General features: G+C 40.2%; 5 protein-coding genes across 5 annotated transcripts; all 5 read right to left on the bottom strand.

Moving 5' to 3' along the window:
• Positions 1-47,973: 47,973 nt before the first annotated feature.
• On the bottom strand, positions 47,974-49,236 carry LOC306659002 (sperm motility kinase 2B-like; the record flags this gene model as incomplete). Its single annotated transcript, XM_079136258.1, has 1 exon — positions 47,974-49,236. The coding sequence occupies one exon, from the start codon at positions 49,234-49,236 to the stop codon at positions 47,974-47,976; it is 1,263 nt and encodes a 420-aa protein (XP_078992384.1).
• Positions 49,237-54,940: 5,704 nt separating this feature from the next.
• LOC306659001 (sperm motility kinase 2B-like) lies at positions 54,941-56,434 on the bottom strand (the record flags this gene model as incomplete). The annotated part of the gene is made up of 1 exon (XM_079136257.1): positions 54,941-56,434. One exon carries the CDS (start codon positions 56,432-56,434, stop codon positions 54,941-54,943), a length of 1,494 nt encoding a protein of 497 aa, XP_078992383.1.
• A 5,473-nt stretch (positions 56,435-61,907) lies between these two features.
• LOC306659000 (sperm motility kinase 2B-like) lies at positions 61,908-63,401 on the bottom strand (the record flags this gene model as incomplete). The annotated part of the gene is made up of 1 exon (XM_079136256.1): positions 61,908-63,401. One exon carries the CDS (start codon positions 63,399-63,401, stop codon positions 61,908-61,910), a length of 1,494 nt encoding a protein of 497 aa, XP_078992382.1.
• Positions 63,402-89,719: 26,318 nt separating this feature from the next.
• On the bottom strand, positions 89,720-91,213 carry LOC306658999 (sperm motility kinase 2B-like; the record flags this gene model as incomplete). Its single annotated transcript, XM_079136255.1, has 1 exon — positions 89,720-91,213. One exon carries the CDS (start codon positions 91,211-91,213, stop codon positions 89,720-89,722), a length of 1,494 nt encoding a protein of 497 aa, XP_078992381.1.
• A 5,472-nt stretch (positions 91,214-96,685) lies between these two features.
• LOC306658998 (sperm motility kinase 2B-like) lies at positions 96,686-98,179 on the bottom strand (the record flags this gene model as incomplete). The annotated part of the gene is made up of 1 exon (XM_079136254.1): positions 96,686-98,179. The coding sequence occupies one exon, from the start codon at positions 98,177-98,179 to the stop codon at positions 96,686-96,688; it is 1,494 nt and encodes a 497-aa protein (XP_078992380.1).
• Positions 98,180-144,179: the final 46,000 nt, after the last annotated feature.

Below are 144,179 nucleotides of genomic sequence, written 5' to 3'. Positions count from 1 at the left end.
TTATGATTAGAGTGTGGTTAGATAGAGCTCAGATCCTTTACCATGGTCTTTGCATTAAATGCCAGTTTGACATTTCTTTGCCATGCAGCCAACTACTATTCAAGAAAACAATCAAATCAACTTGCCCTTTTTGTGGTCAAGATCCTAGGAATTCCCTAGTCCATCTCCAAACTTGAGACAAAAGCCAATATGCAGGCGTGTTCCTTCCATCTTTACAATTGAAGATTCTATACAGGATAGAATAGTTTATTATAAAGAGAGGAGGAAACTGAAATAGGAAGGGATTTTCTAATATTTCACATGTGGAGATTTTTTTTAATACACATTTTGGAAGTAAAAATGGAAAAAAAAATCAAGGAACTCTAAATGGTCAAGATGAGGCCCAACTTTAATCAGGTCATAGGGAAAGAAATTTCAAAGGCGAATTCATTTCTTTTTTCGTCTTTTGTGCACTAAATTATGTGAAGGACAATGGATTTATATTCATAGCCAGAGTCCAAAAAGAGCCCTGCAAATGTGGCAGCATTTAATGACAAGAATAAAGCAGTAGGCTTGAGAATAGAATATTAAAATATTAGAAATTCTTTCTCTTTTACTTGTGTAAAAGATTTTGAATTTGAAAATAAGGAATTTATATGGAATGCTGAGTGTATAGATTTATTCCATAACTTCATTACTTATATATGCATACATTTATATATTAGTATTTTAAAATTGCACTGTTGCCAATATGTAATTTTTTGTTGTTTTTCCTCAGCATATCTATCCACTCTTACAACACACTTCTTGTGACTCTGGATGCAAATTATAGCTCTGTACCACCAGCACTGATATAGGATTGGCCCCATGTCTCAAGAAATCTCTTCCCTTAGACACAATGAACAACCCATGGGCACAGACCAACCAGGACTCACCTTCAGATTTTCTGTGCTGACACTGCAGTGGAAGGTAGGCTCGGCCCACCTGCTGATACCTCCAGCCAGAGCTGAAAGTGCACCCTGGCTTAGCAAGTTTGAGAATGGCACAGATCGGGAGCTGTCTAGTCACATTCCACCCTCGGAGTGTAAAGCTTGGTGGAGAAAAGGATATGGTCAATGGAAAATACAAGCAGTGAGAGTGGTTGGATAAAAGTTAAAACTTTTGAGTCCCTAAATCCTGGTGTTTCTTCCAAAAACTCTGCTATTGTTTTTCAGAGGTAATAGAAACCAATATGAATCCTCTCCATTTCCTAAACTAAAATTAGTAAATCAGATTCGAACCAGATTGTTTTTTACTTTTAAATGAAAAAAAAAAAAAAAGTGAAAACATAGTGTCTTTTCAGTAAATGATTATTTCTGAACACATTGTGCTTTGTGATTTATAACAGAGCAATTATATGAGAGCTAAACAAGTAAAGCAAGTGTAGTACAATATATTTATGACACCAATGTAGCGCTATTGGTAAAACCATTAACTTGACACCTTTTATAGCTCAGCTGAAACTAAAAATAGGGAGTCAAACAAACACACTCACTACAATAAAAAGAAATAGCAGTAGGCTTTCTTATCTATAAAGTCTTAAAATAGTAGTTTCTTTCGCCATGGGTAATTCAGGCTACCTTACATTGCCTAAGTCAGGAGTTCCTTTGTAAAGAGTTATAAATAACTATTTTGGAAAATTTATATAGCCAGTCATTTCTTGTTTTTGGTAGGGTCACTTCATAAAATTCTTCTAATGAAAACTGTTTATCAGCATTTTGCAAGCCAGAGGTCTTCTGCAACCTTGAACCTCTGGTTAAAAAAAATTCAATAAATAGCTATGCTATGTAAAGCTTCCACTTAATAATTTAATGTTTTCATCTAACATTCTCTCCACAAATAACCAAGGAAATAGTTTATGTTTCAAATTTTAAAGTGAGTGTGCACATTCCTTCTACTTCCTCAGCATCTGCTAAATGGTAAGCATTTTTTTTTTTTTTTCTTTTATGAGTTCTTGGAGTTGACATTAGTGCAGAAATACTGGACAAAGTGAAGACTGGAGAGAAGCACAGAGATGTCATTTATCTATGAGAGCTCTTCACAGCATGACCACGTCCCAGCGCAGGGCTGCACACTCAGAGGTGCTGGAAGAGCTGTACCAGGCCACTTAGTAATGAATCAAGTGACTCAAAGAGAGGTAATGACGATTCCAGCTGCTACAGAATCCCTAGAGATGCTGCCCTTTTACTTTAATTTTAAGATAAAGGAAAGTCATGATACTATATAAATTGAAAGAAGAATGAAAAGAATATAAATCAAAGTATATAAGAAGAGAACAAAACTGCAATGTATGTCAAAGGGTCACTTGAAATAAAATTCCAGAGGAAATGTAAAGGAGAATAATATAAACTGAAGCAGGAGATTTCAATGACTTCAGAAGACAGGAAGAAAAACTGAAATGAGAAGAATGAAGAAATAGTGAAAGTAAAGAGAGTTTTTAATCTGCCCGAAGAAAAAAATTGGGGGCATTGCATAAACTAAGAATTTTTAAGACTCAATGTCATTAGGTAGATACAGTGACAGTACTTTTATCTATGTCAAAAATATTACAGTTTATGTGAAAAGAATTGTACAAATAATAATAAACTCTGATGTAACTGAAATAATGGTAAAAGTTTTAACGACATTTACAAAATCGTTCAGAAACCTAGGCTACCCCTTTTGAGCTTTTGATAATCTTAGTATTTTAATATTATAATTACAGCATGTCAGTACTCTATTTAAAATGTAATTATCAAAGCTCAGAGGAAACTGATTCTTATGCATCCATAATTTCCTACAATATAATTTTAGAGCTTGAGCTATTTTTATGTTATCATTTTAGTCATAGAAACATAGCTGAAAGTCTAGGGACTTGTAGTTTTCAGTTTTCAATAGGCTTTTAAAGATAATCTTTGCTTTTAAAGTGGCCTTGTCACTGAGTACCCATTTATCTGAAATAAATCAAATTGCTTCTGGAGGAATAAAATGGTTCATGTGGTTTCCCTAAACATATCTTAACAACAAAACCACATCCTCAAAAATAAAAAAAGAAAAGGAAAGAAAAGAAAAATCAGGTTTTATTCAATTCTTGCATGGAAGCCAGTTCCCCTTACAAGAATTGGAAGAACATTTTAAGTTCTGCTGACTGATGTTTTATTGATTTCACTGTATCTGTTTAAATACCATCTCGGTGAAGACTCCCCAACACCTATGTGAGTTGCCTAAGCTGAATGGAGGCTCCTTCACAGCTCACACAGATGATGGCTCATCACCTCTTCTCTGGAGTCCAGAAGGCAACTTTTTCATGCTGAATAGACGACTGTTTTTAGGATATGTGAAACATGCTTAAGACAATAATTATTCTGATGGGTTCGAGGTTGAATTTAGGATTTTAAAAAATGTCTTAAATATATCACATGATCAGTTGGAGGGGTTAGACACTTGATCAAAAGCAATGTCTATACTTTAACTGAAGAATTGTATAAGCTTTGTGTCCTTCTTTCCTGGTCCCTTCCTCCCTTCCTTGGTTTATTTATTCATCGAACACATATTGTGAAGCATGCTATGCATTATGGACACACAAATCAAGTAACTAATTATTCGTGTCCCTAAAATTCATGCAGTTAACTAATGGAAGTATTTACATTTTGAGGGTAGATATGCTTTTTGTGAATAGTCAAAAATGAACAAATAATACGATGAAGCTAGTGAATACAGTGTGTGTGTGTGTGAGTGTGTGTGTGTGTGTGTGTGTGTGTGTTCAAAAAATGAAATGTATGCTGGACACATCATTTAGGTGGTACACTTTTATAATCCCAGCAACTCAGTGGCTCAGGCAAGAGGATTGGGAGCTCAAAGCCAGGTTTAGCAACTTAGCAAGACCCTGTCTCAAAAAAAAAATAAAAAGGGCTGGGGATGTGGCTCAGTGGTCAATTGCCCAGTTCAATCCCTTGCAATGATACTACTACTACTACTACTACTACTAATAATAATAATGAATAAATATTGAAATATGAATGAAATACTGAAGTTATTATTCTCATGAAATTTATGATCAGGAAGTAATCTAAAACACATATGGCAAACATGTTATAATAAAATTTACTTTATGGAATAAATAAAAAGTTTCTCAAATGCTGTGAGCCAGATTCCTACATAATTACTGATTCCCTACAAAACACATTTTGCATTCACCAGAAACATATATGGTGATTAGGTTCATTGGCCAACTAGGCCAATTATGTTATTGATTGCTTAAAATACGTGGGACTACAGAACCTAGCAACCAGGTCTCACAATATCTCTCAACTTAGTGCATTCAAATTGCTAAAATAAAATGGCAGGACCCTGTTACTTTTCTAGCAACTCTGGTCCATGTTGGGGGCTATGCCATACGGAAAACACCAAGATGGCGCCTGACAACCAGCCAGAAGTTGTTTTGATCACATGGGGGTGAGGAAGTCGGTTAACATAAACACACCCAGGTGCTTTATCATTGGCTGTATTCAAAAGGGTCCACGTACACAATGCGGGCACCTGAGTGCTCCTGCTAGGGCCTGTTTTGTTTGACCTTTACCGTGATTGGACAGCTAGCTCCTCTCCTGATCTTCACATAACTAGCGTTGGCCCTACCCTTCACCTCCTGAAGGGAATATAAGCCGGCTCTCCTGGAGCGACCGGTTCTGGTTCCCAGGTTTCTGAATCATCAATAAACCATTTCGAATTCAAGAGTCTCGCTACTCGTTTGTCTCCCGTGCCAATTGACTCCGCTGGACGGCGTCAGGTCCAGAAGAGGATTCCTCTCTCCTCACATCTTCCTTAGCAGTCATTTCTCAGGGAAGGTCTCATGACATCCTTAATAAGATGAGGTAGCAACTTATAGTCACAGCAAGGCCATGACTTGGGTACACCAATGGGCAGCAGAGGAAGGGATCCTCTCTTTTGTTTCCTTTGCCATCATTCTTTATATTCTTGTTGTTTGTTGTTTGTTTTTATTTTGTTTTCCCTTTGGTACTGGGGATTGAACCCAGGGATATTTACATTCTTGGCCCTTTTTATTTTTTATTTTGAAACAGGGTCTCCCTAAGTTTCCAAGCCTGGCCTCAAATGAGCAATCCTCCTGCCTCAGCCTCCCTACTAGCTGGGATTATAGGTGTGTGCCAGAGCACCTGGCTTTCCATCATCATCCTTTCTTTGAAGGTGTTTTCTGGCAGCACCATGCCTTCCGCTTTAAAAGCGAGATGAGAAGAGGGAACTAGGGCTAAAGAGAGTGATGATCGATGTTGTTCTCTGTTGGTGAAATAGAAGGAAATGATAAGGGGAGAGAGGGCAGATTGTAAATTCAGGTGTGCTTGCTAGAAACCAGGTTCATCACAGCAAGATGTCCTGTTGGCATGGAGAAGGATAAATGATTTTCCATTCAAAATAATATATATGAAAGGAAATTATGTATCAGTCATGAGAAAGGAGAAAATTTTCAACCAAAGAAGGTGATATGTTTTTCTCCTAAGGCTTTCTCTGCAATTTGAAATCAGATCTGCTTACTTTAGAATGAAACAAAGTAACAGAAAATAACCAGGAACTTTTGATTTTCACAGAATATCAGTTTAAGTGTCACAAATAGGTATTGTGTCAAAATGGAAAATAGGGGCTAAGTTGATATCATCTTGATGCTTCAGTAGTGGGTCCTTTTTCTTAATACTTGTCACCTTGAAATGATAATCAATTGAATTGAGTTTATTGGGCATGCACCTTTTTTAGGACCAAATCAGTGGTGTGCTGATAAACCTGCTCTAGAGCGTGGGAGTCCTGACTCATACCACATACTGATGATGTAGGTATAAATATGTCTACCATTGCCAATTTCAAGTTTCTAAGGAATTAACAATTGCCTCACCACATTCCTGGTATTTAACTATTAGCTCAAAGATATGACTGGCAGAGACGGTCTGCATCGTCATCAACTAACACAAAGCTCAGGAAGACTTATGCAATGAACGTTTCCTGAGTTCTGGTTGAGAAAGTTTTAAAAAGAAATCCTCATGGGAATATTGGATTTTTCAGTTCCTCCACTATCTTACAGCCTGTCACTTGTTAACATGAAGCGATTTATAACCAGTGAGAGATGAGAAGGTAGAGATTTAGGGAGATAAATTTCCAGGTACTTCATCGCAAGATCCAGGGACATTTCCAAAAGCACTAGGTTTCAAAGGCTGTTTTGATGGCTAATGTCAGCTGGTTTTACCACCAGAGAGGGATGGTAGTTCATCTTATGATGGATTATTTCAAGATTCTCAACTAATGGTTTTATAGCAGAGTACAAATTGATGAGAAGTGTCTTTTTTGTTACTGACGAAGATAATATCCTAGTACGTGTTTTATGTTGAACTTTCTGAAAACTATTAAGCAAATTAAAACAGAGTTACCCAAAGACTTAGTTGAATACTTAGACAGTTGAAGCATGATGGAGATTAGAATCCTGCTTGATTCATGTTAATCTGTGGTTCGGTAGTCAGGAGATAAAAACAGGGCTTTTAAGAAAATGCCATAGGAGTTGGATAGGGGTCTAAAAGTTTCTGGATCTGCTCTCTGCCTGCCAAAAGGATGCTCTGTGTGCTGCTCCTGAGCCCACCTGACTTCTGAACGGGTGAGGTGTGGAGTTTAAAAAGTCAAAAGAGAAGGCTCGAAGTCACAAAGGTCATTGCATAACCACTAGGAAAATTCCCAGGCCCTGAAGTTGGGAAGAAAGGGAGCAGGGGCCGGATGCTGTTTTAGGAAACTCAAAGAAGGATCATAAAGGATGGAGCGGTGCTCTGATGAATAACACTTCAGGGGAAAAAATAAATGCTTAGAGGATGTTTTGTGGAGTTTAGATGAATGTTGGCAACTGTAATTCTCCCCACACCTACCTCCTCTGCAGCTTATTTAAGAGGTTCAGGAAATATCTTCCCTAATTATTTTTCAAGGCTTTGGAATGAGATGAATGTTTACATTAGGAAGCATCACCTTAATCGAGGCTTGCTTAAATGCAGCCGCACTTTATTTTGGTGTTGTTACTAATCGGAAAAAAAAAAAAAAAGGAGGATTGCAAATGATTAGTCCTTGGAGGAAGCAGAGAGATGCCAGCTGGTTCTTTGACTTCAGACTTTTTAAAACCATAAATGTTTTAGATTTTTATTTTAGTTATTTCTTTCTATAAATACAAAGGAAATGTCTTCATGAGACTTCAACATCAACAGTACCTTAGCAATTGTACTAGAGTTAAATATACTCAACATATAGTTATGAAACAAATAACATGTAACACGTCTTTCTTACCTGAATGGCAGTAATATTTTCCAGTTTAGGGAAAGAAAAACTCAAGAGGCTTACATTTTTTATTTTTCCAATAGTATATTTCATCTAACCTTTTGTTCTGCTTGTTCGTGCTTCAGTACATTAGATTATGTATTGACCAGAAATTCTGGCAGTCACATCAAAAATTAAATGCAGCCAAGTTTCTGCAAATATTAAAATTTATAGTGTTGAATATGTCAGATGCTAAGTCTGAGAGACATCAGCCTTTGTGAAGTCATTTCTTCTTTTTGATTTATATGGTTGTGTATAGTGCTTCATTTCTCAAGAAACTGGTTAAAAATATTTTAAGAATTCTTAAAACACCATGTTTCAGTTGTCAGACATTTAAAAATGTAAATAGAGCTTCAGAGCCAAAGAGCTTATGGTATATCAAACAATAAACATAAACCAGCATAATCCACATGTGCATCTTTGGCTCCGAAGTTCACCAGATGAGTCCCCCGGGTGAAATCTACAGGTCTTTCTCCTCTTTGGTTTCTTTCCACCTTGATGTTACTTTTAGTGTTTGGGGTTGTATTATCTGAATTTCCATGTGGTGAAGTCACTGAGTACAATGCAGTGGCCCCAAAGATCTTTGCTTTCCTCTGGGTTCTCTGACTCAATCTTCCTGCTTCTGTGTGGCCATGGAGGGCCGTGCAGTTTATTGAGGAATTTACCACTGTGCTACCAAAGCATCTGGGCCTTTTTTCCCTTCCTTTGACACTCAAATTAAATTCTGCTCTACAGTCTTCATGAGGCCGCTGCCTCACTGTCAGCTCTCAGTGGCAGCGCCACCAATACGCTGGTGGATTTGATTACTAAACGTTAGTACGTCAGAAAGAAATCACGAGACATTTGGAAACCTAGTAATAAAACTGAAAATTCAAAAGTTTGAGCAGCAAAAGCAAACAAATTTTAGAGTTATTTTCAGAAATTTCTCTTAAGTTTTCAGAATTTTATTCTTGGGACATCTGGCCTCTAGGAATGAGAAAAGGCGAAATAAAAACTTTAGGTGCACAGATATATCCATTTCTTAACCTTATAGTAGGTCTGATGTTAGCTATCAAATAAATAACTTTCCAAAAAAAAAAAAAAAAAAGGCCCTTTCATTATTTTTAACTTGAAATCAAATATGCATAGTTGTGCCTTGGATAAGATTTGTCTCTTTTCATGGCATTTCCTTTTGTCTCAGAGGTGTCCAGGAGTGTTCTTTTAGAGGTAATATCAGTTGAGGTTTAAAAGACTTCTGAGCCAAGTTCATGTTCTTGTCTTTTTTTTTTTTCATCATTTATTAAAATCATATAAATTTAGTGTTTACTACATGCCAACAATATGGTGAATATTTTTTATTAAATTGACATCAACGATTTAGAGACAAGTTAATATGGGATGGAAAGTCATTGGAGGGTAGGGAAGTATACTCTCTGATTTACATTTTAAAAAGGTCTTTCTGTATCTACCTGGATAATCGACTTCAGAGGACTGGGAGTGAAGACAAAGGAATCAACTAATGGCTGCTGTACTGTTTGGATTGCTGGTGGCTGGGACTGGATGGCCCCAATCAAGGTAAGACTTGGTTAGTCTCAAAATACATTTTAAATATAAACCAGACACTGAATCTTTTTTTTTTAAACCCATTTTCTGCAGGATTTGGATTTACAAGTAAGTCAAATTAGACAAATATTAAATACCCCATGTTTTTATCTATGCTAGTTTACAAAATACTTCCACTACTTTGGGATTTCATGAGATTCAGGAGTGCCCCACTCATGCTCACAAATAAATCATTTCCTGCCAATTGTTTCCAGTCCCCTTCCTTCCCTTCCCTTTCGCAGGTATCGATGCCAAGGACATTCATCAATGCACACCCTGTACACTGTACTTCATTTCAGTTTTTCTCCAGAACCTCCAAATTATAAACAGTTAAGCAAAGGGGAGTGGGAAAATCAGATCTCAAAAAAACTGAGATGCTAACTGGATCTCAGAAAAGTGGGTGGGTGGGAGGTGTACCAAGTCAGGAATAATCTTAGGGTTGTAGAAGTTTATCCTAAATGCTTTTTCTAACTGCTAATTCCCAATTTTTTTCTCATCTCTATCAGATTTTCATTATTAAAAGCAATCAAACAAAAGACAAAATGAAAACAAAACAAAAAATGAAAGAAAAGCAGTTAAAAATAAGCTTCATGCTCTCCTGCTTCCACAATGCATTTCTTCAATGCAACTCTTAGAAAAAATAAATGTAGGTGCTTTCTTTGTTTATAAACCTTTTGGGTATATGTTGTTCCATACAGAATATGGCAATTTGCTAAGGTTAATTGTAGTGCTCTACATTATATTTCATTTCTATTTTGCTACTTTATTACTACTTTTGATAGGTATGGCAGATATAATTGGTTTCTCAGCCACATTTCTACCATCCCTTCTGTTCTCTGTATTTCTGTTAGAAAGCTCCTGCAGGATCTTTGCCTGCTCCTGTCATATCACACAGAGGTTTACCTGTTACATTGGTTTCCTAACCGAACCTGGGATCAACCCCCTACAGCTAGCTATTCTTTACATTTTTTTCCCCCTCAGAAATAGAATAATTCCGCAGTGGACTCTTGCTTCTTTCCAAAAGCTCAATTTGCCAGCAGGTCCCAAATACAGATAGAATTTGCTGTTATATCACACAGACTGCACAGTATCTTTACATTGCAAGAAATCACCCTGTTTTGCCCCTTATGTTGCAGCTAAAAGGCTGCATTGCAAAAATGCACGAACAAAGCAATAAATTCTGAAGTCCTGTTACCCTGGATCCTTTTTCCTAAAAGATGGGAGGTCTGAAAGTTTAAAAAATCACTCATCTTTAAATAGAAGCATCTAGGTTTCAATAGTCTTAGTGTATTGGTTTTTTTCTTTCTTTCAAGCATTTATAAATTAGAATCCTTGGAGATTTATGAAGGGCATCTCTTCACCTCAAGTAAATGCTAACTTTCTGAAGTTAAATAAGTATATAAGATTTTAGGAGTGAGGGAAGGAGTTAATGGACAGGAGACCATGGCAATCAATTAAATAAATCAACCAGTCACTCAAAAGCGTATGGAGTGCATAGTGTATTATGGGGTCTCCAGATATCTTTTCTCTCCAAAAACTCTCCCTAGAAGTGGGAATAGCTAAAAAGAAATTCAGAATCTGTTCTGAGACCCCAGAATCTTGGTAAACCAGAAGAACTTAAGTGCTTGAGATAGTTTAGGCCAGGCATTATCACCTAAGGTAATTGGCCTTCAGGTATTGGGAACCAGGAGTACACAGAAAGCAGGATACAGACACATAAAATATTAAGTTGCATCAATTCACTAAAATGTGTTTGGAATTTTGTTTTACATATAACACTAAACAAATCAAAGTGATTATGTCTTCAATTGTACTTGCCTAGTCAATTCCTTCATTGACGAGCTATTTAATGAGTCTTGTTCTGTGTTAGAGTCGGTGCTAGACAAAGGCTGAGGACATGCCACTGCAAAAAGTCAAGCAGATCCTTGGATTCATGTAATTTAGTTGCAACCGTAAAAATAAATTAAGGGGCTGGGGCTTTAACTCAGCGGTAGTGTGCTTGCCTAGCAGGCACATGACCTGGGTCCAATCTTCAGCAATGAAAAGATAAACTAAACAATAAATAAATAAATAATAGAGGTTAAGGTATTTTTTTCTCTGAGTCTTTCAAAATTACTACAATCTACCATTTATATTTTCAAGTGTAGAGATGTTAGAAGAGAAGAGCTTGTGAAAAAGAACACTCAAATCTTAACTTTACCCCTTAATCCTTATTCTGGAGTTATCTAAGGACTCTTAGAATAAAAGTCATACTCAAAGTAATGCAAATTTTAAAGACTGTTGAGAAATATAATTCTTTTTTTACTTACAAGATCTGAAATGATATTTAACGAGATTTTAGCCATTCCAAAGATTTGATATTATTGAGGTAAGTAAAAATCAGTTTTCACATACCAATGTCATAAAATACAAAGTATTTATGAAATACAAGTTATACAAAAGACTGGGCACTCAAGAGCAATAGGCTGCCTTCTCATCTCTATTTGACAGCATTCCAGTTGAAGTATATGAAGATAATCAGACTTTGACCTAAATTATTTGGACTTTGAGATTTACAACATAAATCAGATATTCTGGCCTTTTAAAAATTCTTTAAGTCAGTTTCAATTCTATTCTAAAACTCCTTATTGACAGGAGAACATTCTGTTTGACTTGAAGTGCATGCAGGCTTTAAGAAGACCTATCTCATGGTCCAGGAAGAGAGGTAGCCTTTCATATTGAAAGTAAGTTTTCCAGAACATGATTACTTATTCATTTATGTATAAAACAAAATCAAAACCAAAAAATTCTTAAGAAGTAGGAACACATTTTATTGTTTCTAATCAAATCAAACATTGTGAAGTTTCTAGTCCACTCTCAGTTTATGGATTGCACTTAAATGGTCTCAAATCATATGTCTACTTTAATTACTTTCATTAATATTTAACAAAATATTATATCTAATTATTTATGTATTTAGGTTTAGAGAAAATCACAATTGTGAAGGTCACAGTTACAAGAAGTTTGTGGTTTTGATAGCATTAACACTTCAAAGTTATATATGCATTTAATAGTAAAAATAATTTAGTAAGCTTCTTGGGGTGACTTATTTGAGAACGGCATTAATGGAAATCTAATAACACAAAATGATTCCATAGAACAGAAGCATGAGGTTGAAAATAGAAAACCCTTTATGTAATTGCTTATCTTTAATTCACTCTTTCTCTCTCTAAGAGTTTATGGTCCTTTGCTAATTTGAAATAGTTAATTTCCCCAGAGGCCTTTGAATGCAATGAATTGTTAACTTAGTAACTGATAATTATAAACTACTCAGCCTTACTTGTATTTTAATTGAATTGTTGCTACTTTCAGTCTATTTGATACATTTTCCCTTTCTATTCATAAGTGTTTTATTTTTACCAAAAGGAAGTAGCATCATAGAGTGACTTATGAAGACTTTTAACCTTGAAACTAACTTAATGCTGACAGCTCTAATTTTATAGAGCTCTTACCATGTGCCAGTCACTATGGTATGCACCTGTGTATATTACTTCTTAGTCTAATGTTTGTTAGAGTACTCCATTTTCTCATAGTACCCATTTTAAAGGTGTGGTAACTGAGGCTTAGAATGGTTAAGTAATACATTCAAAGGCACATGCTTATTAATGAATGGTAGGATCTGGATTCAAGTTAGATACGTCTGATGCCAAAGCAGAGATGAAACATCTATAGTTTACTCTAATGCATGCGTGTATAATTACTTAGTTCTAAAAGAATCTGGGAGTATTCTCATTAAGAACTTAATTCCACTCCAGAGTTGTTTTTTTTTGACTGGTGCAATCTTTAAAACTAAACTTCATACTAGTACCCTATCATCTTTGCTTATAATCTTACCCATAAGTTTATAGTATACCATAACGAACAGTGTTATTAGATTTTACATCATTATTATGGAGGTAATTCAACCAAGTGTATAGGGTACATAAAGATAGAGATCTCTTTCCTGGTCTCTGCTGTGTATTCTGGAATCTGTTTCCTTGCTATGTTCTCATATACTGCATATTTTGGGCTTAACAATGGTTAAGTGCTTTTCTGATACCAAACCTTGGCTTTAATCCTTTTCTAGACTGTGTACCACCCCAGCAGAATAGTTTCTGTCTTTGGGGAAGCGTATGCCCAATGCTAACTCAGGTTGATACCCGGGACCAAATCTGATCTTGTGTCTGTGTGAACTGTGCTTGCAGATTGGGACTCGAATAGAGATTCTGGTAAAGAGATGATGATGATGTCTTTGTTCCTTCTTGGAGTGAAGAAATTCAGAAGTGAAGAGGTAGACAAAGGGGTGACAGCAGAAGGTAACAAGAAAGATAAATAATGAATTCTTGGTGAAGTTAACATTCTAATCTGCTGGGGCGAAGGACATTGAAATGTAGGAACTTGTTCACTGGGGGATCTGTCAGAACATCCTTTGGGTCTCTTATCAAATAACCGTGTATTCTTCTCACTTAATACATAATTCCTGCCCTGCCACCCACACATAGATTCTCATATCATGAAGACTCTCCACTTCTGACCTGGGTAGAATATTTCTCCTAGCAGAAAATCATGTCATCTAATGTCCATCTTGCTTCTGGACTCTGTTTTTTAAGTTGGTACATTATAATTATACATAATTGTGGGAAACGCTGCTAGTGGAAATACTTGGCAGGTAAAGGAAGCAAACTGTAAGCCATTATTGCGGCTTATGCTGCAAATACTCAAGCCTGAGGGACAGAGTTACTGAGCTGAATGTTAAAGGCATACACTAGAGCAATAATACTGTAGCTGAAAAAAGATTTTATATTGACTTGGGTAAATCCCAACTTTTCTAAGCCTGTTTCCTTATCTAGAAAAGAGGTACTTATAACTATATAAATCTCATAAAGACATTGTAAAGTTTAAGTTTATTTTAAAGAGCATTAAATACAACATTTGGCGCACAGTCAATATTCAATGAATGGTGGTTATTACTATGGGGAACAATAATTGGACCAGAAGAGAAAGCGATAGAACCTTCTTCCCATATAAACTTTACCTTAAGTGACTTTATTTCCTGGGCACAAAATAGTCATGAATTTAAACTGTATAAAACATTTTACCTCAACATATGAGCTGCATTTAAAAGTGTTTGAGATTGCTCTCTTCACCCAACTGCACATCAGGATGAATAGGAAGGCAGAGGGGAGGTCGGCATGCCGACTGGACATTTTACATTCAATGTTTCCTCTAGCTCTTTGAGGACATGGAATACATGCATAGTATCTGTTGAAACATCTTCGTCTATTTTCCTCTTTTGATTAGCCTAATTTTCTCCTCAGTGTGTTTTATTTTCCTGCTTATTTGAAAAGCTATTAATTTCTGATTAGACGCCAACAAGACTTTGGGGATATTTACCTCATGGCATTTGGCATATAGATTTTGTTTTTCTATAAATATTCCTGAGCTTTGTCTGGGATGCATTTAAACTCCTTGAAACAATGATCTGTATTGCTCTTGCTTCTGGACTTTGTTTTTTAAGTTTGTGCATCATAATTATACATAATCGTGGGATTCACAGTTACATATTTGTACCTACACACCACAGAGATTTATTTAGATTAAGTTTAAAAATTTCCTACTACTAAGCAAGACTGTCTTTAGTAATCTAATGGCCCCAGAGTGTGGCTACTGGGAATAGACACTCTTCCCATTCCTGATGTATAGTATTCCTTGTGCACTAATCTTTCGGAGTGGTTCTTTCTTCATTCTTGGGTAATTTCCTCATAATCACATGCTGATCAGTACTCAGCTGAACACTGAGAAAGCCTTTACAGACTTCTTGGCTTGTTTTATACGTGACTCTCTCTCACCTGATCATCTGTCTTGAAAATTCACACCACCTCATCCTTGTTGGGGTCCCCATTTCATCTCTCAGTGCAGAGGTACCTCCAAACTCTTCAGCCTGCTCCCTTTCTGCACCATAACCTGCACTCTTTCTCTGTGGAGGTAAGCTTGCCCATCAAAGCCATTCCTTATTTATTTCTCTTCTGTCATGAATCAGTGTTCTTTGTCTTATGTTCAGTGCCTTGATGGGCATTATTTCCTAAATGTCATCTATTTAGTTGTTTTAAGTGGGAGAGTAAATCTAACCCCCTTACTCTAATTTGGAATCTTGGTATATTTTTAGTCTTCTAAAAATCAGTTACCACAGAATGGAATCTTACTTTTGATTCTGATGTTTCCTCACAGATTCAGGTTATAAATTTTTATCAGAAATACTACAGTAATGCAGTCACATCAATGTTTATAGCAGCTCAATTCACAATAGCTAGATTGTGGAACCAACCTAGATGCCCTTCAACAGATGAATGAATAAAGAAACTCTGGTAAGTATACACAATGGAATATTATGCAGCCATAAAGAAGAATAATATTATGGCATTTGCAGATAAATGGATGGAATTAGAGAATATCATGCTAAGTGAAATAAGCCAATCTGAAAGAAACCAAAGGCTGAATGTTTTCCCTGATAAGTGGGTGATGATATATAATGGGGATCGGGGAGTGGGGGGTAAGAGAAGAATGGAGGATCTTTAGGTTACATAGAGGGAAATGAGAAGGAGAGGGGTATGAAAAATGGTGGAATGAGATGGACATCATTACCCTGTGTACATGTATGATTACACGAATGGTATGAATCTACATCCTGCACAACCATAGAAACAAAAGAATGTACCCCATTTGTGTACAATGAATCAAAATGCAGTCTGTAAAAATAAAAATAAAAAAAAGAAATACTACAAAGATAATAAAAATATGCCATTTCCACAACCAAATCTTACATTGCACATACTGATGACTTCCTCTGTTACCTGTCACATTAATCCTGAAAACTGGTAAAATGCTATCTGACAAGTTTCTGTACTGTAAAGTTAATCTTTTCCTCTTTGTACTTAAGAAATACTTCGTGAGGATATAATTTGAACCCATGGAATATCCTATTTTACATCAGACTTTCATCAAATAGACAACATTCATGATGAGTATTGCCTTGATCAATAATTACTACTACTTTCTAATGTTATCATCTTTTTTCATTTGTTAGTTGGCAAGTGAGTGTAAGGAATATGTTTCCATTTTCCTTTGTTTATGTATATATTTTTTATAAGTGAAATTATGGATTCATGTATTTAAGTGGTTTCGATTTAAGGATTCTTTCCAACTGGTTATTACCTGTTACTGTAATTATTTACTTTGATATGCAAATGATCCCATGTTTAATAGTAGAAATACCTTCGACGTGGCTGTCATTCATTTTCCATGTTCCCAGTGTTCTTAGATAACTTGCTTAATCTCTGGCACAGCAAGATTTGCAAGTTCATTTTAAATTTATCTTCCCAGCTCCAACACTAGTATAAATATTTTCTCCAAGAAATTCTGGCTCCATTTAGTGGAGAATAATATCTAAAAAGTGATTTGGAGGCTAGTTGTTCTCATTGCTACCAGGCCTTCTTAATGGGTATATTTAGAAATGAGAGAAAAATGGATAAGTCCAGACAGATAGATTGATGGACATGCATAGTATATATGCACACACATTAACAGCTTCTATTTTGATCTATTTACTATTCAAATGACAAGTATATTTTCTCCATTTGCTTACTGTGGAGTCTCTTCCTTGTCTTCAAAGAGGTTTACAAAAATGTTATGGATTTTCCATTTGTTCAAGAAAGTAATTTTATTCTCCTTAAAATATACATATTATTCTTTTAAGTTTCTTTGTTTCCAAACAACTTTCAGTTAGCCTGGTAACTACCAAGCTGCCACGTCACTTTCTTATACCCCCTTTATTATTCTTTTCCTTGTTACCCTGCTGTGCAATAGATCTCAAAACTTACTCCTCTTATCTGAAACATAGTACTCCTTGAACAACAATGCTGCGATTACTCCCTCTGACCCACGCCCATCACCCTCTGGTAACCACCATTCCACCCCATACTTTTAGGAATTTGTTTCTATAAGATTTCACATCTATTTGTCATCTATGCCTGGCTTATTTCACTTAGCATAATATGCTCCAGATTCATTCACATAAATGACAAAATTTGCTTCTTTTTAAAGGCTAAATAGTATTCCATTCTATGCATATGCCACCTTTTCTTTATACACATCTGTTAATGGTACACTAGACCTTCCATAAAAATCTAAATGAGTAATGCTGTAGTGAAAATGATTATTGTGAATAACAGTGCAATGAACATGTTTCTTTGACTTTTAATTTCAGTTCCATTGGATATATATTCAGAAGTGGGATTTCAGGATCATATGGTAATTTTATTTTTTCAATTTTGAAGCAACTTCCATACTATTTTTCTTCATGCTCATATTAATTTACACTCCAATCAAAATTGTACAATGGTTCTATTTTCTCCACATCCTTGTTAACACTTGTTACCTTTTGTCTTTTTGAAAATAGACATTCTAACAGGAGTGAGGTGATATTTCAGTGTAGTTTTTATTCATATTCCCTAATGATTAGTGATCCTGAGTGTCTTTCTGATGTATCTATAGATGTCTTCTTTTGTGATATGTCTGTTTAGGTCCTCTGCCTGATAGATAGGTTGTTTATTTCCTTACTATTAAGTTGTTTGAGTTTTTCATACATTTTGCATATTATCCCTTATCAGATGTGTGATTTGCTAATATTTTCTCCCAATATGCAGGCTGTCTCTTCACTCTGTTAATTGTTTCATTTGCTCTGTAGAAGCTTTTTAGTTTGATGCAATCGCATTTGTTCAGTTTTGATATTGTTGTTCAAGCTTTCAGAGTCATATCTAAATGTCATTGTCCAGACTAGTGTGGACATAAGTCAATGATATTCTGATATACCTTTTCCTTTTATCCATTTCATATGGCTGCAACTTGACCTTTAAAACCTCAAATCTTCATTGAAAAACACCAATTTTTCAAAGATAAAACTTTTTTGGGGGAAGGGAGGATCTCTGTTCATCTAAATCTGAGGGCAATAAACATTTTCATAAGGAGCCACAAAATAAAAACTTTTGGTATTGAATACCATCCAGTTTCTGAAACAAGAATTTACCTCCAACACTCTACTATAAATACAGCCATAAATAATAATTTAATGAATCAAAGTAGCTGTGTTCCAATAAAATTTTATTTACAAAGGCAGGCTGTGTGTCTGATTTGGTGAGTGGGTAGTATATAATTTGTTGATCTCTAATTTGAAGCATTTTGAAATTTTTCTTTCTTAAGAACATTATTTCTGTGCAAACATAATTCCTTGTATGAAGGTTTAATTAGTAAGCTTCCTCTAATTATATTTTGAACCTTTATAGTCATTATAAGTAAGGTTTCCTGCCACTTAACCAAATGGAGCCTTTATTTTCTGATTTAACCAGGATATGCTAAGCTTATATAACACAGTATTAAAAAAAAAAATAGCTCAAGCAATGTCAGAGTTTATTATTCTCTCTCATAAAAGCCAGGTGAGTGTTTGAGGAGGATGGAAAATGCTAGTCATTCAGACCCAGGCCAGTGATGGATTTGCTATCTGGAGGCACGTCTTCTGAACAGGCTTTGCTGGTTACCACTCCAGCCAGGAATGAAGATCTCCAGAGGAATGTGGGCTGTAGGCATCTGCATGCTCTTGCCTTTAGAAGGGGCCTGTATTCCCTGTGCTCATATGGCATTGGTGACAGCGTGTTGATATGACCACAACCAATTGCAGGAGATACTGAGAGATGAAGTGTAGCCTCAGACCAGCTCTAACTTTATTACCATGAAAAAGTGGAGAATGAATTTCAGTGAATGATCCCATCTTTGATGTAGGGAGGAACAGTCCTTGAAAATAGAAGGATGTCTCTGTAATTCTTTCTAGAAAAGGGTGATTTTACCACACCTAGCAATGAGTAGACAGTCAACATGCAGAAACAGTCCTAAAGTAGATATTAATATGAAGTAAAGAAAAGAATATGGTCAAAACTAAAAGCACAAGTCTACCTCATTTCATAAATAACCAGACACTGGAAGCCATGATTAGTCATCAGGGCTAGTGGTTAGTCACTAGGCGGATGTGAAGCAGAGGATATAGACAAGGTAGAAGCCACCAAAACTCTGATTCTGTCTCCGCATCTAACCATGACCATGCCTGTTTCTTCACTTCTTCCTATCACATTTCTTTTGGCCAACTCTGTTATGGAAACCCAGAGACAAGCACCTTCTAGCAAATAAAGTTTCAGCCTAACCAAGCTGATGGCGTCCAATCCCCAAGATGGAAATATGCCCAGCAGATTTAAAAAAAAAATAAAATCAGGTATTTTATTTTTTTTTTCTCTTAATTTTAACTTCTTTCCTAACCTAGAAACTTTGTAGGACTTTTGAACATATGGCTTACAGTTACCCTTCTATCACTAATAGGATCATGCAAAGGAATATGCTTTGCTTATCTGCACTGTTATCAAACCTTATTTGTAAAATGAAGAAGTTGAATGGATGATTTCTAGCATTCGAACATGTTCTTTGCTTCTAAATAGTACCTGGGAAGTATTTTTTTTTTCTTTTAAATTAGATTTTTCACAGAGCTCAATTCTAAATAATAGAAACTGTGATTTTTTTTTTCTTAAATGTTATTCCGTTTAGAAAGTCTCTCCCATCATAAACAAGACAATTCTACTTTCAAATGAGAGAAGTCATGTTCAAATACAACTTTGATCTGTCTGCACATTAGATCTGCATAATAGAGTAATTGAAAAAAAAAAGACAGAAATATACACATTATTGAGCCTCAATTAAATTTCAGAACTGGAATATGTACACAAGGAAGTAGTCAAACACAGCTTAATGCATTTAAAATTGCAGATGTCATTAGTGTTGTACATTAACGAAGTACAAATGAACTATCTCATGACATTGGCTTTTAAAAACCACTTCAGATGCATTTATATTTGAAATCCAAATACATCCTTTATTTTAAGCAAGAAATTGTCTTCTGATTTGAGGCTTAGAATATGAGTTGATATGAATATAGCTTCCTCATTCCATTTCATGCTACATAATATGGCATGAACATAAAAACATTCAATATACATAGCATAATGGTACTTCAATCAACATAAAAGATCTTACATGGTGATGGACTTGGCCCATTTTCCTAGAATTAAATGCTAGCATGATAATTGTACGGGTTACATTTCTTATTTTCAAAGAAAATAAATGTAAAAACAGATAAGCACTACAAACAGAGTCTTCCTTGAGTTGTATTTAATGATTTTTCTTTGTTTTTGCTATTTATTCTTCATTTGAGCTGGTGAAAAAAATGATAGCATATTTCTCAAGTGGGATCTTCATATTCCCCCTTTTTAAAAAATTCTGAATTATTGGAAGCATATGCTAAAGAGGCAGGTGCTGCATTTCCTTGGCCCTACCCCCGACTCCACATGCCATTTTGTTTGAATAGGATCCGGAATGCTGAACGGCGAGCAACTTCCCCAGATTGCTCTGATGCACCTCCAACAGTGGGGACCCCTGCTCTATTAGTTTTTAACATAGCTGGATTTGACCAAATAACGATGAAAGGGGAAGCAAGGGAACCAGAGTTGTGATATCCCCTTCAAGGGTAACCTACTAGGCCCCATATCTTAAAGATTTTCGCTAACTCCAAATAGTACCAGCCTGGGAACCAAGTCTTTAAGATGTGATCCTATGGGGGTCATTTAAATACAAACTATAGCAACTGGTCAGATATTTTGTAGCATGCTCCTCAAGGAGGATTTTAAAAAATCTTTATACTAGTGCACTATAGCTATACACTACATAATGACACGTGCGTGGAATATAATTTGCTCCATTTCAGTTCCAACTTAATGAGAATTTTTCCAAAATTTTTCTCATGAATAGGTGGAGGTTATGAGTTTGGTGGAACAAGATCACACGAGTAAAGTGCATTCCCGTCACATCACATGAAGGGTACATACTATCAACATAATTTGTCACCGAAGATGTAAACCTCAGAGACCTGATGATAGGGTGTCTCCACACTGTAAAGTTACCCTTTCCCTCCTCTCCCCTTTCCATACTGTAATTCCCAAATGGTAACTACTAAATACACTCCACACCGAAGGAATGGGAAGTTACCCTGGACCTCTTTGAGAGTAGAATTTTGACATAAATTATTTGGAATTCTTCCGAGGAGATTTGTCTCTTCTCTCCTATTTATTTATTCAGTCATTTATTTGTTCATATACACTCATGAATATTTATATTACATTTTGCATTATAATTCAGCATCTTATTATTTTGTTGTTCAGTTGTTCCACCTTGGTCACTGTGAGCTCTTTCAGTTGACTCTGTTTCTTTGTCATATTTCCATCATTGCAGAGTCTTTTCACTTTGTTACAGTATTTCACTATCTGGTACTTTAAATGCCCAGGCTCATTTTGCATATTTTCTGACTCAGTCCTAGAATCAGCACTTTCTTCAAAGGGCCCTGATTACTTATTTGGGGGTGGTATTAGAAAACCATGGGTATACCCATTGCTAGTGGGGTGTGATTGTTGCCAGGTCATTTAGGCTGTCAAAATAGGGAAATACACGTGGATTTGATATTTGTTTCAAATTGATGCTGTAACAAATTACTACAAATGCCTTGGCTTTAAAAAACACAAATTCATTTTGGCTCCAGAGGTCAAAAGCCTGAACTGGAACTCAATGGGCTAATGTAAAGGTGTTTGTAGGGCTGTGGCCCTTTCCAGAGTCTCTATGGGATCATACATTTTCTTACCTTTCCCCACTCCTTAAGGCGACCTTCATTCCTGGACCGTGAGGTCGATCCACACATTTGTAATATATTCCGTTTGTTTCATCACATTTTGCATTTCACCTTGGCATTGCTAATCTCCTAACTGATTTTTAAAATTTGCTTATCTTAAGATAAGCATTTTGTGCTTTAGGTTTTTATACGTTTTGGCAATTGTGTAATATCATGTGTCTACCATGATGGTAATTTTAAATTTCATCTGTTCTGAAACCTTCTTAGATTTTTGTTTTTGTGTTTTGATTTATTTTCTTCTGTTTGGCAGATGACACCCTTATTCTTTATATTCCCCTATTATGACACTAAATGTTTTGGTTTAATTTTTATATATTTTAAAAATTATATCTTTTCATGTTGGAATCCTTAAGTACTAGATTAGTTGCTCTTTGACCCAGAAGGTATGTTTTTATTTTTTTCTGTTAATTCAGCATTTGGCATGTGGATTTATGAACTTAAATACTCACTAGAAAACCAACTATATTAAATGAAAAGATCATAAAATTCTCAAAAGATGATTTCAAATAAACTAAAGAAATTTATCATGGTGTTGAAAAGATAAGCTCCTTGCTAATCTTTCTAATATAATTTTAGAGACAAATTAGGTGAAAATACAGCTTTTTTATTTAAAAAAATTGTCACCATCTGTAAAACAGGTTTAAATGAAAAGTATTTTTAGAAAACTAGGTTTGATATAGCTGTTGTATTTGATCAGGTTCATTAAACAAGGTGGTCTTCTGAAAAGAAAAAATTATCAGTGTTTGATGGGGGGAAAAGATACATCTTTAAGGAGAATAAGAGAGTCCCTGAATGAAATTCTTTGGGATATCAAACCTGAAAGCTAGTAGAGTCACATTAGTTGAATTAAACTATGAGAAAGAACACCAGGAAAGCAGCAAGTACTCTATTTGGTAACTAATAATGGATTCCCTGAGTTTTCTCTAAAGGGAAAAGAAACTTCATAGATTTATTAACAAATATTTTAAATGATTTTAGGGTTATATGGTCCTAAATTCTGTTTCATGGACTAAGAAGCAGTGTAATTCAGTTCTTGACTGCTTATACTTTGGGGGTGGTATTCATGCTTAGACTTACCAACTATGAACTTGACAAACTTATTTAATCTTTCTAACACTCACTATGAATTTGTGTATATGTATTGATGTGTGTGAAGACTAAATAACTTCATATGAGTTGAGAATTCGTCACTTCGTAAGTACTCCAGTGATGTGAGCTATTATTGTTGACATCATTATGAAAGTTGTATTCAAAGCATCAGAAAATGATAAAGGCAAGTATTTGAAAAAGTGGACACAATGGGCTAGAAAAGATGTTTTGCCAGAACAGAGACATGGGCACACGAGTGGTTGAGAGGAAACTCAACCACAGTGAGTTGGCTTTTACCTCAGTGGAAAAATCTACCAATGATGAAGTATTCATGTTCTGGTTGTCCTGATAGTTTCTTTTTGACTCAGTCATCAACCAACTCTTTGAGGGAACTCTTGGCCTAAGTCTTAGAACAGTCATCTTGTCAATTCTAGCTTTTCTTCCCTCAAATCCCATAGGCCCTCCCTCCCCTAACCAGTAAGTAACCCCTTTCTAAGTCATGACCCTTTGTTCTCTTACATCTTTTGACCTACGGACACACTGGTTTCTGGCCTCTGACACTTCTTTATCTCACCTTGTATGACCCTTCTCCTGCTTGAGCTGGCTAACTCCTGTCAGATTTGACTTCTAACAATGTCACATTCCATCTAGGAGGTGCACCTTCTAAGAGCCCAGTCACATCTGGGGCTTCTCCTACTGAAGTTCAGAGGTGCTGTGTGATCCACTTTGCTTCTCAGTTTAACCCTTTTCACTCTGTACTATATATATTGACATTTTGAGTTGGATGATCTTAGTTGGGTGCTGCCCTGTGTTTTTTAGGCTATTCAGCATTATCCCTGACCTCTAACTACCAGATTCAGGTATCACTCACCCCCTAGTCACAGTTGCAGTGTTCCAAATTTGTCTCTAGACAGTGTCAAATGTTCTTAGGTGAAAAATTTGCCTTGGATTAAGAACTGCTGCTCTAGATAAGTAGATCTCATCTTAGATGCTAATTAGAATTTTCTAGAGGAAAAAAATAGATTCCAAAAAAGTAATATATAAAAATAATTTATACATATAAAGGTGTGTGTGTACGCAGATGCATATATGCACATCTTTGTCCAAATCTATCTGTATAGATAGATAGATTTCAATAGTATATATATTCCAACAAATATATGTACATATATATTCATCTTTGTATATACATGTATATACATCTTTGCCTGAATCTCATCCAAGGGATTCCATTCCAATTGTTTTTGGGTAAAATGAAATTATTAGAATTTAAAATAAAGAAGAAAAAATAAAATGATAACAATAATGCTTGATGCTTGGCTTGTGTTATTTGCAAAAGCAAATGCACAGTATTATTCATGGAATATTATAGAATATAATAAGTCCTGACTTTTTTGGTAATTAGTAGATATTTCAGAAAGACAAAGTGAATGAATGAATGAATTCAGCACAAATATGATTACATATTTTATTGCAATCATCTCTTTGTTTAAAACAATATTATACATTTTGAAGGAATTCATCTGTATATTCTCATTTAGCATAATACTTGGTATATATTTGACAGTTAATAGGTATTATTGAAAGGATGGAGTAATGAATGAACAAAAGACTGAAGGAACACAGCATTTTATATCTCCCACAATCTTCCTATGGCAAAGACCGCTAGTTGCAATTTGCTTTTGTTATAATTTTAGAAACTCCAAGTCTGTTCTCATTTTTTCCCAAGAAAGAGACCACTAATATGTATAAGAATGAATATTCCTTGTTCAAAGACTTGATTTCCCAGCCTTTCATAACCAGATGGGTTGAGAATACATCCGACTAGTGACACTTAAGAAGAAAGTTTGAATGGGATTTCTAGAAAAGTTCATTAAAAGGAGGAAAGAAACTGGCACAATTCAGTACCTTCCATCTCCTCATTCTTTTCTAAATTTTTGCAGTACTTGGGATTGACTCCAGGGGTTCTCTACCACTGAGATACATTCCCAGCTTTTTAGTGTTTATTTTGAGACAGGGTCTCACTATGTTGGACAGTTGACTATCAACTTGTGATCCTCCTGCCTTAGCCTCTGGAGTTGCTGGGATTACATGCATGTGCCACTGTGCCACTGTGCCTGGCTCATGTCCTCGTTTCTTCCTCACTAATTCAGATGATTGGAGTTCACATGCCATATTGGGCTCTGAGGTGATTTTAACAATGAAAGCCTTTTGCTCAGGATAAGGAGCAAAATCATAAAGATTCAACCTTGTCATGGATTTAATTGAGACAAGAATAGAATTCAACTTCGTTTCTGATCTTTGTTATTAGTAGTTTAGTATATTTCTTAACTGCTGCAACAGTCAATAGAATATACCATGTTGAAAAGGCTCATTCATTTATCTATCCCTCATCACACCACACACTTTTCAAGGGATGAGGGTATGCAGCTGTGGTGATGTGTCACATTATCATCACTGTTATGAGGATGCATAGATCATCCTATGTCTGGGCAAATGCTTTTGGACCTGACTTCTTATATTAAATCATCATGTTTCTTTACAGAAATCATATCTAGACTATTCTCCAAGTATTCCAGAATGTACCTTCAAAACATGTCTAAATTGCATGTCACAATGTGCGCTTGCCTTTAATGTGAATTTCTTGCTGTGAACGTCCTGTACATTTAAGAATGCTTCCTTTAAGAACACGCATTTAGAATCATAAGTTACACATATAAAAAAAATGACTGGCATGCCTGCTGTTAAGTAGTTGCTTTTAGAAAAATAAATCTTTCCTTCCAGCAAGATTCAGCTATCTTAATTCACTCAAATGGAATGGAAATTGCCCTCTCAACTAATAATACACTAGGAAATGTTCACTTAAGGATAATTGTCTATTGGTAATTACCCTCACCATCCACCATCTTTAAGAGGCAAGCAAGAGATCATGCAAAATTCTGAGATATAGTTGAATAGCGACATTGTGAAAATATTGTAAGCTTTTGCACAGAGAACTCTGAAATATTTATACGTTTTAAATTATCTGTGTTTAAAAATGCACACTTATTAACATGATCATTTATTTCCTCTCAGCTCCCCAAAATGTAAAATAAGTAGCATTGTCCATTTACTTTCTTATAAAATGCACTTTTGCAATAACTTAAACAAAATCTAGATTTTTGTAACTCACTTATTTTCCATTCATGTTTTTGCATCTTATTTTCTTTCATATGAGGAAAATAAGAAAAAAATATCCTGTTGAGGGTTAAATAAAAAATATTTTGGAGTAGAAAATAAAATTTATATTTCAACAATTCCATCACAAGTACAAATATTCATTTTAAAGTTACAATATGTAACTTAGCAAACAATGTTATGGATGGGGGATTCATTTCCACATCATTGTCATTGACAAAAAAACTAAAGTAGTAGAATATATTTAATCTAGCTGTTTAAAAACAGATCAAAAGCAATTAATTATGAAATAGTTCTAAAATGTTTTAAGTTTAATATTTTAATAATCTACTGAGACTTTACTAAAGACACTCCTTCTACATTTAACTTGTAAACCTCTTACTATTCTTTGGAGCACTTTAAAACTTAGTGGGACAGGTGATTTCCTGTGCCCCATGAATATTTCATTCAATTAAAGATATGCCTACCCTCTGGAAAACAGTACGGACATTCCTCAAAACACTAGGAATGGAACCACCATTTGACCCAGTTATCTGACTCCTCGGTATATATTGCAAGGAGTTAAAAATCAACATGCTGTAGTGATATAGTCACATTGATGTTTATAGCAGCACAATTCACAATAGTTAGGCTATGGAACCAAACTAGATGCCCCCAAACAGATGAATTGACAAGTAAATTGTGATATATATACACAATGGAATATTACTCATAAAGAAGAATGACTTTATGACATTTGCCAGTATGAATTGATCTGGAGACCATTATGTAAAGTGAAATAAGAAAATCCCCTCCAAAACAATGGTCAAATGTTTTCTTTGACATAGGGCTTCTAACCCAAAATAAGGTGGGGATAGGATTTCCGTGGATTAAATAAAGAGGAATGAAAGGAAGAGAGGAGTTATAGGAATAGGAAAGACAGTAGAATGAATTTGGTATAACTTTCCCTTTTACCTACATGAATATACCACAGTGAATCTCAGCATTGTGTGCAGCCACAAGACAGAGATCCTGATTAGAATAAGATACATTCCATGTTTGTAATAATATATCAAAATAGATTCTACTGTCATGTATAACTAAAAAGAACCAATAAAAAAAAGATACGCCTAAGAGTTTATTAAAACAACATGTTCCTCGCTTTGGAAAATTACATGCAATATTTTGTTCTGTTTTTTTGACTTGTTAGTATTTTCTTGAATATCTTGCCCCTGGTGAAATTCATTAGGGAGAATATGTGAGATAATGGTCTTAGGTGCTACCAGTGGAGGAAGAAAGCACCTAAAATAAACCTCAGAAGTATAAGCGGGATTAGCAACCATGGACAGAAAGTTATTTTGAGGAAGGAGCAGTCAGTGCTGTCAGAACTGCAGTCCAATCAAGCACATAAGGAATGCATAATGGACATGAGTTTTATGGACACATGGGTTATTCATAGTGGGACTGTATATGCTGTGTTCCAACTAGGACCCCTTCAAGGTTAAGACCTCACCTTGAGGTTGCAATGTAGGGTACAAGAGTCTCTTCTTTCATACCTTGCTAAAAGAAACCAACAATTTTTTTACATGGAAAATAATTCCTTTGTTATTTTATCCTTAAGATTGTATTTTGCCCTGGGTGCAGTGGCGCATGCCTGTAATCCCAGTGGCTCAGGAGGCTGAGGGAGGAGAATCACAAGTTCAAAGCCAGCCTCAGCAAAAGTGAGTCACTAAGTAGCTCAGTGAGACTCTGTCTCTAAATAAAATATAAAATAGGGCTGGGGATGTGGCCCAGTGGTCAAATGCCCCTGAGTTCAAGCCCTGGTGTTCCCCCACAAAAGATTGTATTTTGCAGGTTATATAGTTTAAATATTTTATTAAAAGTAAAAAAAAAAAATGACAAATTTTCTATGTAATTAAATGGCGACATACAAAATAGGGGCACTTAACCACATAACCACATTCCCAGTTCTTTTTATTTATTTATTTATTTTTGTTTTGAAACAGGGTCTCACTAAGTTGCTGAGGCTGGTCTCAAACTTATAATCCTCCTGCTCAGCCTTCTGAGTCTTTGGAATCACAGGCATGTGCCACAGCATGTGGAATCCAAGTGCTGACATTTTCAGACAGTTCTTAAAGCAACCATTGTAACTGTGTTCCATGTGGGAAACTTCACGCCAATATGTGGAAAAAAAAAAAAAAAAAAAAACAAAAACTTTTCAACAGCAGTAGAAACTACAAGAAATAACCAAGCAAACACAATGGAAATAAAAAGGAATATTTGAAATTAAAATTAAAATTTCAGTAGTATGGAAATAAGAGAGAAAAGAACTGATTTACGTGAGCATAGATCCATAGAAAATTATTCATTCTGAAGAACATAAAGAGCAGAAAAGGAACCTCAGAGATAATATCAAGACATATGCTATTTTTTCTTATCATCAGAAGATCCAGAAATGGAGGAGATGGTAATTGGCAAAGAAAAAAAAATAATGAAATGATGACCCTAATCTTCTCAGAATTGCTAACTCAAATGTTCAGATTCAAATACTAGCGACCTTCAAATATAATAAACTTAAAGAAAACTTATTCCCAGATGGATCATCATCACTATATTATTATTTCAACAACAATGCAAAACAAAGCAGGAAAGAAGGAACAGAAAAACAAAAAAATGAACAGCATAAAATATAGATAGAACAGGATCAATAACTTTGTGAAATGCAAGTGCTTTACACTTGCTAATGCAAAGACAGAGGCTGCCGTTCAATAATTGTTCTAAAAGAGCAGAAGAATCAAGTCAACCACACTCCACAATGCATTTTTGTTGATCTATTGTCTCATTCTCATTTAAAGGAACAGACTGTTCTGAAGGACTAGATATAGAAGGCTGAAGACTAACATTTCAAAGGAGTTGCATAGTGAAATTCTAATTCAGTGAAATTCTAATTCTATTGAGGAGCTCAAAATCATTTAAAACATTTTCCTGATTTGGAACTTGGATTAAAGCCATTCTAATAAATTTCTACTATTCTATATATTTGAAGGACAGCATTCTCTATGCTGATTTTATTTTGCCAATGGTTCTGTAATACCAGGCACTTAAAAAGAAAACACCTGATGTATGAGAACTCCCTTTATGTTTTATTTTTCATGTACAAGAATGTGCAGCAAAATATTCTAATCGTTTTTGCCTTTTTGTTATATTCCAAGTAATTAAATGTTTTTTCCCCACTAAAATCTGAGCAAACTTGTTATTTCCATCTGCTTAAGTTCATTTATATAATTGAAATGTCTTCTTCCTGAGAGCTTAGAAATATAAATAATGTATCTAGTTAGAGTCATTCCTCAGTATCTGCAGAGGACTGGTTGAAGGACTTCCTCTCAATAGCAAACCTTATGAATGCTCAAGTCCTTTATATAAAATGGCATAGAATTTGCATATAACTTATGAACATCTTCCCATAGACTTTAAATCATTTCTAGATTAGTTTTACAGCCTAATACAAATCCAATGCCATGTAAATAACTGTTATATGCTATTGCTTAAGGCCAAACAACAAAAAAATGTCTGCACATGTTTAGTACAGATGCAAAAATTTTTTTCTGAATATTTGCAATCCATGGTTGGTTGGAAACATGAATCCAGTATCAGTGGATAGGAAAGACATCTGGAGTCTTATACACCTTTTTGCAAGTTGCTCTTTCCTTCTATGTTTTATAGATGTTAAATTTCTTTTTTAAAATTATGATTATTAAGACGTAGTAAATGTACAAATGAATTCACTGTAACATTTCCATATGTGCATACATCACAATTTGATCATGCACATCATACCTGCTATCCTGTTTATATATTTTACATGAGAGAAAACATGCAATACTTGTCTATCTTGGTTTATTTATCTTGGTTTATTTTGTACTTGGTTTATTTCCGTTAACATGATACTCTCCAATTCCAACTAGTTTCCTGAAAGTGAAATGATTCTGTTCTTATTTATGACAGAATAATATTCTATTGTGTGTATAAACCACACTTACTTATCCAGTCCTCTATTGATGGGCATCTAGTCTGATTCTCTATCTTGGCTATTGTGAATAGTGCCACAATAAAAATGGGCATGCTGTTATCTTTTTTGTATGTTGCCGTTGATTCCTTTGCATAAATACCCAGGAGAGGTACAGCTGGATCATACCTTAGTCCTATTTGCAGTTTTTTGAGGAAACTCCATACCATTTTCCATAGTAACTATATTAATTTATATTCCAACCCATAACATGTTATAGTTCCTTTTTCTCCATATTCTCACTAGCATGTGTTATTTTATTCTTTTTGATAATAATAATTTTGACTAAGTTAAGATGAAACCTCAGTGTAGTTTTGATTTGTATTTCCTTGATGGATAAAGATATTGAGCATTTTTTTCCAAATATTTATTGGCCTTTCGTAATTCTTTTTTTTTTTTTTTGGAGGTGGGTACCGAGGATTAAACTTAGGGGCAATCAACTACTGAGCCACATCCGCAGCCCTATTTTGGATTTTGTTTAGAGACAGGGTCTCACTGAGTTGCTTAGCCCCTCACTTTTGTGGAGGCTGGCTTCAAATCCCTGAGCTGCTGGGATTACAGGCATGCACCACTGCGCACAACTGTATTTCTTCTTTTTAAAAGTGTTCAGTGCTTTTGTACATTTTTGTTTGGATTATTCATTCTTTTGTTGTTTTCTGAGTTCTTTTTGTATTCCGGATATTAATCCTGTGTCAAATAAATAACCGGCAGTGGTTTTTATTCCATTCTATAGATGGTCTTTTCACTCTGTTGATTGCTTCCTTTGCTGTGCAGAAGTTTTTTAACTTCATGTAATTCCATTGGTCAATTCTTGCTTTTGTTCCTGAGTTATGAGAGACTTATTCAGGAATTGTTGTCTGTGCCATGTATTTAAGTGTTTCCGCTATGTTTTTGTCTAGTAGTTTCAAACTTTCATGTATTATACTTAGGTATTTGATCCATTTTGAGTTCATTTTTGTACAGGGTATGATATAGGGGTCTAATTTTATTCTACATATGGATTTCCAGTTCTTCTAGCAATGTTTGTTGAAGAGGCCATCTTTCCTTCAATGTATTTATTGGCACCTTTGTGGAAAATCACTTTGCTATAAATGATGACTTTATTTATAGGTCCTTTATTTCATTGGTCTGCATGTCTGCTTTTATGCCAATATCATGCAGCTTTTGTTACTATGACTTTATAGTACATCTTGCTAATATTTTAGCAATATTAATATTCCTAATCTATGAACATGGGAGTTCTTTCTATCTTCCTCAATTTCTTTCTTCAGTAATTTTTAATTTTCATCTTAGAGGCCTTTCATCTCCTTAGTTAGGTTTATTAATAGATTTTTGACTTATTTATTTATTTTGAGACTGTTGTGAATGGGATTGCTCTCCTGATTTCTTTCTCAGGTTTCATGATTGGTGTTTAAAACAGCTACTGATTTTTATATGTTGATTTTCTATCCTGCTACCTTCCTGAATGTTTATCTGTTCTGAGAGTCTTTTAGTGTCGTCTTTAGGGTATTCTAAGAATAGAAACATATCTTCTGAAAACTGGGATAATTCGACTTCCTCCTTTCCTATTTATATGTCTTTTATTTTCTGACTTGATTGTTCTAGCTATAATTTCAAGTATTATATTGAATAAGAGTGACAGAAATCAACACTCTTTCTCCTGAGTTTAGAAGCTGTGCTTTCAGGTTTCCCCCATTCAGTATGATGTTAGTTATGGGTTTATAATATACGTCTTTAGAATGTTGAGGTATGCTCTTTCTATACCTAATTTATTAAGGGATTTTATCACAAAGGGATATTAAATTTCATAAATGGGTTTTTCCTGTATTTAGATGATTAGGTGATTTTTATCCTTGATTTTATTTGTGTGCTGTATTATGTTTATTGATTTGTACATGCTTTAAATTGTATTCCTGTGATGAAACACACTTGATTGTGGTGTGTGATCTTTTCAATGTGATTAAATTGGATTTGCAAGTATTTTATTGAGTATTTTTGCCTCTATGTTCATAAAGAATATTGGTCTATTGTTTTCTCTTTTGTTGTATCCTTGTCAGGTTTTGGTGGCAGGTTAATACTTCATAGCATGAATTTGGAAGGGTTCTTTCATTTTGTTAAAATGAAATAGTTTTAGGAACATTGGTATTAGTTCTTTTTTTAAAGTCTGGTAAATCAGCAACTGTTTGGTCCTGGACTTTTCCTTTTAGGGAGGTTGGGTTTTTTTGTTTGTTTGTTTTTTCCATTACTGCTTCAATTTTATTGCTTGTTAGTGATCTATTTAGGTTTATGTACTTTCAGTTCAATTTTGGTAGATCATGTGTGTTCAGAAATGTGTCTATTTCTTCAAGATGCTCCAGCTTGTTAGCCTATAGTTTTTCAAAAATACTCCCAAATGAACTTATAAATTTGTTATGCGTTCTTTTTTTTTTTTTTTTTTTTTTATTTATACAGACTGCATTTTGATTCATTGAACACAAATGGGGTACAATGTTTGCTTCTATGGTTGTGCACGATGCAGATTCATACCATTCATGTAATCATAATGTACATAGTGTAATGATCTAATATCCTTTACTACCTCTATCCTTTTCTTTATTTGGATTTTCTCTTTCTTTTGGTTAGTTTCTTTTTGGTTAGTTTGGTTAATTTAGTTACTCTTGGTTAGTTTAGCTAAGGGTTTGTCAATCTTGTGTTTCTTTTCAAAGAGAAAACTCATTTTTTCACTGATCCTTTGTATTGCTTTTTAGTCTCTAATTTATTTCTGTTCTGATTTTAACTATTAGTTTTTCTATGTTGATTTTGGGTTTAGCTCTAAGACATTAAGATGCATCATTAGATAATTTATTTGAGATAATTTATTTGAGATATCTTAGCTGTTTCTGCGTATGCTCTTGTATCTATAACTTCCCTCTTAAGACTCCTTTTGCTGTGTTCCACAGGTTACTGTGTTTCCATTTTCATCAATCTAAGAATGTTATAATGTCCTTGCTGTTTTCTTCAATGACACGTCATTCAAAAGGGCATTGTTCAATTTCCATGTGTTTGCAAAATTTTTGTAGTTTCTCTTATTGTTACTGATTTCATTACACTGTAATCTGATAAAATGCAAGAAATTATTTCAATTTTTGGAAATTGTGAAGATTTGTTTTATGACCTAAAAATAATCTATTTTGGAAAAAATCCCATGTGCTGATCTGTAGTTGTTGGGTGAAATATTCTGAAGATATCTATTAAGTCCTTTTGATCTATAGTATAATTTAACTCTGATATTTCTTTGCTGATTATTTATTTGGATGATCTATTGGTGAGAGTGGGTTAATGAAGTCATTATTATTATTTTACTATGGCTCATCTCTCCCTTTCTTATCCAGCACTGTTAGTTTTATAACATTGGGTTCTCCAACATTTGGTGTATATATATTTATGGTCACATATTCTTGATGAATTGTGTTAACAATATTGTATATTCTGATATTGGTTTGAAGTTTGCTTTGCCAGATGTAAGTATAGCTATGCCTGCTTTTTTAAGATTCCATTTGATTGGGATATCATTTTACCTCCTTTCACTTTCAGTTTTTGTACATCTTTGATGGTAAGGTGAGTTTTCTGCAGGCAGTGTACTGTTCGTCTTATTTCTTAATCCAGTCTGTATTTTTTAATTGGTAAATTAAGGTCACTTATACTCAAAGTCATTTTTATTCCTGTCATTTTGTTGTTTTCCTTGTGGCTCCTTTAAAGTCATATATTTGTTTCTTCCTCTCTAATTTATCTTAGAGGATTGATTGATGGTTTTCTCTATTAATAACGTTTGATTAGTTCCTAATTTTCATTTACTTATCTTACCCTTCCACATGTCCTCAGAGATGTGTTTATCCTTCTTCCTCTCAGGCTGTAAGTTTCCATTAAGTGTCTGTAGTGCTGGTTTCGTGGCCATGAACTGCCTTAGTTTGTGCAAATCATAAAAGATTTAATTTTGCTTTCAATTTTGAAGGATAACTTTTCTGGTATAGTAATCTAGGTTGGCAGTTATTTTTTCCACTTGGTTCTTCTCTCTTGCAGCTTTTACTATTCTTTCTTTTGTAGTTTTGGCAGTTTAAGTATGTAATACTTCATAAAGTGGTTGTTTATGGTTGTTTATTTAGAGCTCTAAATAACTACCGTATCTGGATATCCACATCTTTCCCAAGTTTTGGTAAATTTTCTGCTATTATTTCACTGAATAATTTTCTGCCTTTGGCCTGTAGCTCTTCTCTTTTGTCAATTCTAATTATGGATATGTTATATCTTTTAATGATCTCTCTAAGATCTAGTATATTCTGTTCATTCTTTCTTCTTATTTTTCTTTCTTATCTTTATTTAAATATAATCCTCAACCTTGTGTTCAGGCCTTAATATTTTTTTGTTCTATTTCATTAAGTCTATTGGTGAAGTTTCCATTTTTATTTGGCTCTGTTTCAGAATCTCCTTTTATTAAACTGTTCTTTAATATTCTACATGATTTTCCTTAATTTGTTCAGTTCTTTGTTCATATCCCCTTGGAATTCATTGAGCTTTATTAAAATCATTCTTTTGAAAATTTATACATCATTTCATCCACTTTGATATCTTTGACATCAGCTAATAGAGAGTTCTGAATTTTAGGAGAGATCATATTACTGTGCTTTCCCCCCCCCCTCCATATTTCTTGTGTTTCTATGTTGAGATTTGTGCATGTATTGGGGTGAATATCTCTTCCACTTTCATATGAGAACCTTCTTATGAAGTAGTTTCTCCTCTCTCTCTCTCTCTCTCTCTCTCTCTCTCTCTCTCTCTCTCTCTCTCTCTCTCTCTCTCGGTACCTGGGATTGAAACCAGGGGCACTCAATCACTGAGCTAAATCCCCAGGTCTTTTTGCTTTTATTTTAAGACAAGTTCTCACTATATTGCTGAGAACCTTGCTAAGTTGCTGAGGTTGGCTTTAAACTTGCAATCCTCCTACCTCAGCCACAGGGATTATAGGAATGTACCCATGCCAGCCTAAGTAGCCTTCTCTTGATGATGTGTTCTGTGATATCAGTTCGTTGCATAGTGTTGAGTTTAATTCCAATTGGATTTTGTAGTGTAACAACCTTCTGACTTCTTTGGCTGTGATTAGGTGATTTTAATGCAATGCATACTATTTCAGAGCCATAGAACTCACTTTCTCTGTAGTTATTGAAAAAGTGGGGGTAACTTGGTAATTCTGGTAATCTGGGCAGGTGTGATGTATACAGTAAATTATAATGAATGCACCGTTTGTTGTTACTACTTCAGTTTTTTCAACACTGTGTGGTTTAATAGGGAATGGGAGTGCCCTAAACTGAGGTCGCTCACAGAGGCAGTGTCTACAACCATTGTTATTTCTCTCTCCTGTTGCTACAGGGGTAAGTGCCCTTTAGCAAGAATCCTGCATCCCCTAGCTATGCCTACTTGGAGTCAGATCAATGGTTGGGAGTTTTCATTTCCCCCTTTCTTCAAGTTGAAATATCCAGCAAGGTTTGAACATGGCTAGGTCTTGGCTAGCGTAAGGTGTAATTTCTCTGACCTAGACTGGAAATGTAGCTCAGCACCAGCATCCCCATTCCAACCTGCTCAAAGTACGGGGTTTCATCCCCAACACTGCATAGAAAGAAGAAAACAAATTAAGACACAAAAGAAGAATAATAAAATAAAAACCAAATAAAGCAACCACAACACCCACAACAGCATAAAAAGGACCAATAATATAGAATAAAGTTAAAAAATTAAAAAAAAATAATAGCAAGAGAAGAAAAAAGAATAAAAATTAAGTTATGGAAAAGAGTAAAGGGGAAATCAGAAGAAAAGTAAAAGTGGGAAAAAAAGAAAAAGTAAAAAAAAATAAATATTAAAAAGAGAACAAAAGAGAGATTAGACAATACTTTCAATCAAAACACAAAAATAACAATATTCATAAAAAGACAATTTTTTTTTCTACAGAGGCACTTGATTGTGCATGCAAGAGTAGATATTTACAACCTATGCCAATTATAGCTTGTTTCTGAGTCTTCTTAGGTTGTGGATCCCTTAGAGCAAAGCCTGGGGGTTATTTATGTCTTTCTACTTTCCTTTGTGGTGTTTACCAGGCAACCAGTGGGAATGGTTTGTGGCTGGAGGCAGTCGCAACACTTCTCCATTGCCCTGTATCCCTGAAGGAAGTGGGGGGAACTCAGAGCTCTCCAGGTAAAGATTTTCTCCAAAGTTATTTGGACCGCTGACTCCAAAAACAGGCAAACACCAATGTTGCAGCATGTCATGAGGCTAGCATGGGAGGTGGAAATTGGAGCAGCCTCCCTCTGATGCCCTTTGTGCCTGGTCTTAAGCTTAGGGCAGTTGTCAAGCACTTCAGTGTGTCAACAACTCTGGCACCTTTTGTGCTACGCACTCCAAAAGTGAGGACAGGCAATGGAGCTGCAACTATCTATGTTTGGGAGGCCTGGCAGTGGTCTCCATGAAATTTACTTTGCATGATTCTGATATTCACACTCTCAGCTCCTGTGTGATACCACAAATTACTACTCGTTTTCAGACTACTGAAGTTGGAGTGTTGAATGACCAGGTTCTGAAGGTGAAGTGATCTCTGTTCTCTGATTTCTCACCACATAAAATTCTCAGCATGTTTGTGTTTCCCTGATGGATAAACTGCCTCTCAAGGAGACACATTCTGGGTCACTGTGGTAATATTTCTATGGTGACCCATAGTGAGGGAAGTATAGGGTCTTTAACCCCAGAGCAGTAGACTCAGACAAGATCTTCTTAAGATAGCTCCTTGTTTCAGCACCATGAGTATACTCTGGGAATTGTCGAGAACTTCCCCAGAGTACTCTGATATGCAGATCCCAGGTCTATTGTTTCTTTATATTTCTACAAGATGCCTATTCGTGTGCTAGTGCTACTCACTTGGACTCTCCCTCTGTCATAGTTTGGATATGAGGTGTCTTCCAGAAAACTCCTCTGTTAGGCAATGCAGGAATCTTCAGAATTGAAATGGTTAGATTATGAGAGTTATAACCTTATCAGTGGATTAAACCATTTAATGAATTAATAATTTGAAAGGACTGCTGTACTGGCTGGTAACTATAGGCAAGTAGGTGTGACTGAAGGAACTAAGTCACTGCAGGCATGCTTTTGAGATGATATTTTGTCCCTGGCTCCTCCCCCAACTTTCTTTCCACCCTCTGGCTGCCGGAAGCTGTTTTTCTCCACCATGCCCTTCTGCCATGATCCAGCATAGAGCAATGGATTGAACCTCTGAAGTGAACTTTGCCTCCTCTAAGTTTTTCTGGTCAGCTATTTTGGTCCCAGCAATGAAAAACTGACAAACGCACCCCTTTTCAACTCTAGCCCTGCCCTCTGTTATGCCGCTGTGTGATTGGGGCTGGAGTGCTCTTTTCCACCTCTTTGGCACTCTTCAAAGTCTCTGGGTTTCTCCAAACCTCTGTTTACTAATGAATTTTAGCATTCTCGTACAGTCATCCACCTGGATATACAGTTGCTCTCCAGTTGTTTTGATTCTATCTCATGGACAAGTGGGCAAGTACTGGATGCCTGTAATCTTCTCTTTCTCAGTGTTTTCAGTTATACGCTTCAACATATGGTTAATTATTCTCTGATTATTAACCACATCACCGAATGTTTATTAATAAGCACATTTTGATTAGAAAACCTATTTTGATTTTCACATAAAATAGAAATGGGAAGAGTAACATTTCTTTCTTTCCTTCTTATACAAAACCAGTACTTCCTATTTGCATTTGGACTCTACATCATCGTTCTCTTTGATGCATGACTTCATTTCAGGGAGCTATTTTAAATGCTTCTTTGTTCCATGAATTTATTTAGATTAAATTTTTAAAAAGATTCATATTTTAAAGACTAATCTTAACTGGAATTTTAACCTTCTGAATTCTGTTTGCAGTGAACATTATCTATTTTAATGATGTACTCTCCCATCTGGTCTCCAATATTAACCTTCATTTATGACTAGAAATGCAGAACTAGAAAAAAATGACTTTTTCCATAATACAGAGTACATTATTATTTTACTTCAGATGCAATTTCAACAATTGAAAAATTAGAATAAAATTTATTTAACACAATTGTACATTGAAGGATACACACATATACATACACCTGCACACCACACACACACACACACACACACACACACACACACACACACACACGCACACATACACACACACATACATTCAAAAATTGATTTGGAAAATAACTGCTGAAACATTATTCATAGCATGTAGCTACTTTTTTCTCAGATTCTCAGTTTCAAAAGGAATCATCAGACAAAGGAGCACAGTTTAAAATTATGATTCTCTGGGTGTCAACCCTGATCTGCTATCTCTTATTTCTGTGATTTTGGACAAAGTCATGCATCAGATTCATCATCCGTAAAACGGGAAATATGATAGAACCTAATTTTTGATGGTGTTATGATGTTTAAATGATTAATAATGGTCAGTACAGAGAATGCTGACAGACAAGCAGAAAATGCAATGATAATGTTTTTCTTTAATAAAATACACTATTGGTTATTTACAAATAGTCTTTGGGTATGCTTTGATCTGAATTGATGTTTACTCTAATTCATTACCAACAAAGATAAATACAATAATATGAGTCTTTTAGAAAACAGAATTCACCCACTTCATATGATTTTCCTTTATTATGAGATAGCTTCCTTATTTATACCATTTTGTAATCATATGTCCTTCCTTTCATAAATAGTAATGCTAGTAAATCACCTTTATTGTTGCCATTAGGTCTATGTATATTCAATGTATAGGTAAAATAAAAGCAACTGGTACCCGTAAGTTATTTTTTATGAAGTATTTAAAATTGTGTGGTTCCATGAACTGGGAAGTTTTTAAACCACTGAATGAAAAAACTGACTCCAATCCATAGTTCTCTAGTGCTATTCATTTCTGGAACAGCTATGATGTAGTAGAAATACCCTGGATGTAAACTCAGAAAACCTGGATTAAAATCCATTCCTGATTATCTCCAGAAGAAAATACCTTAGCCTGTTAAAATTTAGATAATCACAAGCACATGTCTGCCACAAAGACTAGTTTTACTAGGGCTTTCTCACATCCCTTACCTCCTGTCATGCCAGGTGCTATACCTCATCAGGACTCTGATAGCTAAAGAGTCGTCACCAAATACAGTCCCTTGACCTTGGGCCCCGAGGCTAAATAAACCTCTTTTTATTATAACAAACCCAATCCATAGTATTGTATTACTAATAGAAAGTGGAATAAAACAGTGGCTTTCACTGAGTTACCAGAATAACTTTAATGTTAGGAAGATTCCACCTAAACATAAAGGAAGTGTTGTGGTTTAAAGCTGAGTTGTTCTCTAAAAGCTCATGTGTGAAACAATGTAAGGATTTTCAAAAGTGAAATGATTAAAATGAGGTATGAACTAATCAGTGTGTTAATCCACTGATATGAATTAACGGAGTGGTAACTACAGGCAGGTAGGGTGTGGCTGGAAGAATCAGGTCACTAGGGGTGTCACTTTGGGGTTTGTATTTTGTCCCTGGTGAGTGGAACTCTCTCTCTGATTCTTGGTAGACATGTCCTGAGCTGCTTTCCCTTACCACACCCTTCCACCATGATGTTCTGCCTCATCTTGGGCCCACGGCAATGCAGTAAGCTGTTTATGGACTGAGACCTCTGAAACTGTGAGCCAAAAAAGTTTTACTCCTTTAAGCTGTTCTTGTCAGGTCTTTTGTCTACAGTGACACAAAGCTGACTAAAACAATAAGCCATAAGACTAAATTTAAAAATATAGATATGCTTTAATAATTAAATCCATATCTGACAATCAATAATTTACCTCTCAAAAGAAAATTCAACACTACTGGAAAGAATTTGACCTTATCTAGATTCCCTAAAATGTATCACACACAATATACAGCTTACAATACAAAATTACTAAATGTGCAAAAAAAGAACACATGACCCATGTTTATAAGAAAAGAAAGTTCACAGTAATCAACCTTTACATATCTCAGACATTAGGATTAACATAAAAATATAAAATGTAAAGCTGCTGCTATAAATATTTTCAAGGTCTTAATTAAACTTATGGTGGTAATGAATAAAGAAATGGAGAATATGAAGACTAAAACATGGAAATGTAAGAAATTTAAAATGTAACTGACTTAGTTCATGTTGCTATAATAAAATACTTGAGACTGGGTAATTTGCAAAGTATGAAAATTTATTTCTCAAAATCTGGAGGCTAACAAATTCAAGACTAAGGTGATGATAGCTTTGGTGTCTGGTGAAGACTTGTTCCTCATAAGTAGTGTCATTTTGGTGTCTTCATATGACAGAAGGGATAGAAGGGAATAAAAGACCAGTGAAACCCCTTATAACCCCTTTATATGGAACTGATTCCATTTAGTGGGGAAAAATTAATTATCTTCTGTCTATAGCTCCTCCTTCTTAACATTGTTGAGTTAGCTCATTAAGTTTCAATATAAATTTTATAAGGAAATAAAACATTCAAATCATAGTATTCAAACCATAATGTAATTTTCTAAAAGAAAAAAATTAATAGATAAGATTAATATCAGATAGGGAATCATGAAAGAACAGTTCAGTGAACTTAAAATTACATCAAAAGAAATGCTGTGATAGGAATAACATAAAAAGAATTGAGAAAAGAAAGCCTTAGTAAATTATCAGACAATATTAAGTATCATGTGTGTGTTCATCAGCTTTCAATTACTATAATAAATACCTGAGATGATCAACTTAAGAAGAAAAGAGTCTTTGGAGTCATTAATTTAGAAGTTTCAGTCCATGACTTATTGACCCTGTTGCTTTGGGCCTATGGTGGAACATCATGACAAGAACCTGTGGCAGAACAAAACCACTCTGTTGTCCAAAAGTGAAAAAGAGAAAGGGGCAGGAGTCCCACTATCCCCTTTGGGGACAAGCCCTCAATGACATGAATACTCTCACTAGGCCCCACTTCTTAAAGGTTTTACCACCTCCTGATTGTGCTCAATGGGACTAAGCCTTTAACACTTGAAATTAGTCTTAATCCCCAACCTTCAACAAGGTAAACAACACAATAAAAAGGAAGAATGCACATGAGTCTTTGATAAACAGTCTAGATCAAAACCACATAAACACACACATATATATATATATGTATACAAACATATATTAATACACATGTGTATAATACATGACTTGGTCTATGTGGAAGACTTGGTACCCAATGCAGAAATTTTCAGAAGTGGGGTTCTTGGGTAGTGATTGGATCGTGAGGGTTCTGATCCCATCAATAGCTGAATCTATTGATGGGTTCATAACCAATGGCTTTATTGGGAGGTGGCAGAAACTTTAGGAGAAGGAATCTAATCAGGGGAAGTAGGCCACAGGGGGCATGTCTGGCCTTTCTTTCTTTCTTTCTTTCTTTCCTTTCTTTCTTTCTTTCTTTCTTTCTTTCTTTCTTTCTTTCTTTCTTTCTTTCTTTCTTTCTTTCTTTCTTTCTTTCTTCTTTCTTTCTCTCTCAATCTCTGCTTCCAGTGGCCATGAGGTGAGCAATTCTGTTCTACCACATCTTCTGGGCCATTATGCTCCACCTCATGACAAGTCTACAGCAATGGAGTCAGTTGACCTTGAACTGAAACCTCTCACACAATGAGCCCAAACAAATCTTTCCTTCTTTATGTTGTTTTCTTTAGGCATCTGGTCACATTGACAGAAAGCTGACTAAAAACACATGCACACACATAACTGATGTAACAAAAGAGGAGATAACTGACTAGAAAAACTAGTTGAAGAAATAATTGACCAGATGTTTTTCACATTAAGAGTTTCCATAAACATAAAAAAAACAAACATACTAAAAATCAAAACTAAGTGAATCATATACTACAACTGTTAATGACCAAAAATAAACACAAAAATGTTAAAGTGACCAACATAAAAAGATATGTTGAATAGAGTGGAATACCAGTAAGAATGATCATGACTTTGTTATCAAAAAGAAAGTTGGAGATCTGGTGGCAAGATGGCTGATTAGAATGAGGCAGTATTTCTCTTAGCTCTGCTATCCAGAACTCAAACAGTGGAAATACCACATCTTTCTGAGGTTTAGAGTAAAAATCCTGACACTGGAAGGACAATCTGCCCTAGCTGAACTAGAGACTGACTCATGAATTGGATATTAAAATATCCTGTGGACCAGAGTTTATCAATTGTCCCCCAAGAGCCCATCCAGGAGCCACCTGGGGACTGCAGGATGGCAGAGGCTATGAAAACTTGAAACAGATTCGTGAGTTTGTAGCTAAGTCTGTGTGGGCCTGTCTGAGCCTTGCAAACTTGTTGAAAGTCAGAAGCTAGGACCATTTCACCCAGGAGAACACAAGGTAGCTCTGGAGAAAGTGGGGTTCTCCCCAACTCCCCTCAGCTCCCGGAGTCCTGAGGCTCTGGAGAACTGATAGAGCCCACCACAGTGGTTTGGAAGGTGGAAAGAGGGTGTGAGGGCATTTTTCTTTCCACTCACCTAGTCAGCTGATAGGTACCTAACAGGTTACCTGGGCAGAACTGGGCTGGTACTTGCCACATTCTAGCATAAGCCTGATCCCCAATTCTCTCCACACTTCAGCATCCACTTGTTTCAGGACTCCCCAGGTCTAACATCAGTCTGGCACCCATTATGTCCCTCCAGCGACCCAGTCCCCAGTCTCCCAACCCCTAACTGGCTCCCGACCCAGCATATTGATTGCAGCTTCAAGGCTGCCTGTAGGTCCCAGAGTGTGGCCTTTATCCACCTGAAGCAGAACAGCTTGGCCCCTGATGTGGCTGGGCCTCAACTTGCTCACATGCTGATTAACCTCCAGATCCACCAGGACCAGCACACAGCTTTGTGACCAGCCTCTGACCTGGCTGGGCCCCACACCCTGCTTCATGGTCAGACCCACCTGGTCCAGCACACAACCTCCCTACTGGCTCCAGGATCCAGTGCCAGGCCCTAATCCACCTGCCACCTGGATGTAGCCAGCTGCTTTGCCATCCCCCCCCAACCCAGCTTCCATGGCAGGAAGCTGGCGCACACACACTAATATCCCAAGAAGGGAAGTTAGGAAGTCCTAAACCCCAACCTTCAACAAGATGAATAACACAATAAAAAGAAAGAATGCACAACTCAGAGTCTATACTCACGAGCTTAGGTTATACCTCAAGAAGAAACTAAAAGAAAACCAGGTGGACAGAGTCAGTGAACATATACACTTACTGTCTTGTCCACAACAGTGGATATGACACCTTAATTTCCTAACATTTCACCAAGATTTCTCTTTGTTGTTGTTATTACTGCTTGTTTGTTGTGGCAGTAGGTCTGTTTTGCTTTTTGATTTTGGGTTTACTATGAATAAGAAAAAAAAGAGCTCAAGCTATCACTATTTGCCAATGACATGATTCTGTATTTAGAAGGACCAGAAAACTCCATCAAAAAGCTTCTTGAACTTATAAATGAATTCAACAAAATAGCAGAATATAAAATTAACACCCACAAATCAATTGCATTCCTGTACACCAGTGATGATTCAACTGAAAGAGAAAGCAAGAGAATTATTCCATTCACAATAGCCTCAAAAAATAAAAAAAAATACTTAGAAATTGATCTAACAAAAGTGGTGAAAGACCTTCACAATAGAAAAACTATAGAACACTAAAGAAAGGAACTGAAGAAGAACTTAGAAAATGGAAAGCCTCCCCCCCCATTCTTGCCATTCTTGGATAGTCAGAATTAATATTGTGAAGACATTCACATTACCAAAAGTGCTATACATATTTAATGCAATTCTCATTACAATTCAAATGATATTCTTCATAGAAATAGAAAAAGTAGTCATGAAATTCATTTGGAAAAGTAAAAGGCCCAGAATAGCCAAAGCAATCTTCAGTGAGAAAAGTGAAGCAAGAGGCATCATACTACTGGTCCTTGAATTATACTACAGAGTTATAATAACAAAAACAGCATAGTATTGGCACACAAATAGAATTGAAGATCAATGGCACAGAATAGAAGACAAAGAGACAAATTCACTTCAATACAGTTATCTTATACTAGACAAAGATGTCATAAACATTGGAGAAAAGAAGCCTCTTTAACAACCGGTGCTAAGAAAACTGGAAATCCATGTATAGTAGATTGAAATTGAACCCTATATCTCACCCTGCACAAAACTCAACTCAAAGTGCACCTTGGTATTAGACCAGAGACCCTGCTCATACTAGAATAAAAAGTAGGCCCAACACTCCATCATATCCACTCAGGAACAGACTTCCTCAATAAGACTCCTAAAGTACAAAAGTAAAATTAAGAATCAATAAATGGGATGGCATCAAACTAAAAAGCTTCTTCACAGCAAAGGAAACAATCAAAAACATGAAAAGAGAGCCTACAGAATAGGAGAAAATCTTTAACACCTGCACCTCAGATAGAGCATTAATCTCCAGGATATACAAAGAACTAAAAAACTCAATGCAAAAAACCAAATAACCCAATCAATAAATGGCAAAGTACCTGAACAGGCACTTCACAGAAGAAGAAATACAAATGATCAAAAAATATGAAAAAATATTCAATATCTCTAGCAATTAGAAACATGCAAATTAAAACTACACTGAGATTCCATCTCACACTGCTCAGAATGGCAGTTATCAAGAATAGAAATAACAATAAATGTTGTCGAGGATGTGAGGAAAAGGATTCACTCATACATTGTCAGTGGGACTGCAAACTGGTGCACCCACTCTGGAAAGCAATATGGAGATTGCTTAGAAAACCTGGAATGGAATCACTATTTGACCCAGTTATCCCAATCCTCAGTTTATACCCAAAGGACTTAAAATCAGCTTACTGTAGTGATGTAGCCACATCAATGTTTATAGCAGCTCAATTCACAATAGCCAAGGTTTTGAACAACAGATAAGTGGATAAAGAAAATGTGGTATATACACACAATGGAATATAACTCAGCTATAAAGAAGGATGAAATTATGTCATTTGTTGGTAAATGGATGGAAGTGGGGAAAATCATGCTAGTAAAATAAGCCAGAACCAAAAGACCAGAGTTCAAATGTTTTCTCTGATACATTGATGCTAACCCATAACAAGAGAGTGTAGGGAGGGGAAGTATAGAAGTTCATTACATTAGACAAAGGGATATGAAGGGAAGGGAGGGGGTATGGGAATGGGAAAGACAGTAGAATGAATAGGACATCACTTTTCTATGCACAATCACAAGAAGGGGATCAAAGTTGTAATTGAAATGGGTTACAATCCATGCATGTATAATATGTCAAAATAAACCATACTATCCTGTATAACTAAAACAACAACAAAAAAAGGCAGAAAACAGAGAATAAAAATTATGTGCTAAAAAGCTAAAATAATAAAAATGAATTATCAATCAAAAATTCTATGAACAATGAAAACATTCATCAAAATTGAGAGTAAAATACAATCATATAAACAAGACTGACAAGATTTTTGCCACTAGCTGACTTACACAAGAAAGAATAAAAGAATTGAAATTGAAGAAATCAAGGATATATAAAAAGGATACAAAGCACTGGAAACTGGAAATATGAGAAAAACACATCATTAAACATTTATATCTGCATTCCCTTAATTCTTTCTTTTAATTTTAAAAAAATGAAACTATTTAAACAAAATGGATTTTTATATGTAGTTTTCAAATATTATCTATTACCATAAACCATTGTATAAAGTTATTACTTTTTTATCATAAGTAGTGGTTAAATTTTGTTAAATGGAGTTTGATACATCCTTTAATGTTTTTCTCCTTTACACTGTAAATACAGTGGATTACACCAACTGATTTTTGAAGACTGATCCAGTTTTGCATTATTTTAATAAATAAATGTAATTATGGGATATTTTATGCTTGATTCTATTTGCCATTATTTTGGTGAGAATTTTTATATTTATGTCCACAGAGGACATTCATTTATATTTCACTTATGTTCATGAGAGTCTTCAGTTGCATTTTTTGGGAGGGTAGTATTCTCTTTGATTTTCATTTCAGGGAGAACTGAAAGTGTAAAACAAGTGGGAAGTATTTTTTCCTCTCCTGTTTTGCAGAATTACATAGAATAATTCATATATCTTACTTAAATATGTGGTAAAATTCACCTATGAAATCATTCAAATCTAAAAACATTTCATCAGAAGTATTTTAGACCTTAATTTAACTTCTTTGATCATAAATTAAATTTTGACAATGAATACAATAGTTAAAGGCATATGCAGATTTTTGTTTAATTCTGGATCAGTGTGTGTGTGTTTTAGTTTGGGGTTTTGGAGCATTATATTGTTTAAGGTATAGAATTGAAATGTAATAAAAGAATTAAGCTTATAAAAATATAAAAAGACTTGAAGAGATAATTTATTAAATAAATTTATATGTCTTATATTGGAATGTATTATAATACCTACTTGACATTCTTGGCCATTAGTGAAATGTAAACTAAAGTATAATGAGCTCAGTCCACATAGTCAATACAAAAGATAAATATTTTAAAATGACAACACAAAAAATTCTTAAATGTTAACATATTCTAAGAATCGATGTACAGAGCATTTTCAAAATGACAAAATCAAGCTGGACACAGTGGCATATGCCTGTAATTCCAGCTACTCAGGAGACTGAGGCAGGAGAATATTGAGGTCAAATCCAGCCTCAGCAAAAGTGAGGTGCTAAGTAACTCAGGGAGACCCTGACTCTGAATAAAATATAAAACAGGACTGGGATGTGGCTTAGTGGTCTACTGCCCCTGAGTTCAATCCCCAGTAACCCCCCCTTCCCACAAAAGTGACAAAATCAAAATGAATGACGGATCACAGGTTACCAGGGCTATGGGTGGTAATTTGGGGTAGTTTCTATTGGATTATGAAAAATTTGTGTTATCTGTCACTCATAAATTTTATAGAACTAATAATGAAGAAAATACTGATTTGATAATGTACTATGGTTGTGTGAGGGTTATCACTGGAATAAACTGTGTGAAGGGTACGTGGGGACTTACTGAACTATACTTAGAATTTTGCTTCAGTCTAAAATTATTTTAAGTTTATTTTCACCTTAAAGAAAAATGTAGAAATATAAAGCTTACATAAGAGATGAAATATTAATGAGGTCATGTGCTACATGATAGGTGAACTATACTTAAGTTTGGAAATGAAAAGTTCCAAACACATGGCAAAAATGAAGTGATTCACCAAGACTGAAATTTACAAAGTATAATTCTAAAGGAGATCATACCAGAAGAGCCTTTTACAGGAATAGTTTCAGAAAAACGCTTTCCTCCAGAATAAGGAAAAAGAAGCCCGCTATGTTGTGAACAAGGCCCTCTGACAGAATTCAGGGAGACTCTATGAAGTGAGGAAACATCAAAAAGAAAATAGAATTTTAAACCAAAAAAGAAAAGGAAGGAAATTTTGCTAACTATTCAAAAGGATTAGAAGCTCTAGATAAGATGGCATCAGGGACGCACCTGAAACCCCTTTTTCTGTGAACCAGCCTTTTTTCTGTCTTTTCTTTTTTTTTTTTCCTTCTTGTAACACTTGGAACAAAATGATATAATTCGCTATATCTGAAACAAATTTATTGGCAACATCTCCGATAAATGGGAGGAAGCGGAGAGAGGGGCAGGGCAGAAGTGTCCCGGGCAGAAGGGTCTCTGGTGTCTTTGGCAGGTGGGGGCAGAGGGGACTCACGCTGGGCCAGCGCTGGTTCCGTGTGGCTCAGCTGTCCACTTGCTGGTGGCCACGCTGTCTATGGGTCCAGGGAGTCTCTTCTCTCTGCCATGGGAACCACCGCATTGGTGGCACGTGGCAGGCAGCAGCAGAGTCTTCGGACACAGGTGGCCATCCTCCCAGTCCAGCGCTTCCTGTTGTCTGTGGCTGAATCTTGGGAGGAGTTTCCGTGGCCTCTTCCGAGCAGCCTGAGTAGCATCCTCCAGCGTTTGGGCAAGGAGGACACAGAGTCAGAGTGGGCGGCTCTGCTGGGAGTGGGGTCCTTTGCAGGCAGGCAGCCGAGAGGAATAGCGGGCAGGCTGGCCCTTCTGGTGGCCTCCTGGGCGGGCTGTTTGTCCTCCTTGGGCAGCAGAGGCTCACAGGGTGAGGGCCAGTGGTGAGGAGCAGGCTCACTCTTGCTCCTCCTCGGGAGGCCAGGGAAAGCAGAAAACTGGGTGACCCGTGGGCGAGGCACAAACCTGGGAGGCCCAGGCTTCCTGGGGAGCACGCACCCTACCCCCTGCCTCTTCTGTTGCTGGACGATCAAGTAGGTGGCCATGGGCGCGTCAAACTTTCTCTGGAGCAGCGATAACCAGGTCTGGTATGGATCCAAACCCATGTCCAGCAGGAGCGCCATGATTTCGGGGTCTGGGTGTTTTCTGGGGACTACCTCCCTCCACGGAGGGGCTGAGTCGTCCTCACCCTGCTTCAGCCACGGGTGCTGGGAGATTTGCTTGGCCGTGGGCCGCTTCTTGGGCTGCACCGTCAGCATGCGGCGGATGAGCCTCCGGGCTTTGACGGGCACAGACTGAGGGACGTCGTACCACGCCAGGACGATGAGCTCGAGTATCTGGCTGGAGCTGGCTGCCATAAAGGGCAGGGTGTGTGTCAACATGAAGTAGAGGATGACCCCCAGGCTCCAGACGTCCACCGGGGGGCCCTCGTACTCTTCCTGCAGGATGGTTTCGGGGGCCAGGTATGGGACAGTCCCCCAGAACCTCCTCACCTTCTGGCCGGCCCGGAACCTGGTGGCGGCGCCAAAGTCGATGAGCTTGATGCGGCCTCTGGCGTCCAGCAAGATGTTCTCTGGCTTCAGGTCCCGGTGCACGATGCCCCTATCGTGGCAGTAGCCCACGGCACACACTATCTGCCTGAAGACCCTGCGCGCCTCCTCCTCCTGCATGCCACAGGCCACGCGCATCAGCAGCTCTCCCCCACCTGCGTGCTCCATCACCATGTAGATGTGCTTCTCGGTGCCAATGACCTGAAAGAGCTGGGCCACACCGGGGTGCTCCAGGCTCATCAGCACGCTGGGCTCGGAGAGGACCGGGATGTTGTCGGCACCACTTCCTGGACTTTCACTGCCACCTCTGCCCCGGTGGGCCGATGGCGGGCCAGGGCCACCTGGCCATAGGAGCCACGCCCAATGGCCCTCACGAACTCGTAGTGGTCCGTGAAGGCGCACTCACGCCAGGGGCTGGGCCCCGGCCGTGAGGCTGACCTACTCTCACTCTCACTACTCTGGCTAAACATCCTAAGCAGGAACACCACCTAAGGATGCTAGCTTAAAAAAAAATAACAAGCCAAAACAACAAACCCGAATCAGAAACCAAAACCAGACAAAACAACAAACCCAAATCAAAGAACCAATATCCCAAGACCACAGTCACCAACCGCCAACCGCCAACCACCAAACGCACTAACTAGCTGGGAGTCCGACAGGTCACCACCAAGAGCTTCCTGTACTTGTGGACAAAAGCCCAGCTGCAGCCCACCCTCTTATATACCTGCCCTTTCACACTGCCTCACAATGGCTGCTTGTGAGGTCAGAGCAAGAAACGGCAGAGTCATGCCTGGCCATGACCCCCAGTGGTCAGCTCCCTTCTGGGCCTCCACAAGGCTTTCCATCACCAGAAAAAGAAGGAATTACAAAGGACTGCAGATCCTTGTTTTTTCCTTCTGTGGGTTATTGAAACACTTTACAAATTAAAATGTGCCCAGTACTCCAAAGGACTTGCCATTTCACGTCAAATATTTCTAATAAGTCTGGATTTTGAAACACCCTATCATCACTACTCTCAAGGTATTCAATTGGTTTTTCTTGCAAAAGAAAGTGATGGCACCTCCCTCCCACTGTGGTACTCTCACCAAATGCCCTGTTCCCTGAGACACCGTAGAGGACATTCTCAACACCCATGGGCTCAAGAGGGAGGAAGGCATCACCCACCATCATTTCTACACACACAGTCCTCTCAGGGATGTCTCAGTACAAGCTCTGGATTTCCAAAAAGAATGGCTTGTTACATTCAGAGCGATAAGGGACAAAATGTGGAAAGCAAGGATCCCAGAACTTGCCAAAGTGTCCTCCGGTAAGGGAGAAGAAACGGAGGCATTCCCAGATGAGTGTGTCCCTTCTCGCTGCTGTAACAAAATACCTTGGACTGGGTAATATGTTAGCAGGACTTAACGTCCCCCAGTTGAAGACAAAGCATTTCATTGCCCTATCCTCACATGACCCAAGGGGCAGAAGGATGGAACTCAATTCCTCAAGCACTTTATTTTTGGGGGGGAAGGGAGGGCATTGTGGTGATTAATTGCAGGGTCTCACAGGTCTCAGGCAAGTACTCTAATCCTGATGTACATCTCCAGCCATTCATTGATCTATTGATCTACAAATTAATTGACTCTGAGACACATTTTTGCTAAGTTGCTCACTCTGGGCATAAAGATGTGATTGTCCTGCCTCAGTAAACAGAGGAGGTAGCCTATCCTCTGTTATCCTCTGAATAAAAGGGGATCCCCCAAGCTCCTGTGTTCATGCAGAAGTAGTCAGTGCTTAAAGTATTGGATTGTGGGAGCTGTCAACGAACCACACCACCTAAATTTCAGTGGAATAACTGGGGTGTTAAGTGTAGGTATGTCAGGTGTGGCTGGAGGTGGTGGATCACTGGCGTCATGCCCTGGAAGGCTGCTCCTCTCCTGTGACAACTTACTCTCTCTCTGACTCCTTACTGCCGTGAGGGGAGTAGCTTGCCTCCACTGGGCCCTCCACTCATGGTGTGCTGACTCACCTGGGGCCCAGAGAAATGGAGTTGGCCTTGTAAGGAGTGAGCCTGCTGGGATTACGTGTCCATCCTTTCCGTTCATTTACTCCGAATAACTTGAAAACTAACTGAAACAGACATCAGTGTAGTGAGAATAAACTCATCATTTGCATCAGAAAGCTTGAGTCTGGTTTTGAGTAAGAATGTTTAATGCTACAGAGAGGAAAGCTGGAAAACTTTAGATTCTAGTAAGAAGAGGTGAACAGGGACTCTGGTACTCAGTAGAGCAGAGTACCAAACAGAGATGCAGACCTGAGCTTTGAGAAGGAAACGAGGAACCTAACTGGAGTTGGACTCTACACCACTTGTGTTCTAACCTGGCAAAGCTTTGATTACATTTGATGCATGTCCAGAGAGTCTACTGCGGCTGAATGTTAAAGCCACGGGCTAATGAATATGTTGGAGGAAATTTCAACACAGCACAGCATACAGTGACCGGCACGGATATTGCCAAGTTTTCCATAGGTAAGGGAGAAAAAGAAAACAAGAGAGCAGAATGATTGCAAATGCTTGCAGTTTGTCCAACTTGTACTTAGAAGCTGAGCCTCAGGAAGATGTGCTTGTTGAAGAGAATAGAGTTCCTAAAGGGATGCCAGGAACTTTGCACAAACACAGCAAGAACAAGACCTGACAGCATCTCAGGAATTTGCAAGACCATTGCCAGTACGGACTTCGGATTCAGCAGAGAATATTTCTTTGACAAGAGACTGTGGGACGCTGATGGCCCCAGGTATGTGTAAAAGCTGGTTCTCCAGGCTCAGGCACACAGGCCCTCAGAGGCCACCTCTGCCTTGATTCCGCACACAAGGCATATGTGCTCCATTTTGTAGTCAGTAGCTGAGGGAGTTGGGGTTGGAGATGTTCAAGAACAGCATTTCCCATGTTTGTGAAGTTCTGCTGCCAAATGTTCACAATACACTTGTTTCTCTTGCTCCTGTTAAGGGCATTGTTTGGGGAACTGCACAGAAATAGATGTAGAATTTTCCTGAGATGACAGCGTTGGGAAGTCCAGTATTTCACTTCAAAAATCAACTAGGAGAAAAGGTAAGCATGCTTGGACATAAGATGGAGTGAATGAGCTGCCTGCCCCGTTCTCCCTGTGAGGACCCCATTGAACCAGCAGGCCATCCTGCTTTCCTCACAAGAACAAAAGGGCCACACAATCAGCAGCATATCCTGCTTCCCTTATAAGGACACAAGTCATACTGAAGCACCAACTTGACCTACTCCTTTATGACCCCATCTTAAGTAATTACATCATAATCTAGTCATTTCAAGAAAACAAATAACCACTTATATACCTAGGGTAGGTTTAGGACTTCAGCAAATGATCTGGGGGATATAATTTAACTCATAGCGCTCTCTCACCCCACATGGGGCCTTTTCATCCACTGGTGTTGGATTTTGTCATGTGATAACACTACGCCATCCACGCAAACATGGGACCTCCTGGCTGGTTGGTGAAGTGCGTATCCTTAGCGCCTATATGGTCCTGCAAATTCCTCTTGCCCAGTGACCCCATAAACATTCACTTCTTCCACCTCTTAAACTTCCTTAACCCATACATTACCTGCAAGTGCGCTTACTTTCTCAGCTCTTGGATATTTTTGGCATCTCACTCTTTTCTACTTTAAGTCCACTATACAGCGAGTATATTTGCAATTCTTTTAAATTTGATTGCTTTTAATGAAGAGGTAAAGATTCTGAAAAGGAACCACAGGAAATTCTGGAAAATGAGAATTAAGTCAACAAACTGGATTAAAATCTCAGTAGAAAAAATAGCAGATTATTAATTGAAAGGTCCTCAAAAGTATTCATAAAACTTTTCACGTATCGACTGGACAATTTGCTTTTTACTCACAGCACGTTGGATATTCACAAAAGATACCACAGGTTATGGGATGAAGCACATGTTAGCCAAAACAAATACGTACAGGGACCTCTTTGAATTTGGTGGATAAGAATGGATTGCGATTAGAAATCCACACGAAAACAATTCTAGCACCTACAACAGGACATTAAACACCACACACTTAAAAGAGAAAAGACTTGAAGAAAGAAATCAGTAGAGAGATTTTTTAAAGAATCTAGAAAGAAATCGGGACAAAAGTACAATGAATACGTATCTATGGGACTGTGTGAAGGCAGTTCTAAGATAAACTTTTCTACCAAGGGGCTGGTCTCATTTTTGTAAAAAACTTGCAAAATACCAAGGTGTCAAACAGACGAACTAATGTTACACCTCAAGGTCATCCACAAAAGTAATAATGGAAATATCAGTAGAAGACATGTGCTAATCAATCAGTGTAGTTCACCATCTGAACAGAGTTCTGGACAAGAATCAGAGGATACCATGGACAGATGCAGGAAATGCCTTTGCCAAAGACAGCACTCATTCATTTTTATAAGACTTAGGGAAACGAAGGAGAGAAGGAACGTCCCTCAACATCTTCAACCCTATACATGACGAAACAAAGGTCAACATCATTCTCAGTGGAGAAAAACCGAAAGCATTTCCCGTAAAGCAGGAACAAAGAAAGCCTGTCCACACTGCCCACACTACTACCCAACACAGAACTTGAAGGCATGGATAGGGGATCAGGGAAGAGAAGGAACTTAAAGGGATACAAAGAGGAATACATAATCCTCTACGTGAAAGAACCCCCTAAAACTCACCAGAAGGCTTGTAGAACTGATGAAAGAAAATTTACCAAGGAAGAAGGATGAAAGATCTACAAATAAAGCAGTCCATTTCCTTTACTCCAATAATGAATCTGCTACAGAGGAAATGAACACTCTGCTTCACAACAGCTTCCAATAAAGTAGCATTGAACCAAACCAAGGAGGTGAAAGATGTCTACACTGAAAACTTTACCACAGTGACATGCACTCTGTAGCAAGGGATGGATCCATTTCTGACCACAAAGGGTAAGAGCAAGATACTTCAGTCAGAGGACCTGCAGGTGACAGGCCTGAGGAGATGTCAGAGGGACGGTGTCCAAAGCCATCCTCTTTGACCGCCCTGACCATGTCTTTTCTCTTCTGCCCACTTGGATGGACAAAACCGCATTAATAGAAGCCAAAGGCGAGAGCAAGTCCCCGTCGGTGCACTTTGTCTTCATGTGAAATTGAATTCAACAGGTGGATGGACACCTGCACTCCTGAAATCCTGTGTGTTCCCTGTCCAGTACCGTTAGCAACAGTCATGAGCTGTGATTGTTGTGGGAAGGAGGCCACCAGCCACGGCGGCAGGCAGGCCAGCCCCGCCCACTGTCCCTTCTATACCCTCCCTACGCACAGCATCATGGAGATGATGCCACAGAACACCCTGAGGCCTCCCATGCCTTCTCACCTGGGATTTCTCCCACCCTTGCCACCCACACGCCCACACCCCTCAGGGCAGATTCCCCCTGACCAGGGTCACCAGCTAAAGCTCATGTCTACACTGGCTCAACGAGTGTGACTCTATCTGCCCCAGGTCAAGGGGAGCAAGTCTGTGTGCATCAGGTCCAAGTAAGGGACTGTTCTACACTAGATGGATGCGAGTGAGTCCCCAGGTGCTCTCAGCTGGGGGAGTCTACCTACACCGGTGACACAGTGTTCCAGGCCTCAAGGCATGGGTGACGCTCAACCTGAGGTCCCTTCATTCTTGGATTCAACCCACCCCCTTTTTTGATTCTTATAACTGTTGGAACAGAAATGTTATGATACGGTATATCTGAAACAAATTTATTGGCAACAACTGCGAAGAATGGGAGGAAGCGGAGAGAGGGGCAGGGCAGGTGAAGTGTCCCGGGCAGAAGGGTCTCTGGTGTCTTTGGCAGGTGGGGGCAGAGGGGACTCACGCTGGGCCAGCGCTGGTTCCGTGTGGCTCAGCTGTCCACTTGCTGGTGGCCACGCTGTCTATGGGTCCAGGGAGTCTCTTCTCTCTGCCATGGGAACCACCGCATTGGTGGCACGTGGCAGGCAGCAGCAGAGTCTTCGGACACAGGTGGCCATCCTCCCAGTCCAGCGCTTCCTGTTGTCTGTGGCTGAATCTTGGGAGGAGTTTCCGTGGCCTCTTCCGAGCAGCCTGAGTAGCATCCTCCAGCGTTTGGGCAAGGAGGACACAGAGTCAGAGTGGGCGGCTCTGCTGGGAGTGGGGTCCTTTGCAGGCAGGCAGCCGAGAGGAATAGCGGGCAGGCTGGCCCTTCTGGTGGCCTCCTGGGCGGGCTGTTTGTCCTCCTTGGGCAGCAGAGGCTCACAGGGTGAGGGCCAGTGGTGAGGAGCAGGCTCACTCTTGCTCCTCCTCGGGAGGCCAGGGAAAGCAGAAAACTGGGTGACCCGTGGGCGAGGCACAAACCTGGGAGGCCCAGGCTTCCTGGGGAGCACGCACCCTACCCCCTGCCTCTTCTGTTGCTGGACGATCAAGTAGGTGGCCATGGGCGCGTCAAACTTTCTCTGGAGCAGCGATAACCAGGTCTGGTATGGATCCAAACCCATGTCCAGCAGGAGCGCCATGATTTCGGGGTCTGGGTGTTTTCTGGGGACTACCTCCCTCCACGGAGGGGCTGAGTCGTCCTCACCCTGCTTCAGCCACGGGTGCTGGGAGATTTGCTTGGCCGTGGGCCGCTTCTTGGGCTGCACCGTCAGCATGCGGCGGATGAGCCTCCGGGCTTTGACGGGCACAGACTGAGGGACGTCGTACCACGCCAGGACGATGAGCTCGAGTATCTGGCTGGAGCTGGCTGCCATAAAGGGCAGGGTGTGTGTCAACATGAAGTAGAGGATGACCCCCAGGCTCCAGACGTCCACCGGGGGGCCCTCGTACTCTTCCTGCAGGATGGTTTCGGGGGCCAGGTATGGGACAGTCCCCCAGAACCTCCTCACCTTCTGGCCGGCCCGGAACCTGGTGGCGGCGCCAAAGTCGATGAGCTTGACGCGGCCTCTGGCGTCCAGCAAGATGTTCTCTGGCTTCAGGTCCCGGTGCACGATGCCCCTGTCGTGGCAGTAGCCCACGGCACACACTATCTGCCTGAAGACCCTGCGCGCCTCCTCCTCCTGCATGCCACAGGCCACGCGCATCAGCAGCTCTCCCCCACCTGCGTGCTCCATCACCATGTAGATGTGCTTCTCGGTGCCAATGACCTGAAAGAGCTGGGCCACACCGGGGTGCTCCAGGCTCATCAGCACGCTGGGCTCGGAGAGGACCGGGATGTTGTCCGGCACCACTTCCTGGACTTTCACTGCCACCTCTGCCCCGGTGGGCCGATGGCGGGCCAGGGCCACCTGGCCATAGGAGCCACGCCCAATGGCCCTCACGAACTCGTAGTGGTCCGTGAAGGCGCACTCACGCCAGGGGCTGGGCCCCGGCCGTGAGGCTGACCTACTCTCACTCTCACTACTCTGGCTAAACATCCTAAGCAGGAACACCACCTAAGGATGCTAGCTTAAAAAAAATAACAAGCCAAAACAACAAACCCGAATCAGAAACCAAAACCAGACAAAACAACAAACCCAAATCAAAGAACCAATATCCCAAGACCACAGTCACCAACCGCCAACCGCCAACCACCAAACGCACTAACTAGCTGGGAGTCCGACAGGTCACCACCAAGAGCTTCCTGTACTTGTGGACAAAAGCCCAGCTGCAGCCCACCCTCTTATATACCTGCCCTTTCACACTGCCTCACAATGGCTGCTTGTGAGGTCAGAGCAAGAAACGGCAGAGTCATGCCTGGCCATGACCCCCAGTGGTCAGCTCCCTTCTGGGCCTCCACAAGGCTTTCCATCACCAGAAAAAGAAGGAATTACAAAGGACTGCAGATCCTTGTTTTTTCCTTCTGTGGGTTATTGAAACACTTTACAAATTAAAATGTGCCCAGTACTCCAAAGGACTTGCCATTTCACGTCAAATATTTCTAATAAGTCTGGATTTTGAAACACCCTATCATCACTACTCTCAAGGTATTCAATTGGTTTTTCTTGCAAAAGAAAGTGATGGCACCTCCCTCCCACTGTGGTACTCTCACCAAATGCCCTGTTCCCTGAGACACCGTAGAGGACATTCTCAACACCCATGGGCTCAAGAGGGAGGAAGGCATCACCCACCATCATTTCTACACACACAGTCCTCTCAGGGATGTCTCAGTACAAGCTCTGGATTTCCAAAAAGAATGGCTTGTTACATTCAGAGCGATAAGGGACAAAATGTGGAAAGCAAGGATCCCAGAACTTGCCAAAGTGTCCTCCGGTAAGGGAGAAGAAACGGAGGCATTCCCAGATGAGTGTGTCCCTTCTCGCTGCTGTAACAAAATACCTTGGACTGGGTAATATGTTAGCAGGACTTAACGTCCCCCAGTTGAAGACAAAGCATTTCATTGCCCTATCCTCACATGACCCAAGGGGCAGAAGGATGGAACTCAATTCCTCAAGCACTTTATTTTTGGGGGGGAAGGGAGGGCATTGTGGTGATTAATTGCAGGGTCTCACAGGTCTCAGGCAAGTACTCTAATCCTGATGTACATCTCCAGCCATTCATTGATCTATTGATCTACAAATTAATTGACTCTGAGACACATTTTTGCTAAGTTGCTCACTCTGGGCATAAAGATGTGATTGTCCTGCCTCAGTAAACAGAGGAGGTAGCCTATCCTCTGTTATCCTCTGAATAAAAGGGGATCCCCCAAGCTCCTGTGTTCATGCAGAAGTAGTCAGTGCTTAAAGTATTGGATTGTGGGAGCTGTCAACGAACCACACCACCTAAATTTCAGTGGAATAACTGGGGTGTTAAGTGTAGGTATGTCAGGTGTGGCTGGAGGTGGTGGATCACTGGCGTCATGCCCTGGAAGGCTGCTCCTCTCCTGTGACAACTTACTCTCTCTCTGACTCCTTACTGCCGTGAGGGGAGTAGCTTGCCTCCACTGGGCCCTCCACTCATGGTGTGCTGACTCACCTGGGGCCCAGAGAAATGGAGTTGGCCTTGTAAGGAGTGAGCCTGCTGGGATTACGTGTCCATCCTTTCCGTTCATTTACTCCGAATAACTTGAAAACTAACTGAAACAGACATCAGTGTAGTGAGAATAAACTCATCATTTGCATCAGAAAGCTTGAGTCTGGTTTTGAGTAAGAATGTTTAATGCTACAGAGAGGAAAGCTGGAAAACTTTAGATTCTAGTAAGAAGAGGTGAACAGGGACTCTGGTACTCAGTAGAGCAGAGTACCAAACAGAGATGCAGACCTGAGCTTTGAGAAGGAAACGAGGAACCTAACTGGAGTTGGACTCTACACCACTTGTGTTCTAACCTGGCAAAGCTTTGATTACATTTGATGCATGTCCAGAGAGTCTACTGCGGCTGAATGTTAAAGCCACGGGCTAATGAATATGTTGGAGGAAATTTCAACACAGCACAGCATACAGTGACCGGCACGGATATTGCCAAGTTTTCCATAGGTAAGGGAGAAAAAGAAAACAAGAGAGCAGAATGATTGCAAATGCTTGCAGTTTGTCCAACTTGTACTTAGAAGCTGAGCCTCAGGAAGATGTGCTTGTTGAAGAGAATAGAGTTCCTAAAGGGATGCCAGGAACTTTGCACAAACACAGCAAGAGCAAGACCTGACAGCATCTCAGGAATTTGCAAGACCATTGCCAGTACGGACTTCGGATTCAGCAGAGAATATTTCTTTGACAAGAGACTGTGGGACGCTGATGGCCCCAGGTATGTGTAAAAGCTGGTTCTCCAGGCTCAGGCACACAGGCCCTCAGAGGCCACCTCTGCCTTGATTCCGCACACAAGGCATATGTGCTCCATTTTGTAGTCAGTAGCTGAGGGAGTTGGGGTTGGAGATGTTCAAGAACAGCATTTCCCATGTTTGTGAAGTTCTGCTGCCAAATGTTCACAATACACTTGTTTCTCTTGCTCCTGTTAAGGGCATTGTTTGGGGAACTGCACAGAAATAGATGTAGAATTTTCCTGAGATGACAGCGTTGGGAAGTCCAGTATTTCACTTCAAAAATCAACTAGGAGAAAAGGTAAGCATGCTTGGACATAAGATGGAGTGAATGAGCTGCCTGCCCCGTTCTCCCTGTGAGGACCCCATTGAACCAGCAGGCCATCCTGCTTTCCTCACAAGGACAAAAGGGCCACACAATCAGCAGCATATCCTGCTTCCCTTATAAGGACACAAGTCATACTGAAGCACCAACTTGACCTACTCCTTTATGACCCCATCTTAAGTAATTACATCATAATCTAGTCATTTCAAGAAAACAAATAACCACTTATATACCTAGGGTGGGTTTAGGACTTCAGCAAATGATCTGGGGGATATAATTTAACTCATAGCGCTCTCTCACCCCACATGGGGCCTTTTCATCCACTGGTGTTGGATTTTGTCATGTGATAACACTACGCCATCCACGCAAACATGGGACCTCCTGGCTGGTTGGTGAAGTGCGTATCCTTAGCGCCTATATGGTCCTGCAAATTCCTCTTGCCCAGTGACCCCATAAACATTCACTTCTTCCACCTCTTAAACTTCCTTGACCCATACATTACCTGCAAGTGCGCTTACTTTCTCAGCTCTTGGATATTTTTGGCATCTCACTCTTTTCTACTTTAAGTCCACTAAACAGCGAGTATATTTGCAATTCTTTTAAATTTGATTGCTTTTAATGAAGAGGTAAAGATTCTGAAAAGGAACCACAGGAAATTCTGGAAAATGAGAATTAAGTCAACAAACTGGATTAAAATCTCAGTAGAAAAAATAGCAGATTATTAATTGAAAGGTCCTCAAAAGTATTCATAAAACTTTTCACGTATCGACTGGACAATTTGCTTTTTACTCACAGCACGTTGGATATTCACAAAAGATACCACAGGTTATGGGATGAAGCACATGTTAGCCAAAACAAATACGTACAGGGACCTCTTTGAATTTGGTGGATAAGAATGGATTGCGATTAGAAATCCACACGAAAACAATTCTAGCACCTACAACAGGACATTAAACACCACACACTTAAAAGAGAAAAGACTTGAAGAAAGAAATCAGTAGAGAGATTTTTTAAAGAATCTAGAAAGAAATCGGGACAAAAGTACAATGAATACGTATCTATGGGACTGTGTGAAGGCAGTTCTAAGATAAACTTTTCTACCAAGGGGCTGGTCTCATTTTTGTAAAAAACTTGCAAAATACCAAGGTGTCAAACAGACGAACTAATGTTACACCTCAAGGTCATCCACAAAAGTAATAATGGAAATATCAGTAGAAGACATGTGCTAATCAATCAGTGTAGTTCACCATCTGAACAGAGTTCTGGACAAGAATCAGAGGATACCATGGACAGATGCAGGAAATGCCTTTGCCAAAGACAGCACTCATTCATTTTTATAAGACTTAGGGAAACGAAGGAGAGAAGGAACTTCCCTCAACATCTTCAACCCTATACATGACGAAACAAAGGTCAACATCATTCTCAGTGGAGAAAAACCGAAAGCATTTCCCGTAAAGCAGGAACAAAGAAAGCCTGTCCACACTGCCCACACTACTACCCAACACAGAACTTGAAGGCATGGATAGGGGATCAGGGAAGAGAAGGAACTTAAAGGGATACAAAGAGGAATACATAATCCTCTACGTGAAAGAACCCCCTAAAACTCACCAGAAGGCTTGTAGAACTGATGAAAGAAAATTTACCAAGGAAGAAGGATGAAAGATCTACAAATAAAGCAGTCCATTTCCTTTACTCCAATAATGAATCTGCTACAGAGGAAATGAACACTCTGCTTCACAACAGCTTCCAATAAAGTAGCATTGAACCAAACCAAGGAGGTGAAAGATGTCTACACTGAAAACTTTACCACAGTGACATGCACTCTGTAGCAAGGGATGGATCCATTTCTGACCACAAAGGGTAAGAGCAAGATACTTCAGTCAGAGGACCTGCAGGTGACAGGCCTGAGGAGATGTCAGAGGGACGGTGTCCAAAGCCATCCTCTTTGACCGCCCTGACCATGTCTTTTCTCTTCTGCCCACTTGGATGGACAAAACCGCATTAATAGAAGCCAAAGGCGAGAGCAAGTCCCCGTCGGTGCACTTTGTCTTCATGTGAAATTGAATTCAACAGGTGGATGGACACCTGCACTCCTGAAATCCTGTGTGTTCCCTGTCCAGTACCGTTAGCAACAGTCATGAGCTGTGATTGTTGTGGGAAGGAGGCCACCAGCCACGGCGGCAGGCAGGCCAGCCCCGCCCACTGTCCCTTCTATACCCTCCCTACGCACAGCATCATGGAGATGATGCCACAGAACACCCTGAGGCCTCCCATGCCTTCTCACCTGGGATTTCTCCCACCCTTGCCACCCACACGCCCACACCCCTCAGGGCAGATTCCCCCTGACCAGGGTCACCAGCTAAAGCTCATGTCTACACTGGCTCAACGAGTGTGACTCTATCTGCCCCAGGTCAAGGGGAGCAAGTCTGTGTGCATCAGGTCCAAGTAAGGGACTGTTCTACACTAGATGGATGCGAGTGAGTCCCCAGGTGCTCTCAGCTGGGGGAGTCTACCTACACCGGTGACACAGTGTTCCAGGCCTCAAGGCATGGGTGACGCTCAACCTGAGGTCCCTTCATTCTTGGATTCAACCCACCCCCTTTTTTGATTCTTATAACTGTTGGAACAGAAATGTTATGATACGGTATATCTGAAACAAATTTATTGGCAACAACTGCGAAGAATGGGAGGAAGCGGAGAGAGGGGCAGGGCAGGTGAAGTGTCCCGGGCAGAAGGGTCTCTGGTGTCTTTGGCAGGTGGGGGCAGAGGGGACTCACGCTGGGCCAGCGCTGGTTCCGTGTGGCTCAGCTGTCCACTTGCTGGTGGCCACGCTGTCTATGGGTCCAGGGAGTCTCTTCTCTCTGCCATGGGAACCACCGCATTGGTGGCACGTGGCAGGCAGCAGCAGAGTCTTCGGACACAGGTGGCCATCCTCCCAGTCCAGCGCTTCCTGTTGTCTGTGGCTGAATCTTGGGAGGAGTTTCCGTGGCCTCTTCCGAGCAGCCTGAGTAGCATCCTCCAGCGTTTGGGCAAGGAGGACACAGAGTCAGAGTGGGCGGCTCTGCTGGGAGTGGGGTCCTTTGCAGGCAGGCAGCCGAGAGGAATAGCGGGCAGGCTGGCCCTTCTGGTGGCCTCCTGGGCGGGCTGTTTGTCCTCCTTGGGCAGCAGAGGCTCACAGGGTGAGGGCCAGTGGTGAGGAGCAGGCTCACTCTTGCTCCTCCTCGGGAGGCCAGGGAAAGCAGAAAACTGGGTGACCCGTGGGCGAGGCACAAACCTGGGAGGCCCAGGCTTCCTGGGGAGCACGCACCCTACCCCCTGCCTCTTCTGTTGCTGGACGATCAAGTAGGTGGCCATGGGCGCGTCAAACTTTCTCTGGAGCAGCGATAACCAGGTCTGGTATGGATCCAAACCCATGTCCAGCAGGAGCGCCATGATTTCGGGGTCTGGGTGTTTTCTGGGGACTACCTCCCTCCACGGAGGGGCTGAGTCGTCCTCACCCTGCTTCAGCCACGGGTGCTGGGAGATTTGCTTGGCCGTGGGCCGCTTCTTGGGCTGCACCGTCAGCATGCGGCGGATGAGCCTCCGGGCTTTGACGGGCACAGACTGAGGGACGTCGTACCACGCCAGGACGATGAGCTCGAGTATCTGGCTGGAGCTGGCTGCCATAAAGGGCAGGGTGTGTGTCAACATGAAGTAGAGGATGACCCCCAGGCTCCAGACGTCCACCGGGGGGCCCTCGTACTCTTCCTGCAGGATGGTTTCGGGGGCCAGGTATGGGACAGTCCCCCAGAACCTCCTCACCTTCTGGCCGGCCCGGAACCTGGTGGCGGCGCCAAAGTCGATGAGCTTGACGCGGCCTCTGGCGTCCAGCAAGATGTTCTCTGGCTTCAGGTCCCGGTGCACGATGCCCCTGTCGTGGCAGTAGCCCACGGCACACACTATCTGCCTGAAGACCCTGCGCGCCTCCTCCTCCTGCATGCCACAGGCCACGCGCATCAGCAGCTCTCCCCCACCTGCGTGCTCCATCACCATGTAGATGTGCTTCTCGGTGCCAATGACCTGAAAGAGCTGGGCCACACCGGGGTGCTCCAGGCTCATCAGCACGCTGGGCTCGGAGAGGACCGGGATGTTGTCCGGCACCACTTCCTGGACTTTCACTGCCACCTCTGCCCCGGTGGGCCGATGGCGGGCCAGGGCCACCTGGCCATAGGAGCCACGCCCAATGGCCCTCACGAACTCGTAGTGGTCCGTGAAGGCGCACTCACGCCAGGGGCTGGGCCCCGGCCGTGAGGCTGACCTACTCTCACTCTCACTACTCTGGCTAAACATCCTAAGCAGGAACACCACCTAAGGATGCTAGCTTAAAAAAAAATAACAAGCCAAAACAACAAACCCGAATCAGAAACCAAAACCAGACAAAACAACAAACCCAAATCAAAGAACCAATATCCCAAGACCACAGTCACCAACCGCCAACCGCCAACCACCAAACGCACTAACTAGCTGGGAGTCCGACAGGTCACCACCAAGAGCTTCCTGTACTTGTGGACAAAAGCCCAGCTGCAGCCCACCCTCTTATATACCTGCCCTTTCACACTGCCTCACAATGGCTGCTTGTGAGGTCAGAGCAAGAAACGGCAGAGTCATGCCTGGCCATGACCCCCAGTGGTCAGCTCCCTTCTGGGCCTCCACAAGGCTTTCCATCACCAGAAAAAGAAGGAATTACAAAGGACTGCAGATCCTTGTTTTTTCCTTCTGTGGGTTATTGAAACACTTTACAAATTAAAATGTGCCCAGTACTCCAAAGGACTTGCCATTTCACGTCAAATATTTCTAATAAGTCTGGATTTTGAAACACCCTATCATCACTACTCTCAAGGTATTCAATTGGTTTTTCTTGCAAAAGAAAGTGATGGCACCTCCCTCCCACTGTGGTACTCTCACCAAATGCCCTGTTCCCTGAGACACCGTAGAGGACATTCTCAACACCCATGGGCTCAAGAGGGAGGAAGGCATCACCCACCATCATTTCTACACACACAGTCCTCTCAGGGATGTCTCAGTACAAGCTCTGGATTTCCAAAAAGAATGGCTTGTTACATTCAGAGCGATAAGGGACAAAATGTGGAAAGCAAGGATCCCAGAACTTGCCAAAGTGTCCTCCGGTAAGGGAGAAGAAACGGAGGCATTCCCAGATGAGTGTGTCCCTTCTCGCTGCTGTAACAAAATACCTTGGACTGGGTAATATGTTAGCAGGACTTAACGTCCCCCAGTTGAAGACAAAGCATTTCATTGCCCTATCCTCACATGACCCAAGGGGCAGAAGGATGGAACTCAATTCCTCAAGCACTTTATTTTTGGGGGGGAAGGGAGGGCATTGTGGTGATTAATTGCAGGGTCTCACAGGTCTCAGGCAAGTACTCTAATCCTGATGTACATCTCCAGCCATTCATTGATCTATTGATCTACAAATTAATTGACTCTGAGACACATTTTTGCTAAGTTGCTCACTCTGGGCATAAAGATGTGATTGTCCTGCCTCAGTAAACAGAGGAGGTAGCCTATCCTCTGTTATCCTCTGAATAAAAGGGGATCCCCCAAGCTCCTGTGTTCATGCAGAAGTAGTCAGTGCTTAAAGTATTGGATTGTGGGAGCTGTCAACGAACCACACCACCTAAATTTCAGTGGAATAACTGGGGTGTTAAGTGTAGGTATGTCAGGTGTGGCTGGAGGTGGTGGATCACTGGCGTCATGCCCTGGAAGGCTGCTCCTCTCCTGTGACAACTTACTCTCTCTCTGACTCCTTACTGCCGTGAGGGGAGTAGCTTGCCTCCACTGGGCCCTCCACTCATGGTGTGCTGACTCACCTGGGGCCCAGAGAAATGGAGTTGGCCTTGTAAGGAGTGAGCCTGCTGGGATTACGTGTCCATCCTTTCCGTTCATTTACTCCGAATAACTTGAAAACTAACTGAAACAGACATCAGTGTAGTGAGAATAAACTCATCATTTGCATCAGAAAGCTTGAGTCTGGTTTTGAGTAAGAATGTTTAATGCTACAGAGAGGAAAGCTGGAAAACTTTAGATTCTAGTAAGAAGAGGTGAACAGGGACTCTGGTACTCAGTAGAGCAGAGTACCAAACAGAGATGCAGACCTGAGCTTTGAGAAGGAAACGAGGAACCTAACTGGAGTTGGACTCTACACCACTTGTGTTCTAACCTGGCAAAGCTTTGATTACATTTGATGCATGTCCAGAGAGTCTACTGCGGCTGAATGTTAAAGCCACGGGCTAATGAATATGTTGGAGGAAATTTCAACACAGCACAGCATACAGTGACCGGCACGGATATTGCCAAGTTTTCCATAGGTAAGGGAGAAAAAGAAAACAAGAGAGCAGAATGATTGCAAATGCTTGCAGTTTGTCCAACTTGTACTTAGAAGCTGAGCCTCAGGAAGATGTGCTTGTTGAAGAGAATAGAGTTCCTAAAGGGATGCCAGGAACTTTGCACAAACACAGCAAGAGCAAGACCTGACAGCATCTCAGGAATTTGCAAGACCATTGCCAGTACGGACTTCGGATTCAGCAGAGAATATTTCTTTGACAAGAGACTGTGGGACGCTGATGGCCCCAGGTATGTGTAAAAGCTGGTTCTCCAGGCTCAGGCACACAGGCCCTCAGAGGCCACCTCTGCCTTGATTCCGCACACAAGGCATATGTGCTCCATTTTGTAGTCAGTAGCTGAGGGAGTTGGGGTTGGAGATGTTCAAGAACAGCATTTCCCATGTTTGTGAAGTTCTGCTGCCAAATGTTCACAATACACTTGTTTCTCTTGCTCCTGTTAAGGGCATTGTTTGGGGAACTGCACAGAAATAGATGTAGAATTTTCCTGAGATGACAGCGTTGGGAAGTCCAGTATTTCACTTCAAAAATCAACTAGGAGAAAAGGTAAGCATGCTTGGACATAAGATGGAGTGAATGAGCTGCCTGCCCCGTTCTCCCTGTGAGGACCCCATTGAACCAGCAGGCCATCCTGCTTTCCTCACAAGGACAAAAGGGCCACACAATCAGCAGCATATCCTGCTTCCCTTATAAGGACACAAGTCATACTGAAGCACCAACTTGACCTACTCCTTTATGACCCCATCTTAAGTAATTACATCATAATCTAGTCATTTCAAGAAAACAAATAACCACTTATATACCTAGGGTGGGTTTAGGACTTCAGCAAATGATCTGGGGGATATAATTTAACTCATAGCGCTCTCTCACCCCACATGGGGCCTTTTCATCCACTGGTGTTGGATTTTGTCATGTGATAACACTACGCCATCCACGCAAACATGGGACCTCCTGGCTGGTTGGTGAAGTGCGTATCCTTAGCGCCTATATGGTCCTGCAAATTCCTCTTGCCCAGTGACCCCATAAACATTCACTTCTTCCACCTCTTAAACTTCCTTGACCCATACATTACCTGCAAGTGCGCTTACTTTCTCAGCTCTTGGATATTTTTGGCATCTCACTCTTTTCTACTTTAAGTCCACTAAACAGCGAGTATATTTGCAATTCTTTTAAATTTGATTGCTTTTAATGAAGAGGTAAAGATTCTGAAAAGGAACCACAGGAAAATTCTGGAAAATGAGAATTAAGTCAACAAACTGGATTAAAATCTCAGTAGAAAAAATAGCAGATTATTAATTGAAAGGTCCTCAAAAGTATTCATAAAACTTTTCACGTATCGACTGGACAATTTGCTTTTTACTCACAGCACGTTGGATATTCACAAAAGATACCACAGGTTATGGGATGAAGCACATGTTAGCCAAAACAAATACGTACAGGGACCTCTTTGAATTTGGTGGATAAGAATGGATTGCGATTAGAAATCCACACGAAAACAATTCTAGCACCTACAACAGGACATTAAACACCACACACTTAAAAGAGAAAAGACTTGAAGAAAGAAATCAGTAGAGAGATTTTTAAAGAATCTAGAAAGAAATCGGGACAAAAGTACAATGAATACGTATCTATGGACTGTGTGAAGGCAGTTCTAAGATAAACTTTTCTACCAAGGGGCTGGTCTCATTTTTGTAAAAAACTTGCAAAATACCAAGGTGTCAAACAGACGAACTAATGTTACACCTCAGGTCATCCACAAAAAGTAATAATGGAAATATCAGTAGAAGACATGTGCTAATCAATCAGTGTAGTTCACCATCTGAACAGAGTTCTGGACAAGAATCAGAGGATACCATGGACAGATGCAGGAAATGCCTTTGCCAAAGACAGCACTCATTCATTTTATAAGACTTAGGGAAACGAAGGAGAGAAGGAACTTCCCTCAACATCTTCAACCCTATACATGACGAAACAAAGGTCAACATCATTCTCAGTGGAGAAAAACCGAAAGCATTTCCCGTAAAGCAGGAACAAGAAAGCCTGTCCACACTGCCACACTACTACCCAACACAGAACTTGAAGGCATGGATAGGGGATCAGGGAAGAGAAGGAACTTAAAGGGATACAAAGAGGAATACATAATCCTCTACGTGAAAGAACCCCCTAAAACTCACCAGAAGGCTTGTAGAACTGATGAAAGAAAATTTACCAAGGAAGAAGGATGAAAGATCTACAAATAAAGCAGTCCATTTCCTTTACTCCAATAATGAATCTGCTACAGAGGAAATGAACACTCTGCTTCACAACAGCTTCCAATAAAGTAGCATTGAACCAAACCAAGGAGGTGAAAGATGTCTACACTGAAAACTTTACCACAGTGACATGCACTCTGTAACAAGGGATGGATCCATTTCTGACCACAAAGGGTAAGAGCAAGATACTTCAGTCAGAGGACCTGCAGGTGACAGGCCTGAGGAGATGTCAGAGGGACGGTGTCCAAAGCCATCCTCTTTGACCGCCCTGACCATGTCTTTTCTCTTCTGCCCACTTGGATGGACAAAACCGCATTAATAGAAGCCAAAGGCGAGAGCAAGTCCCCGTCGGTGCACTTTGTCTTCATGTGAAATTGAATTCAACAGGTGGATGGACACCTGCACTCCTGAAATCCTGTGTGTTCCCTGTCCAGTACCATTAGCAACAGTCATGAGCTGTGATTGTTGTGGGAAGGAGGCCACCAGCCACGGCGGCAGGCAGGCCAGCCCCGCCCACTGTCCCTTCTATACCCTCCCTACGCACAGCATCATGGAGATGATGCCACAGAACACCCTGAGGCCTCCCATGCCTTCTCACCTGGGATTTCTCCCACCCTTGCCACCCACACGCCCACACCCCTCAGGGCAGATTCCCCCTGACCAGGGTCACCAGCTAAAGCTCATGTCTACACTGGCTCAACGAGTGTGACTCTATCTGCCCCAGGTCAAGGGGAGCAAGTCTGTGTGCATCAGGTCCAAGTAAGGGACTGTTCTACACTAGATGGATGCGAGTGAGTCCCCAGGTGCTCTCAGCTGGGGGAGTCTACCTACAACCGGTGACACAGTGTTCCAGGCCTCAAGGCATGGGTGACGCTCAACCTGAGGTCCCTTCATTCTTGGATTCAACCCACCCCCCCTTTTTTGATTCTTATAACTGTTGGAACAGAAATGTTATGATACGGTATATCTGAACAAATTTATTGGCAACAACTGCGAAGAATGGGAGGAAGCGGAGAGAGGGCAGGGCAGGTGAAGTTGTCCCGGGCAGAAGGGTCTCTGGTGTCTTTGGCAGGTGGGGGGCAGAGGGGACTCACGCTGGGCCAGCGCTGGTTCCGTGTGGCTCAAGCTGTCCACTTGCTGGGGCCACGCTGTCTATGGGTCCAGGGAGTCTCTTCTCTCTGCCATGGGAACCACCGCATTGGTGGCACGTGGCAGGCAGCAGCAGAGTCTTCGGACACAGGGTGGCCATCCTCCCAGTCCAGCGCTTCCTGTTGTCTGTGGCTGAATCTTGGGAGGAGTTTCCGTGGCCTCTTCCGAGCAGCCTGAGTAGCATCCTCCAGCGTTTGGGCAAGGAGGACACAGAGTCAGAGTGGGCGGCTCTGCTGGGAGTGGGGTCCTTTGCAGGCAGGCAGCCGAGAGGAATAGCGGGCAGGCTGGCCTTCTGGTGGCCCTCCTGGCGGGCTGTTTGTCCCTTGGGCAGCAGAGGCTCACAGGGTGAGGGCCAGTGGTGAGGAGCAGGCTCACCTTGCTCCTCCTCGGGAGGCCAGGAAAGCAGAAAACTGGGTGACCCGTGGGCGAGGCACAAACCCTGGGAGCCCAGGCTTCCTGGGGAGCACGCAACCTTACCCCCCTGCCTTTCTGTTGCTGGACGATCAAGTAGGTGGCCAGGGGCGCGTCAAACTTTCTCTGGAGCAGCGATAACCAGGTCTGGTATGGATCCAAACCCATGTCCAGCAGGAGCGCCATGATTTCGGGGTCTGGGTGTTTTTCTGGGGACTACCTCCCTCCACGGAGGGGCTGAGTCGTCCTCACCCTGCTTCAGCCACGGGTGCTGGGAGATTTGCTTGGCCGTGGGCCGCTTCTTGGGCTGCACCGTCAGCATGCGGCGGATGAGCCTCCGGGCTTTGACGGCACAGACTGAGGGAAGTCGTACCACGCCAGGACGATGAGCTCGAGTATCTGGCTGGAGCTGGCTGCCATAAAGGGCAGGGTGTGTGTCAACATGAAGTAGAGGATGACCCCCAGGCTCCAGACGTCCACCGGGGGGCCCTCGTACTCTTCCTGCAGGATGGTTTCTGGGGGCCAGGTATGGGACAGTCCCCCAGAACCTCCTCACCTTCTGGCCGGCCCGGAACCTGGTGGCGGCGCCAAAGTCGATGAGCTTGATGCGGCCTCTGGCGTCCAGCAAGATGTTCTCTGGCTTCAGGTCCCGGTGCACGATGCCCCTGTCGTGGCAGTAGCCCACGGCACACACTATCTGCCTGAAGACCCTGCGCGCCTCCTCCCCCTGCATGCCACAGGCACGCACGCGCATCAGCAGCTCTCCCCCACCGCGTGCTCCATCACCATGTAGATGTGCTTCTCGGTGCCATGACCTGAAAGAGCTGGGCCACACCGGGGTGCTCCAGGGCTCATCAGCACGCTGGGCTCGGAGAGGACCGGGATGTTGTCCGGCACCACTTCCTGGACTTTTCACTGCCACCTCTGCCCGGTGGGCCGGATGGCGGGCCAGGGCCACCTGGCCATAGGAGCACGCCCAAGGCCCTCACGAACTCGTAGTGGTCCGTGAAGGCGCACTCACGCCAGGGGCTGGGCCCCGGCCGTGAGGCTGACCTACTCTCACTCTCACTACTCTGGCTAAACAGCCTAAGCAGGAACACACCTAAGGATGCTAGCTTAAAAAAAAAATAACAAGCCAAAACAACAAACCGAATCAAAACCAAACCAGACAAAACAACAACCCAAATCAAGAACCAATATCCCAAGACCACAGTCACCAACCGCCAACCGCCAACCACCAACGCACTAACTAGCTGGGAGTCCGACAGGTCCCCACCAAGAGCTTCCTGTACTTGTGGACAAAAGCCCAGCTGCAGCCCACCCTCTTATATACCTGCCCTTTCACACTGCCTCACAATGGCTGCTTGTGAGGTCAGAGCAAGAAACGGCAGAGTCATGCCTGGCCATGACCCCCAGTGGTCAGCTCCCTTCTGGGCCTCCACAAGGCTTTCCATCACCAGAAAAAGAAGGAATTACAAAGGACTGCAGATCCTTGTTTTTTCCTTCTGTGGGTTATTGAAACACTTTACAAATTAAATGGCCCAGTACTCCAAAGGACTTGCCATTTCACGTCAAATATTTCTAATAAGTCTGGATTTTGAAACACCCTATCATCACTACTCTCAAGGTATTCAATTGGTTTTTCTGCAAAGAAAGTGATGGCACCTCCCTCCCACTGTGGTACTCTCACCAAATGCCCTGTTCCCTGAGACACCGTAGAGGACATCTCAACACCCATGGGCTCAAGAGGGAGAAGGCATCACCCACCATCATTTCTACACACACAGTCCTCTCAGGGATGTCTCAGTACAAGCTCTGGATTTCCAAAAAGAATGGCTTGTTACATTCAGAGCGATAAGGGACAAAATGTGGAAAGCAAGGATCCCAGAACTTGCCAAAGTGTCCTCCGTAAGGGAGAAGAAACGGAGGCATTCCCAGATGAGTGTGTCCCTTCTCGCTGCTGTAACAAAATACCTTGGACTGGGTAATATGTTAGCAGGACTTAACGTCCCCCAGTTGAAGACAAAGCATTTCATTGCCCTATCCTCACATGACCCAAGGGGCAGAAGGATGGAACTCAATTCCTCAAGCACTTTATTTTTGGGGGGAAGGGAGGGCATTGTGGTGATTAATTGCAGGGTCTCACAGGTCTCAGGCAAGTACTCTAATCCTGATGTACATCTCCAGCCATTCATTGATCTATTGATCTACAAATTAATTGACTCTGAGACACATTTTGCTAAGTTGCTCACTCTGGGCATAAAGATGTGATTGTCCTGCCTCAGTAAACAGAGGAGGTAGCCTATCCTCTGTTATCCTCTGATAAAAGGGGATCCCCCAAGCTCCTGTGTTCATGCAGAGTAGTCAGTGCTTAAAGTATTGGATTGTGGGAGCTGTCAACGACCACCCACCTAAATTTCAGTGGAATAACTGGGGTGTTAAGTGTAGGTATGTCAGGTGTGCTGGAGGTGGTGGATCACTGGCGTCATGCCCTGGAAGGCTGCTCCTCTCCTGTGACAACTTACTCTCTCTCTGACTCCTTACTGCCGTGAGGGGAGTAGCTTGCCTCCACTGGGCCCTCCACTCATGGTGTGCTGACTCACCTGGGGCCCAGAGAAATGGAGTTGGCCTTGTAAGGAGTGAGCCTGCTGGGATTACGTGTCCATCCTTTCCGTTCATTTACTCCGAATAACTTGAAAACTAACTGAAACAGACATCAGTGTAGTGAGAATAAACTCATCATTTGCATCAGAAAGCTTGAGTCTGGTTTTGAGTAAGAATGTTTAATGCTACAGAGAGGAAAGCTGGAAAACTTTAGATTCTAGTAAGAAGAGGTGAACAGGGACTCTGGTACTCAGTAGAGCAGAGTACCAAACGAGATGCAGACCTGAGCTTTGAGAAGGAAACGAGGAACCTAACTGGAGTTGGACTCTACACCACTTGTGTTCTAACCTGGCAAAGCTTTGATTACATTTGATGCATGTCCAGAGAGTCTACTGCGGCTGAATGTTAAAGCCACGGGCTAATGAATATTTGGAGGAAATTTCAACACAGCACAGCATACAGTGACCGGCACGGATATTGCCAAGTTTCCATAGGTAAGGGAGAAAAAAGAAAACAAGAGAGCAGAATGATTGCAAATGCTTGCAGTTTGTCCAACTTGTACTTAGAAGCTGAGCCTCAGGAAGATGTGCTTGTTGAAGAGAATAGAGTTCCTAAAGGGATGCCAGGAACTTTGCACAAACACAGCAAGAACAACCTGACAGCATCTCAGGAATTTGCAAGACCATTGCCAGTACGGACTTCGGATTCAGCAGAGAATATTTCTTTGACAAGAGACTGTGGGACGCTGATGGCCCCAGGTATGTGTAAAAGCTGGTTCTCCAGGCTCAGGCACACAGGCCCTCAGAGGCCACCTCTGCCTTGATTCCGCACACAGGCATATGTGCTCCATTTTGTAGTCAGTAGCTGAGGGAGTTGGGGTTGGAGATGTTCAAGAACAGCATTTCCCATGTTTGTGAAGTTCTGCTGCCAAATGTTCACAATACACTTGTTTCTCTTGCTCCTGTTAAGGGCATTGTTTGGGGAACTGCACAGAAATAGATGTAGAATTTTCCTGAGATGACAGCGTTGGGAAGTCCAGTATTTCACTTCAAAAATCAACTAGGAGAAAAGGTAAGCATGCTTGGACATAAGATGGAGTGAATGAGCTGCCTGCCCCGTTCTCCCTGTGAGGACCCCATTGAACCAGCAGGCCATCCTGCTTTCCTCACAAGGACAAAAGGGCCACACAATCAGCAGCATATCCTGCTTCCCTTATAAGGACACAAGTCATACTGAAGCACCAACTTGACCTACTCCTTTATGACCCCATCTTAAGTAATTACATCATAATCTAGTCATTTCAAGAAAACAAATAACCACTTATATACCTAGGGTAGGTTTAGGACTTCAGCAAATGATCTGGGGGATATAATTTAACTCATAGCGCTCTCTCACCCCACATGGGGCCTTTTCATCCACTGGTGTTGGATTTTGTCATGTGATAACACTACGCCATCCACGCAAACATGGGACCTCCTGGCTGGTTGGTGAAGTGCGTATCCTTAGCGCCTATATGTCCTGCAAATTCCTCTTGCCCAGTGACCCCATAAACATTCACTTCTTCCACCTCTTAAACTTCCTTACCCATACATTACCTGCAAGTGCGCTTACTTTCTCAGCTCTTGGATATTTTGGCATCTCACTCTTTTCTACTTTAAGTCCACTAACAGCGAGTATATTTGCAATTCTTTTAAATTTGATTGCTTTTAATGAAGAGGTAAAGATTCTGAAAAGGAACCACAGGAAATTCTGGAAAATGAGAATTAAGTCAACAAACTGGATTAAATCTCAGTAGAAAAAATAGCAGATTATTAATTGAAAGGTCCTCAAAAGTATTCATAAAACTTTCACGTATCGACTGGACATTTGCTTTTTACTCACAGCACGTTGGATATTCACAAAAGATACCACAGGTTATGGGATGAAGCCATGTTAGCCAAACAAATACGTACAGGGACCTCTTTGAATTTGGTGGATAGAATGGATTGCGATTAGAAATCCACACGAAAACAATTCTAGCACCTACAACAGGACATTAAACACCACACACTTAAAAGAGAAAAGACTTGAAGAAAAAATCAGTAGAGAGATTTTTTAAAGAATCTAGAAAGAAATCGGGACAAAAGTACAATGAATACGTATCTATGGGACTGTGTGAAGGCAGTTCTAAGATAAACTTTTCTACCAAGGGGCTGGTCTCATTTTGTAAAAACTTGCAAAATACCAAGGTGTCAAACAGACGAACTAATGTTACACCCAAGGTCATCCACAAAGTAATAATGGAAATATCAGTAGAAGACATGTGCTAATCAATCAGTGTAGTTCACCATCTGAACAGAGTTCTGGACAAGAATCAGAGGATACCATGGACAGATGCAGGAAATGCCTTTGCCAAAGACAGCACTCATTCATTTTTATAAGACTTAGGAAACGAAGGAGAGAAGGAACTTCCCTCAACATCTTCAACCCTATACATGACGAAACAAAGGTCAACATCATTCTCAGTGGAGAAAAACCGAAAGCATTTCCCGTAAAGCAGGAACAAAGAAAGCCTGTCCACACTGCCCACACTACTACCCAACCAGAACTTGAAGGCATGGATAGGGGATCAGGGAAGAGAAGGAACTTAAAGGGATACAAAGAGGAATACATAATCCTCTACGTGAAAGAACCCCCTAAAACTCACCAGAAGGCTTGTAGAACTGATGAAAGAAAATTTACCAAGGAAGAAGGATGAAAGATCTACAAATAAAGCAGTCCATTTCCTTTACTCCAATAATGAATCTGCTACAGAGGAAATGAACACTCTGCTTCACAACAGCTTCCAATAAAGTAGCATTGAACCAAACCAAGGAGGTGAAAGATGTCTACACTGAAAACTTTACCACAGTGACATGCACTCTGTAGCAAGGGATGGATCCATTTCTGACCACAAAGGGTAAGAGCAAGATACTTCAGTCAGAGGACCTGCAGGTGACAGGCCTGAGGAGATGTCAGAGGGACGGTGTCCAAAGCCATCCTCTTTGACCGCCCTGACCATGTCTTTTCTCTTCTGCCCACTTGGATGGACAAAACCGCATTAATAGAAGCCAAAGGCGAGAGCAAGTCCCCGTCGGTGCACTTTGTCTTCATGTGAAATTGAATTCAACAGGTGGATGGACACCTGCACTCCTGAAATCCTGTGTGTTCCCTGTCCAGTACCGTTAGCAACAGTCATGAGCTGTGATTGTTGTGGGAAGGCCACCAGCCACGGCGGCAGGCAGGCCAGCCCCGCCCACTGTCCCTTCTATACCCTCCCTACGCACAGCATCATGGAGATGATGCCACAGAACCCTGAGGCCTCCCATGCCTTCTCACCTGGGATTTCTCCCACCCTTGCCACCCACACGCCCACACCCCTCAGGGCAGATTCCCCCTGACCAGGGTCACCAGCTAAAGCTCATGTCTACACTGGCTCAACGAGTGTGACTCTATCTGCCCCAGGTCAAGGGGAGCAGTCTGTGTGCATCAGGTCCAAGTAAGGGACTGTTCTACACTAGATGGATGCGAGTGAGTCCCAGGTGCTCTCAGCTGGGGAGTCTACCTACACCGGTGACACAGTGTTCCAGGCCTCAAGGCATGGGTGACGCTCAACCTGAGGTCCCTTCATTCTTGGATTCAACCCACCCCTTTTTTGATTCTTATAACTTTGGAACAGAAATGTATGATACGGTATATCTGAAACAAATTTATTGGCAACAACTGCGAAGAATGGGAGGAAGCGGAGAGAGGGGCAGGGCAGTGAAGTGTCCCGGGCAGAAGGGTCTCTGGTGTCTTTGGCAGGTGGGGGCAGAGGGGACTCACGTGGGCCAGCGCTGGTTCCGTGTGGCTCAGCTGTCCACTTGCTGGTGGCCACGCTGTCTATGGGTCCAGGGAGTCTCTTCTCTCTGCCATGGGAACCACCGCATTGGTGGCACGTGGCAGGCAGCAGCAGAGTCTTCGGACACAGGTGGCCATCCTCCCAGTCCAGCGCTTCCTGTTGTCTGTGGCTGAATCTTGGGAGGAGTTTCCGTGGCCTCTTCCGAGCAGCCTGAGTAGCATCCTCCAGCGTTTGGGCAAGGAGGACACAGAGTCAGAGTGGGCGGCTCTGCTGGGAGTGGGGTCCTTTGCAGGCAGGCAGCCGAGAGGAATAGCGGGCAGGCTGGCCCTTCTGGTGGCCTCCTGGGCGGGCTGTTTTGTCCTCCTTGGGCAGCAGAGGCTCACAGGGTGAGGGCCAGTGGTGAGGAGCAGGCTCACTCTTGCTCCTCCTCGGGGAGGCCAGGGAAAGCAGAAACTGGGTGACCCGTGGGCGAGGCACAAACCTGGGAGGCCAGGCTTCCTGGGGAGCACGCACCCTACCCCCTGCTCTTCTGTTGCTGGACGATCAAGTAGGTGGCCATGGGCGCGTCAAACTTTCTCTGGAGCAGCGATAACCAGGTCTGGTATGGATCCAAAACCCATGTCCAGCAGGAGCGCCATGATTTCGGGGTCTGGTGTTTTCTGGGACTACCTCCCTCCACGGAGGGGCTTGAGTCGTCCTCACCCTGCTTCAGCCACGGGTGCTGGGAGATTTGCTTGGCCGTGGGCCGCTTCTTGGGCTGCACCGTCAGCATTGCGGCGGATGAGCCTCCGGGCTTTGACGGGCACAGACTGAGGGACGTCGTACCACGCCAGGACGATGAGCTCGAGTATCTGGCTGGAGCTGGCTGCCATAAAGGGCAGGGTGTGTGTCAACATGAAGTAGAGGATGACCCCCAGGCTCCAGACGTCCACCGGGGGGCCCTCGTACTCTTCCTGCAGGATGGTTTCGGGGGCCAGGTATGGGACAGTCCCCCAGAAACCTCCTCACCTTCTGGCCGGCCAGAACCTGGTGGCGGCGCCAAAGTCGATGAGCTTGATGCGGCCTCTGGCGTCCAGCAAGATGTTCTCTGGCTTCAGGTCCCGGTGCACGATGCCCCTATCGTGGCAGTAGCCCACGGCACACACTATCTGCCTGAAGACCCTGCGCGCCTCCTCCTCCTGCATGCCACAGGCCACGCGCATCAGCAGCTCTCCCCCACCTGCGTGCTCCATCACCATGTAGATGTGCTTCTCGGGTGCCAATGACCTGAAAGAGCTGGGGCCACACCGGGGGTTGCTCCAGGCTCATCAGCACGCTGGGCTCGGAGAGGACCGGGATGTTGTCGGCACCACTTCCTGGACTTTCACTGCCACCTCTGCCCGGTGGGCCGATGGCGGGCCAGGGCCACCTGGCCATAGGAGCCACGCCCAATGGCCCTCACGAAACTCGTAGTGGTCCGTGAAGGCGCACTCACGCCAGGGGCTGGGCCCCGGCCGTGAGGCTGACCTACTCTCACTCTCACTACTCTGGCTAAACATCCTAAGCAGGAACACCACCTAAGGATGCTAGCTTTAAAAAAATAACAAGCCAAAACAACAAACCCGAATCAGAAACCAAAACCAGACAAAACAACAAACCCAAATCAAAGAACCAATATCCCAAGACCACAGTCACCAACCGCCAACCGCCAACCACCAAACGCACTAACTAGCTGGGAGTCCGACAGGTCACCACCAAGAGCTTCCTGTACTTGTGGACAAAAGCCCAGCTGCAGCCCACCCTCTTATATACCTGCCCTTTCACACTGCCTCACAATGGCTGCTTGTGAGGTCAGAGCAAGAAAACGGCAGAGTCATGCCTGGCCATGACCCCAGTGGTCAGCTCCCTTCTGGGCCTCCACAAGGCTTTCCATGCACCAGAAAAAGAAGGAATTACAAAGGACTGCAGATCCTTGTTTTTTCCTTCTGTGGGTTATTGAAACACTTTACAAATTAAAATGTGCCCAGTACTCCAAAGGACTTGCCATTTCACGTCAAATATTTCTAATAAGTCTGGATTTTGAAACACCCTATCATCACTACTCTCAAGGTATTCAATTGGTTTTTTTCTTGCAAAAGAAAGTTGATGGCACCTCCCTCCCACTGTGGTACTCTCACCAATGCCCTGTTCCCTGAGACACCGTAGAGGACATTCTCAACACCCATGGGCTCAAGAGGGAGGAAGGCATCACCCACCATCATTTCTACACACACAGTCCCTCTCAGGGATGTCTCAGTACAAGCTCTGGATTTCCAAAAGAATGGCTTGTTACATTCAGAGCGATAAGGGACAAAATTGTGGAAAGCAAGGATCCCAGAACTTGCCAAAGTGTCCCCCGGTAAGGGAGAAAGAAACGGAGGCATTCCCAGATGAGTGTGTCCCTTCTCGCTGCTGTAACAAAATACCTTGGACTGGGTAATATGTTAGCAGGACTTAACGTCCCCCAGTTGAAGACAAAGCATTTCATTGCCCTATCCTCCATGACCAAGGGGCAGAAGGATGGAAACTCAATTCCTCAAGCACTTATTTTTGGGGGGGAAGGGAGGGCATTGTGGTGATTAATTGCAGGGTTCTCACAGGTCTCAGGACAAGTACTCTAATCCTGATGTACATCTCCAGCATCATTGATCTATTGATCTACAAATTAATGACTCTGAGACACATTTTTGCTAAGTTGCTCACTCTGGGCATAAAGATGTGATTGTCCTGCCTCAGTAAACAGAGGAGGTAGCCTATCCTCTGTTATCTCTGAATAAAAGGGGATCCCCCAAGCTCCTGTGTTCATGCAGAAGTAGTCAGGGCTTAAAGTATTGGATTGTGGGAGCTGTCAACGAACCACACCACCTAAATTTCAGTGGAATAAACTGGGGTGTTAAGTGTAGGTATGTCAGGTGTGGCTGGAGGTGGTGGATCACTGGCGTCATGCCCCTGGAAGGCTGCTCCTCTCCTGTGACAACTTACTCTCTCTCTGACTCCTTACTGCCGTGAGGGGAGTAGCTTGCCTCCACTGGGCCCTCCATCATGGTGTGCTGACTCACCTGGGGCCCAGAGAAATGGAGTTGGCCTTGTAAGGAGTGAGCCTGCTGGGATTACGTGTCCATCCTTTCCGTTCATTTACTCCGAATAACTTGAAAAACTAACTGAACAGACATCAGTGTAGTGAGAATAACTCATCATTTGCATCAGAAGCTTGAGTCTGGTTTTGAGTAAGAATGTTAATGCTACAGAGAGGAAAGCTGGAAAACTTTAGATTCTAGTAAGAAGAGGTGAACAGGGGACTCTGGTACTCAGTAGAGCAGAGTACCAAACAGAGATGCAGACCTGAGCTTTTGAGAAGGAAAGAGGAACCTAACTGGAGTTGGACTCTACACCACTTGTGTTCTAACCTGGCAAAGCTTTTGATTACATTTGATGCATGTCCAGAGAGTCTACTGCGGCTGAATGTTAAAGCCACGGGCTAATGAATATGTTGGAGGAAATTTCAACACAGCACAGCATACAGTGACCGGCACGGATATTGCCAAGTTTTCCATAGGTAAGGGAGAAAAGAAAACAAGAGAGCAGAATGATTGCAATGCTTGCAGTTTGTCCAACCTTGTACTTAGAAGCTGAGCCTCAGGAAGATGTGCTTGTTGAAGAGAATAGAGTTCCTAAAGGGATGCCAGGAACTTTGCACAAACACAGCAAGAACAAGACCTGACAGCATCTCAGGAATTTGCAAGACCATTGCCAGTACGGACTTCGGATTCAGCAGAGAATATTTCTTTGACAAGAGACTGTGGGACGCTGATGGCCCCAGGTATGTGTAAAAGCTGGTTCTCCAGGCTCAGGCACACAGGCCCTCAGAGGCCACCTCTGCCTTGATTCCGCACACAAGGCATATGTGCTCCATTTTGTAGTCAGTAGCTGAGGGAGTTGGGGTTGGAGATGTTCAAGAACAGCATTTCCCATGTTTGTGAAGTTCTGCTGCCAAATGTTCACAATACACTTGTTTCTCTTGCTCCTGTTAAGGGCATTGTTTGGGGAACTGCCACAGAATAGATGTAGAATTTTCCTGAGATGACAGCGTTGGGAAGTCCAGTATTTCACTTCAAAAATCAACTAGGAGAAAAGGTAAGCATGCTTGGACATAAGATGGAGTGAATGAGCTGCCTGCCCCGTTCTCCCTGTGAGGACCCCATTGAACCAGCAGGCCATCCTGCTTTCCTCACAAGAACAAAAGGGCCACACAATCAGCAGCATATCCTGCTTCCTTATAAGGACACAAGTCATACTGAAGCACCAACTTGACCTACTCCTTTATGACCCCATCTTAAGTAATTACATCATAATCTAGTCATTTCAAGAAAACAAATAACCACTTATATACCTAGGGTAGGTTTAGGACTTCAGCAAATGATCTGGGGGATATAATTTAAACTCATAGCGCTCTCTCACCCCACATGGGGCCTTTTCATCCACTGGTGTTGGATTTTGTCATGTGATAACACTACGCCATCCACGCAAACATGGACCTCCTGGCTGGTTGGTGAAGTGCGTATCCTTAGCGCCTATATGGTCCTGCAAATTCCTCTTGCCCAGTGACCCCATAAACATTCACTTCTTCCACCTCTTAAACTTCCTTAAACCCATACATTACCTGCAAGTGCGCTTACTTTCTCAGCTCTTGGATATTTTTGGCATCTCACTCTTTTCTACTTAAGTCCACTATACAGCGAGTATATTTGCAATTCTTTTAAATTTGATTGCTTTTAATGAAGAGGTAAAGATTCTGAAAAGGAACCACAGGAAATTCTGGAAAATGAGAATTAAGTCAACAAACTGGATTAAAATCTCAGTAGAAAAAATAGCAGATTATTAATTGAAAGGTCCTCAAAAGTATTCATAAAACTTTTCACGTATCGACTGGACAATTTGCTTTTACTCACAGCACGTTGGATATTCACAAAAGATACCACAGGTTATGGGATGAAGCACATGTTAGCCAAAACAAATACGTACAGGGACCTCTTTGAATTTGGTGGATAAGAATGGATTGCGATTAGAAATCCACACGAAAACAATTCTAGCACCTACAACAGGACATTAAACACCACACACTTAAAAGAGAAAAGACTTGAAGAAAGAAATCAGTAGAGAGATTTTTTAAAGAATCTAGAAAGAAATCGGGACAAAAGTACAATGAATACGTATCTATGGGACTGTGTGAAGGCAGTTCTAAGATAACTTTTCTACCAAGGGGCTGGTCTCATTTTGTAAAAAACTTGCAAAATACCAAGGTGTCAAACAGTACGAACTAATGTTACACCTCAAGGTCATCCACAAAAGTAATAATGGAAATATCAGTAGAAGACATGTGCTAATCAATCAGTGTAGTTTCACCATCTGAACAGAGTTCTGGACAAGAATCAGAGGATACCATGGACAGATGCAGGAAATGCCTTTGCCAAAGACAGCACTCATTCATTTTTATAAGACTTAGGGAAACGAAGGAGAGAAGGAAACGTCCCTCAACATCTTCAACCCTATACATGACGAAACAAAGGCAACATCATTCTCAGTGGAGAAAAACCGAAAGCATTTCCCGTAAAGCAGGAACAAAGAAAGCCTGTCCAACACTGCCCACACTACTACCCAACACAGAACTTGAAGGCATGGATAGGGGATCAGGGAAGAGAAGGAACTTAAAGGGATACAAAGAGGAATACATAATCCTCTACGTGAAAGAACCCCCTAAAACTCACCAGAAGGCTTGTAGAACTGATGAAAGAAAATTTACCAAGGAAGAAGGATGAAAGATCTACAAATAAAGCAGTCCATTTCCTTTACTCCAATAATGAATCTGCTACAGAGGAAATGAACACTCTGCTTCACAACAGCTTCCAATAAAGTAGCATTGAACCAAACCAAGGAGGTGAAAGATGTCTACACTGAAAACTTTACCACAGTGACATGCACTCTGTAGCAAGGGATGGATCCATTTCTGACCACAAAGGGTAAGAGCAAGATACTTCAGTCAGAGGACCTGCAGGTGACAGGCCTGAGGAGATGTCAGAGGGACGGTGTCCAAAGCCATCCTCTTTGACCGCCCTGACCATGTCTTTTTCTCTTCTGCCCACTTGGATGGACAAAACCGCATTAATAGAAGCCAAAGGCGAGAGCAAGTCCCCGTCGGTGCACTTTGTCTTCATGTGAAATTGAATTCAACAGGTGGATGGACACCTGCACTCCTGAAATCCTGTGTGTTCCCTGTCCAGTACCGTTAGCAACAGTCATGAGCTGTGATTGTTGTGGGAAGGAGGCCACCAGCCACGGCGGCAGGCAGGCCAGCCCCGCCCACTGTCCCTTCTATACCCTCCCTACGCACAGCATCATGGAGATGATGCCACAGAACACCCTGAGGCCTCCCATGCCTTCTCACCTGGGATTTCTCCCACCCTTGCCACCCACACGCCCACACCCCTCAGGGCAGATTCCCCCTGACCAGGGTCACCAGCTAAAGCTCATGTCTACACTGGCTCAACGAGTGTGACTCTATCTGCCCCAGGTCAAGGGGAGCAAGTCTGTGTGCATCAGGTCCAAGTAAGGGACTGTTCTACACTAGATGGATGCGAGTGAGTCCCCAGGTGCTCTCAGCTGGGGGAGTCTACCTACACCGGTGACACAGTGTTCCAGGCCTCAAGGCATGGGTGACGCTCAACCTGAGGGTCCCTTCATTCTTGGATTCAACCCACCCCCTTTTTGATTCTTATAACTGTTGGAACAGAAATGTTATGATACGGTATATCTGAAACAAATTATTGGCAACAACTGCGAAGAATGGGAGGAAGCGGAGAGAGGGGCAGGGCAGGTGAAGTGTCCCGGGCAGAAGGGTCTCTGGTGTCTTTGGCAGGTGGGGGGCAGAGGGGACTCACGCTGGGCCAGCGCTGGTTCCGTGTGGCTCAGCTGTCCACTTGCTGGTGGCCACGCTGTCTATGGGTCCAGGGAGTCTCTTCTCTCTGCCATGGGAACCACCGCATTGGTGGCACGTGGCAGGCAGCAGCAGAGTCTTCGGACACAGGTGGCCATCCTCCCAGTCCAGCGCTTCCTGTTGTCTGTGGCTGAATCTTGGGAGGAGTTTCCGTGGCCTCTTCCGAGCAGCCTGAGTAGGCATCCTCCAGCGTTTGGGCAAGGAGGACACAGAGTCAGAGTGGGCGGCTCTGCTGGGAGTGGGGTCCTTTGCAGGCAGGCAGCCGAGAGGAATAGCGGGCAGGCTGGCCCTTCTGGTGGCCTCCTGGGCGGGCTGTTTGTCCTCCTTGGGCAGCAGAGGCTCACAGGGTGAGGGCCAGTGGTGAGGAGCAGGCTCACTCTTGCTCCTCCTCGGGAGGCCAGGGAAAGCAGAAACTGGGTGACCCGTGGGCGAGGCACAAACCTGGGAGGCCCAGGCTTCCTGGGAGCACGCACCCTACCCCCTGCCTCTTCTGTTGCTGGACGATCAAGTAGGTGGCCATGGGCGCGTCAAACTTTCTCTGGAGCAGCGATAACCAGGTCTGGTATGGATCCAAACCCATGTCCAGCAGGAGCGCCATGATTTCGGGGTCTGGGTGTTTTCTGGGACTACCTCCCTCCACGGAGGGGCTGAGTCGTCCTCACCCTGCTTCAGCCACGGGTGCTGGGAGATTTGCTTGGCCGTGGGCCGCTTCTTGGGCTGCACCGTCAGCATGCGGCGGATGAGCCTCCGGGCTTTGACGGGCACAGACTGAGGGACGTCGTACCACGCCAGGACGATGAGCTCGAGTATCTGGCTGGAGCTGGCTGCCATAAAGGGCAGGGTGTGTGTCAACATGAAGTAGAGGATGACCCCCAGGCTCCAGACGTCCACCGGGGGGCCCTCGTACTCTTCCTGCAGGATGGTTTCGGGGGCCAGGTATGGGACAGTCCCCCAGAACCTCCTCACCTTCTGGCCGGCCCGGAACCTGGTGGCGGCGCCAAAGTCGATGAGCTTGACGCGGCCTCTGGCGTCCAGCAAGATGTTCTCTGGCTTCAGGTCCCGGTGCACGATGCCCCTGTCGTGGCAGTAGCCCACGGCACACACTATCTGCCTGAAGACCCTGCGCGCCTCCTCCTCCTGCATGCCACAGGCCACGCGCATCAGCAGCTCTCCCCCCACCTGCGTGCTCCATCACCATGTAGATGTGCTTCTCGGTGCCAATGACCTGAAAGAGCTGGGCCACACCGGGGTGCTCCAGGCTCATCAGCACGCTGGGCTCGGAGAGGACCGGGATGTTGTCCGGCACCACTTCCTGGACTTTCACTGCCACCTCTGCCCCGGTGGGCCGATGGCGGGCCAGGGCCACCTGGCCATAGGAGCCACGCCCAATGGCCCTCACGAACTCGTAGTGGTCCGTGAAGGCGCACTCACGCCAGGGGCTGGGCCCCGGCCGTGAGGCTGACCTACTCTCACTCTCACTACTCTGGCTAAACATCCTAAGCAGGAACACCACCTAAGGATGCTAGCTTAAAAAAAAATAACAAGCCAAAACAACAAACCCGAATCAGAAACCAAAACCAGACAAAACAACAAACCCAAATCAAAGAACCAATATCCCAAGACCACAGTCACCAACCGCCAACCGCCAACCACCAAACGCACTAACTAGCTGGGAGTCCGACAGGTCACCACCAAGAGCTTCCTGTACTTGTGGACAAAAGCCCAGCTGCAGCCCACCCTCTTATATACCTGCCCTTTCACACTGCCTCACAATGGCTGCTTGTGAGGTCAGAGCAAGAAACGGCAGAGTCATGCCTGGCCATGACCCCCAGTGGTCAGCTCCCTTCTGGGCCTCCACAAGGCTTTCCATCACCAGAAAAAGAAGGAATTACAAAGGACTGCAGATCCTTGTTTTTTCCTTCTGTGGGTTATTGAAACACTTTACAAATTAAATGTGCCCAGTACTCCAAAGGACTTGCCATTTCACGTCAAATATTTCTAATAAGTCTGGATTTTGAAACACCCTATCATCACTACTCTCAAGGTATTCAATTGGTTTTTCTTGCAAAAGAAAGTGATGGCACCTCCCTCCCACTGTGGTACTCTCACCAAATGCCCTGTTCCCTGAGACACCGTAGAGGACATTCTCAACACCCATGGGCTCAAGAGGGAGGAAGGCATCACCCACCATCATTTCTACACACACAGTCCTCTCAGGGATGTCTCAGTACAAGCTCTGGATTTCCAAAAAGAATGGCTTGTTACATTCAGAGCGATAAGGGACAAAATGTGGAAAGCAAGGATCCCAGAACTTGCCAAAGTGTCCTCCGGTAAGGGAGAAGAAACGGAGGCATTCCCAGATGAGTGTGTCCCTTCTCGCTGCTGTAACAAAATACCTTGGACTGGGTAATATGTTAGCAGGACTTAACGTCCCCCAGTTGAAGACAAAGCATTTCATTGCCCTATCCTCACATGACCCAAGGGGCAGAAGGATGGAACTCAATTCCTCAAGCACTTATTTTTGGGGGGGAAGGGAGGGCATTGTGGTGATTAATTGCAGGGTCTCACAGGTCTCAGGCAAGTACTCTAATCCTGATGTACATCTCCAGCCATTCATTGATCTATTGATCTACAAATTAATTGACTCTGAGACACATTTTTGCTAAGTTGCTCACTCTGGGCATAAAGATGTGATTGTCCTGCCTCAGTAAACAGAGGAGGTAGCCTATCCTCTGTTATCCTCTGAATAAAAGGGGATCCCCCAAGCTCCTGTGTTCATGCAGAAGTAGTCAGTGCTTAAAGTATTGGATTGTGGGAGCTGTCAACGAACCACACCACCTAAATTTCAGTGGAATAACTGGGGTGTTAAGTGTAGGTATGTCAGGTGTGGCTGGAGGTGGTGGATCACTGGCGTCATGCCCTGGAAGGCTGCTCCTCTCCTGTGACAACTTACTCTCTCTCTGACTCCTTACTGCCGTGAGGGAGTAGCTTGCCTCCACTGGGCCCTCCACTCATGGTGTGCTGACTCACCTGGGGCCCAGAGAAATGGAGTTGGCCTTGTAAGGAGTGAGCCTGCTGGGATTACGTGTCCATCCTTTCCGTTCATTTACTCCGAATAACTTGAAAACTAACTGAAACAGACATCAGTGTAGTGAGAATAAACTCATCATTTGCATCAGAAAGCTTGAGTCTGGTTTTGAGTAAGAATGTTTAATGCTACAGAGAGGAAAGCTGGAAACTTTAGATTCTAGTAAGAAGAGGTGAACAGGGACTCTGGTACTCAGTAGAGCAGAGTACCAAACAGAGATGCAGACCTGAGCTTTGAGAAGGAAACGAGGAACCTAACTGGAGTTGGACTCTACACCACTTGTGTTCTAACCTGGCAAAGCTTTGATTACATTTGATGCATGTCCAGAGAGTCTACTGCGGGCTGAATGTTAAAGCCACGGGCTAATGAATATGTTGGAGGAAATTTCAACACAGCACAGCATACAGTGACCGGCACGGATATTGCCAAGTTTTCCATAGGTAAGGGAGAAAAAGAAAACAAGAGAGCAGAATGATTGCAAATGCTTGCAGTTTGTCCAACTTGTACTTAGAAGCTGAGCCTCAGGAAGATGTGCTTGTTGAAGAGAATAGAGTTCCTAAAGGGATGCCAGGAACTTTGCACAAACACAGCAAGAGCAAGACCTGACAGCATCTCAGGAATTTGCAAGACCATTGCCAGTACGGACTTCGGATTCAGCAGAGAATATTTCTTTGACAAGAGACTGTGGGACGCTGATGGCCCCAGGTATGTGTAAAAGCTGGTTCTCCAGGCTCAGGCACACAGGCCCTCAGAGGCCACCTCTGCCTTGATTCCGCACACAAGGCATATGTGCTCCATTTGTAGTCAGTAGCTGAGGGAGTTGGGGTTGGAGATGTTCAAGAACAGCATTTCCCATGTTTGTGAAGTTCTGCTGCCAAATGTTCACAATACACTTGTTTCTCTTGCTCCTGTTAAGGGCATTGTTTGGGGAACTGCACAGAAATAGATGTAGAATTTTCCTGAGATGACAGCGTTGGGAAGTCCAGTATTTCACTTCAAAAATCAACTAGGAGAAAAGGTAAGCATGCTTGGACATAAGATGGAGTGAATGAGCTGCCTGCCCCGTTCTCCCTGTGAGGACCCCATTGAACCAGCAGGCCATCCTGCTTTCCTCACAAGGACAAAAGGGCCACACAATCAGCAGCATATCCTGCTTCCCTTATAAGGACACAAGTCATACTGAAGCACCAACTTGACCTACTCCTTTATGACCCCATCTTAAGTAATTACATCATAATCTAGTCATTTCAAGAAAACAAATAACCACTTATATACCTAGGGTGGGTTTAGGACTTCAGCAAATGATCTGGGGGATATAATTTAACTCATAGCGCTCTCTCACCCCACATGGGGCCTTTTCATCCACTGGTGTTGGATTTTGTCATGTGATAACACTACGCCATCCACGCAAACATGGGACCTCCTGGCTGGTTGGTGAAGTGCGTATCCTTAGCGCCTATATGGTCCTGCAAATTCCTCTTGCCCAGTGACCCCATAAACATTCACTTCTTCCACCTCTTAAACTTCCTTGACCCATACATTACCTGCAAGTGCGCTTACTTTCTCAGCTCTTGGATATTTTTGGCATCTCACTCTTTTCTACTTTAAGTCCACTAAACAGCGAGTATATTTGCAATTCTTTTAAATTTGATTGCTTTTAATGAAGAGGTAAAGATTCTGAAAAGGAACCACAGGAAATTCTGGAAAATGAGAATTAAGTCAACAAACTGGATTAAAATCTCAGTAGAAAAAATAGCAGATTATTAATTGAAAGGTCCTCAAAAGTATTCATAAAACTTTTCACGTATCGACTGGACAATTTGCTTTTTACTCACAGCACGTTGGATATTCACAAAAGATACCACAGGTTATGGGATGAAGCACATGTTAGCCAAAACAAATACGTACAGGGACCTCTTTGAATTTGGTGGATAAGAATGGATTGCGATTAGAAATCCACACGAAAACAATTCTAGCACCTACAACAGGACATTAAACACCACACACTTAAAAGAGAAAAGACTTGAAGAAAGAAATCAGTAGAGAGATTTTTTAAAGAATCTAGAAAGAAATCGGGACAAAAGTACAATGAATACGTATCTATGGGACTGTGTGAAGGCAGTTCTAAGATAAACTTTTCTACCAAGGGGCTGGTCTCATTTTTGTAAAAAACTTGCAAAATACCAAGGTGTCAAACAGACGAACTAATGTTACACCTCAAGGTCATCCACAAAAGTAATAATGGAAATATCAGTAGAAGACATGTGCTAATCAATCAGTGTAGTTCACCATCTGAACAGAGTTCTGGACAAGAATCAGAGGATACCATGGACAGATGCAGGAAATGCCTTTGCCAAAGACAGCACTCATTCATTTTTATAAGACTTAGGGAAACGAAGGAGAGAAGGAACTTCCCTCAACATCTTCAACCCTATACATGACGAAACAAAGGTCAACATCATTCTCAGTGGAGAAAAACCGAAAGCATTTCCCGTAAAGCAGGAACAAAGAAAGCCTGTCCACACTGCCCACACTACTACCCAACACAGAACTTGAAGGCATGGATAGGGGATCAGGGAAGAGAAGGAACTTAAAGGGATACAAAGAGGAATACATAATCCTCTACGTGAAAGAACCCCCTAAAACTCACCAGAAGGCTTGTAGAACTGATGAAAGAAAATTTACCAAGGAAGAAGGATGAAAGATCTACAAATAAAGCAGTCCATTTCCTTTACTCCAATAATGAATCTGCTACAGAGGAAATGAACACTCTGCTTCACAACAGCTTCCAATAAAGTAGCATTGAACCAAACCAAGGAGGTGAAAGATGTCTACACTGAAAACTTTACCACAGTGACATGCACTCTGTAGCAAGGGATGGATCCATTTCTGACCACAAAGGGTAAGAGCAAGATACTTCAGTCAGAGGACCTGCAGGTGACAGGCCTGAGGAGATGTCAGAGGGACGGTGTCCAAAGCCATCCTCTTTGACCGCCCTGACCATGTCTTTTCTCTTCTGCCCACTTGGATGGACAAAACCGCATTAATAGAAGCCAAAGGCGAGAGCAAGTCCCCGTCGGTGCACTTTGTCTTCATGTGAAATTGAATTCAACAGGTGGATGGACACCTGCACTCCTGAAATCCTGTGTGTTCCCTGTCCAGTACCGTTAGCAACAGTCATGAGCTGTGATTGTTGTGGGAAGGAGGCCACCAGCCACGGCGGCAGGCAGGCCAGCCCCGCCCACTGTCCCTTCTATACCCTCCCTACGCACAGCATCATGGAGATGATGCCACAGAACACCCTGAGGCCTCCCATGCCTTCTCACCTGGGATTTCTCCCACCCTTGCCACCCACACGCCCACACCCCTCAGGGCAGATTCCCCCTGACCAGGGTCACCAGCTAAAGCTCATGTCTACACTGGCTCAACGAGTGTGACTCTATCTGCCCCAGGTCAAGGGGAGCAAGTCTGTGTGCATCAGGTCCAAGTAAGGGACTGTTCTACACTAGATGGATGCGAGTGAGTCCCCAGGTGCTCTCAGCTGGGGGAGTCTACCTACACCGGTGACACAGTGTTCCAGGCCTCAAGGCATGGGTGACGCTCAACCTGAGGTCCCTTCATTCTTGGATTCAACCCACCCCCTTTTTTGATTCTTATAACTGTTGGAACAGAAATGTTATGATACGGTATATCTGAAACAAATTTATTGGCAACAACTGCGAAGAATGGGAGGAAGCGGAGAGAGGGGCAGGGCAGGTGAAGTGTCCCGGGCAGAAGGGTCTCTGGTGTCTTTGGCAGGTGGGGGCAGAGGGGACTCACGCTGGGCCAGCGCTGGTTCCGTGTGGCTCAGCTGTCCACTTGCTGGTGGCCACGCTGTCTATGGGTCCAGGGAGTCTCTTCTCTCTGCCATGGGAACCACCGCATTGGTGGCACGTGGCAGGCAGCAGCAGAGTCTTCGGACACAGGTGGCCATCCTCCCAGTCCAGCGCTTCCTGTTGTCTGTGGCTGAATCTTGGGAGGAGTTTCCGTGGCCTCTTCCGAGCAGCCTGAGTAGCATCCTCCAGCGTTTGGGCAAGGAGGACACAGAGTCAGAGTGGGCGGCTCTGCTGGGAGTGGGGTCCTTTGCAGGCAGGCAGCCGAGAGGAATAGCGGGCAGGCTGGCCCTTCTGGTGGCCTCCTGGGCGGGCTGTTTGTCCTCCTTGGGCAGCAGAGGCTCACAGGGTGAGGGCCAGTGGTGAGGAGCAGGCTCACTCTTGCTCCTCCTCGGGAGGCCAGGGAAAGCAGAAAACTGGGTGACCCGTGGGCGAGGCACAAACCTGGGAGGCCCAGGCTTCCTGGGGAGCACGCACCCTACCCCCTGCCTCTTCTGTTGCTGGACGATCAAGTAGGTGGCCATGGGCGCGTCAAACTTTCTCTGGAGCAGCGATAACCAGGTCTGGTATGGATCCAAACCCATGTCCAGCAGGAGCGCCATGATTTCGGGGTCTGGGTGTTTTCTGGGGACTACCTCCCTCCACGGAGGGGCTGAGTCGTCCTCACCCTGCTTCAGCCACGGGTGCTGGGAGATTTGCTTGGCCGTGGGCCGCTTCTTGGGCTGCACCGTCAGCATGCGGCGGATGAGCCTCCGGGCTTTGACGGGCACAGACTGAGGGACGTCGTACCACGCCAGGACGATGAGCTCGAGTATCTGGCTGGAGCTGGCTGCCATAAAGGGCAGGGTGTGTGTCAACATGAAGTAGAGGATGACCCCCAGGCTCCAGACGTCCACCGGGGGGCCCTCGTACTCTTCCTGCAGGATGGTTTCGGGGGCCAGGTATGGGACAGTCCCCCAGAACCTCCTCACCTTCTGGCCGGCCCGGAACCTGGTGGCGGCGCCAAAGTCGATGAGCTTGACGCGGCCTCTGGCGTCCAGCAAGATGTTCTCTGGCTTCAGGTCCCGGTGCACGATGCCCCTGTCGTGGCAGTAGCCCACGGCACACACTATCTGCCTGAAGACCCTGCGCGCCTCCTCCTCCTGCATGCCACAGGCCACGCGCATCAGCAGCTCTCCCCCACCTGCGTGCTCCATCACCATGTAGATGTGCTTCTCGGTGCCAATGACCTGAAAGAGCTGGGCCACACCGGGGTGCTCCAGGCTCATCAGCACGCTGGGCTCGGAGAGGACCGGGATGTTGTCCGGCACCACTTCCTGGACTTTCACTGCCACCTCTGCCCCGGTGGGCCGATGGCGGGCCAGGGCCACCTGGCCATAGGAGCCACGCCCAATGGCCCTCACGAACTCGTAGTGGTCCGTGAAGGCGCACTCACGCCAGGGGCTGGGCCCCGGCCGTGAGGCTGACCTACTCTCACTCTCACTACTCTGGCTAAACATCCTAAGCAGGAACACCACCTAAGGATGCTAGCTTAAAAAAAAATAACAAGCCAAAACAACAAACCCGAATCAGAAACCAAAACCAGACAAAACAACAAACCCAAATCAAAGAACCAATATCCCAAGACCACAGTCACCAACCGCCAACCGCCAACCACCAAACGCACTAACTAGCTGGGAGTCCGACAGGTCACCACCAAGAGCTTCCTGTACTTGTGGACAAAAGCCCAGCTGCAGCCCACCCTCTTATATACCTGCCCTTTCACACTGCCTCACAATGGCTGCTTGTGAGGTCAGAGCAAGAAACGGCAGAGTCATGCCTGGCCATGACCCCCAGTGGTCAGCTCCCTTCTGGGCCTCCACAAGGCTTTCCATCACCAGAAAAAGAAGGAATTACAAAGGACTGCAGATCCTTGTTTTTTCCTTCTGTGGGTTATTGAAACACTTTACAAATTAAAATGTGCCCAGTACTCCAAAGGACTTGCCATTTCACGTCAAATATTTCTAATAAGTCTGGATTTTGAAACACCCTATCATCACTACTCTCAAGGTATTCAATTGGTTTTTCTTGCAAAAGAAAGTGATGGCACCTCCCTCCCACTGTGGTACTCTCACCAAATGCCCTGTTCCCTGAGACACCGTAGAGGACATTCTCAACACCCATGGGCTCAAGAGGGAGGAAGGCATCACCCACCATCATTTCTACACACACAGTCCTCTCAGGGATGTCTCAGTACAAGCTCTGGATTTCCAAAAAGAATGGCTTGTTACATTCAGAGCGATAAGGGACAAAATGTGGAAAGCAAGGATCCCAGAACTTGCCAAAGTGTCCTCCGGTAAGGGAGAAGAAACGGAGGCATTCCCAGATGAGTGTGTCCCTTCTCGCTGCTGTAACAAAATACCTTGGACTGGGTAATATGTTAGCAGGACTTAACGTCCCCCAGTTGAAGACAAAGCATTTCATTGCCCTATCCTCACATGACCCAAGGGGCAGAAGGATGGAACTCAATTCCTCAAGCACTTTATTTTTGGGGGGGAAGGGAGGGCATTGTGGTGATTAATTGCAGGGTCTCACAGGTCTCAGGCAAGTACTCTAATCCTGATGTACATCTCCAGCCATTCATTGATCTATTGATCTACAAATTAATTGACTCTGAGACACATTTTTGCTAAGTTGCTCACTCTGGGCATAAAGATGTGATTGTCCTGCCTCAGTAAACAGAGGAGGTAGCCTATCCTCTGTTATCCTCTGAATAAAAGGGGATCCCCCAAGCTCCTGTGTTCATGCAGAAGTAGTCAGTGCTTAAAGTATTGGATTGTGGGAGCTGTCAACGAACCACACCACCTAAATTCAGTGGAATAACTGGGGTGTTAAGTGTAGGTATGTCAGGTGTGGCTGGAGGTGGTGGATCACTGGCGTCATGCCCTGGAAGGCTGCTCCTCTCCTGTGACAACTTACTCTCTCTCTGACTCCTTACTGCCGTGAGGGGAGTAGCTTGCCTCCACTGGGCCCTCCACTCATGGTGTGCTGACTCACCTGGGGCCCAGAGAAATGGAGTTGGCCTTGTAAGGAGTGAGCCTGCTGGGATTACGTGTCCATCCTTTCCGTTCATTTACTCCGAATAACTTGAAAACTAACTGAAACAGACATCAGTGTAGTGAGAATAAACTCATCATTTGCATCAGAAAGCTTGAGTCTGGTTTTGAGTAAGAATGTTTAATGCTACAGAGAGGAAAGCTGGAAAACTTTAGATTCTAGTAAGAAGAGGTGAACAGGGACTCTGGTACTCAGTAGAGCAGAGTACCAAACAGAGATGCAGACCTGAGCTTTGAGAAGGAAACGAGGAACCTAACTGGAGTTGGACTCTACACCACTTGTGTTCTAACCTGGCAAAGCTTTGATTACATTTGATGCATGTCCAGAGAGTCTACTGCGGCTGAATGTTAAAGCCACGGGCTAATGAATATGTTGGAGGAAATTTCAACACAGCACAGCATACAGTGACCGGCACGGATATTGCCAAGTTTTCCATAGGTAAGGGAGAAAAAGAAAACAAGAGAGCAGAATGATTGCAAATGCTTGCAGTTTGTCCAACTTGTACTTAGAAGCTGAGCCTCAGGAAGATGTGCTTGTTGAAGAGAATAGAGTTCCTAAAGGGATGCCAGGAACTTTGCACAAACACAGCAAGAGCAAGACCTGACAGCATCTCAGGAATTTGCAAGACCATTGCCAGTACGGACTTCGGATTCAGCAGAGAATATTTCTTTGACAAGAGACTGTGGGACGCTGATGGCCCCAGGTATGTGTAAAAGCTGGTTCTCCAGGCTCAGGCACACAGGCCCTCAGAGGCCACCTCTGCCTTGATTCCGCACACAAGGCATATGTGCTCCATTTTGTAGTCAGTAGCTGAGGGAGTTGGGGTTGGAGATGTTCAAGAACAGCATTTCCCATGTTTGTGAAGTTCTGCTGCCAAATGTTCACAATACACTTGTTTCTCTTGCTCCTGTTAAGGGCATTGTTTGGGGAACTGCACAGAAATAGATGTAGAATTTTCCTGAGATGACAGCGTTGGGAAGTCCAGTATTTCACTTCAAAAATCAACTAGGAGAAAAGGTAAGCATGCTTGGACATAAGATGGAGTGAATGAGCTGCCTGCCCCGTTCTCCCTGTGAGGACCCCATTGAACCAGCAGGCCATCCTGCTTTCCTCACAAGGACAAAAGGGCCACACAATCAGCAGCATATCCTGCTTCCCTTATAAGGACACAAGTCATACTGAAGCACCAACTTGACCTACTCCTTTATGACCCCATCTTAAGTAATTACATCATAATCTAGTCATTTCAAGAAAACAAATAACCACTTATATACCTAGGGTGGGTTTAGGACTTCAGCAAATGATCTGGGGGATATAATTTAACTCATAGCGCTCTCTCACCCCACATGGGGCCTTTTCATCCACTGGTGTTGGATTTTGTCATGTGATAACACTACGCCATCCACGCAAACATGGGACCTCCTGGCTGGTTGGTGAAGTGCGTATCCTTAGCGCCTATATGGTCCTGCAAATTCCTCTTGCCCAGTGACCCCATAAACATTCACTTCTTCCACCTCTTAAACTTCCTTGACCCATACATTACCTGCAAGTGCGCTTACTTTCTCAGCTCTTGGATATTTTTGGCATCTCACTCTTTTCTACTTTAAGTCCACTAAACAGCGAGTATATTTGCAATTCTTTTAAATTTGATTGCTTTTAATGAAGAGGTAAAGATTCTGAAAAGGAACCACAGGAAATTCTGGAAAATGAGAATTAAGTCAACAAACTGGATTAAAATCTCAGTAGAAAAAATAGCAGATTATTAATTGAAAGGTCCTCAAAAGTATTCATAAAACTTTTCACGTATCGACTGGACAATTTGCTTTTTACTCACAGCACGTTGGATATTCACAAAGATACCACAGGTTATGGGATGAAGCACATGTTAGCCAAAACAAATACGTACAGGGACCTCTTTGAATTTGGTGGATAAGAATGGATTGCGATTAGAAATCCACACGAAAACAATTCTAGCACCTACAACAGGACATTAAACACCACACACTTAAAAGAGAAAAGACTTGAAGAAAGAAATCAGTAGAGAGATTTTTTAAAGAATCTAGAAAGAAATCGGGACAAAAGTACAATGAATACGTATCTATGGGACTGTGTGAAGGCAGTTCTAAGATAAACTTTTCTACCAAGGGGCTGGTCTCATTTTTGTAAAAAACTTGCAAAATACCAAGGTGTCAAACAGACGAACTAATGTTACACCTCAAGGTCATCCACAAAAGTAATAATGGAAATATCAGTAGAAGACATGTGCTAATCAATCAGTGTAGTTCACCATCTGAACAGAGTTCTGGACAAGAATCAGAGGATACCATGGACAGATGCAGGAAATGCCTTTGCCAAAGACAGCACTCATTCATTTTTATAAGACTTAGGGAAACGAAGGAGAGAAGGAACTTCCCTCAACATCTTCAACCCTATACATGACGAAACAAAGGTCAACATCATTCTCAGTGGAGAAAAACCGAAAGCATTTCCCGTAAAGCAGGAACAAAGAAAGCCTGTCCACACTGCCCACACTACTACCCAACACAGAACTTGAAGGCATGGATAGGGGATCAGGGAAGAGAAGGAACTTAAAGGGATACAAAGAGGAATACATAATCCTCTACGTGAAAGAACCCCCTAAAACTCACCAGAAGGCTTGTAGAACTGATGAAAGAAAATTTACCAAGGAAGAAGGATGAAAGATCTACAAATAAAGCAGTCCATTTCCTTTACTCCAATAATGAATCTGCTACAGAGGAAATGAACACTCTGCTTCACAACAGCTTCCAATAAAGTAGCATTGAACCAAACCAAGGAGGTGAAAGATGTCTACACTGAAAACTTTACCACAGTGACATGCACTCTGTAACAAGGGATGGATCCATTTCTGACCACAAAGGGTAAGAGCAAGATACTTCAGTCAGAGGACCTGCAGGTGACAGGCCTGAGGAGATGTCAGAGGGACGGTGTCCAAAGCCATCCTCTTTGACCGCCCTGACCATGTCTTTTCTCTTCTGCCCACTTGGATGGACAAAACCGCATTAATAGAAGCCAAAGGCGAGAGCAAGTCCCCGTCGGTGCACTTTGTCTTCATGTGAAATTGAATTCAACAGGTGGATGGACACCTGCACTCCTGAAATCCTGTGTGTTCCCTGTCCAGTACCATTAGCAACAGTCATGAGCTGTGATTGTTGTGGGAAGGAGGCCACCAGCCACGGCGGCAGGCAGGCCAGCCCCGCCCACTGTCCCTTCTATACCCTCCCTACGCACAGCATCATGGAGATGATGCCACAGAACACCCTGAGGCCTCCCATGCCTTCTCACCTGGGATTTCTCCCACCCTTGCCACCCACACGCCCACACCCCTCAGGGCAGATTCCCCCTGACCAGGGTCACCAGCTAAAGCTCATGTCTACACTGGCTCAACGAGTGTGACTCTATCTGCCCCAGGTCAAGGGGAGCAAGTCTGTGTGCATCAGGTCCAAGTAAGGGACTGTTCTACACTAGATGGATGCGAGTGAGTCCCCAGGTGCTCTCAGCTGGGGGAGTCTACCTACACCGGTGACACAGTGTTCCAGGCCTCAAGGCATGGGTGACGCTCAACCTGAGGTCCCTTCATTCTTGGATTCAACCCACCCCCTTTTTTGATTCTTATAACTGTTGGAACAGAAATGTTATGATACGGTATATCTGAAACAAATTTATTGGCAACAACTGCGAAGAATGGGAGGAAGCGGAGAGAGGGGCAGGGCAGGTGAAGTGTCCCGGGCAGAAGGGTCTCTGGTGTCTTTGGCAGGTGGGGGCAGAGGGGACTCACGCTGGGCCAGCGCTGGTTCCGTGTGGCTCAGCTGTCCACTTGCTGGTGGCCACGCTGTCTATGGGTCCAGGGAGTCTCTTCTCTCTGCCATGGGAACCACCGCATTGGTGGCACGTGGCAGGCAGCAGCAGAGTCTTCGGACACAGGTGGCCATCCTCCCAGTCCAGCGCTTCCTGTTGTCTGTGGCTGAATCTTGGGAGGAGTTTCCGTGGCCTCTTCCGAGCAGCCTGAGTAGCATCCTCCAGCGTTTGGGCAAGGAGGACACAGAGTCAGAGTGGGCGGCTCTGCTGGGAGTGGGGTCCTTTGCAGGCAGGCAGCCGAGAGGAATAGCGGGCAGGCTGGCCCTTCTGGTGGCCTCCTGGGCGGGCTGTTTGTCCTCCTTGGGCAGCAGAGGCTCACAGGGTGAGGGCCAGTGGTGAGGAGCAGGCTCACTCTTGCTCCTCCTCGGGAGGCCAGGGAAAGCAGAAAACTGGGTGACCCGTGGGCGAGGCACAAACCTGGGAGGCCCAGGCTTCCTGGGGAGCACGCACCCTACCCCCTGCCTCTTCTGTTGCTGGACGATCAAGTAGGTGGCCATGGGCGCGTCAAACTTTCTCTGGAGCAGCGATAACCAGGTCTGGTATGGATCCAAACCCATGTCCAGCAGGAGCGCCATGATTTCGGGGTCTGGGTGTTTTCTGGGGACTACCTCCCTCCACGGAGGGGCTGAGTCGTCCTCACCCTGCTTCAGCCACGGGTGCTGGGAGATTTGCTTGGCCGTGGGCCGCTTCTTGGGCTGCACCGTCAGCATGCGGCGGATGAGCCTCCGGGCTTTGACGGGCACAGACTGAGGGACGTCGTACCACGCCAGGACGATGAGCTCGAGTATCTGGCTGGAGCTGGCTGCCATAAAGGGCAGGGTGTGTGTCAACATGAAGTAGAGGATGACCCCCAGGCTCCAGACGTCCACCGGGGGGCCCTCGTACTCTTCCTGCAGGATGGTTTCGGGGGCCAGGTATGGGACAGTCCCCCAGAACCTCCTCACCTTCTGGCCGGCCCGGAACCTGGTGGCGGCGCCAAAGTCGATGAGCTTGATGCGGCCTCTGGCGTCCAGCAAGATGTTCTCTGGCTTCAGGTCCCGGTGCACGATGCCCCTGTCGTGGCAGTAGCCCACGGCACACACTATCTGCCTGAAGACCCTGCGCGCCTCCTCCTCCTGCATGCCACAGGCCACGCGCATCAGCAGCTCTCCCCCACCTGCGTGCTCCATCACCATGTAGATGTGCTTCTCGGTGCCAATGACCTGAAAGAGCTGGGCCACACCGGGGTGCTCCAGGCTCATCAGCACGCTGGGCTCGGAGAGGACCGGGATGTTGTCCGGCACCACTTCCTGGACTTTCACTGCCACCTCTGCCCCGGTGGGCCGATGGCGGGCCAGGGCCACCTGGCCATAGGAGCCACGCCCAATGGCCCTCACGAACTCGTAGTGGTCCGTGAAGGCGCACTCACGCCAGGGGCTGGGCCCCGGCCGTGAGGCTGACCTACTCTCACTCTCACTACTCTGGCTAAACATCCTAAGCAGGAACACCACCTAAGGATGCTAGCTTAAAAAAAAATAACAAGCCAAAACAACAAACCCGAATCAGAAACCAAAACCAGACAAAACAACAAACCCAAATCAAAGAACCAATATCCCAAGACCACAGTCACCAACCGCCAACCGCCAACCACCAAACGCACTAACTAGCTGGGAGTCCGACAGGTCACCACCAAGAGCTTCCTGTACTTGTGGACAAAAGCCCAGCTGCAGCCCACCCTCTTATATACCTGCCCTTTCACACTGCCTCACAATGGCTGCTTGTGAGGTCAGAGCAAGAAACGGCAGAGTCATGCCTGGCCATGACCCCCAGTGGTCAGCTCCCTTCTGGGCCTCCACAAGGCTTTCCATCACCAGAAAAAGAAGGAATTACAAAGGACTGCAGATCCTTGTTTTTTCCTTCTGTGGGTTATTGAAACACTTTACAAATTAAAATGTGCCCAGTACTCCAAAGGACTTGCCATTTCACGTCAAATATTTCTAATAAGTCTGGATTTTGAAACACCCTATCATCACTACTCTCAAGGTATTCAATTGGTTTTTCTTGCAAAAGAAAGTGATGGCACCTCCCTCCCACTGTGGTACTCTCACCAAATGCCCTGTTCCCTGAGACACCGTAGAGGACATTCTCAACACCCATGGGCTCAAGAGGGAGGAAGGCATCACCCACCATCATTTCTACACACACAGTCCTCTCAGGGATGTCTCAGTACAAGCTCTGGATTTCCAAAAAGAATGGCTTGTTACATTCAGAGCGATAAGGGACAAAATGTGGAAAGCAAGGATCCCAGAACTTGCCAAAGTGTCCTCCGGTAAGGGAGAAGAAACGGAGGCATTCCCAGATGAGTGTGTCCCTTCTCGCTGCTGTAACAAAATACCTTGGACTGGGTAATATGTTAGCAGGACTTAACGTCCCCCAGTTGAAGACAAAGCATTTCATTGCCCTATCCTCACATGACCCAAGGGGCAGAAGGATGGAACTCAATTCCTCAAGCACTTTTTTTTTTTTTTTTTGGTTGGGTGTTACAGAGGGCAATCTGTTGATTTTTTGAAGGGCCTCACACTTTTCATGGAAGTACCCTAACCCTGAACTATATCTCGAGCCATTGATGTATTGCCGTCTTATAATTGTGTCTACCAGAGCAGCAGAATAATACTAATTCCCAAACTGGCAGCATATTAAATCAAATATATGCCATCTACTTTTTGTATTTATAAATTTTGTTTATTGTATTATGGATATTAAATGTCTCCCAAAGGTTTATATGTTCAAGGTTTAATTTGCATCTTGTTGTTATTGGGATGTAGTACATATTTTTGAATTTGTACCTAATTGGAGGTCTTTCTGTCATTGAGACATGCTCTTAAAATGGACATTGGTCCCTTCCTCTATCCCTTTTCTCCTCCCTCCCTGTCCTAGGTTAACTATTTGCTCTACCATGTGATCCTTCCATGATGCACTGCACACTGCTCACCCCAAAGCAGCAGCATGAACTGATTTTGAACTGAATCCTCCAACCTATGAATCAAAATAACCTTTTATCTTTATAGTTGATTATATGGAATATTTGTTACTGTAACAAAAGCTAATACAGGAGCACATGAAATTTATATTTTATAGTTCTTTAAGTGAATAAAACTTTAATAACTGTAAAACTAAATAAAGCAGATACATGTGATATGAGCTAATCAAAATAAAAATGAATCTAATATCAATTTTAACTAACCTTTCAAACAGCAGACAGATATCTAAGGAATATAGATAGAAATTATTAAACATCTGTTTGTCATCTACTCATATAAACCTATGGTTTTTAAATTTTTTAAAAATTTATAAGTGGAAAAATCTAATTTTCTCTAATAGTGGTTACATCTTTTAATATTAATCTATTTTCTCAACTTTTCTTAGTTTCATTTATTCATAAAATAATTTGGAAGGCTGTATGATAAATATTTAGGAGGTCTATAGGCAATATAAAACAAAACAACACATTTTAGTAATGAAAATGAAGGCACTTCTATTGTAGTAATAAAACAGGACAATTTATATTATAAATATTTCTAAAAAGTTGAGAATTGATGATTGTCCTAGACTCCTGTGTCAGGGAAATCCATAGGAAATGTAGTATTATCTATGCTCCTGAGTTTATTAATTACTTAGTAATAGGGACTACTTCAGGGAAGGAGTACATCTTAGATTAGATTTTTTTTCTATTGAGACAATTTTCAGAGGAGATTGACAGGTAAGGATCGTCAACTTGCAGGTCTTCTAGCAGCTGCCAGAGAGAGTAAGTCCTCTATTTCTGATGTAGGATCCGTATTGCACAGTAGATCATCAGAGTAACTCAGTATGTAGTTAAAGGAATAGCTTCTTTTAATAAAATAGTATATTAGTAATATCTTTCTATATATTTATCCTAAACAAATAACCACATACAATTTTTTCTCTAAGCAGTCATAAACATGTCCACACATGTAGATTTTTTTTAATAAAATGAGATCATTGTACATTCTGCCTTATATATTTTCATATCAGAGATAATATAGATACAAATGAACTCCTTTCTAATATATCTGTATTTCATTCCATTGTATCAGAAAGTTATAGTGATTTCACAGTTCCCCTGTGGAGGTTGTCTCACATTGTCTTGATTATAACCAAGATAGCATTGAACTTCCTAACACTTTGACTTTTGTGTATTTAATCATTTCTGGGCAGTAGATTAGGGGATGCAAGATTGCTCATTGAAAGGGAGGAGCACTGCACTAGCCACAGTTAGAGATAGCCATGATAGCAGACAATTCAGCAAATGTGGCAGAAAAGTACTTCATCATAAGACTACTCTGTGGTTCAGATCTCCTTTAGAATTACATACAAATGTAACCAAGTATAGAAAGATAACTAAGAAAGGCAAGGAACAGCTAATGTCCCACTCAGCCAGAGGCATCTCTTGACACATACGTGATACACATCTCATTACCACTCTGAACATAAAATGTTATGGACATCGGGATTCAATGACAAAGAACAACCTCCATAATAGTACTGGACTTTTAATCCATCACTGCCTCCAGAATGACCTCTCCCTGCTCTTCTTGGGCACAAGTTTCAAGCTCACTGAGGCTTGACTGTGCTGTCAAGGCCTTTGAAGATGAACCTCTATTCTTTATAGCTCCTGTGTGGGAGCTGTGGTCCTGGGTTTCCCCAAATTAAGAAACTCATGCAGACATTGAGGGATTATAAGCAAGTGGCTCAAAATATACATGTGTTTTCAATTTTAATAAATATCATCAAGTTTTATTCTAAATAAATTGTACCAATTTTCATTTCCATTTCAGGTAGAGAATATTCTTTTGCCCAATAAGTACCCCAAACAACTAACTTTTAAACTACTGCCAATATGACAAGAAGTGAAAATTATCGTGTTACAATGTGGATTTCCCCTATTAGTTAGAATCAACATCTTTACATTTACTTCAAATACACTGAGATTCCTAATAAAAAGTTTAACATATATCTGTATTCAATTATCTGTTTAACTTTAGGGACTACTTTTATACTGAGGGTATTAAGTTTTTATTTAAATTCATGATATGAATAATTTTTGAAATACTGTTGATTCTTGATGATCTCACCCAACATATTTTCTCTCTCTCTCTTGTTTTACAATTTGAAATTGTACATAGTATTTGTTGCAGAAATGAAAGATTAGAAAATGTTTAAGTGATAGAGTGTTTAGGAGCAAGAAGTCTATCAGGTCCCCAGAGGTCAGGAGATTAATATCCATGGGTAACTAGACCAACTGTAAAATCTACTATTAAAATTAACATTTCTAAATCACCTAGTTGAATGTCAAGGAGAGCAATTAAATTAAGTAAAATTAAATATCTTCTGCCTAAATTAAAAATACCAAATTGCTACACCATTATGTTGATTAACAATTCTATTCCTGAAGGAAGTGAGGGCCTTTGCAAATTTTTCAGTCCCCTTAGTATTTATTATCTCACATGAGTTCTATAAATTTCAGACTATGATCTTACTTACATACTCTATCCATTCAACAATACTTGTGGAATAATGACTTTGGTCTATTTACCTGGGATAAAGCAGTCTACTCTCATGCGACATACACTCTGTGAGTGGACCTGACAAGCAAGCCTACACACAAATAAATATATACTATTACATATAGGTCTAAGTATTATGGAAATGATAAATCAAGGGGAAGGAGTGAGAGGGAGAGGGAGATGAAGAGAAGTATGTGCTGCTATACTGCTGTTTGTCATGGCCAGGGTGGGGTCCCTGCCAGGGTGATTTTTGAACTGTAGCCTGAAAAAGGTGAGTTGTGAGTCTGGGGAGAAAGGCACCTACAGGCAGAACCAGTGGTGAGTGACAAGACAGAGGCAGGGCCAGGGATGAACGTGGAGACTGGGTAGCTGCACAAATTAAGACAGAAGTTCAGGAACACATATGGTTGGCACTCTGGATTACCTAGGACCATATGATCACAACAGGGACTTGGGCTTGTGCTCTGAGTGGGAATGAGTAGTGGCATAATTTGACTTATTTTTAAAAGCACTGCTTTACTAGTTTGTGGAGAAGAGATTAGAGAGGGAAGAAGAGAGGTAAAATAAGGGAGACCACCTAGCCGACTACTCAAGTTGCTATAGTTCAGGTAAACAATGACCATGGCTCACAGTAACTGAACAATTCTAATTTTTTAAATGAGAAGGCATAGATTTCAGAGATCTATTGATCTCTGTTCTTTATAGATACTGTGTAAATGTAACAACCCTGAAAGCACAATGCATGTGTTCTGCACTACCATTATTAACTATGTGATGTGGATAAGTTAGTTTCTCAACGCCTCCACGGGTTTATCATGAGGATTAAATGATTGATCTATGCAAAGTGTTTACAATAGTACCTGTTGTATTTTATTTTAAATTTGGTCTTGAGATAGTTGTTATGAACTCTGTCTCTGACCTTACAGTGTCTGGAGCCGGCAGGTCACGCGCCCTGCCTTGCCTCAAGGTCACGCGCCTTGGCTCATGGTCACACGCCTTGGCTCATGGTCAGGCGCTTTGACTCATGGTCACGCCCCCTGCCTCACCTCATGCTGAGCTAAGATGGCGCCTGCCAGATGTTGGTGGGGCGTGCCATTACCTGTTTACACACCTGTCAGACTATACCAGGTGCATCACACTAGATTGCATGGTGCTTCATGATTGGACAATTACACTTCCTTATTGGAGTTCTGGCGCGAGACTAGTCTTGCCTTCGCGTGCTTTACTCTGATTGGTTTCTGTACTTTATATTAACTGTGTTTATTCCTGTAATAAACGAGACTTGATCAGGCTTTTGTCTTGTCTCCATTTCTCGTGTCTCTTGTCTCTTTCAATCCCAGCACCCCCCTCCAAGTACCCGTTGATGTCCTGCGGGCCGGGGCATTACAGGGCTCCAGGTGATTGGTCATGCAGGTCTATATTGTGCCTTTCATGGGAAACTTTTTATGCTAGTGGACAGACTAATGCCTAAGTGTCTGACAATGACCAGGTGTCCCTCTCACAGCAAACTTGTTTATACAGGCAGATACCTTCCTGGCTCTTTTCCAACCTTTTTATTCCTACATAGGTAATTGTTCACTAGGAGAGCCCTGACCAGGACATAAGTTAGGTTTGATTGCATTGACCAGGTGAGACTTTGAGAAGGCAACTCTATAAAACACATCACATAACAGAAACAGTGTATTACTTACAGATCCAGAGAGAAGAAAACAGCAGACCTGGCAGAGTCAGTGGGGAGGAGGGAGCATCGAGAGAGAGAGAGAGAGAGAGAAACCTTGACTGGGGTGCAGGAAATTACCCAAGCAATTTCCCCTCTGGGAATTCGAATTGGTGCATTTGCAGAGAGTGGGAATAAGACCTAGACTCAAGTTGTGACAGAGAGGTGGTCACTGAAGTGTGTCCAGGCAGTCAATGTGTGGTGTAAGAGTCAGTGGGCCAAGTCAAGTAGGTTGGACCCAGTTGTCCCATAGACAGGAGGTCACCAGGGGTGGTACCTCAGGAGCTGGACCAACATTGCTGGACCTCCCAGCCGTGAGGAACTGGGAGGAGGTAGAGAACTGGAAATTATTACAAGAATGACCAAGTCCTACTTTTGGTATGAAAAAATATTAAATACAGATCTGTATTCAAAATGGATACTGAGGAAACATAAATTATAGAACTTGTTATAGTGCTTAACACAACATAAAATGCTAGGTAAACATTAATTCATTATCATGTTGATTCCAGACAAAATTCACAACAAAAATTTTAGAGAAATCTTTACAAATTAAATGGTTACTAGCCTCTTATGTTCTTATAAAAGCAATTCTTGTAACAAAATAAAAACAGACAAAAATCATTTCCATTAGATAAAAGTGAGTGGTTCTCAAGCAGGGATTATTTTGCCATTTAGAAGATTCTTGCCAATGTTAGGAGACATTTTAAATTTTCAGATATTATGGGCAGTGGGATGCTATGGAGATCTTGTAGATAGAGGGCTTGAATGCTGATGAACATCACAAAATGGATAGGACAGACCTCTGCCATAAAGAATTATCTGATCAAAAACATCAATAGTGCCTTGGCTGAATAATTTCTGGAAACATCTTAGCACAAAATTTTAAATTTTGTGATTAGCACAAAATCTAAAATTTTATGATTGCTTAAAAGCATTTCTTGCTACTTACATCATATCAGGATGTCCCAGTTTTTTTCTGATATATGTTAAATTTTGTTGTGGGATTCGTATATCCTGCATTTATTTGGGTCTTTTTCTGCTGCTATAATAAAATGCCGGAGAGTGGGTAATTTAGACAAAACAAATTTATTTTCTCATAGCTCTGGAGTCTGGGAAGTTCAAGATCAAGGACATGGCAAGTTTGGTTGTCTGATGAGGAATAAGCTCTGCTTTCAAGATGGTACCTTGTGGCTGCATTCGCCAAGGGGAGGGATGCTGGGTCCTCACATGGCAGAAGGTAAGGACAAGCCAGTAAAACGCAGCATGGAACCCCTTTTAGAGGAGCTTTTGTCCCATTCATGAGAAAGAAGCCACCATGGTCTAATCACCTCTTAAAGAGTCCTCCTTTTAATACTACCACACTGGCCACACCTAGATTTTGGAGAGTATACCTTTGAATTATAGCAGCATTAAACTACATCCTCTTTTTTTTCATGTTTATAAACACTTTATTCAGGTCATCATCGCAGGTGAGTTCCCAGCTAAATGCATGGATACAAGGAAGGTATTCCTGGATCAATGCAGGAGTCAGTGGGTTACATGGGACCGAGTATCGAGGCCAAGGGGCCAGCATCAAGGATTCAGAGACCCGGTCCGGTCTCCCGTGGGGAGGTGTGCTGATGTCTCCAAGCCAACAGCTGCTCTTTCACAGCTGGGCATGCTGCAAGGCATGTCTCCAATATTAAATCATCTCAGTGATATCAGGGAACCAGATATTAAAGAAACGAAACCATTTCCTGGTGCAGCTCAGCTATTGCTGCTTTTAAGTCATACTAGCGTGTGAATAAGCATTTTAGAACATTCTAGTAACAATGGGCCACGGGACGATAAAGCTCATGTGTTTTTCTTTCAGTGCCTCCTTCCCTGCTTTCATTCACAGCGGAATTCCCACCTTACGTGGCTTCAGTCACATATCCTGATGTTAAAAGTCTCATGTACATAACAAAAGTCTCTCAGAGGAGACTAACTATTTCCACAGCAGCATCCTGTGCAGACAGTTTGGCACTGAAGAAAGCAGACATCTTGGTCAGCTATCCTCTGTGAAGAGTCACCCACCCCTGACTAATGCCTCACCACAAGCATAATCTACAAGACTGGTTTAGGAAGCAAATACAAATAAAAATAGGAAAGAAACTTCAAAAAACTATTACCTCTAAGGACCTGACTAGGTAATGATTGACTTCACAGATAGTCTTACTTAAGGGTCACAAAACTGTTTCTTAAGTAATTGTTAGAAAGACCCTGGAGCCCATAGCTGACGGTCTTCAAAATGCTAGAAAAATCCGGTCTGTAGGGATGAGGTCGAATGATGAGAGTCTAGCTCCAACTTCGACCCCAGTGATAAAGACCAAATCAGAAGGAATGGACATCTTCCACAGCATTTCAGAGGCATGGCAGATCTCTCAGAATATAGAAGGTTCACACAAAACATGACCATTTGCCTTTTGAAGGGCACCTTGAGTCCCATTCGGCACTTTTCTGAATTTATCTGTAAGGGACAGACTTAAGGACAATTTATTCATTTTAACTTTTTAGCGAACTGGGAACTTTGGTCATGTTCATAGTTCTATAAAAACTTTTTAAAGGGGTTATTTCTGCTGAATATTTTCGCAAGTGATATATAACAATAACAAGAAAGTAAACATCTTCATATCTAACAAAAGAGCAAAAGTTCTTTACCAGCATCTTAGTTTAAATACAGCAAGAGTCAGTACTTACAGAAAGAAGAGGGCTTACAGAGAACCAGGAAAGTATCAAAATAAGGCACAGCCTGTTATTGTCACAGATCAGTATTAGGCAGTAGTGTTCTTCCTGAAAGGCACAAGTTGGAAATCTGATTACCCAGTTTAAAATGTGACTCTGAACATAATGTCAAATGCCCAGCATGGTGAACTTGCAATAGATTCCCTTAACTGGAGTCAATGGCAATGAATGGGTGACAACATTAAGTCTAATTTATAACCCTCTGGAGTCCAGATGTCCCCTATTGCCCATAGGAAGATCTGTGAAGGCACTATGCAAGCGTGGGCAGGCTGGCCCTCTGGAGTGCACATTAAAAAACAAGGGCACACAGCCTAGAAAACAAACTTTACATGAACTAACAAAAAAAAAAAATCATTTTGGAAATAATAGTAGGTAAGTTGGATAATAAATATAGCAGGTTCTAAATCGAAAGTTGAAAGTCTCCAAGAGGTTTCCTGGACAGCAGGCTCGAGTTTCCCTGGCTGTTCATTAAGAGATGCTTCATATGATGATGATGATGATAATGATCAGAACTCTGATCCCTCTTGACCACATCTTTCAATATTTTCTCTTCAACTTGGCAGCACTTGTCTGAAATTGAGAAGCTCCTGCCTGCGATGCATCTGCACGGTCATCTAGCTCAGAAAGCTTCTGGTCTCTTTCTAACACCTTGTCCACGTTTACTCTCATAGGTCCACAATCTCATCTACTTGATTTTGTGTCTGCTGACTTCTCCAAATACTGTCAGTGGCAGCACTAGAAACTGCAGGAGCACTGCAGACATTCTGACTGTGGGTAAGAGTCCACCGAGATGAGCAGTAGGCAGAGGAGGCCTGGGAAGTCAAACTATGTCCTCTTTAGAGTCCTTTATAACTGTGCCAGAGAATTCCTATTATTTTGTATAACTTTTCCTATCATAAGGAAAGCTCATTGGATTGTTCAGTTGAAAAGAGAATGGACATACACATGGATGGAACTCTATCATACAAGTACCTTAAGCAAAGTTGTAGTCTAAAATACACACGAGGCAGACTGTACTGTCCCTGCTGTGGTATTTGGGGTATTTTCTAACTAAACAACCCGAAAAAGAATTGGAGATATCGCTCCTAGAGCTGCTTTATTCATTTCTCTCCTTTTTCTCACTCAGTGTTGCACATTTTAAAGTTATCATATTCCTCAAATGGCTTGCAGACATTGGTGGTTCACCTATGATACAATTTTGTATTGTTGGTGATTCATTTCTGTTATTGTGGCATGTACGAGTAGGTTACTGACACTTGAGAACACTAAGGTCTACTAAACTTATTAGTTCCTATTTGGGTAAAGACTTTCAACTTCTCTTTGGGTAAGAATCTGTGAGGTTATTCATCTGGGAATTGACTTTACCCTGTGGGTTTTCTATTTTTAATTTTTAGTTTTGTTTTTCCTACATATTTTTTTAATTTTATCACTAATGCCTTAATGAAGAGCTCTGAGGACAAATGACTCTCAGTAGTGGGATGGAATCAACTCTGAACGCTACCTGCAAAGAGTCAAGTGAGCACATTCCCTCCTTTCTACATGCAGATGTACTCAGTGTCATCCTGGCTGTGGTGGGAGAACTGAGATTGCTTGGAGGACTGCTATAGAGCATTTTTCTCTTCCAGAGAGCCTGTTGGTAGCGCTAGTTATTCTTCCATACTTACAATTGATTTATCAGAAACTTGCATGAGGGTTGCCCAAGCTTTGTCATTGGTTTCAGAGCAAGAGTGTGTGACAACCTATTGCCAGGCTGGGAGTAGTAGTTAGCCTGAAGCTGGGTCCTCCTGCTTTATACAGAAAACATACTTCTTCCAGAGCTAATGAGATTTGTTGAGGTGCCTCTATCTGTCAAACTGAATTAAACTCTCCTTTCTTTGTTTCTCCTATCAGCAAGTTATTGCTGATTTTTTCCTAATGCTGTTCTTTCATGTGTTCCTTCCTGAATGTTTTCTATTAGAGAAGTATTTTGGGGAGGATGATATCCATAGTATCTTACAGTAAATATTGTGCTAACCAAATTGCTTGTTTGGAACCTCTGAAATACAATGATGTAGTGTTTTGCTACTGTTTTCAGAATCACTGGACTGCACATTTGAATTTGAGATTATTGATTTTTAAATAATTATATGCTAGTGTTTAATTCTGTAGACTTCAAAAACAAATATTTGACATTTTGTGTCATATAAACCATAGAAGGTATCTCTGAAAGAATATTTCCTTTGGGTTTCCAGTCAATAGATTACCAGCTAGTGTTTAATAATGTGATGTTTCTAGTCAAGAATATTTGCCAGCATATTTGGTGAGGACGTATCTTATAAACACAAAATTCATATATCACTTATAAAGGCAGCATTTGTGGAAAATCATCTGATCTATGTTCAGAGATTATATATCAGTTAGCCCTGTAAACACTCTACGTTTCAAACTCCGCTGAATCACGAATCTCATTTTTTGGTGCTATTTTATTAGGAAAATACTTTAGGTAGTCAGATCTTAGTTAAATGCATTTATTTATATGTAAATCATATAAATGTAAAATAACCTATTAAATCAGAATAAATCATCGAACAGCACCCCTGCCCCTTTGTTCTTAGGCACAAAACTGCCTTCCTATTGTTTGAATTTTCCATTCAGTTATCCCTTTTACAGAAACATGTAAGTAACAATCTTTGAGTGTTGCTCATTCAGTAACACCTTGTTCTCAAGTGAAAGCTTTAGAAAGTTTGGTTGGTACTTGGACTTAAATTCTGTGTTCTATACTTCCATCACCTCCATCTTTGCAGCTCCCTGTAGCTGCTTCTGCTCACAGCTTTACAGGAGGAATTAAGAGCTGCGTCCTCCTCCTGAAGATGGTCCTGTTCATCTCTGGGCAAGGGCTGAGGTTAGACCGCTGAAGCAATGTCAAGAACGAGCCCACAATGGGGCTGTCATCGTGACTTTGGAAACTATTTTGTAAATTTACTTTTCTTCATTTGGATTGTATAATAAGTACCTCAATGTCACTTAAACTTCAGTCTTTAAAACACTTTGGAATATTTTCTAAATGTAATAAACATTCAATACAAACAATTTGGAAGAATTAAAGAAGAGCAAGAAAATGTAACACAATGGCATCTATTCTTAATACTTTAGTGTACATAGTTTTCAGCATTTTCTTCTATTTTTCATATCTTTGGTATGAGGTTTTTTTCAATTCTCATTTTATAGTGAACATTTTCCATTTGATTACGTATTTTTCCTCACTATGATTAGCTTTAATGGCTGTATATCATCGCAGTATTGTATCCTACGCATTTCCCATGACTTAATCAATGACTGAATCTTGGAATGTAGGCTATTTTTGACAAAGTGGGATTATTAGCTTTATTATACATGTAGTTTATTTTAGAAAAATGTTTAAAATTATATTGCTGGATCCAATGAAAGTTAATGATATTTTAAGGCATTTAAGACATTTTTCCAAATTGCACTCTAAAACAGGCTGTTAACAACACATTCCTTCAGTGATGCATAAGGTTGCATGCTTGAACCACCTGCATTGCTCAATAGCATAGTCACTGAATTATAATTCTTCCTCACTTCCCAAGAGTATCAGTCTTAACACTTTCCACTTCTTTTTGCAACAAAATGCTTACAGATAACTGTCTACATTTAAGTTGGAAACCTTTTTACCACAGAGAAGAGGGCTAAAGTTTCCAAGTAAAGGCCTTCTTGCATGCAAACATTCCCCTCCCCTCACCTGTTTTTATGGTTCTATAGATAGAACCCAGGAACTCAGGCAAGTGTTGTGCCATGGAGTTAAAACCCCAGCCCCAAATATTTTTCCATCCATAGTTCGTGATTCTTAAAAGGTCTTTTGAAGATATTACCAGAGATTGTAGCTAACATTTCATATGGTTGATAAGTGAAACACTAAATGATATGTGGTATTAAACCATGCTAAAGTAACATGTATAATACATATTTGAGAATTTATATTTAGGTGTATTTTAATTATACCAGAAAGACAAATAAATAAAATGTTAGAATATGCAATTAGTGATTTGGGACACAATAGTAATAGAATAATATAAAGAAAGAGGGCAAAATTTAAAGAATTAATTAGAATTGGTAGGTATGAAAATATTAAGGGAAAAATTTTATGTAAATTATTCAAAAGTACACATTCAAAACATATGGATTTAGACCCATATATATTGTCAGACTGTCATTTATTTTCAGAAAATTTATTTCTTCTGTCATCCCATAATATTCTTTTTTAAAATCATGATTTTTCATTTCCTGCTATTTTAATTATGTAAAAAAAAGTGACAATATCCTAGTTTTTACTTTTATTACTGAAAAAAATTGCATTGTGACTTATGCAGCGTTTACAATTCAGTTTAAATGTGTGACAAGAACTTACTACCTTCCTCACTCAGCTTTTCCTTTGAGAACACCATTAACCCAATTCCTAATAGGGAAACTGCTCTGCACATTTACAGGAAGAAAAGGCCTGAGTTTCCTTGGTAACGGGAGCCATGTGCAATCTCTCAGAACAGCTCCTCCTACACTCAAGTTTCCTAGGTAGCAGGCTGCATATATTTTATAAAGACAATGGGATAATGGGACAGATATTACCCTGTTCAACCCTGCATGAGAAAAGCTTCAATGGTAAACATGTATGTGCCATAATAACTGGCAATTTCAGGGAAAATATTAATTGCCTAACAAAGTTGCTTCCTCTATGTAATTTGGGATTGGATATTTAATTCAAAAACCAAAATATATTAGATGTTCACCAAGATTTCTTTTTTATAGGTGAAAATAACCACTTCGCATTCTGCTTTATCCTTGTCACCCCACTACTAAATTAGCTCATATATATTGCCTGCTAAAGGTAGAGCTGGGTTGCAGGTGAACACTGACAGGGTAAACAGTGACTACTCCAAGCACCCCAGAGCTCTGACACTGAAGCAGAAAAACTAATTCTCCATGTTACATGAATGCTAGAGACTCACTTTATCTCAGTCCCTTGTTAAAATGTCACCAAGACTTAAAGCATCTAAACAAAACTTGTCTATAGGTCTAGAAGATAAGAGATCTATAATTCATGGAGGGCCTCAAGGAAATAAGTAATTTTAGTAACTCGGGAGGCTGAGGCAGGAGGATAGAGTGTTCAAACCCAGCCTCAGCAACTTCGCGAGGCCCTGAGCAACTCAGCAAGACCCTGTCTCTAATGAAATATAAAAAAAGAGCTGGGGATATGGTTTGGTGGCTAAGTGTCCCTGGGTTCAATCCCTAGATCCTTAGTACCAGAGAAGAAAAAAAAAAAAAAAGAGAGAGAGAGAAAAAAAACATTGAGATAATTAAGTATCAATTTATACAGTCAATACCCATGTGTTTTTTTTTTTTTTTTCTTCCCTGGGAACAGGTGGGGAAGGTTAAAGAGGTTAAGTGAATACATTTACATTATGCAAATTCCAGTTTTGCTAACATAAAAATATTCAGAAATATTAAATTAAAGAACAGATATGTGTTATTAAAATGTGGACAGAGACATTACAAAATTTTGCGACTAATTAGGAATCTTAACAAGTCAAATATTGTTTTAAAATTATTTTTGAAACCTCTTTAAATTCTTAATTTTGTATAATAGGAACTCCTATTCTCTGACATGCAGCTCCTATTCCCTCACACGGCAATTAAGTGTAATTATCTATTGAATTGCACACAAAGAAAAATATAATTTATATGTAATTAATCACCTCTGGAGCATTGTGAATTTTAAATTATGTGCAACTAGAAGAGTACCGATTACATTGTTTAAACCTGTTTTGCTGAATACTTAACAGAACACCTTCACAATTAGAATCTATAGGGAGAACATCACAATATACTCATTTTAATACCCTTCTTGTAAGACAAATCATGAGATAGTGTATGTGTGACTATTTTTTGAACAAAAATTGAGGCAATTTTCAATAAAAATTTGGAACATAAATATTTTTATATTGCTTTTTCAAATATAGTATTTTTTTGTTTATCCCCCTTGCTTCTTTTCTGTTATATATGCACATCCTTTGATTCAATCACTTTTATTGGATTAATTGAAATTCTGTTTTCCCTTAATTTAACTTAGACCTGTTGTATAGTCAACATGTATAACATTACAAAGCTATTTCAATAGATATATGTTGCTCTAATATATGAATTAAACTTGTTACTTAAAATTTCCTTCTCTGATGGGTACTGACTTATCTCAGTTAACTTCAGTTGTGTGCAAGTTCACAAGAACACACATATTTTCCATTTGTGTAATTCCAAAACGTGTGGTTTTAGAATTTGAAAGTATTAGAAAGTGATTTTGAGATTGCAATAGTGATTATAAATAATTTATAAAATATCACAGACTGAAATTGGGTATTGCTAGTTTAGTGTACAACAAAGTGCCTGAAACACTCCCATCTGCCAGTTCACTCATCTCCCTATGCAAACTTGCTAAGTTGGCTTCAGACTCATCCTTTAATTCTGTCCTTATTTATGGGGCTTCCTTTCTTTCCCAGAATTCTAAATCCAACTTCCCTTCTTCTACTTCCAAAGGCAAAAATGCAGCAAGAGCAATAAAAACAAATATTTCTTTAGTTACTTAGGTGTCTATTTAGTTATATAGTTTTGATCTTAATATGTGTTAGGTACTAAGTGTTTTACTTCTGTTACATGATCAAATATCAATTATTAATATCCGTTATATGGGTATCTTTCAGTACTGCTATCCTCCCAGTATAATTTAACCAGTTATATACTGGTTTTGTATATAACTATGGTTTAGAGCCCATCTTCTGGATGTTTGTAAGATCTGTTTTGTTGTGCCGTTAAGCAGGGAAATATTTCCTATTATCCTTAGTAATAAACCATGAACACATATGAAAACATAAAAAACCAAGAAGATGAACAGAGCAGGAAGCAGAAAATTGCTAGCATCTGATTAGATTGAGTTGAAACAATGCTTTTTCTGATGAATTACAAATACTCATCATTTGTAACTAATAATTACTTTCTTTGCTGCAGTTATTCTAAAAAAAAAAAAAAGTCAGAACAATTTATATGCATGTTGTAACATAGTTAAATTTTACCTTAGAGTGAATCACATGAAAATTGAGGTCACATTTGATATGCATATTAAAAATACAACCTAATTTTAGTTACTTGGCTCATATATTCCTGTATTACATTTAAGAAAAAAATATGTTCCAACTGTTGAACAGAGATATTAGTTTGTAAAACAAATGAAAAACTTTCATATGATGAAAGACAAAATCTCTTGCTTAGATGGATTACTTAGAGATTGCTGTTAAATTCTGCCATTAAGTCCCTTTTCCACATGTAAAATAGTCTAATGCTCATGTTAGTCTTGCTGTTGAACTTCATTCTTTTTAAATCACGTCAGCTCTGTTCACACAGTTGGAACTTCTCTACCTCTTTTCAGCAGAAACCACCCCAAATTGACAGAGCAATACCTTTTATAACAAAGACAAATTTCTTTAAAAAGCCTGGCCAACAATTTTGGAAATAGTACAGATTTCCTACATCAAAGTGGCAAGGTAAAATTTCCTAAGGAAAACAATCAATTTCTATATGGTATAAATACATGACTGAGGAAACCAACTAAGTCATGGAAACAATATTGAATTTCCAGGCTTACTGAGGTACATAAAAGAGATCTTTTATTAATCTTTTCTGAGACTATAAAAATTATTTGGAAATTTGAGAAACTTTCAATTTTTACTTTTTTTTTTTGTTTTTTTTTTTTTGTTTTTGCCTTTTTTTTTTTTTTTTTTTTTTTTTTTTTTTTGGACCCAGGAGCATTCAACACTAAGCCACATCCTGAGCCCTTTTTATTTCTCATTTTGAGACAGGGTATCACTAAGTTGCTTAGGGCCTCGCTAAGCTGCTGAGGCTGACTTTGAATTTGTGATCCTCTTGCCTTAGCCTCCTGAGCTGCTGGGATTATAGACATGTGCCACCACACCTGACCAATTTTGATATTTAACAATGTATTCTTTAGGTTTATAAAAATCTACATGTAATTATAGGCATATGCTAAAAGTGTTTCTTTCTTTCCATGCCTATAAGAATGTGTTAAAAACAATCAACTATCTTTTCCTCTTCCCAAAAAAATAAATGCCTGATTTTTCAAGCTATTATTAAAGATATGAAGTTCATAGTAAGTGATGAACTCTAGACCTAGAATGAAAGCATTCTTATTTGTTTTACTATTTGATTAATAAAAGTAATTAGAAACTGCAAAATAAGTCTGTCAAAACAATATTGGAGTATCTACTAATACACAATATGAAATACATGAAGCAAGCAGATGTTGTCCCATTATTAAGAAAACAATAATAATATATAACTTCAAATTTTTCTATGCTATATCAAATTCCCAACAAATATATGTACAAAAATATTATAAATGTAACTGATAAGCTAATGATATAAGAAACAACTACACATCTACCTACCAGTTCAAGAACTGGAATATAATTATATTACCTATTTTAATGTAATTATATTACTTATATTACCTATTTCTGCAGTTTCTCTTATCTCCCTATATATTTTATATACTCTAGTGTGCATATTTGCAATGAGTTGTTTGGTTTTTCTTGTTAAATTAGTGAATAAATGATGACATGTTATAGGTGGTCTTAGAGTTACTGCTTTTCCTCAACACGATATTTTCAAGATTCATTCATATTTTTCTGTGAAACTGTAATTAATTTATTTCTCTGCTGTATAACATGGTATTGTGCCAATATACTACAATTTATGAACTAGGGTTGTTTTTGTTTTTTCTTCTAAGCGGTTATTGGTGGGAATATGATCTTGGGCATGGTGCACCCAGGCCAGAGTCTGAGTGTAGGGCAATGAATGAAGTTATTGGGTAAAGGAGTATGCGAATATTTAGCCTTAGAAGATGGTGCCGATTAAAATGGCAGCACCATCTTACATCTTCCCTAGAAATGGAAAAAAATCATGCTTGTATTATTCGACTTCTTAATTTTGAAAACCTCGAGTGTATATGAAATTGTTTGTCACTTTTATTTATGTGTCTTAGATTAACACTGGTTAGTGGCAGCTCTTTAGGTGCTAGCCTTACCTCCTCTTCTTTTGTCTTGTTTGGTCTTTTCTTCAATTGGACTATCTCACATTTTTTTTATTACTTTTTAGGAGTTCTTTATATTTTATATGCTAATACTTCATGGACATATACACACACACACACACACACACACACACACACACACACACATATATATATTCTTGTTTTTGGTTTATGATGTCTTGATGGATAAGATTTATAAACTTTCATTGTGCTTTTTTTAAATCAATATTTGGACTGTGTATGAGTATAAAAGTTAGTACAAAGAGGTTATAGGTTTGTGTGTGTCTGTGTGTGTGTGTGTGTTTTGTTTTTTTCTTTCTTTTTTTAAAAATTTTGCATCAGATTAATCACATCAAGGTTCCATCCATAGGCAAATAAGGAAGTAGATGAGTTTCTATGTAAAAGCCTACCAGTATATACTTATAAATCTTCCTGTCAGGAATGGGGCACTGGAAAATGAGGAAACTATCATGCAAGCAAGCAATATTTGCTTTGCAAAGAATTGCTGCTGGACAACTCAGAATTCCCTATGCCATAAAAATCCTGTAATTCTAAGAGACTGAATTGTGCTCAATCTCTTTATGATCTTTAGCAGATACAGTCACTGCATTTGGTATTGTTCTCCTACTATTAAGCGTGTCACCTCTCTGCAGAACATTTGAGGCATGGCTTTTGTCCACAACTTCATTAAAACCACACTTCCGGATGAAATCAGGGTCATAAATTTCACAGTGTTCTTAATAATAATGCTGTTTTGTACTGAGTGGATATAATTTTCCCAAATTCCTGGCACTATGGCTTCACTCTTCCTGTGTCACAATTCTATAAATTTACATTTTTGCAGTACAGAGCCTTGACTTTATCCACAATTATATTCTTCATTTCAAATGCTCAATTAACAATATAATTTGGACAGGCACTTGGATTAATATTTTTCTTATCTCAGGCACACATTCTAATTTCAAATCTCCTGAATATACAATCTATGAATCACACATTTTAAAGCCTTTCAACATGAAATGTCAGATTCAATATAAGAGAATTTATATCACGTTAATAGAGCCAGAAATCTTGGTTTGTGAAAAAGAGAGAAGGAACAGATTTGGGGGAAAGGTGTAATGTTCTTATTCTTTAAACAGTTTTCAGTAGCATTCTTGCTGTGCTCTGTACAACTACATTAGGGTTCCAGTGGACTTGGTGAAGGTCATAAATCGACAGTCAATGTTTCCTAAGGATCCTCATAGGTAGTTCCACCTGCTCCAATCAGCAATGCTCACCCTGTGGCATCATAATTACAGGTGTGAGAAGAGGGGGGACCTTGAATTGTCAGTTCACATGAAATGAACTTTTCCAACTTCAATCTTTCTCTCCCTCTCTCCCTTTCCCTCTCCCTCTCATTGCTTAAGTAGGAAACTTCCAGCTTCCCTAGGAAACCTTCCACTTGCCTCAATCTGATTTAGGTTCTGTGCCTCGGGTATCTTGGAACATGTGAACAAATTTTAGAAAGTTAATGGGGCTGAAATAGGTTTATAAGGTGTGAGCTAATAAAAAGAACAGAAATCTGAATGTAGACTCCAAATCCACACATGACTTATGATGTAAACAGAAAGAGCCTCACTCTCCTAGTGAGCCAAGCCCCAAATCCCAGATGCTCCCTCCTGCAATTCCCAACATCCAATCAGTTTGCATATTTGCTGATTATATTGCACCATTATTTCTCAATTTTTACTTCGTACCTTCTAATTTTACCACCAGCAGCCTAGTTGAAGTTCTATTTACTTCTTGCTGAAGTTTTACTAATTATATCTTGTCTGGCCTTCCCTCTTCCAGTCATTTTTTTCTTTAATCCAGCCTACAATCTGCTGCCAGGCTAGTTTTCTCCGGTTCTAATTATGTCATGCACCCATGCTTAAAAAAATTCAAACGCTACTTAATATTTTCTGAAAAAGGCCCTAACATTTCATTCTGATTGCAGTAAGAGTGAAAGGATGATGATTTCTCTGCAGAAAAACAATTTTAAGAGGGCTCCAGAAATAAAAAGTAGAAAACTGTGCATCTGCAGTAATCATCCTGCTCTTACTTTTGTTCTATTAAAATAATTCTTTATCATATTCTTATAAATTAAAGAATGTGCACTGTCAGTGTGCATAATTTTTTTTTCAAAACCTGGAGAATAAAAAGGGAGCATTCAATAATGTATTCATGTACAATGAAAAGAACCGATTCAAGTCATAGTCCCTAGGTTGGGATGCTCTACAGAAGCCAAGTAGACTATGTGAGTTTACTTTAAAATAGATCATCCTGCCCTACAAGTTGATTCCAAGGTGCTAGTAAGTCAACCAGCTGTATTTCACATAAGATTTATAAATTAAAATCTTCTTATAAGTGAGCAAAGTATTATCGTTCCTAGGGGGAAATGATGAGGAATATATAAACCATATATGTACACATTTAAGAAAAGCTAATATCATTACCAACCATGAAATTCTTGTCAGATCTTAGAATAGGTGCACTTACCATAAACTCTGCAGTTATACAACGCATTTCATGTTTTTATTAGGAAAAAATCATCTGTATTTAATAACACAATATTCTTACGATTTTCATTTTTTGAAGGAGAAATGAACTTTTTACTAGTCAGATGTGTGAGATAAAAATAGGCCTAATTCATTTTAAAAATATTTTTAAATCATATTGCTTAAACATTTTGTGAAAATAAAATATACAGACCAAAAGCATACAAATTGCAGGTGTCCACAAACTACTTTAACAAATAGAAAGAATCAGCAATTTACTCTGCCATAAAAAGAGATCACTATCACTATCCAAAAGCCTACATACATCCCAGTCACTATTTCCTAAAAAGGGTCATGATAATTCTAACACCTCATTCCATGTATTTTTCCACTTAATGACATTTTCTTAATAGAATCATGTAGTACCAATATTCATTTGCACTTTATTCAGCTGAAAATTGTAGTTTTGAGATTTATCCATTTTTATGAGTAGTAACTTTCTTCATTATATTTGCATTTCAAAACATTAACTATTATTAGTAATACTGCTATAAACATGTTTATTAATGAGCAAATTTTATTGGGATAAACATAGGGGAGGAATCATGGTGAACTCAGTTATATTAAATACTGTTAAACAGTTTTCAGAAGTGGTTACCAATGCACTTTGTTAGTGTCTGAGAGTTCCACATTATAGCCAACACTTGATATTATATTTTTAAATTTTAGCTAAACTTGTTAATGTCTAGAAATAGTCATTTTAATTTTGTTTTCTATTTCCCTAGAGCAAATTAATTTCTTAAACAAATTTCATGTTTATTACCTTAATGACATTGTCAAGTTTTGACATTGTCAAAGTCTTCTGCCCGTTTTCTATTCAGTCATTTATCCTTTCCTTTACTGACTTACAGTTACATATTTTAGATGTCAGACTTCTGCTAGAAACATGTGCAGCTGATAACCTTCCTCAATTCCTTTTTCCCCCATATGCTTTATGATATTTGTTTTATAAACATAGGCTCTTAATTTTAATGGATTTAGCAATTTATTGATTTTTGTATAGTTAGTGTTTTAGTGCCCATGGAAGAAAACTTTACCTCAGTAGTATGAAGAGATTTCATATTTTTCTACGGTTTTATGTAGTTACTTTTCAGATAGACATCTCCTGTCAAATGGACTGTGTTATGGGGCAAGTTTAATTTGTAAGTACACAGTTATGTGGTTATCCCCGAACACTGATTTATAAGACTGTCCTTTCCCTCATTGTATCTATGACATTTATCACAAATCAAATTGCTTTGTATGGATGTGTCTAGATCTTCTGTTCATTCCATGAGTCTGCTTGTCTACATGCATTGTCTTAACTGTGGATTATTCTTTGTGTGTTTCTTAATATCAAATAGGGAAAAATCTGTAGCTTTGTTCTTCAACGTTTTTTTGTATTTATTTGAACTTTTGTGATCTTCCCAAACTAATTTTAAGCAGTCTGTCAGTTAGTTTACATACACCTGCATATTACAAACTTCTTGAGATTTTACGGAGTTTGCATTGAATGTGTAGATGAACATGAAAAAATTATATTTAAAAATGAATATTGAAATTTATATGATTTTCTCCATTTGTTGAATTTTTATACAATAAATGAAAAAGAATGGTCTGGATTTTTCACTATAGAGTTATTTTACAACTGTTTTTAAAATTATTGCTAATTAATAAAGTTCTTTTTATGGTAATATGATTTCCTTTAAAAAATTTTCCTTTCTCTATATCCTATATTGGAATATTAAATTATAAGAACTTTATCAGCTGAACATGTATTTAGTGACTTGGCTGAGTTTATTAATTAATCAGTGATTCAGAGTTTTTTTTTCCTTGGCATAGCTAAAAATTGAGGATTGGATGTTGGGTACTGTTTACTGGGGTCTGCATGGCATTTTCTTCTCTAGAGTGTATATCCTTCAGGCAGATAGATTGGGGCTGATTACTTCAATAAAACCCAGGGCAGAGCTGTCTGAATTCTGCATTATGATAGTGACCATGTTCCATTTTCCTCTGTATTGTCTCTGCTTCTGGGGCATAATCTACCATGATCTCTATTCAAAACCTTGGGGTGCTCACCAGCCTTCCCCATGTCTGGTTCTGAACTCAGCCTTCCTCTTCCTCATGCAGAGTGTTTGGAAAATGTAATTCTCCACTTTTATCCTAATTTTTAATGCAGTTTCAAAATGTAATAAATACTTATACAGGAAAAGTAATGTATTGTTCATATCTTGGACACTTTCTTCTCTCCAAAAGTCTGGTCTTACAATTTTCAGTTTTCCTTTATATATCTCTGGTAGCTACCAAAGCACACTCTCTTTCTGTCTTTTGCTGGTACCACTCAGACTAAGCATCTGTCTGGATCTTTGTTCTTGGCTAAGAATCTTCAGAATTTGAAGATGTCCTGAAGTTAAAAGACTGCAGAGATGATGACTTGTATTGCTCTTTCTCCTACAGTTTTTACCTGCAGGTCTAGTTTGCCCCATCAGTTCTCAAATTCCTTCAAACATAATAATAGTTGAATAATTAATCAGTCTCTTAAAATAATCCTGTCCTTCAGATAGAAAGTGGATACTTATTTTGAAATTTTCATTTGAGAATATGTGGATCTTCTCAATATTTTCTGAAGGAATTTTATATTTATTAATTGCTAAAATTAATCTCATATGCTTACAATATTTACAAATTAAACTATCAGTTATCTGATAAAATATGTGTAATTCTTCCCAAACTGAAGCAAATAGCCAAAAGATTCTAAATACAAGAGAAAAGTACAATACTCACTTATACTTTACAATATCATGTATTGTATATACAATTTATCTTTAGTAATAATTTCCAAATAACTGGGTACACTGGGAAGTACCTCTTTGGCTACTTGAGTGGAAACGTGATCAGCTCTTGGACCAGTTTCTGCTTCACTTGAGGAAGTGGAACTTTCAGTCTATGTATTAGTTTGTTTTTCTATGGCCTTAACACAGTGACCAACCCAGAAGTGGGATAGCTGGATCTTATGGCAACTTCTTTTAAGTTTTTTGAGGAACCTCCATAAGATCATGACTCCATAAGATTGTAATAATTTACATTCTCACCAACAGTGTATAAGTGTTCCCTTTTTTCCACAATCCCTTCAGAATTTATTATTTAGTGAAACAAACATATCAAAGAGAAAACTGCATGAAGCTCATATTCATTGTTGCACTATTCACAACAGCTAAGATATGAAATCAAGGTGGGTGCCAATCAAAGGATGAATGAAGAAAATGTGTCATATATACACAATGCAATATCATTCAGCCACAAACAGAATGACTTCCTATTATCTACAGTAAAATGGATGGAACTGGATGATATTATGTTAAGTGAAATGTCTGACACAAAAAGGAAAATACCACATGTTCTCTCTCACGTGTAGATGCTAAAATGTCAATCTAAATGTTGAATTGTGATGACTAGAGGTGGGAGAGAGTGAGAAGAGACAAAAGGGAGCTGGATAATGGCTACTCAAACAGAATAAGACAGAAGTAACAAGTTCTGGTGCTCTACAGCACAACAGAGTGTTTACTGTTCATAATAAACTACTATATATTTTATGAAAACTAGAAGAAAGGAGCTTGAATTATCCAAACACAAAGTATTGATAAGGAGATGGAATGCTAATTAATTTGATTTGATTTTACTTCAAATGATCATAGCATACCCCCCAAATATGCACTACTAAAATAATAATGATAATACAGATAAAAATAAAACAGTGATTAAAATACTAAAGTTGCCATATACAATTCACAAGGAATACAGCAATTAATAATTCTGCACTTTTTCTCAACTAAGCATATTTAAATAGTGGCCAAGATCCCTTGACTTCTCACATGCCTTCTTACCACACTGGGTGCCTCTAACACTCAATCTGTACTTTCTCCTCCTCAAGAAAAACCCCTCCTCAAGGCTGTATGCTGTCCTCCTTCACTTTATTCAACCTCTGCTTTACTGGACTTTCTTTTAAAATGCCTTCTGTGCTTCAGCCCCCAGCTCACTGGCCAATCCCTAAATCACCATGTTTGCCATTTCCTTCCACTGCCTTAATCTCTTAGGAAGAAGCTTTCACCATCTGAAATTAACTGAGTATTTACTTGTTTCCCCTTGCTTACTCCCCAAGCAGGTACCTTATTAATCTTTTTCACTAGAGTATTTCCAGCTCCTAGGATATTTTTCTAACAAGGTATTTGTTTGGAAAAAATGAATAAAAAAATACATGATTGAAGTACTTTCTCTGAGTTCTCTGAGTCAAGGATACTGTTTCTTAATGAGACATAGTTGAGAAGCTTTGCAATTTTCCAAGTATTATATCCAGAAATACATATATACATACATATACATCTGACACATATGTTTAGATCTATATGTATGTATATATATATTTATTTAGCATTAATATTTGCTAATAAATGTCAGTTAAATTAGAATGTTGTAAGTACTCATTGGTAGGCACATACATGTAAAAGAAGTTATTATTTAGCATTACAATTTTTAATGTTATTTATTTATTATAATTATAATTTATTATTATGCTTTACCTTGGTGACTGAAAAGACAATACTATTTCTGAACTCTGAACATAGTTTCTTTATTATTAGTCAATTACTTTCAATGGTTTCCACTTTAAATCTCATGAACAACTTATTTCACAGCTGTGCACATTCCTATCAACCATGCATATACTCAAATGAACACCTCATAAATATATGCACGTATATTTTTACACACTCACATAACATATATCCATGTGTCCACACGCTATGCAACTCTCTATATTTCAATTTGACTCTGGGTTAATGAAAAGATGGGAAGTATGGCTTGATTTGACATGTTTCCTAAGTGTTTTTGTTATTTTATTCCAGAATCTTAAAAAGCCTGTGCTCCATCGTTCTGAGGAAGTTTCACTGGTGTCTATATCACGTGAACATATGCAGTCAGTCATCCTTCATATTCAGAGGATTGCTTCCAAGACCCCCATAAATACCCAAATCTAAGACTCCTCAAATCCCTTGCATAAAATGACATAGTACTTTCATATAAACTACACACACCCTCCCATATTCAGGCATATCTTGAATCTATTGAAGGTTTTCTTGTAGCCCACTGTAATAAATGGAATATTACACAATTTTATTTTTTTGGTTTCCCAGGGAATATAAAAGTTATGGTTACACATCCCATAATCTAAGCATGCTATGGCATTTTGTTTGAAACAAACACTGTACATAACTTAATTAAAAATATTTTATTGCTGAAAATAGTAATGATAAGAGTTGATAGAAAAAATGGCACTGATAAACTTACTTGACCCAGGGTATTCACAAACATTCAATTTGTTAAAAAAAAAAAAATCTGTGAGGCACAATTAATCAGAGTGCAAAAGGAAGAGGTACACCTGTAGTTTAAATTGTCTCTAGATGACTTATACAAGAACGTTAATTACTTTAGCATATAAAAATCTATGTAAAGAGTTGCTATGCTTGGTTATTTAGTAGATAATAACAAAAAATGGAGATGTGTAGTTCAGATGCAGTATATTTTGCAGAATATTTTGGATTTGTGGTTGGTTGAATCCACAGATGTAGAATCCACATATATGGATGACTGATGTGCTTAATTTAACTTCTGAATCAAAATGTTATTTAAAATCTACTGAGACTGTGAAAAGGCAAGTCTTTGGGGGGAAAGTAAGATCTCAATATTATTTCTTTGAAAAGACAAATCTTTTGGGAGAAAGAAAAAAGAAAATCTTGAATGATTCATTTCAATTTTAAAATAACTAAAGAAAATGGCCTAATTGTAGAGACTTCGAAATTCGGGCATCTAATGAAGCATCTCTAAAGTTAAGGGTGACTATCATCATATATTTTATATTTTTGCAAATATAATGCAAAATGCATTTTGAGACTTTCATACCTAATAGAAGTGATAAATGTTTGAGGAGATAGTTTACATATAACCTAATTTAAACATTATACAATAAGTGCATGTACAAAAACATCAGGCCACTTCATAATACATTTACTTTTTATGTTTCTAATGTATCAGTGAAAATATCTTGAATTTAAAAAATTGGCTTCTCAAAAACAAAAAGAAAATACATATTCTTAGGCAGTCTACATAGTTGGATCTATGGGTACTGGAAACTTAAATAATATTTACCATAGTATCTTCAACTTCTTTAAAGGTATATATCAGAAGCTTTGACAATTACCAAACCTGATAAACCATACAGTCTAGAGCCAGAAATGAGTAAATGATCACACAGTAGGTGATATCTCTAGGACAAAGTCAGTTCTCAGCACCAGAGACAGTGAAACTCAGGGCAGATGGTAGGCAAAGTAGTTAAGAGTGTGACATTTTGATGAGGTTTGGCCCTGGAATCAATTGTGCTCTAGTTGTCAATACTTTGCTTATTAAATGGCAAAATTCAACTGTTTTTCTCAATAATCAGTCAGTCACTGCAGTAACATCAATCCACTATTCAATAGGTTTCAGAGTGCACCCATGAAGGCAATACAAATAAAAATTCTTTCAGGTTTATCATAACAAGAGAAAAACATCTATAAATTACATGTCATACAAGGCATGGATCTTTTCTTAGTCCATGTTGATGAAAGTCTTGGGGAAGTTATATTTTAAATGTAAAAAGTGTGATGCACACTCAAAATGAGGGTGTTTATGAATGACACTGCATAAATTTCAATCTGCCCAACTAGTTCTTAGTTTTAAGTCAGCAGAACAAAATTTAAAAGTTACTTAAAATAGTTGATCATTTTCCTTTAATTTTACATATATTTCTGCTCAAATTGAAGCAGGAATTTATTTTAGAAGATATCTAAAAATTAATCTTTTATTTTGCCCAGCTGTCGTTAATAATCCCCATCAGTCAGTTACATATGAAATGAAAATTCTCATTTTTCATTCTACCTATCCTATCAAAGAAAATGTTTGCCTCTCCCATAGCTTCACTTGAGCCCCAATTAATGAGACTGTTGGAAAAAAATAATTTGTCTCAGCCTTTCTTACCCAAAGCAGGTTTTAGCCTTATTCTTCACATTTATTTCAACTTCATGAAGAAGCCCAGTGTCTCCCTGTAAAACAAATGACTAAATGTTTTCTCTAAAATGTCAGTGGTGTGCTCTTGAATGACTGTAAGATGAAAAAAGAAAGTCTTACTTAATTTGATGTTATATGAGAGGAATAATGTCATTTTTATATAAACTGGTTTTAAAGAGTACCACTTATATTAATAGTTGGTTTTTTTAGAATCCTTGTATAAAAAGATGAAAAATATTAATTTTAATGCATTATCAAATTATGGTACTTTATCAAAAATCTCAAATAATGACAATATTACTTAATTAACTTCTGTTGTCAGAATTTTAGGCTGTATATTTTGTTAAAAAATATCTAGCTAAAATCTAGAAAAAATACATAACTTTAAATGTCTTCAATTTTTCTCAAAATATTAAGAATAATCTTTAAGAAACAAAAAAAAAAAAAAAAAAGAAATAATGAACAGAGACAGTGTTAGGCCAAAATAACAACATGCTTTTGTTTTATTTGGTAAAAGAAGGAAGAATTTAATTAGTTAAAAATAATTTAATAGATTAAACAAGGAAGAACTACTACCTCAGAGAAAGATTTCAAGTAAAGGAATTTTAAAACATTTCTTTGCAAATAGACCCCAAAGAAACTCATTTTTTAGTTCCAAGGTGTAACTTAGAATTATCTATCTTAATATTGTAATAGAGGACTACCTAATTTAAATTCTTAGTATCCATAGGGCTAGTAAACTCTTAACTAAGAATTAATGTGTTCTGTGATACACACACAGGAAAGGTTGAATATTTTGAGGACATAAACCTATTCAAGAAAAGACTCAACCTAATGTTTAAGTAAATGAACTCAAAGTTAAAAATTAACAACACACTATGAATGAATGTAGAAAAACTTGAGATTTTGTGAAGAAATTATTAAAAAATAATTATGTAAGAAATTGCAAAACAAATAAGAAATAAAACAATGATGATAAAATGGTTATCAAAAATAGTTGAAAATATTTTAATCAAAACATAATAATGAAAATGATTACTGGATGAATAATGTAGTAGATTTTGTAATTGATTAAATGTTATTAAAACACAAGATATCCTCATGAAGTGTTACATAAGGTAGTACAGAGTTATAAGGCGATGGGAAGTATGGAGGAGAGTTAATGACATATATTTTTTAAATGAGACCATTTAATATTCCTCTAAAAAGAGTTCTAAAAAGGAAAGTGGGGGATACATTGAGGATATGACATTTGAGAATATTCCAGAAAAAGAAAGGTAGAACTCTTGAAGGCTTAAGTTCAGACAGCTCATTTAATTTTATAGTAGAAGAGAAAAATCTACTTCTGATTATACTTCAGTGTGAATGTCTCACATCCTAAAACCACCACTTTGGGGGTTAAGATCTGAGCATATGAATTTGAGGGGACACAAATACTCAGTCCACAACAATTGCAGATAATAAATTGCATATGAGGCATTCAATCATATATAAAAATAACATACTCTTATTTTCTGAAACACAATTATGAAAAGGTAGTTTAGCTATAAATCATATGCTGTATACATGTGAATATAGATTTTTAAATAATTCAAAACATTTCTATTTTTTTTCTTTTTTTTTCAACTACTTTTTTTATTGTAAACAAATGGGATACATGTTGTTTCTCTGTTTGTACATGGAGTAAGGCATACCATTTGTGTAATCACAAATTTACATAGGGTAATGTTGTTTGATTCATTCTCTTATTTTTTCCCTTCCTCCCACCCCTCCCACCCCTCTTTTCCCTCTATACAGTCCTTCCTTCCTCCATTCCTACCACCCTCGTTATCCCTAAACCTAAACCTAACCCTAATCCTAATGCTAACCCCTCCCACCCCCCATTATATGTCATCATCCGCTTCTCAGCGAGATCATTCGTCCTTTAGTATTTTGAGATTGGCTTATCTCACTTAGCATGATATCCTCCAATTTCATCCATTTGCCTGCAAATGCCATAATTTTATCATTCTCCATGGCTGAGTAATATTCCATTGTGTATATATATGCCACAGTTTCTTTATCCATTCATCAATTGAAGGACATCTAGGTTGGTTCCACAATCTGGCTATGGTGAATTGAGCAGCAATGAACATTGATGTGGCTGTATCTCTGTAGTATGCTGATTTTAAGTCCTTTGGGTATAGGCCAAGGAGTGGGATAGCTGGGTCAAATGGTGATTCCATTCCAAGCTTTCTGAGGAATCTCCATATTGCTTTCCAGAGTGGCTGCACTAATTTGCAACCCCACCAGCAATGTATGAGTGTACCTTTTTCCTCACATCCTCGCCAACACCTATTGTTGCTTGTGTTCTTGATAATCGCCATTCTAATTGGGGTGAGATGGAATCTTAGGGTAGTTTTGATTTGCATTTCTCTTATTACTAGAGATGTTGAACATTTTTCCATATATCTGTTGATTGCTTGTAGATCTTCTTCTGTGAAGTGTCTGTTCATTTCCTTAGCCCATTTGTTGACTGGATTATTTGTATTCTTGGTGTTGAGTTTTTTGTGTTCTTTATAGATTCTGGAAATTAGCGCTCTATCTGAAGTATGAGTGGCAAAGATATTCTCCCACTCTGTAGGCTCTCTCTTCACATTACTGATAGTTTCCTTTGCTGAGAGAAAGCTTTTTAGTTTGAATCTATCCCACTTGTTGATTCTTGCTTTTATTTCTTGTGCTATGGGAGTCCTGTTAAGAAAGTCTGATCCTAACCCGACATGTTGAAGATTTGGACCTACTTTTTCTTCTATAAGATGCAGGGTCTCTGGTCTGATTCTGAGGTCCTTGATCCATTTTGAGTTGAGTTTTGTGCAGGGTGAGGGATAGGGGTTTAATTTCATTCTGTTGCATATGGTTTTCCAGTTTTCCCAGCACCATTTGTTGAAGAGGCTATCTTTTCTCCATTGCATATTTTTGGCACCTTTGTCTAGTATGAGAAAATTGTATTTATTTGGGTTTGTGTCCGTGTCCTCTATTCTGTACCATTGATCTACCTGTCTATTTTCGTACCAATACCATGCCGTTTTTGTTACTATTGCTTTGTAGTAGAGTTGAAGATCTGATATTGCGATACCCCTGCTTCGCTCTTTCTACTGAGGATTGCTTTAGCTATTCTGGGTTTTTTTTTCTTCCAGATAATTTCATAATTGCTTGCTCTATTTCTGTAAGGTACATCATTGGGATTTTAATTGGAATTGCATTGAGTCTGTATAGCACTTTAGGTAGTATGGCCATTTTGACAATATTAATTATGCCTATCCAAGAACATGGGAGATCTTTCCATCTTCTAAGGTTTTCTTTAATTTCTTTCTTTAGTGTTCTGTAGTTCTCATTGTAGAGGTCTTTCACCTCTTTTGTGAGATTGATTTAAATAAATAAGGCAACAAGAGGGAGAACAAACATGGCAACAGCTTAGCTATTTCAGTTTTTTTTTTTTTTTTTTTTATTGTAAACAAATGGGATACATGTTGTTTCTCTGTTTGTACATGGCGTAAAGGCATACCATTTGTGTAATCATAAATTTACATAGAGCAATGTTGTTTGATTCATTCTGTTAATTTTTTTCCCTTCCCCCCACCCCTCCCACCCCTCTTTACCCTCTATACAGTAGTTCCTTCCTCCATACTTGCCCCCCTCCCTAACCCTAACTCTAACCCTTCCCTCCCCCCCATTTGTGTCAACCTCCACTTATTAGCGATATCATTCGTCCTTTGGCTTTTTGAGATTGGCTTATCTCACTTAGCATGATATTCTCCAATTTCATCCATTTACCTGCAAATGTCATAATTTTATCATTCTTTATGGCTGAGTAATATTCCATAGTATATATATACCACAGTTTCTTTATCCACTCATCAATTGAAGGGCATCTAGGTTGGTTCCACAGTCTGGCTATTGTGAATTGAGCAGCTATGAACATTGATGTGGCTGTATTTCTGTAGTATGCAGATTTTAAGTCCTTTGGGTATAGGCCAAGGAGTGGGATAGCTGGGTCAAATGGTGGTTCCATTCCAAGTTTTCTAAGGAATCTCCACACTGCTTTCCATAGTGGCTGCACTAATTTGCAGCCCCACCAGCAGTGTATGAGTGTACCTTTCTCCCCACATCCTCGCCAACACCTGTTGTTGCTCGTATTCTTGATAATCGCCATTCTAATTGGGGTGAGATGGAACCTTAGGGTGGTTTTGATTTGCATTTCTCTTATTACTAGAGATGTTGAACATTTTTCCATATGTTTGTTGATTGCTTGTAGATCTTCTTCTGTGAAGTGTCTATTCATTTCCTTAGCCCATTTGTTGACTGGACTGTTTGAATTCTTGGAGTAGAGTTTTTTGAGTTCTTTATAGATTCTGGAGATTAGTGCTCTATCTGAAGTATGATTGGCAAAGATATTCTCCCACTCTGTAGGCTCTTTCTTCGCATTGCTGATAGTTTCCTTTGCTGAGAGAAAGCTTTTTAGTTTGAATCTATCCCAGTGGTTGATTCTAGCTTTTATTTCTTGTGCTATGGGAGTCACCTTGTTGGTCTAGGACCAGACTTCCTTAGCTATTTCAGTTTTTACCTGACTGGCAATATGGGGCTCCTTCTTGGAAACTAACACAGTGATGCCTTTGGAGAGGATAAGTGCCACCTGATGTCCCTACATCATCCCAATCCCTTTGACTAGAAATGCATCATTTTTTTTCCTCTCCATTTATTCAAACTTTCACTATTATTCAAAATCTAAAAATTTGTGCTCTTATTGACTATGGTTTACTAATCCTCTCAATTATGGTTTACTAACTTCTCTCTTTCCATCTTGTATCTCCCATTAAGTTAAATTGAAAGTTTGATACTTTATGTTACATAGAGAATATATAATACACTCATACATCGAGAATCTTAAGAAAAAAGGTTTTGAATTATTAAAGGTAAACAGATTGTATCTGTAAAGGGGAATCAACTGAATATTATCAAATGATCTCATAGGTACCTATGTTTTCGTAGTCATAGAGTAATTTTACTTCTTTAGTGTTTGATCTTCCAAGCCTTGCTAATCAAGAAAGCAGTTGTGGATTTAAAGTAACATCATTTCTTGCTGAATACTCATCATTATCTTTGATGTGCCATAATTGTTAGAATAGGTACATATTTTATCTTGATAAAATATTCATTTCCATTTCAAAGTAAAATGAATAAAAAACAAAAGGTTTCCAGCATTTGAGAAGAGTATGATGAAAACAATGATGAAAACAGTATGCCTTTTAGGAAAAAAAAAATCATGAATGAAAGTCACCATGTATATCATCAACATTTTTTATAACCAGATTATATACAGAACTCCTGGCATCTCTTTGAAAGCAGGCATTTCATAGTCTAGAATAGAAGAATTTTGCTAAAATTATGCAAACACTACTCAAAATTCAGATCTGTAGACAAAGCATAATTTACTTTTTATTTCCTAACTCAAGAGAAGATGGATGAGTCATACTTATGAACAGTTTTAACAATTAGCATGTAACCCAGGCCTGGAAGACATTTTGACCAATATAGTATGGGACTGTTCTGATAAATAATAATTTGAATAAGAAAATACTATACCTAATTCTTTAAATCATCAAATGCACAACCATTATGGAACAGTGATGGATGGAGATAACAAATGAAAATCCTGGCCATGACTCACCCTGCACAAAACTCAACTCAAAATGGATCAAGGACCTCAGAATCAGACCAGAGACCCTGCATCTTATAGAAGAAAAAGTAGGTCCAAATCTTCAACATGTCGGGTTAGGATCAGACTTTCTTAACAGGACTCCCATAGCACAAGAAATAAAAGCAAGAATCAACAAGTGGGATAGATTCAAACTAAAAAGCTTTCTCTCAGCAAAGGAAACTATCAGTAATGTGAAGAGAGAGCCTACAGAGTGGGAGAATATCTTTGCCACTCATACTTCAGATAGAGCGCTAATTTCCAGAATCTATAAAGAACACAAAAAACTCAACACCAAGAATACAAATAATCCAGTCAACAAATGGGCTAAGGAAATGAACAGACACTTCACAGAAGAAGATCTACAAGCAATCAACAGATATATGGAAAAATGTTCAACATCTCTAGTAATAAGAGAAATGCAAATCAAAACTACCCTAAGATTCCATCTCACCCCAATTAGAATGGCGATTATCAAGAACACAAGCAACAATAGGTGTTGGCGAGGATGTGAGGAAAAAGGTACACTCATACATTGCTGGTGGGGTTGCAAATTAGTGCAGCCACTCTGGAAAGCAATATGGAGATTCCTCAGAAAGCTTGGAATGGAATCACCATTTGACCCAGCTATCCCACTCCTTGGCCTATACCCAAAGGACTTAAAATCAGCATACTACAGAGATACAGCCACATCAATGTTCATTGCTGCTCAATTCACCATAGCCAGATTGTGGAACCAACCTAGATGTCCTTCAATTGATGAATGGATAAAGAAACTGTGGCATATATATACACAATGGAATATTACTCAGCCATGGAGAATGATAAAATTATGGCATTTGCAGGCAAATGGATGAAATTGGAGGATATCATGCTAAGTGAGATAAGCCAATCTCAAAATACTAAAGGACGAATGATCTCGCTGAGAAGCGGATGATGACATATAATGGGGGGTGGGAGGGGTTAGCATTAGGATTAGGGTTAGGTTTAGGTTTAGGGATAACGAGGGTGGTAGGAATGGAGGAAGGAAGGACTGTATAGAGGGAAAAGAGGGGTGGGAGGGGTGGGAGGAAGGGAAAAAATAAGAGAATGAATCAAACAACATTACCCTATGTAAATTTGTGATTACACAAATGGTATGCCTTACTCCATGTACAAACAGAGAAACAACATGTATCCCATTTGTTTACAATAAAAAAATAAATAAAATCAATGCTAATAAAAAATAAAATAAAATAAATCAAATTACATTTAAATGAAAGAAGTTTTAGCAAAATTAGCTGTTTCTTAGAAGGAATGAAGTTTCATTTGACTAAGTCTTACCCTGTGTTTATTGAATAATATTAGGTCTTTTAAATTTAATACTGAGGAATCTGCTTCTCCAGGATTGATGGGAAAGCCTTATTCACATCAGTGGGAGAGGGTTAGGCTGAGGATCAGGAGAAATGCTACTTGGAAAAAACAGTTGATATGCAAAGAGGGAAAACAATTCACTTTGTTCTTTGACGTTATGTGACATTTCCCAAATAAAAAATATTCCTTCTTATTTTCTAAAGGGTGTATCTTTATGAAACACATAAAATGTGCATGCCTGGATTAATCCTTTGTTTATAGGTTGCAACGTCTGACTAGGCAGTCTACCCACAAATCACCACTTACTACAAAAACACACCTGCCTGCCCATGAGACAGCCCAGCACAGATTGGGTGTTTGGCCAGCCAGTGGCTCAGCAATGGGTCTGTTGGCAAAATTAATCTCTGAAACTACAGAGGCGTGATAGGGATTCCTTGGTGAAGCCCTTGCTTGGCATGCTTAGGGATCTGGGTTGAACCCTGAGCACCACACCCTCTGCTAAAAAACAAATACACACCACCATTTGTCTACGTTTCTCAACTAATACCTTGAGAGGAGATAATAAAAATGTATCGAGTCCACTGAAAATACCTGCTGAATAAAATATATAGGGACAAATGACCAACATAAATGAGTTATTTTGAAGGAAACAGTTCATTGATTAGACAAAAATAATAATTAGGAAACATCTAACTTTAAATAATTTTTTTTTGAAGTGGTGGGGACTTGTGCTTGTAACGCAAGTACTCTACCGACTGAGCTATCTCCCCAGCCCTAACTTAAAATAATTTTGAATCCATCAAACAACAAGCAAATTAAAAAGCCTAGTTTTTAAAATTTTTGTTTATACATTTTTAACTTCTGCTTATTTTGTATTAAGTTTCCCAATAGTGACTCCCCCTTCTTTTTTTTTTTTTTTCAATTTATTGGTTTGTTTTGAGTTGTTAGAGTTTCTTATCAGTTCTTGAGATCAAAATTTGTTTAAATATTTTTTCTGTGAATGTTTCTTTTAATTTGTGACTTGATTACATTTCTGTGCCTTTGTTAGTGCATTATAATTATTCATAATATTTAGGTTGATTTTGACATAATCATGAGTGCATGGAATTTAATTTTCTTCATTTCAATCCCCGGTGCTTCCTCTTCCCTTCTCCTCCTCCTCCTTCTCTCTATTCCCCTTCCTCTACTCCATGGGACTTCCTTTATATATGTATTTATTTTTAATTGGCCTTTTATAGATATTCATAGAGGTGGAATTCACTGTGGTATATTTAAACATACACATAGTATAATTTTGTCAAATTTATTCCACTTTTCCTCCTCTTTTCTATGCCCGCTCTCTCCCTTAATCTCCTTCTATTCCATTGATCTTCCCTCTATCTATATGATATCTAACTGCCCCATGTTTTCTCCTTACTTGCTCTAGCTTCCAAGTAGGAGAGAAAAATTCAACCCTTGATTTTCTGAGTCTGGCTTTCTTCACTTAGCATGATGTTCTCCTGATCTCTCCATTTACCAACAAATGTTATAATTTTATTCATCTTTATGGCAGAATAAACTTCCATTGTGCATATGTACCATGTTTTCTTAATCCTTTCATCTATTGACAGGCACCCGGGCTATTGTGGATTGCACTGCTATAAACACTGATGTGGCTGTATCACTATAGTATGCTGATTTTCCTTCTTATGTATAAATATCAAGGAGTGGGAAAGTTAGGTCATCTGGTGGTTTCTAGTTTTTGAGGAATCTCCATACTGTTTTCCAGAGTGATTGTACTATTTCAAAGTCCCACCAATTATATATGAGTGTGCCTTTTCAATCACATTCTCAGAAATATTTATTATTTGTGTTCTTAGTAACTGTCATTCTGACTGGGGTGAGATGGGAAATCTCAATGTAGTTTTGATTTGCATTTTTCTGATTGTTGAATTTTTTTGGTATATTTGTTGGCTATTTGTATTTCTTCTCTTGAGAAATGTCTCTTTAGTGGGGGTTTTTGTTGCCATTTATTCATTGGGTTATTTTTTATTTTTGCTTGTCTGTTTTTATATATTCTTGATGTCTGACTATTAATCTCCTTTCAGAAGAGTGGTTGGCAAAGATTTTCTTTCACTCAGTAGGCTCTCTCTTCATACTCTTAATCATTTCCTTTGATGTGCAGAAGCTTTTTAATTTGATACCCTTCTATTTATTAATTCTTGGTTTTGTTGTATGTGCTTTAGCAGTCTTATTAAAGAAGTCAGTGCCTGTGCCAAGATGCTAATATGTGGAGCCTATATTTTCTTCTAGGAGTTGCAGTTTCTTACAATTCCTGTCTTTGATTCACTTTGATTTGACTTTTGCACAGGGCGACAGTGATATAATTTTATTCTTCTACATGCGTATATCCAGTTTTTCTAGCACCATTTGTTAAAAGGCTATCCTTTATCCAACATACACTTTTGGCACCTTTGTCTAGTGTCAGGTGACTGCAACTAGGCAGGGGGTTATCTCTGGGTCTTCTGTTGTATTCCATTGGTCTTCATATCTATTTTGATGGCAATAACATGCTGTTTTCATTATTATAGCTCTGTCTCTGGTATAATTGGAAATCAGGTATTGTGATGTCTGTTTGTTAAGATTGCTTTGGCTATTCTGGATCTTTTATTCCTCCAAGTGAATTTTAGGAATATGATTTTTTTTTCTACTTCTCTGAAGAATGTCATTGGTATTTTGATGGGAATTGAATTGAATCTGCAAAACACTTTGGGTAATAAGGACATTTTGACAATATCAGTTCTGCCTATCCAAGAACATGAGAGGTCGTTCCATCTTTAAAGGTCTTGTTCAATTTCTTTCTTTAGTGTTCTATAGTGTTGGAGGCTGTGCCATGTAGGCTGTGCTGGGATGGCGCCTGGCGGCCAGCCGGAGGTTGCTTTGATCACATTGGCAGTAAGGAGGTTAATTAACATAAGCACACTCAGGTGATTTATCATTGGCCATATTCAATTAAGTCCATGCACACAACACATGCACAGGTGTTCCCGAGTGCTCCTGCTCCTGCCTGCTCGTTTTAACCTTTACTGTGATAAGGCAGCTGACTCCTCGCCTGATCTCAACTGGCGTGGCCCCGCCCTCCGCCTCTTGGAGGGAATATAAGCCGGCAGTAGGCGGAGGGCAAGGGGAAGCAGCAGTAAGCAGAGCTAGCAGTAAGGAGCAGCAGCTAGCAGAGAGCAGAAGCAGCAGTAAGCAGAAGCAGCAGCTAGCAGAGAGAAGAAGCAGCAGTAAGCAGAAGCAGCTAGTGGAGAGAAGAAGAAGCAGCTAGCCCTCAGATAGATAGCACTTAGTTCACAGGATGCGGGACGCAACTCTAAGAAGAAATATATCTCTGATAAGCGTAGAAGCCTCCCTTTCTCTAAAACTTTCTCTATAAGCAAAGCCTATCTTTCTCTCAAAGTTTCTCTTCCTCTAAGCAGTTTCTCTTCCACTAAGCAAAGTTTCTCTTCCTCTAAGCAAAGTCTCTCTTCCTGATAAGCAAAGTTTCTTTTCCTCTAAGCAAAGCCTATCTTTCTCTCAAAGTCTCTCTTCCTCTATAAATTAGTGAATATAGGAAAAGTAGTTTATTCCCAGTCCGCCTCCAATAAATACCCACACAATTGTTGCCGTGGGCGGTGACACTATAGTTTTCATGTTAGAGGGTCTTTAACCTCCCAATTTTTGGGAAGTTATCATGAATGGAATAATACTCCTGATTTCTTTCTCACCAGAACAACTACTGGAGAATAGGAAAGCTATTAACTTATGAATGTCAATCTTATATTCCGCTACTTTGCTGATTTCATTCATCAGCTCTACACGTCTTCACTTGGAGATTTTGGGTCTTCTAGATATAGAATCATGATCAGCAGAGATACTTTGGCTTCTTTTCCTATTTGTATCCCCTTCGTTCCAGGGGATAAATTTCAAGAACTATATTGAATAGGAGTGTTGAGAGTGGGCATCATTTACCTGATTTTAATTTTAAAGGAAATGATTTCAAAAAGTTTTTTTTCCATTCAGTTTGATGTTGGCTTTGGGTTTGTCATGTATTCTTCATAACATTAAGGTAAGTTCTTCCATCCCTAGTTTCTCCAGTATTTTCAATGTGAGTTTTGATTTTTCCAAAGGCCTTTATTACATCTATTGAGATGATCATTTGATTCTTATCCTTAATTCTATTTAAGTAGTCAATTATATTTATTGATTTGGGCATGTTGAACCAACCTTGCGTCCGTCAGATAACCCCACCCCCCGATCATGGGGTATTATCTTCTTATCTTCTTTATATGTATTTGAATGTGTTTTGCTAATATTTTAAGGATTTTTGCATCAGATTCTTGTTCATCATGGATATTGGACTGTAGTTTTCTTTCCTTGATGTGGCTTTGTCTGGTTTTGATATCAGGGTGATACTGGTTTCATAGAATGCATTTGGGAATGTTGAACAAATTTTTTAAAAATATATTTTTAAACGTGGTGTACAACATGGTGTTTTGAAATATGTATACACTATAAAATGGCTAAATTAAGCTAAATCTATGTCCATTATTTTATATGGTTATTCTTTTTTATGGTGGGAACAATTAAAATCTACTCCCAACTATTTTCAAGTGTATAATACCTTGTTATTAACTGTGGTCACCAAGTGATACAAGAAATCTTTTGAACTTACCCTTGCTAATTAAAATTTTGTATGTTTTGAATAATATCTTTCCAACTCCCATTCCACCCCATCCCTGATAACCACCGTTTTACTCTCTGTTCCTGTAAGTTCAACCTTTGAGATTCCATACATAAGTGAGATCATGCAGTCTGTTTTGTCTTATTTCACTTAACATAATATTCTCCAAGGTAGTCACCAATGACAGAATTTTCCTCTTTTTTATAGCTGAACAACGTTTACTTGTGTACACATACCACATGTTCTTCATGAATTAATCCATGGATGAATGCTTAGGTTAATTAAATATCTTGGCTATTATGAATAATGATGCAATGAACATGGGAATGCAGATATTTCTTTGAAATGATGATTTCATTATTTGGATATATACCCAGAATAGGATTGCTGGATCACATGTAGTTCTATTTCTAATTTTCAGGAATTGTCATACTATTTTCCACAATAACTGCACAAGTTTATTCTCCTACCAACAGTGCACAAGAGTTCTCTTTTGCTATGTTTTGGTTCTCTGATCCTCAAAAGTGTGTGTGTTAAATGTTTTGTCTCCAGAATGCCTATATTGAGAGGTGGTAGAACTTTTAGGAGGTGAGAACTAATGGGAGGACCTTAGTTCATATGAGGTATTTCTTTAAAGGAAATTGTTGGATCCTCGTTTCTTCTTTCTCTTACTTTCTTCCTATCTTTTGCTTCCTCTCTATGATACAGGGTATTGCTTAGTCATACAATCCCTATTATAATTATTATCTAGCACATTCACCAGAGGCCCAAAGCAATGGGTTTATTTGTGCAAGGGCTGGAATCCTACAAACTATAAGCAAAATTAACTTTTACTTTACTAAGTTGATTATATCAGGTAAATTGTTATAGTAACAGGAGGCTAATATACCTTTTCTTCACATCTTTGCCAATATTTGTCACTTTTTGTCTTTTGATAAAATAGTCATTCTAACAGATGTGAGGTTTTATCTCATACTGGTTTTAATTGTATTTCACTGATGATTAATGGTGTTGAGGACTTTTTGAGGAAGTCTAGTTTATTATTATATATTATATTCCAAATTTATTGCTTTATGGGACATAGTAGAGAAAAATTATCTCCTGAATCATGAAGATACTTGCTTATATTTTATTCTAAAAACTCTTGTTTGTTATCTTTAAATATTTGATCTATATTTAAACATTTTTTGTGCTTCACAAAAGATCAGAGTTAAATTTGTTCTGCTTTTTTTTCCTACATGAATAACCAGTTTGTCTAGCACAATTTGTTGAAAGAAACTTTTTTTCCCACATTTAGCAAACTCGATGCCCTATTCAAGTCAAATGTCTATGTAAAGGTAGATGTATGTTTTGCCTATTTTGTTACCTCAATCTTTTTGCTGATATTTACATCTGTACTGCATTGCATTAATTAGCATAGCTTTGAATTCGATAATGAAGTTACATAATGTCAATCTTTCAAGTTTGTTTACTTTTTCAAAATAATTTTGGTTATTTTAATGTTTGCATTTGCATATAAAGTTCAAACTCAACCTCTAAACTTATGCAAAAATTTTTTGGGCATTTTCATTTGGGTTGTACTGAATCTATGAGTCAATTTGGGTAAAACTGATAACTTACCATACCAAATCTTTCAATCCATGAATCATATAAAACTCTAGCTATTTAAGTGGTCTTTCATTTAATTCAGCAATGTTTTGTATATTTTAAAGCTGAGGTATCCTATATCTGTTATATTTATTCAAAGACATTTTATGTTTAAGAATGATATTTTAAATGACATTTTTTTCTTTATTCATTTCTTTTTATACTTGTTGCTTTATCCACTACAATGCATAAAATAAATGGTAAAAATGGACATGATATTCCTTTTCCTGATTTTATTAAGGAATATTCAATATTTAAATGTTAGTTATTTTGGTTGTAGAATTTTGATCAATGTTTTATATCAAATTTAGGAAACTTTTTATATTTTTAGTTTGCTGAAAGTTTTTTGTTTTACCTATTCAATTTTGTTGAATACTTTGGTATATATTGAAATGACCACCTAGTTTTGTCCTTTATTCTCTATAGTAAAATGCAAAGGTTAAATTTCAAATGTTAAACCATTTAAAAGCATTTTAAAGGCATTTTAGGTTTAAGGATAAATACACTTATCACAATAGCAATGCTATTTTAGTATCCTAGAAACTTTGAAATTGTATTTTTACTATCATTTAATTAAAAGTATTTTCTCATTTATCTTACAACTTCCTTATTGCATTTATAGATAACTTAGAAATATGTTGTTTATTTTTTCTTAATATCTTCATTAAAAACTCTCTTCTTTAACTTACTGAATAGGTAGATTATTTGTTTTTAATTTTTAATTACCATGTTTTTACAGGTATTTAACTTAGGATTTAAATAATGGAGTATTCTTAAAAACAATGATATTTTAGTACTCTAATTATGTACAGTTAAAGTATTTCCCAGTCATGTGCAGTACTTGATCATATCTAGTACTGAGCTCTCATGAAGACCATAAAATAATTTGTCAACATTAGGTACAAAAACATTGTTTGGAATCATAAAAATGTGAATTCAATGTTATTCACTGGGTAAGAAGAGAAGCAGCAATAACTAATTGTAGGCACAGTATTTTAAGCTTCACTCTTTGTGGTATTTTATAGAATATGTCCATTAAAGCCACTGACTTGCCCTAGTTACAAACTGTCTGTTCTCTACGATTTATTTTTTCCTTCCTCTTTTTTTGTCTTCGCAGCTCTTATATCATTTAAATACTCAGTGATTAGTGCCATCATCAACTCCTTTTCTTCCAACATGTTGACTGAATTTAGCATGTGTAGTTCACAGCTGCATGGTTATTGATAAAATTTGGAAAAACAAGGATAGCTTTATTTTAGTTCTATGCAACTGGTAGGCATTTTGGAATTTTACGTGTTTCCTTTGAAAGTGAACTACTCAAAATCTTGTTTTTAAAACAAGCCATCACATTTTTCCTTAAAACAACATATTTAACCTTCTAAAGCTTCCTCAATTTGTATTTATTTTCTGTAAATTTTGCTTTGGGTTCAAGAAAAATAGGATAGAAATCTGTCAGATTTATACATTATTTAGCAATATGTTTTGCCAGCTATATAACAGAATAAGCTTATTATTTTTAATGCATTAATTGTTTTATGTTAATATTTCTCTAAAGTATTATTATCAACACCAGAATAATTTATGGGTTTTCAAATTATTTAAAGATTCTTTTATCATTTTTGAAACTCCAAGAGGTTAACGATAGCAGTTGCTCTTTATGCTTTATGGATTAAAAATAATGTCTATCTTTAAAGAATCAGTTGTTGAATGAAAATAAAGACTGATGCTTCTGATTTATTGAATTTCAGAAACATCTACATTAATAATTTCTAAAATAAAATGATTATTCTGTATTGTTTGCGTTCTAAAATACATTCCGTGGTACAAAAAGCTTAGAGAGAGCTGAAAACTGTATTAAGAAAGGGTAAAACAAATTTGAGTTCAGAAATTCTTAGATTTCAACCTAATCAGCAGTTTAATCTCTCTCAGGTTTCTTTTTCCATTTATTTGAACAAATAAGAAAATGTGTCGGCCAAGTGAGTCATGCGTAACATTTTATGTTGCCTTCATTTACTAATAGAAGGCCTTATTTAGACACAAGTTTTGCTGTGCCCATAATAGAAAGCCCACACAAAAGTAAAGAATAGAACACGCATCGAGATCTTATGTAGAGTCCTGAAGAGTGCACTTCTTCTAGATCTTTTTAAAAGTAATTTAGAAAAAATTAAGGAAAAAATAAGTATAGAAAATAGAAATGATAAAAAGAAATGATAATGAAAGCTACCACAGTACAAACATCTTGTGAGTTCCTGGCATATTATCTAAATAATACAAATAATTTAAATAACAATAATAAATTATAACTTCATTTAGTCCTGCTATTATGGTTTGGATGTAGTGTTCCCCAAAAAACTCACATGTGAGACAAACAGAAGAAATGACTGGGTTACAAGAGCCTTAATTGAACGAGTGCATTATCACCTGGTGGGATTAATTGAGTGGTAACTGATGGTAGGTAGGGTGTGGCAGGAGGAGGTGGGCATTGGAACATGCTTTTGGGGCTTATATTTGTATCCGGCAAGTGGAGATCTCTCTCTCTCTGCTTCCTGATCCTCATGTGAGCTGCTTCCCTCCACTGCATTCTTCCACCATGATGTTCTGCCTTACCTTGAGCCTCAAGGAATGCAGCCTGCTGTCTATGGCCTGAGAACTCTGAAACTGTGAGCCCCCAAACAAACTTTTCCCCCTCTTCAGTTCTTCTGGTGGGATTTTTCAGTCACAGTAGAGAGAAAGTTGACTAAAACTGTGATGGGCTGGCACATCTGGCTCCATGAGAGTTGTTATAGGCCGGACTCTAAGGGAAATGCCTAAACAGACTCCATTTTGCTCTGAGACTCCATGTTATGTAGGAAATAAGCTTCTCCCATGGGAGCACCCCACCTCTGTGCCCATCATCAGTTACTTAGTGTGACAAGTTTAACAATACAGAATGATAATTCCATGTAAAGAAAAATTGCTCTCTTTTGTTTGTCATATACACCCTTCAATGCATACTCACAGATTTCCAGGAATTCCAGAGAAGGGCCACTGATGACGGGACCTACGGTGACATCTTTTCTCTCTCTAAATTCTGTGAGAGAGAATGACCGACTTTCGAGGTCAGATGGCCCCCTCAGGGGACCACCAAATTGTCTTTGGGCAGCCTGAACAATCTGATCAAATGTTTTATAGTCAAATTTGGAAAAAAAAATGGTTAAAAAGGTTTTTCACCATGTTCACTAAAGCTTAAAATATAAACTGCTGCCAATTGGAACTTCCAGCTACTGGAGTTGGTCCACCAAAATGCCAGGCTAAAATTCTGATGGCTGCTATCCAAGAGACCAGGAAAACCAGTTTAGAACAAGACCCCAACCTGAGGGGGCTCTCCCAAGGAGACCAATGGAAGCAGCTCCCTTGCTGTCTCTCTGGGAAACTCCTTCAGGGAGGGATGGGGCACCATCTTTGTCTATATTCTTTTAATTCCTTTTCATCTCTGATGAGAGGGACCACATCAGGATGGAGGCCAAAGACTTTTAAAAATTCTATTTTTTGAGTTTATGATTTCAATCTGGTGTGCCTAGGTTAATTTTTTATCAGACCTATTTTATCCAACTATAAGGTTTTCTTAATGCTCTGTTTCATTCAGAGGCCAGTTTACAAGGGTTAACTCTCAATCTAATGGGTTTTAAAAAATAAGCTATAAGGTCTTTGTTCATCTGTTTATTTTATATATGTGTACACTGGTATATTATCATGTCTACACATATTTGATACCAAAATTGACATATGAGCTCAAAAATTAAAATTTTAAAAAATAGATCCAAATGCTTTTGATTTACATGATTTAAAAGGTTTTTAAATTGGGTAAACAAAAATATAGCTTTCAAGTTACTAATGCAGTTTTGTTTCCAGGTGGCCAAAAAATAAATAAAATGTTAATTTTATAAAATGTCTAATATCCATTGTTTCTAGGTTTTTCTTCAACAGGAAAGAAATGACTGATACAGCTCAATATAATTCTCTGATATCTTGGTTTTTAAAAAAATAACTAAATTAGATTTAACATATATGGGATTGATCATGGATGTGTTTGTTATAGACATCTGATTGGTTTAGAGAGTTAAAATGCTAACTCTTAAATATAACATCAAGTACACTTAACTCCTTAAATTCCTCAGGGTAACATACTTAAAACATTTTTGGTGTTTTCATAAAATGGTAAATAAAAAGAGGATTTAAATTTACTTTGTGTTATCACTGAAAACATGGTTACTAAAAATCATAACAGGTATTATTCTCTATAAAGGGTCCAAAAGTTTCAACTATATAAGGGTTGTTTCATGTTCTCCAACCTAAAGTTGTAATGGTAAATCTAAACTTATCAAAATAAGAAATTTTATTGGGGATTTATTTATATCATTTAGTGTACTGCAACTGGACCTGAATCTTATGTTATCTTCTGCACTGGGATAAAAATGTAAATGTATTTCTAAAAGATAATGAGAGTCTGATCTGTTTAAAGGTTAATATCATGAAACAGGAAAACATTTTGCCACTTTACTACACAAAAAGAAAGCTCTCTCAGCTCTCTTTGATTCATACTTTGGGTGTAATATCATACTGTGTTAACTAACATTCATATAAACTTAGGAAACAATATATATAAACTTTATAAAATTATATTTAAAAAAAATAAAGATCAGCTTCAGAACTAGACCACTTACCTAAGATTTATGAAGAGCCCTGCCTTACCTGAGATAAGGTTCTGCCTCCCACCTTACTACATGTTACAGTGGCTCCAAAATAAGTCAGACTTCAATTCACTTAAAGTTATATTCAAAAGATTGTTTTTTTGTTGTAAAATTTCTGTAATCTCAAACAGGGGATATAATATATAGCTCAGTCAAAATTTAAGATAGCTATTACACAACTAAATATGTTTTTACTGTTGTTAATTCCATTTTGTATATTCCTTCTAAACTCTGTAACTGTTAACTGATTAATATTTTACAGAGGTACTGCTTCAAGAACAATCAAAATTAGAGATAATAAGCCATCACCTATAGGACAGATAATACAGACCCCAGTTTAATAAAAGTTGGTAAATAACTATAAAGTCATAGACATTAAAGTTAAACCCAGTACTCTTACTATATGACTGGTGAAACTGACTTGCTGGATGTTTAAGATCAAAACTTAAAGATTGAGA

This window comes from Sciurus vulgaris, assembly GCF_902686455.1.
Source record: "Sciurus vulgaris genome assembly, chromosome: 4".
In the NCBI taxonomy this organism is placed as follows: Eukaryota; Metazoa; Chordata; class Mammalia; order Rodentia; family Sciuridae; genus Sciurus; species Sciurus vulgaris.
This window is presented reverse-complemented; position numbering and strand designations above follow the sequence as displayed.